The following is a 130,411-nucleotide window of genomic DNA, read 5'->3' on the forward strand; positions in this document are numbered from 1 at the left end:
TTGATTTTTTTGTCTTTGTAGTGACTCTCTGAAGCCCTAACATACTATTTTTTCCAAAATATTAGATTTAAAGATTTTATAATTCATGAAAAAAATGTTTCCCAATATGTGTAGGCTTTTTAAAAAATATATATTTATTTATTCCCTTTTGTTGCCCTTGTTGATGTCGTCATTGTTGGATAGGACAGAGAGAAATGGAGAGAGGAGAGGAAGACAGAGACGGGGAGAGAAAAATACTTACAGACCTGCTTCACTGCCTGTGAAAGGACCCCCTGCAGGTGGGGAGCAGGTGGCTTAAACCAGGATCTTTATGCCAGTCCTCACGCTTTGCGCCAAGTTCGTTTAACCCGCTTCGCTACCACCCTGCTCCCTATGTGTAGGCTTTATAGATTTTATTCCTAAGTATATGGCCACAATTTATTCCTTGTTATAAACTGAATAAAAGTTTTTTTTAAGATTACTGTTTTTAGATTACTATTAAGGTTAAAGATTCCAATAAAAGGATAAGAAATATAATTTTAATAATATTTTAGCAAAGCGTTTTTTGTCTTGAAAGTTGTTAAAACTTCTGTCCATTTATTTTCAGATGAAAAATAACTAAAAAGTTTAAAATTAAGCTAAAATTTACCCTAAACCAACCCATTACATCTCCTGTCTTATGCTTTGCTCAGTACTTTTACTCATCATTCTGTTTACTTGCCTTTCTATGTCTTCTAAATCTTCTTTGAATCTATAGATCACTCCTGTGGAGGTAATTCCAAAGATAAATTACTAAGGACTTCTTATAATTGCTTAGTCTGATGAGCTATCAGGAATCCAAGATTTTTTTTTCCTTCAAACTTTAAATCAGTTCTGAGCAGAGGAGATTTAATTATCTATTCTGAACTGGGAAATAGGTAAGGTAGGAAATTCCTCTGAGCTGCTCCTTTGAGAGATGCCTTACCACTTTAAATAGTTTTAAAAGTAGGCTTATTAACCCATGAGTAGCTCTAGGGCGAGTTCCCATAGTCACCCTCTGTATTGGGACTTAGAATAATGGCTTCCACTGGAGAAACAAGGTCTACCTTGCAGTGCCATTATGTTTAGCAACGTCTGGGGTTTCCATCACCCCACCTTGAATCCAGTGGGCCCCTCAGAGATTAATCATTCTACATCCGACCCGTTCTACCCCCCCTACACACACTTCACTCCAGAACCACAAAACAGTTCTGCTAAGTCATACGACCTCCTATGTTTGCTTGGTATTATTTACAGGGTTTTGTCTACATACAAAGCAGAAGTTGGAAGAACAGGCAAAAAGGTTCAGGAAACATCAAAGAGTCATGTTTACAGAAGTTACATGATTCCTATGCTAAATATGAACAGATATGGGCCTGAGGTCAGATCAGTGGGGTTAGGAGTTAATGGTATTTATATACTTTGTTTACATTTGGGATCCACTATCTGCACTAACACAGCTTTCTAGCCCTACAATCAACTCTGACACCCTCTTTCCAGACAACACTTTTAGCCCACCTGCATGTTAGCTATCAGACTCAGGCAAGAACTTCAAAAGTCATGGGCCCTTTGGACCACACCTAAAATAGAGTTTGTAGCTTCTTCCCACATGAAGACTTCTAATTTCATTTATTATGTACTCACCTTTGGGTTCCTGCTTATTAAAGAATTTGTTTTATATTTATCACCTCTCAGCCACCAAGCTACAGATACTACCATGATGCCATCCTGACTTCCCCAGGCAGATAACCTTACCAATGTGTCCTGGAACCTCACCTCTCCAGAGCACTACCCTACTATAGAAATATAGAAACAGGATGAGGGTATGGATTCACCTGCCAATATCCATGCCCAGCAAAGAAGCAATTACAGAAGCCAGATCCTCCACCTTCTGCACCCAAAAAAATTGTTGTCTATAGTCTCAGAAAGATAAAGAGTAGGGAAGCTTCCAATGGAGGGGATGGGGTATAGAACGATGGTGGTGGAAACTATGGAATTGTACCCCTGGTACCTTACAGTCATGTTAATCATTATTAAATCCCTAGTTAAATTTAAAAATAAATAAGTAATAAAGAAAAGTGGTGTTTTCTGCAACACACTTTGCTGCTCACAGACTCCTTGTGAGACAAACACAACCTGGAGATTCTTCCCTTGTAAGTGAGATCTGTCTCAGATTTGCTGTTATTTCTTCAGGAAAACAGCTTTGGGACAGGTATGGAGGGTGGGGAGAAGGAGGAGAGAGGTAAGGTTCACAAACAGATTTTGTCTACAGCACTTGTCATCCAACTGGATTTTGTTTTGTTTGGCTCATGTCATATAAGGACACAATCACACATCTCAATATCTTGTGATTCCTATTAATTAAAGTTGACACGCTTGAAACTGAGGAAATTACATAGAACCTAATTTCTTCTCAAAACCCATTTTTCACTGTCATTTCTGACTTCAGAAGCAATTTGTGTAATTGTGGGATGAAAAACTATAGGAATAAAGCTTGAGAAACTAAACTTTATCTAAGGCAATACACAGCTGAGATGCTTAAGACAGTAATCACTCCCTGTCCTGTAGTGAAAATACACAAGACATGGAAATCTGGTCATTCTATGTGAGAATGACTTCCCTCTTTAAAAAAAAAAAATCAATTCAGTCCAGTTAAATTGAAACATTCTCCTTGGTGGCAAGGAAGTGAGCTATTATTACCTAATTAAAAAAAAAAGTGTTTGCACTGTCTCTCTGAAACTTATTGTAACATTGCAAAGTGCATATGATAAATTTTAAACTAGAAACGTTATGAAAAATGTATTTGCTTGGGGGTAATGCTAAATTTCACCTGAAGGCTTATCTCCTGTCAGGGCAGTGATGATGACACAGCACCATTTTAAATGCATCCATATTGAGATGATAAAATGTGGGCAAATGTTGCTTCCAAGGAGAATTTCAGTAATTGCTCTAACCCTGAAGGGAAGACCAGCAGAGCAAAGGAGTGGGGATGGGGGCCTCAGAGCAGATATGATCCTTTCCCTGCTGAAGCCTCCTTACCCTTTCCTTGGTGGTGTTTTGGGCACTGGTTTTCTCTCTGGTTTATAGTCTAAATAATGGAAAACACCAGCTCACTTCTCATGGAAGATTCAAAGTACAATTAATCACTGATTTACTGCTCCAGTGAATGAGGATATGAACCTTGTGTTATTTGTAATGTTGGTCATGAGGCCTCAAAACTATGGGGAACAAACCCTACCTGTCATGTTCAGATTTTATACTGCAGAATCTGCTTGTCCCATGGTCTAGCTGTTTGAATATTACCTTGAGACTTTAATTGTGTATATATGTGTATATCTTGAGATTTGAATTGTATATATATTTCCTGATGGAAATTAACCAAAGTTTCCAAATGTAGATACACCTAGGAATTCTCCCAGTTAGAAGAAAGATTGTATTTTTTAATTGATGCACATGTTTCTTAGTCTTGTATAGCAGATATGATTTACACTTTTAAAGAATCCAATTTGTGGTGCCAGAGGTTGGAACATCTGGTTAAGTGCACACACTACAGTACACAAGGACCAGGGACAACTCTGGTCCTCATCTGCAGGGAGAAAGCTTGAAGAGTGGTAAAGTAGAGCTGCAGGTGTCTGTCTCTCTACCTAGCTCTCTCTCCCTTTCAATTTCTCTCTGTCTCTATCCAATTAAAAAAGAAGAAAAATTAAAAAAATAGAATTTGTTTCAGCAGGCTATTGTTACCATGCAACTGAATTATCTTAAAATGCATGTATGTATCATTGCTTCACTGTAACCCCACAATATGCCATATCATTGCTTGCAGAACAACTTCTTTATTTCCTACACAGTTAAAGATAGGAAAGATAATACAGCAACTGTTGCTGGGCATCCTGTGGCCAGAAGAGAAGTGGAAGCAACACAGGAGAGCAGGAACCAGTGGTGAGGGTGAGGTGCTGAGGAATGGACCAACCTCCAGAAATGCTTCAGAGAAATAACTTGCTTATTGTTCATATACAGGGTTAGATATACTGATCACCATCCAATAGGAACATAGGGGAAGTATGTTGGATCCAGTGGGGAAGGTGTGTGACACTCATGCCATGTTAATTACCCCCAGGTGCACCTTATTCATGCTCTTAGGTTACACCTGCTTCTCATATCCAGCTCGGGCTAAAAGTTAAGTTAACCAGCCTATAAGGACCCAAGTTATGGTCTTATAAAGGGAGGTCACATATCAGTCACACACAAGAAATGGGAACCTTTAGGGTATGTTGTGTAAGGAGGCAGCTCCCTAGCCCCTGAGCTAGGTGCCATCTCAGCCTACAGAGTCCAGGAAGACACGCCTTTAGGCTAGGTCAGCCTTGGGTTTTACCTCCGCAAGACTCAGTGTAGAAGTGATAAGCCTCTACCCAGGTTGGGGGATCTGCACCTCCCACAGCAACTTCCATGAGGTTTTCCAGCTACGTGCATGGTGCTTTTATCTGGTGCCAGGAATCGAACACAGGGTCTCCTGCATGATAAGGATCCACTGGGTAAGGTCTCTCCCAATCCCTCTCTATTCATTTTTATATAGAATAAAGATTAAAACATAAAAGGGAGAATTTTTTGCTTAATATTTCTTCATATCCAACAGGGTTTTATGTCACGACTTTTTTCTTGGAAGCTGGAGATTTTACCTACCTTTGTGTATTTTGTGTACCTATATGCATTTGCTCACTTCTCCCCAACCCAGAAATTCAACAAGCTGTCCCCAGGCAGGGCAGTGCAGAACTGAACATCAAGACACCTTTGCTGATGGTCTTATTCAGATCTACTCATCACTGTTCTAGAAGCTTCAAATGCTTTTCTTCCTTAGTTACTCTAAAATTCTAATTTTATTTTTACTTAACAGGTTTTGTCCTGGGGAAGAAAAGAAAACACACAAAAAAATCTTTTCACAGTTCCCCCTTCATCCATACCTTTGCCCCCAGACCCTTGCTCCCAAATCTAGATTTGGGAAATGCTAAATTCTCAGACTGATTTCAGTATAAACAGATGTCTCTGTGATCAGATTAATCTTGTAAACTTTACATACAAATACAGTAGGTTTGGATATTATAGGCATTTTGACTAAGCTGGACCATTATCTCCAAACAACTTTAGCTAGGAACCCCACATCAAACAGCCAGCTCTTCCTGAATAGCAAGGTCTTCTGGCTTTACCTCAGTATTCCAGAAGCTTTTGGCCCTCCCTAAGTGGTGTGACCCAGGGCTGGAACCAGGTTCTGTTCACATGGCAACATGTGCATTATATAGCAGTTGCATTTATGTTGTCACAAAAGGCCACATTTCATATTTTATATCTGATTAATATATATGTGTGTTTGTGTGTGTGTTTATAGTTGTTTTCATATTTTGCTTGTTGGAACATAAGAGTCTATATTTGTTCCCCTTATTATTATGGGATGACGAAGGTCTACATCATTCTATTTATTTCAGAGTGCTTATTTATACTTTTTTTTTCCTCCAAGGCTATAGCTGGGGGTCAGTGCTGGCACTATGAATCTACTGCTTCTAGAGGCCATTTTTTTTTCATTTTATTGGACAGATCAGAGAGGAATTGAGAGAACGGGGTGATAGAGAGGGAGAGAGACAGAAATACCTACAGACCTGCTTCACCACTTGTGAAGTGCTCCCTCTATAGGTGGGGAGCTGGGGCCTAAACTGGATCCTTGGATAATCTTTGCACATATCATTATGTGTACTTAATGGCACAGCCCCCCTTTTTCATATTTCCTTAAAAGTTGTCCCACCACAAACACCACAAAGTGTCAAGATTCTATATTCCGCCACCACAGATTTTGTCCTTTCAAATCAGTGCTGTTAATTTCTTCACAGAGATATCTAAGAATGGAAACTCTACAGTGAGTGTCTGAGAAAGCTGTGATATATATATATATATATATGTATATATATATATATATATATGTATATATATATATGCAATGAAATACTCTGCAGCTATTAAAAAACAATGAACCCACTTTCTCTGACCCATCTTGGATGGAGCTAGAAGGAATTATGTTAAGTGAGCTAAGTCAGAAAGATAAAGACAAGTATGGGATGATCCCACTCATAAACAGAAGTTGAGAAAGAAGAACAGAGAAGGAAACTCAAAGCAGGATATGACTGATTTTGGAGTAGGGCACCAAAGTAAAAACCCTGGGTTAAAGGTGAGGGTTTATGTTCAGCTTCATGGGGGCAGGCAGGTGGGGTGGGTGGGTTGAGGTGGGTGGGATGGGACATAGTCTTTTGGTGGTGGGAATCATGTTTTTGTACACTCCTATTAATTTGTAGCCATATAAATCACTATTTAATTAATACAAGAGGGGAAAATTGAATGTCTCAAACTTCTTAATGCACAGACCATAGGCTGAGTCTTTGATATGTTGACTCTCTTAAAAGCTTAGACCAGGGAGAACAGGAGCAACCAGTAGCACAACTATATAGAAATAATGTCAAAGGATGCACATTATAGTGATGTATGTGTATGACACAGCAAATCCTAACAAAGGAATTTTTCAAAGTTAACCCAATTGCCAAATAATGTGATTATAACAATGACTACCCATTGCCTTCTTAAACCCTAAGACAGCAGGAACCTCCTGCTTCCTCTATAGAGCCTATATTTCCCCAGTCCTGGAAACTCTACAGTGTTCTCTTTAAGAAATGAAGCAATCTACATCTCCATTAGGAATGTGTGAGGGCTAATTTTCCTCCAAGCACCCCCTCACCTTTTGACATTTGATATGGTCCATTATCACAGGTATCATTGTGGTTTGCACCTGCATTTCTCTGAGAACAAGTGATTGTGTGTCCTCACTGGTGATCTCTCTATCTATATTCCTTGCAGGAGTGTGCATTCACTCAGAATATATGGAATACAGAGGAAAAGAAACAAAACACATAAACAAACAGAAACAGCCTCCATGAAAGCTCTGGATTGTAATTGCATAGCTTAAAGGATCTGGGGGTGGGGAAGAAGAAAGTGAGGGCCAGAGGACCATGCGGATGGTCCATTGGCATTTTGATGGTGGATGTGACATTGTAACAAAAGTTCAAAGAGAGGTATATAAACTTTTGAACACAATTGGGTTTTATTCATATTGTTATATAGAGAAACCAAACAAATACATAGACTAACTAAACTTATAATGAAGCTTTTAATGATGAAGTCAATTAGCAGTTATACATGAAAGGGTGAAGTCTAAATCTAGACAAATCAGGTGACATGTATTAACAATGCACAGCTCTAATCTATATAATTTGTGCAGCTGTGCATCAGTAAAAACATATTTTTATTTCCACCAGCATTATAGCTAGGGCTTAATGCCAGACTACAAATCCACAGCTCTCAGCTGCCATTTTTTTATTTTATTTTATTTATTTATTTATTTCCCTTTTGTTGCCCCTTTTTTTAGGTGTAGTTATTATTATTGTTGTTGCTGTTATTGATGTAGTCATTGTCAGATAGGAAAGAGAGAAACCAAGAGAGGAGGGGAAGACAGAGAGGGGGAAAGAAAGATAGACACCTGCAAACCTGCTTCACCACCTGTGAAGGGAACTCCTGCAGGTGGGGAGCTGCGGCTCAAACCAGGATCCTGATGGATCCTGATACCTATCCCTGTGCTTTCTGCCATGTGTGCTTAACCTGCTGAGCCACCACTCCGGCTCCCTGTTGTTGTTGTTTAATATCTCTTTTTTATTTTTTGTATTATCTTTATTTATTGGATAGAGACAGCCAGAAATCAAGAAGGATGGGGCGGATAGAGAGGGAGAGAGACAGAGATACGCCTGCAGTCCTGATTCATCACTTGTGAAGCTCTCCTCTACAGGTGGGAACCTAGGGCTTGAACCTGGATCCTTGCACATTCTAATGTGAGCACTTAACTAGGAGCACCACAACCCAGCCCTTATTGTTTTCTGTTTAGCATTTTCTAGCTATTTTATTAGAAAAAAAAAAAACACCAAACAAGGAGACAATGAGAAGGGAGGGAGGGAAGGAGAGGCAAAGAGGGAAAGAGAGAGACAACTGTAAATTGGCCTTGCTACTCTTGTAGCCCTCACTCCCATCAGGTGGGACTGGGGGCCTGAACTTGGTTCCCTGTTCATGGTAATGTGTGTGCTCAATCAGGTGCATCACCACTCACCCCCCATGACAATCTACTTATCTATGTAGTATTGCAAACTGTTGCCTCAGTAAAGAAAGAGGTTGTCAATATTTTCTAAGTGGTAGAAATGGAAAAGCAACATGTGGAAATCCCTCTCCTGATAATGCATGTTTGTTTTCCAAGGGGTTTTAATTAGCAGATCATGCTTGTACAATTAAAAAGAAGTGTAAGCAGACAAATAATAAATATCCACATTTGAAAATAATTCCTCTCCAGTACTTGGCCTTCCTGGGGGGAATAAAAATAAAAAAACAATCAAGTAAAAAATAAACATATAGATAAGAGCAATGGACTGCTGATTATAAAGTTTCAAGAGGTATATGCAAATGTGTTACTGGTGTGTAAAACTTTCTGGAGAATTTTTTTTTCCTCTAGGGAAATTTTATTTGAAGCTTGAAGCTTTATGGTGCCTCTATTAAAATCTGTATTATTCACACTTCCCTTACAGGGACTAGGAGCTTACATATATGAGGACTATGGGAAATACCGATAATTTTTAATGACATTAAAATGTTCACTGACAGGTATGTAAACTGTTTCCCTGTCAATCATTCACCTCCCCTTGGGGGTCCCTAAGGAAACCCTGTGCATGGCTAAGGAGGAATCAAAGTGTCCCTCTTAATTATTTGCACTGAGGGCTCACTAGTATAGCCAGTCACACTGTCTGGCTTAGCTTGAACACTGTAGTGTAGTTAGGCACTTCTTCCAGTCTTTCTGTGAGGGAAGGTAAGCTGTGACTTGAGCTCTGAGCAGGTGCTAATTTCCTTTTGGCCAGGAGAGAAGAGTGTGTGTGTGTGTGTGTGTGTGTGTGTGTGTGTGTGTGTGTGTGTGCGTGTGCGTGTCCCTGGCAGCCTGATGAGCAGAATAGGTGGAGGGACTCTGCCCAGAAGACATAGTGTATGATCTTCTGCAGAAAGCAGGAGGTGGGCAACTTGGGGAATCTCGATTTCTGAAGAGTCAGAAGGGAAGGACTATTTTTGTCTTACTTTATCTTACCACTTTTCAGCCACTAAGTTGAAGAGGCTACTGTGATTCCATCCTGACCTCCTTGAGCAGACAGCCTCACCAACCGTGACCTCTCCTCTCCAGAGCTATACCCAATTAGGGAAAGATAGAAACAAGCTGGGGGTATGGATCCACTGGTCAATGTCCATATCCAGCAATATATATCAGAATTCCCACCTTCTGCACCTTATAAAGAATTTTGGTCCATAGTCCCAGAAGGATAAAGCATAAGAATGCTTCCAATGGAGTTGGGGGGGGGGATATGGGGATGGGGCACGGAACTCTGGTAGTGTACTCCTGTTATCTTATCACCTTGTTAATCATTGTTAAATCATTGTAATATTTTTTAAGGGAAGGAGTGTGGGTTGGTTACCTCCCAAGAGCCATGGCACTGAGAAGGGGTGGTGGTGGTCTTTGTTACCTCTCTCATGCAGAATCTATGCTTTCAGAGGACACAGCAGAGAAGCAAGCTAGCTATAGGCAGCACAATAATCATAAACATAAGTTTTATGCCATGAACATCCCCCAGCATGAGCTATAGATGCATATCTTGCTCTGAGGAGCAATACACCTACATTAAAGTTACTTGAAATACATCAGTCACTTTGGTCTTTTGTGAAGGAATATCTAAACCACTTTCTGCCAGAGCAACATTTTCTGCCAAGAACTGTGCCATCTTGGGCTGGGGAGAGAGTTCACCAGACAAGGTGTATGTCTTGCCTAGTATGTTGTTCTGATTCAAACCCACATTGGAGGTGCCAGTGAGAAGCCTCTATGATCTATCTATCATCTGTCTATCTATCTATCTATCTATCTATCTATCTATCTATCTATCTATCTATTATCATCTATTATCTACCTATTTATGTATCATTTTATCTATCAATCTTCTATCAATTAGCTATTCATCTATTTATGTATCTACATATTATCTAGCCATAATCTATAATCTATTATCTCTTTCTATCATCATCAATCTGTTATCTATCATCTATCACACCCATCACCATCTGTCATCATCTAATATCTCTATCACCACCTGTCATCTGTCATCTATATCATATCCATCAATCTCATATATGTAAGCTATATTCTACCTACTTACATATATCTTTGTTTATACCTATATATCAGTAATCTCATTTTCTAAGTACTTAATCAACTGCCTTTACCTGAATGAAAAAGTGAACCAGGAACAGAAAATCACATACATGTGACACCCCTGACTACAGGCCAGTTTGTGAATTCTGGGCTTAATGAAGAAAGAATTCACTAAAGAGCAAAGCTGCCAAGGGTCTCTCCTGTCCCCAGTCAACTAGGGATATCAAAGGAAACCACTGGGGACCACAAAAGGCAGGACTAGAACTACTTTGGGAACCCATCAAATCACTAGTGAGTGAAAACACCGGTGGCTCCTGGACAGGGAGTAGCCTAAGAAGAGATTCCTGGGGCTAAAGCCTTTATCTATGACCAAGTGGCTGATAACAGTCTGGAAATCTGCCAGTTGAAGCACCATTTCTACTCTGTTTTACCAACAAAAAGATTGTTGAAGGGAGGAGAGGACTAGCTGAAGGCTTACCAAATGCAACTGTGAGTATCCATTGCTAAAGCCCCAGGGAAGATGGAGCAGCAGCTGGGAGGCCCTGTGCTGACATGGGGTTGGGGCAGAGAACTGACCAGGAAACTCAGGAGATCTACACAACTGTTGGCTAGAAGTGGAACTGTATAGTGGGAGACATTCCACATGGTTCTCCTGATAAATTGGGAAGACATGGAGAATAACTGCCACAGAACTCAAAGAGTATAAATGGGACTTGTTTGGAAACAATATTTTGGGGACAAAGAAACCCACCTGCACTATGATAGGAATGTAAATTTGTATAACCTCTGTGGAACACAGTCTAGAGAACTCTCAGAAGGCTAGAAATGGACCTACCGTATGATCCTACAATTCCTCTCCTGGGAATATACCCTAAGGAACCCAACACACCCATCCAAAAAGATTTGTGTATACCTATTTTATTTTTTCAATTTATTTTATTTATTAATTTTTTATTTTTTATTTAAGAAAGGATTAATTAACAAAACCATAGGGTAGGAGGGGTACAATTCCACACAATTCCCACCACCTAATCTCCATTTCCCACCCCCTCCCCTGATAGCTTTCCCATTCTCTATCCCTCTGGGAGCATGGACCCAGGGTCATTGTGGGTTGCAGAAGGTAGAAGGTCTGGCTTCTGTAATTGCTTCCCCGTTGAACATGGGCGTTGACTGGTCGGTCCATACTTCCAGTCTGCCTCTCTCTTTCCCTAGTAAGGTGGGTCTCTGGGGAAGTGGAGCTACAGGACACCTTGGTGGGGTCTTCAGTCTAGGGAAGCCTGGCCAGCATCCTGATGACATCTGGAACCTGGTGACTGAAAAGAGAGTAAACATACGAAGCCAAACACATTGTTGAGCAATCATGGACCCAAAGCTTGGAAGCCTTGGATAGGGCCCACTTTCCCGTATGCCTCTCCCAATCCATATCAAATAATATTGCATCTGCCGATCACAACCTAACCAACACAACAATTGCCACCTCAACATGCTTCACCTCAGACTGTGTCCAGAGACTTCATGTGTGGAATGACAACCCTTCAACTTCATTACTTGGGTGAGACCTTTCCTTTCATAGTATACTCTAATTCCATCTCAGGTGGTTCACTTTCTAACAAAGTCCCAAAACCTAGATATACACCAGTTTCTGTGAGAGAGAGCATATGTTCACACGTATCCGTAAACTACTGCAAAATATATGCCTGAAAGCAGAAGTGCACTAGAGTTTGTAGTGAGTACCCCCCTAACATTTCCTCTCCACTATTCCAAGCTTTGGGTGTAGACCTATTTTCATAGAAGCACAATTTATAATAGCCAAAACCTGGAATCAACCCTGGTATCCAACAACAGACAAGTGGCTGCGCAAGTTGTGGTCTATATATACACAATGGAATACTACTCAGCTATTAAAAATGGAGATTTCATTGTTTTCAGTCCATTTGGATGGAACTTGTAGAAATTGTGTTAAGTGAAATAAGTCAGAAGCAGAAAAGTGAATATGGGATGATCTCACTCACAGGCAGAAGTTGAAAATTAAGATCAGAAGAGAAAAAACTAAGTAGGGGAGGGTTGGTATATGGAGGTCTCATGGTGGGAATTGTATGAAGCTTTACCCCTCTTATCCTATGGTTCTGTCAATGTTTACTTTTTATAAATAAAAAATTAAAAAATAATAATTTCAAAAAAGTCTAAAAAAAGAAAACAAACAAACAAAAAACCTCAAATGAACAAACTGATTGCACACCTTAATGACCTTAAAGGAGCAGAATAAAATAACTCTAAAGCACCCAGAAGGACTGAAATAACTAAAGTTAGGGCAGACAGAAATAACTTTGAGAAAACCATACAAAATATTAACAAAAGTAAATGTTTTTTCATCAAAAGAGTGAACAAAATAGAAAAAACCTTTAGCTACACTCACAAAACAAAAAGGGGGAAGATCCAAATAAATAGGATTATAAATGACAGAGGAGATATCACAACAGATACCATAGAAATTCAAATATCATTTGAGGCTTCTATGAACTACTATATGCCACCAGCATAGAGAACCTGGAAGAAATGGGTAAGTTCCTAGATACGTACAAACTTCCAAAATTAAATAAAGAGGAAACAGCAAATATGGTCGGCCAATCACAACCAATGAAATTGAAACAATTATCAAAAACCTTACCAAGAATAAAAGTCCTGGACCAGAAGGTTTTACAAATTAATTATACAAAACCTTCAATGAAGAATTAATCCCTCTACTTTTAAAACTCTTTCAAAAGATTGAAGACACAGGAATACTCTCTTCCTGCTTCTATGAAGCCAACATCACTCAGATACAAAAAGCAGACAGGGATACAACCAAAAAAGAAAGCTATAGAGCAATATCTCTGATGAACATAGACACTAAAATAATAAACAAAATTCTAGCCAACTGGATACAGCAGTATATTAAAAAGATCATAACCAAGTGGGGTTTACCCTAGGGCTGCAAGGTTGGTTTAATATATGTAAATCAATCAAAGTGATCCATCACATCAATAAATGCAAGCAAAAACCACATGGTTATATCAATAAATGCAGAGAAAGCCTTTGACAAAATCCAACATCGCTTTATGATCAAAACACTAAAAAAAATGGTAATAGATGGAAATTTCCTCAGATAGTGGAGTACATATATTGCAAACCTAGAGCCAATATCATACTCAGTCATGGAAAACTGGAAGCATTTCCTCTCAGATAAGGTAATAGACAAGGCTTCCCACTATTACCATTACTATTAAACAGTGTTGAAGTTCTTGCCATAGCAATCAGGCAGAAGCAAGAAATTCAAGGGATACAGACTGGAAGAGAAGAAGTCAAACTCTCCCTATTTGTAGATGACATGATATTATCCATAGAAAAACCTCAAGAACCTATCAGGAAGCTTTTGGAAATTTTCAGGAAATATAGAAAAGTGTCAGGCTACAAAATTAACACTTAACAGGCACTGAAATTCCTTTAATCAAACACTAAGTTGGAAGAAGAAATCCAGAAATTAATCCCTTTTACTGTAGCAACAAAAACAATAAAATATCTAGGAACAAACCTAACCAAAGTGAAAGACTTGTAAACTGAAAACTATGAGTCATTATTCAAGAGAATAGAAAAAGATACAAAGAAGGAGGAAGATATTCTATATTAATATACTGGAAGAATCAACATCATTGGATGGAATATGCTACCCAGAGCCATACAAAATTTATTGCAGTCGCCATCAAGATCCTAACCACAGTTTCAGGAGAATAGAACAAAAGCAACAAAAGTTTATCTGGAACCAGAAAAGACCTAGAATTGCCAAAAAAAAAAAAAAAATCTTGAGAAGAAACAACAGAACTGGAGGCATCACAACCCTGGATCTCAAATTTTATTATAGGCCTATTGTTATCAAAACTTTTTTGTACTGGAACATGAATAGACACACTGACCTAAGTAGAATAAAATTGAGAGCCCAGAAATAAGCCTCCACAACTATGGACATCTAATCTTTGACAAAGTTGCCCAGAATATGAAATGGGAAAAACAGAGTCTCATCAATAAATGTTGGAAAAATTGGGTTGAAACATGCAAAAGAATGAAGATGAACCATTATATTTCACCAAACACAAAAGCAAATTCCAAGTGGATCAAGGACTTGGATGTTAGACCAGAAACCATCAGATACTTAGAGGAGAATATTAGCAGAACTCTTTTCCGTATAAATCTTAAATACATCTTCAATGAAATGAATCCAGTTACAAAGAAGACTTACTAAGGCAAGAATATACCAATGGGATTACATCAAATTAAAAAGCATCTTCACAGTAAAAGAAACCAATACCCAAACAAAGAGACACCTCACAGAATGGGAGAAAATCTTTACATGCCATATATCAACAAGTAGTTAATAACCAAAATATATAAAGAGCTTGCCAAACTCAACAACAAGAAAACAAATAACCCCATTGAAAAATGGAGAGAGGACAATGACACAATGTTCACCACAGGAGATATCTGAAAAGCCAATAAAGATATGAAAAAAATGTTTCAAGTCACTGATTTTCAGAGGAATGCAAGTAAAGACAACAATGAGATACCACTTCACTCTTGTGAGAATGGCATACATCAGAAAAAGTAGTAGCAACAAATGCTGGAAAGGTTATGTGGACAAAGGAACCCTCCTGCACTACTGGTGGTAATGCAAATTGGTCCAACCCTTATGGATAGAAGTCTGGAGAACTCTCAGAAGGCTAGAAATATACTTAGCTTGCGACCCTGTAATTTCTCTCCTGAGGATGTATCCTAAGAAATCAAGCACTCCCATCCAAAAAGATTTGTGTATTCCTATGTTCATAGCAGCACAATTTATAATAGCCCAAACCTGGAAGCAACCCAGGTGTCCAACAACAGATGAGTGACTGAGCAAGTTGTGATGTATATACACAATGGAATACTACCCAGTATTAGAAATGGTGATTTTACCATTTTCAGCCCATCTTGGATGGAGCTTGAAGAAATCTTGTTAATTAAAATAAATCAGAAACAGAGGGATGTATATGGGATGACCTCAATCAAGGGAGAAGTTAAAATAGAAGATCAGAACAGAAAACACCAAGCAGAACTTGGAATGAAATTGCTATATTGCGCTAAAGTAAAAGACTCTAGGTTTGGTTGAGGGGAGAGTTCAGGTCCTGAAAGATAATGACAGAGTATCTAGTGGGGATTGTTTTGTTACGTGGAAAACTGGGATAGGTTATGCGTGTACAAACTATTGCATTTACTGGTGAAGGTAAAACATTAATCCCCAAATAAAGTTTGGAGTATGGCACCAAAGTAAGAAAGCAGAAGTATACTAGAGTTTGCAGTGAGTACCTCCCTAATACTTCCTCTCCACTTTTCCAAGCTTTGGGTCTATGATTGCTCAACAATTTGTTTGGCTTTGTATGTTAACTCTCTTTTCAGTCACCAGGTTCCAGGTATCATCAGGATGCCGGCCAGACTTCCCTAGATTGAAGACACCACCAATGTGTCCTGGAGCTCAGCTTCCCCAGAGACCCATCCTACTAGGGAAAGAGAGAGGCAGACTGGGAGTATGGACCGACCAGTCAACGCCCATGTTCAGCGAGGAAGCAATTATAGAAGCCAGACCTTCTACCTTCTGCAACCCTCAATGACCCTGGGTCCATGCTCCCAGAGGGATAGAGAATGGGAAAGCTATTGGGGGAGGGGGTGGGATATGGAGATTGGGCGGTGGGAATTGTGTGGAGTTGTACCCCTCCTACCCTATTGTTTTGTTAATTAATCCTTTCTTAAATAAAAAAAAATAAAAAAAAAGAAAAAAATAATCATGAAGAATATTAGATATAATGAAATAACAATAAAAGGCAATGTAAATATGTTGGATAGTTGCCACCTCCCCCTGGCTTCTGCTTAACCATATGCCTATATAGGGATTTTACTGATCCAAAGCTTTGGTCTATTTACATAAATCACTTTTACATAAAGCACTCCAGGGCATTGGTGGTTCTATGATAGGATTCTCTCCTGCAGCCTCCAAAACCACTTCTTCGGCCACTTGTCCAGAAGCTTCCACTTCGATGACTCCTCCTACCGCTACACACTTATCAGAGCAAGTCCACACATTTCCGGTCAATGTTACCCCCAATAGACAAAAACCTCAGGCCTGGTATCCATATTCCGCCACAGACCTGAAGGAACTACGCCAGGCTATCAAAGATCACGGTGTTCATGCCCCATGGACCAGGTCCATTTTACAAGGCCTGCTTCAGAACCTTAATACCCCTCAAGATTGGAGAGATGTGACTCGTGCTACGCTCCCAGGCCCCCTCTTCCTGCAATGGGAGGCATTCTTTCGTGACGAATGTTTACAACAATCGTGGAAAAATATTCAAAATCAGCCAAAGGGTAATTTTGATGCATTGTTTGGAACAGGCCAATTAGAAACAGGGATTCAACAGGCGGAAGCCAAGTTTCCAGCGGGGTATTTTGATCAAGTACGCCTGTGTGCATTAAAAGCATGGGAGCGATTAACACCACCCATGGGAGCAGCCTCAGCCCCCATTCTCTCCCTGCAACAAGAACCTGATGAATCCCTTGCTAAATTCATTGCCAGGGTCCAGTCGAGTTTGGAAAGGAATATTTATAATCCTGACGCTCGTTTTCTCCTTCTGCGATCCATAGTCTGGGATGGAATGCTTCCGCATTTTCGACAGGCCTGTATCACTCTTAAAAATGAACACCCAGATACTTGGATTCTAGCTACACAGGATCTCAGATCAAGCTCTTTTCAAGGACCTATGTTACAGGCCTATGCAGCTACCTTACATAAGCAAAAAGGAGCTTGCTTTCAGTGCGGTCGCCAAGGGCATTGGCGTAACCAATGTCCAGAAAATAGACCGTGACCCCGCCTCCAGTCAGGGCGACCCCACCTCCAATCAGGGCAACCCCGCCTCCAGACAGGGAATCAGAGACCACGAATGCCTTGTCCCAGATGCCAGAAAGGATTTCACTGGAGGAGAGAGTGTTGGTCAAGGTTCCATAGGAACGGCACGCCTCTGCCAAATATAAACAGGGATTTAAACTAGGTATGGGGCTTCCCTTAGCCCCGCCCCCAAGAGGGAAGGAAGCAGGTCGCCCACTTGGTGCTGTGCCCTTCTTCCACAAACAGAAGCCCAGCTTGGGACCCAATCCATCGCTACACCCACCACGCCAAGTAACAATAACAGAGGGTGAGCAGAAGGAGGAACCCGCGGTATGTGGGAACTTCCAGCATAGAAATAACCGGCTGGAGCAAGAGAACAGCTCGAATTCAGAGCCTGAGATTTTATGGACCACCCCTGTTTTAGAAAGGGGTCACCCAACTATGACAGTAAAGATTGGTAATATTCCTTTTAAATGTTTGATTGACATGGGAGCAGATAAGACAATATTAAGACAAGCAGAGGTTCCCCAGAGTTGGGAACTCCTCCCAGGACCACGCTTACATGGTGTTGGAGGATTGACTCAGGCATTCCGCACACGAGATTCCCTTGTGTGGGAAGATCCAGAAGGGACTACCGGACGCTTTCAGCCTTTAATAGCTGATATAAGCACCAATTTATTGGGAAGAGACTTGCTGGAATCTTTAGATGTAGTGATATCCTCAGACACCTCTGCAGGACACCACACTCACTCCTGTGAGACTGCTAGACCCAACCAGCACCCCTAATACTAACTGCCACTGTTCGTAACAGAACTCCCCGCTTAGATTGGCTTTCTAATGAGCCTGTCTGGGTGGAACAGTGGCCTTTGCCTAGGGAGAAGCTAGAAATTTTAAAAAAACTCGTCCAAGAGCAGTTAACTTTGGGACACATTTGTCATTCTCGGAGCCCGTGGAATACTCCAGTCTTTGTAATTAAAAAGCGCTCAGGAAAATTGCGTCTCCTCCAAGATCTTCGTGCAGTTAATAAAACCATGCAGGTTTGGGGCTCCCCCCAAAGGGGTTTGCCTCTTGCTTCCGCAATTCCCACAGGAATTCCAATCATAGCTATTGATATACAGGATTGTTTTTTCTCTATTCCCTTACATCCACAAGATTGTAAACCTTTTGCTTTCTCTGTTCCTTCTATTAATAATGCCAGCCCTGCCGATAGATTTGAATGGGTGGTACTGCCCCAGGGCATGGCTAATAGTCCTACTATTTGTCAAGAGGTTGTTAAATCTGCCCTTTTCCCATATATTCATAAGGGCCTTAAGGTTTTTCATTATATGGATGACGTGTTAATATGGGGAGAATTAGATACAGATCTCTCTGCCCTACGTGATTTTCTAATCCCTGCCTTAAAGAGAAGTGGACTTAATGTAGCTCCTGAGAAGATACAGCTAATCCCTCCAATATCTTTCTTAAGCTCAGAGATTTCCCTAACGCAGATTCATCCTTTAAAACCTTGTGTTACTTTTCCTTCTAATCTCACTCTTGCTTCTTTACAAAGTTTTCTTGGAAATTTGAATTGGCTTAGGCAGTATCTTTATCTGCCTACGAGCTGCCTGCAACCACTGTTCGATCTGTTAAAAGGAAACAAACAGCCCTCCTCAAAGCGTATGTTAACCCCCGAAGCATCCTTGGCTCTGGAAAAAGTTAACCAGGCTCTCCAGGACATGCACCTCGTTCGATTCTCCCCCTCCTCTCCAGTAAATCTTCTAATCTTTAACTCCACCCCCACGGTAGTGGGGGCATTGTGGCAGAAACATGGCGTTCTCGAATGGCTTCATACGCCAGTAGGCGGAGCTCCAAGACTCCTTACCGAGATTGATGCCTTAGCATTTATGGTTCGCCAAGGAAGAAACAGATTGGTTCAGGTCTTAGGAAGGGAACCAGATTCAATCATTCTTCCCTTTTCTCTCACTGATACAGAATGACTCATACGCCACCATTCTCGTTTTGCCATAAGTTTAATGGGTTTTCCAGGACAATTAGATAATCATTTTCCCTCTAATAATTTGATAGCTTCTTTACCTCTGTTGCCTCTACTAGTACCTAAACTTTTCTCTCGAGATCCCATCCCCTCTGCTCCTACAGTGTTCACTGATGGTGGAAAAAAGGGAGCTGCTGCCCTTATATATTATCCAGACCAGCAATACCCCAAACCTCTCTTTACTGAACTTCCTGATAATTCCCCTCAGTACAAAGAACTTTATGCTGTTTTCCTTGCATTAAAAGCTGTACCAGAATCCTTCAACCTTTTTTCTGACAGTGTGTATACTGTTAACTTACTTCCATGGCTTGCTCGATCTTATGTAAGAATTGATGACAACCCACTTTCTCCTCTTTTAATTCAAATTGCCTCTATGCTCTGTTCTCAAACCCATCCACTGTATGTTCAGCACCTACGTTCCCACAGCCCTCTTCCTGGTCCCCTGTCCGAAGGGAATGCTGCAGCTGACCGCCTTGCCTCCACAGGAATTCCCCTAGCCTCTGTCTCTAATCCTGCTGACTTTCATTCCCTAACCCATGTTAATCTTAAAGGTCTTCGAGCTCGATTTCCTGATATTCCTCTGCCACAGTTAAAACGTATTCTTGCTACATGTTCCTCCTGTGCAGGTCTAATCAAAACACCTGCTATTCAGACTCTGGGGGTTAATCCTCGAGGTTTAAAAGCCAACGCTCTTTGGCAAATTGATGTTACCCACATACCTAACTTTGGCAAACAAAAATATGTGTTCATCTCAATTGATACCTTCTCTAAGTTTATGTGGGCTACAGCTCAGACTGGAGAAAACTCAAAAAAGCTTATAAGCCATATGCTCTCCTGTTTTGTTGTAATGGGCTTACCTCTTCAACTTAAAACGGATAATGGACATGCTTTTACAAGCAAACAATTTAAAGATTTTTGTTCCCTCTGGAACATTACTCATACTACAGGCATTCCGTATAATCCACAGGGACAAGGCATTGTTGAGAGGGCCCATCAAACTCTTAAGGCTCAATTAAATAAAGAAAAAGGGGAAATGTACCCCCCTAATATCCAGCTGGCAAAAGCCTTAACTACATTAAATCTCTTTAATATTTACAAAAACTCCGACCAACCTCCTATAATTCTTCATTGGCAAACACCACCCACCCTCCCAGTTATTAAAGTCAAATGGAAAGACCCACTTGATAAAATTTGGAAAGGACCTGACCCCCTGTTGACTATGGGGAGGGGTTTCGCATGTATTTTTCGACAAAATTACTCCAAGCCTGTTTGGGTTCCTGCCCGCCATGTCCAGCAATACCCACATGATGGCGCTGATATCCCTGAAGAACAAGAAACACTGCAAGAAAACTAGCTGCAAGAGGACTGGCTACAGGATGCACCCCAGGATCCATAATACAGCATGGCAGAATCAAAAAAAAAATCTGATTCACAGAACTTCCCCCCCCCCGAATGAATGTCTTATGCTATGACTGGCCAGTTGTGTTTTGTGAGTGAGTGAGTGAAAAAAAAAAATTGAGTGACCAAAATTTTTGTATGACCCATTGTGCTCAGAGTACTCTGAAAGTTAACTGACTTTATATCAAACGGCTGGACGCAGCCATGGTTTCTGGAGACGTCCAGAAACAGTCCAAAAATTGTTCATTCCCCCTTTTGATTTCTTTTTTAAGTCTTGATACCAATATGAAATGTTTAGTCTTAAACTGTGTGAGTAAAGATGGTTCAACTATGACAGTAGTTCTAAATTCACATTTGAAATGATATATCTTATTTACAAGTTTTTCTCCTCCTGTGTGTTATAAACTATATGTTTAATATGCGTGTTTCAAGTTTGGTAAACATTAACTTAACAGTTAAATTGTAACTTCGAAGTTACATTTTTACGAGAAGAGGTAAAATCAATTCATTTAAGTAACTGAGTGTTTAAGGTAAAACTCTAAATATTCAATGTGACAATTCATCATCTCCTAAGTTAAAATACAAATTCTCTATACAGGACATTTTTGGAGGGCCCCCAAAAATGTCCTGTAAGCTATCTTGTGGAAATTAATCCACAACAATTTTGGCATCAATCTGATATTGTAAATGTACCAAAAAAAATTGTCACTAAAATGTGTTAACTCTAGTAACCTGAGTTTGCTTAAAAATCCAATGTAAAAATAGTTAAGAATCAATATATGTAACTTTAATTCGGTATGAAAACTTTGCTCTATAAAGACTGCTACATGAGGTCACGTAAGATGACCTTTACACGAAATTATAAAGATACCTAAACCAGTTATAATCATTGAGTTATCAATTGTAGTAAACTTCTAATTTGTTACAAAGTTTTTTCATAAGTAATTGACTACAGCTATGACAAGCCTTCGCATAAAGAAGCATCTGCCCATATAGAATCCCCAGAAATCCATCTTGGACCCCTGACCTCTGACATCACCCACAATTACAGCCATCCCCCGAAACCCATGATGTGGCCTGACACAATCTAGAGAACCTGATTCACAGACTCTGAAGGACAAGACTTTCCTACTGCCTTTCTCTCAACCATCGGTGTCTGCTCTTCCTGCTTCTGTTTCGCCCATCATGTTTTGGCGGTTCCAGGTCACTCTCTACAGAGAAGAAAAGTTCCAGTGGCCGTCCTCCTCCATCAAGATAGACGTGTGGCATTTATTTCCTGGCCTTTGACATTGGACTGATGCTTCTATAGAACTTGCTGGACACTCCTTTTATACTGCTGGACTTCTTGAAGAATGACTGTAGCAGTTCATAGAACTTACCGCCAGCTGACTCGGGATTTTGCAATGCCAGATCACCCCTTTAGCCCCTCGGCTTATCAGGCCCCCACTCCTCCACCCATCAGGCTCACTCTGTCTCTTGCTACTCTTGCTTATCCCTCCCTGTATTGTGCTAGTTCTTTTTGAAGACACTTACACACTATCATTCTGCTTTCTTCCCAACAGGTTTCCATTCACCCCTACACTGCTATTCCCCTGACAGAGATGAAGCCTTTTACAGACATTGACCCAGTTATATATGGCCATTAAGTAAGAGGAAGATGTTGGGGAATTGTGAGGATATGGTTGAGCTTGGAAGGGCTTGAGCCTGAGGGGTGTGTCAATCCTGTTAGTCTCTCTCTCCACGGCGAGGTTGAGCAAGGAGGGACAGTAGAACCCCCAAAAAAGGTGTGGCTCTTATCAGTCTCCCTGCCTCACAAAGTGCCCCACACTCCTGATACTATGGCAAAAAGTTAAAAAGAAAGGGGGAGATGTTGGGTAGTTGCCACCTCCCCCTGGCTTCTGCTTAACCATATGCCTATATAGGGATTTTACTGATCCAAAGCTTTGGTCTATTTACATAAATCACTTTTACATAAAGCACTCCAGGGCATTGGTGGTTCTATGATAGGATTCTCTCCTCCTCCACCCCCTCCTTGTCACACACTGATCCCTTCTTTGTCACACTCTGATTTTCACCAGTCACTTTTCTCTCCACCCACTCTATATCACATCCTGTTTCCACCCTACTTGGAGAGTATAAAAACAGCTGCTCTTCTGATTAAAGACACTTGGAAATTGCTTTCCGGCTCCGAGAGTTCCAGAGTGTATCTCCTGCGGAAGTTGGTGCAGCACGAGTTCCTGATCCCTCTCCCACACAGCAGCCTAGATCAGCTCCAGTTGAGTTCTCTCCAACCCAGAGAGCACTAGCTCGGGAAGAAGTACCCTCAGGCTATCCCGGCATAAATATACCCACCATAAAAATTAAACAGAAGTTAAACATATTTGATTCTGAAATATTAGTTAAATGATAATAAAAATAGATGAAACTCCAAAATGTTCCTGAACATCCTCTCACACATTTTATTTTCTAATAGACAAGAACAGACTGCAGCTGATATATCTCATTCACAACTTCTAATTCAAATGTACAATGCAAATTCCAAAACCTGTTATAAATAGTTATGTTCAGTTAATGAAGACAGAAATAAAAAGCAATATATATAGGCTTTGACCAAATGGAAGAAAGGAAATTTAGACTTTGAAAAATAATATTTCTTTCGGAGGCCAGATGGTGGCACATCTGGTTGTGCACACATGTTCAAGCCCTATGTACCTACCTTCAGGGAGAAAACCTCAGGAGTGGTAAAGCTGTGGTGGAGGTGTCTCTGTCTCTCTCCATCTTACCACCCCTGCTTCTGTCCAATAAATAAATAAATATTTAAAATACTTCTTGAACAGAATATTTATAATTATAAAGATTGCTTTCCACCAAATTTGTTAGGCAATATTCCTCATGAAATGGAAGTAAACAGTAATTCCAAATAACTGACTTTTCAATAAAAGGAAGAGTGAACAATGAATCCCCTGCATGGTTGACAAGCATGCCTTCTGTGCCTTATTCCAAGTATTTTAAAGCCCTAGAAACACCCTATGTTTTTCCTTGTTTTGTTTATACTAAGCCCTAAAGTTAAATTAGAATATCCTATAAGCCACCTTAGATTTTTGACTTAATTCATTTTCCATGATTCCTTGAAGTTCTTCTCATAATGTAGTAAAAATGAAAAATGCATCAGTTCTTAAAACTGAAAACTGAGTAGTGTATATGGAACATAACTTATCCAACCACTCAACTACCCCTCACTTCTGTATTCATGGGTTGCTGACAAATTTTAGTTACTAGTAGTTCAAGGAACTAGAAGCATGTTATATATAATATATTCATGTTATGTGTCTAGGTGTGCATATGCCACTTCAGAAGATGTTTTCATCTTCTTTAGGTCCAAACCTAGGGCTGTTTTTCTTATATTTTGAGAAATCTATTGTCTTTTACATAGGGACCAGACCAATTTACATTTCTGCCAACCATACTGAAAAGGCCCTTTGTAATTCTTTTTTTTATCTTTACTTATTTATTGGGTAGAAACAAAAATCAAGAGGGAAGTGTGATATATAGAGGAAAAGAAACAGCGAGACACCTGGAACCCTGCTTCACCACTTGCAAAACTTTCCCTCTGCACATGGGGACCAGAGGCTCTATCCTGGGTCCTTATGCATTATAAGGTACTCCCAACCAGGTGAGCTACCACCAAGCCCTAGAAGGCTCCTTTCTCACTACATACCTCACTAGCATTTGTTGTTCCTTTTTTTTGGACACAAGTTTTTTTTTCCAAATTTGGGCTACTGGAAATTATGCTGCCATGAACATAGATGTACAGAGATCTCTTTGGATGGATCCATTCAGATATGTGCATTTCATTACTTTTAAGGTTTGGTATTTTTGAGGGTGTGAGTTACTGTCTTATAATTCTCTGTATCTTCATCTCTCTGATTGATTGAATATTTCTTCATGGTTATGCTAGCTATCTAAATATTATCTGTGGTAAAGAGTGTGATTGAATCTCTCTTAATTTAAGTATATTTTTATTAATTAAAGAAAGATACAGAGACAGAGAGATAAAGAGAGAGAGAGAGACAAAGAGCACTGCTCAGCTCTGGCTTATAGCTGGAACTAGGATTGAACCTGTAATCTCATAGTCTCAGGCCTGAAAATATGTTTTTTGAAAGTGGGTAGATAAGGGATAGAGAGGGAGAACAAAAGAGACAGACCTGCAGTATCATTACACTTTTTCATTAAGCTTTCCCCTTGCAGGTGGGGACTAGGAGCTTGAACTCATGTCCTTGACCATTGTAACACATATGATCTATCACTGCTTGGCTCAGAGGACTAAAAGTCTTCTGCATAACCATTTATATCTCCCCAGCCCTCCTCCCTTTTAATGGGGTTAGTTATTTGTTACTGACTTGTGTGAATTCTTTATAAATGTTATTAGCCCTTTGTCTATTGAGTGGCTTATGAATATTTTTCCCATTTCACTGATATAGCATATCTTCAGATTTGGCGATTTTTTTTATCATGTATGTGTTCTGCAGAATATTTTTCCTTTACTGAATGGTTTACAATAAAATACAGTCATTGATATATGTGCAACATTTCTCAGTTTTACAAATAACACTCTAAGCCCCCACCTAGGTCCTCCTCAGCCATCATGTTCCAGGACCTAAACACTCTCCCCTACCCCACTCCAGAGTCCTTTACTATGATGCAAAACACCAAAACTTGTCTAAATTCTGCAGAAGCTTTTTAGGTTGATGTAGTCCCACTGGTTTACTTTCTGCTTCTGTTTCTCTTGTTTTGGGGCTGGAGCTTTCAAGGACATGAAATGTTACTGGGTATCTAAACAGACATCATGGAGTGTTACACATATTTTCTTCAGTGTGTTCCATGGTTTGGTTGTTAAATTCCACTGGTCTCCAGCCCCCACTCAAGTACCAACATCCCTCCCCCAGGGTCTCCTGGCCCCCTCCCACCATTGCAGTACTTTCCTTAACATGCCTCCCTCTCTTATAATGGATGACTATTTTAGTGGTGAAAGGCAATTTTGTTAAGGGAGGGCTTTTGCTTTACTGCTCCTTCCCATGTCAATACTTTTCTGCCCTAATAAATAAATATAATTTTAAAAATTGAATTTACAATTATAATAATATTGTGATGATGATGAATACTGAAGAAAGCAGCATGAATCTTCAGTTTCAGAACCTTTAGTTATGTTCGATTTGTATGGAACAGTTGGGTGAGGAAGGTACAAAGGGATGAGAGAGATCCCTATGCAATTTCAGAAGCCCAGGGAAGTTTCCTCAGAGAAATGGCACAAGGAAGATTCAACAGAACAATGAGGAAGGAGCTGGAGAGAGCATTATGATTAAGAAATATACTTTCATGCTGCAACAGAAAGAATTGAATAACCAGGTGAGGATATTGCTGCCTTGAAGGGCCTTTTGTGTATATAAAAGAAATAGATGCAGTGTTTCCTGTTTATTGAGACAAATAAGCAAATTTGATATTATTCAGAGGATTATTTATTGCAGGTATAGGCTGTAAACAAAAAGTAGCACAGGGGTAAGAATTGGTCAGATGGTTTTAGGTTGAAGTGAAAAAAGTAAAACAATCTCTGTCTTCCAATTCACATCAGCAAATGAAAGGAGACTATAGGTTAGAGATCACTGTATTTATATATCACTTACCAAACATGATCTCACATGAAAATAGAAGTTGTCCTCACTTGTTACTATCTTTACCTTTTTATTTAATAAAATATATAGATCTGTAAAATATATTTCACCTTCACACTACTAGTAAAAGAATAATAAAACATGGGGGCCAGGGAGTAGCGCACCTGGTTAAGTACACACATTATAGTGCTCAAGGACCCAGGTTCAAGGCCCTGATCCCCACCTGTTGGGTAGCATGACAGCTCCCCATGGCTTCTGCTTAACCAAGCACCGGTATGCCTGTATAGGGATTGGTTTGATCCACTCAAAGCTGCGGTCTATTTACATAAATCACTTTTATAATTTACATAAAGCACCACCCTCCCTCCAGGGCATTGGTGGTTCAGTGGTAGAATTCTCGCCTGCTCCACCCCCTCTCCTTGTCACACCCTGATTTTCACCAGTCGCTTTTCTCTCCACCCTCTCTACGTCACATTCTGTTCACACCCTACTTGGAAAGTATATAAGGACAGCATTGTTCATTTTAGTTAGTTGTAGTGTTAGTTTTAGTCTAGCTCAGCTTAGATTGTGCTGCGTCCTGCATTAATAAAGAGATACTGAGTACAACCCAGCCATGAGTCCCTGGTCATCTGTCTCCTCTCATGAAGCCAGCACGACATAATGGCGCCTGAACAGGGACCGGCACCAACGTGGGTCCTAACCCACCCATCTCCCAGATAAGTAAACCTGGCTACCCATCTGCCATGGGTTGCCTTTCTACTTATGAAGAGGTTTGCCAAAGCCTCTACTGTTTCATCATGAGACAGTTTCTCTGTCTCTGGAACATTTTGCTCTGGGCCACACTTCGGTTCCCTGACTGGGAACTTTGGCTTCTTATGGCCGTGACTGTAGAGCTTGGAAGATGCATAGAGATTTCTCCTTGGACTTTCTGGATTCCCTCTCCCATGTTTCCTGAGGAGAAGGACTACATTTTGCAATTTGGTTCTTTATGATTGTCATAGAGCTTTGGAAATGCACAGAGATTTTCCCTGGGACTTTCTGGACTTCTTCTGGCATGTTTCCCATGGAGAAGGACTACTCTATTTTGGGGAGCATTCTCGAGTACCCTGGCAGTCCCCAAGAATGGAGACACGTGGTTAGTTCTACTCTCCTGATTGGATTCTTTCTTTGATGGGAAGACACTTTTAAAAATGGGTGCCTGAAGCAATCCATCAGGAATAGTCAGAAGAATCCTAAATGGAATTTCGAGGAGCTTTTTGGACTAGGACGTCCTCCAGGGACTCATGATGCTACATGGTGATATCTGGATAATCTGGTTCAAGTTTTGTTTTGTTATAGAGTGATTTGAATGACTGAATTTTTGTTTGACATTGACTTAAAAAAAAAAAGCTGGACATCCAGAAACAATCCAAAAAATTGTTTTTTCCTCTTTTGATATTTTTTATGTCTTGGTATTAATCTGAAACATTTAATCCTGAAAACTGTATGAGTTATGGGCGGGGCAGATAGTGGAATGATTATGTTAATTATTCTCATGCCTGAGGCTTCTAACTGTGGTTCTTCTGTTTACCTTTCCACATTTTATTGAGTTTAAACTGTTTAAACAACCTTAAAATCATACTAGAAAGGACTTCCAATTATAATGGAGTTATCAATTATAGTAAACTTCTAATCTGTACAAGTTTTGTTTGACAAGTCAGTGAATTTCAGCTGTCAAGTCTTCACATGAAAAAGAATCTACTCAAATGGAATTCCTGGAAATCCATTTGGACTCCTGTTCTCTGACATCGCCCACAAGATGGAATGACTACAACACACCCCCGGAAACCAATGATTTGACCTGGCACGACCTGAAGAAACAGATTCACAGACTCCAAAGCTCACACTCTAGAGAAAAGCGGAATTCCGGTGGCCAACATTCCTCATCGAGACAGACGTGCAGCATTTCATCCCTTGACATTTTCTTCTGTGGTCATCTACTTTGGACTGACTCCTCCATCGGACTTACTGGTACATGCTGCTGTGTTTCTCAAAGACTAACTTCAGCCAGTTGCCTTGGGACTTTATAGGCCATTCTCCATCGCCTGCAGGCTCTGTTCCCAGAGTTAGGAAACTTTCCCTCCTTAATAGGTTCTGCCCAGAGAGGTAGGAAATGCCCTTTGATGCAAGAGATGTCCACAGAGGCATGAAGCGCCCCCAGAGGCAATAGGTGACCCCAGAGGCAAGAAATCTCCTTTTGCCTGCTAGGATTTGCCCTTTGAGGCAAGAAATGCTCCCCTTGGCATCACACAGGTTATTGCTGCTCTCCTGTTTTGTTCCTCCATGTTGTATGCCAGTTCTTTTAAAAACGTCTGTATGATATAGATTTCTGTTCACCCTGCACTCCTTCTTCTTCTTCTAGCGTTTGCCCTTATTCCATGGCCAGTCAACAGCATCAGGTTGAAAGCTGTCAGGAGCTACTTGTTGCTGGCTTTGAAAGTGACTGGGATCCATGAGGATTCAGTCGGCTAGGAAGGATCGTCAGTTTCCCCAATGAATGGGTACTCACGGGATGCACCACAAGAAGGTCGATCCAATGCATCCCCCTGCACTACTGATACTATGGCAAATAGTTAAAAAGAAAGGGGGAGATGTTGGGTAGTATGCCACCTCCCCCTGGCTTCTACTTAACCAAGCACTGGTATGCCTATATAGGGATTGGTTTGATCCCACTCAAAGTTGTGGTCTATTTACATAAATCACTTTTATATTTACATAAAGCACCACCCTCCCTCCAGGGCATTGGTGGTTCAGTGGTAGAATTCTCGCCTACTCCACCCCCTCTCCTTGTCACACCCTGATTTTCACCAGTCACTTTTCTCTCCACCCTCTCTACTTCACATTCTGTTCACACCCTACTTGGAAAGTATATAAGGACAGCATTGTTCGTTTTAGTTGGTTGTAATGTTAGTTTTAGTCTAGCTCGGCTTAGATTGTGCTGCATCCTGCATGAATAAAGAGATACTGCCTACAGCTCAACCATGAGTCCCGAGTTGTCTGTCTCCCATCAGTGAAGCTAAGCCCGACACCCACCTGCAGGAGGGAAGCTTCAAAAGTGGCTAAGTAGGGCTGCAGGTGTCTCTCTGTCTCTCTCCCTCTCTATCTCCCCCTACCCTCTCAATTTATCTCCATATGTATCCAATAATAAATAATAAAGAGTAATCACACTTGCATTGATGTTCTTGGAGCCTCTCTGTCTTTCTCTCTTTCTTCTTTCCACCAGGAGAATCACTTTGTCTTTGTGCCTGTGTGACTCCAATATCTCTGGTGGCTATACTTTTTAAAATGTTTCTTTCTGTGTTTATAGAGGGTGAGACTTTAATAAAGAGGGAAATACAGAGAAAAGGAAACACTTGCACATTACTCCATAGCTCTTGAAGCTTCTCTGTCATAGGTGTGGACTGGGATTTGAGCCTGGGCCCTAGAGCATGGTAACAGGTATACTCTACTGGTGATTCACCACTGGGTCTCAGCATTTCAGTATTAACCAATATTGTCCCTTATAAATGAATTTTAAGCAATTTTCTTTTACTTTTTCCCCCTTCATTTCTAGTACATTGCTCCACACTGAAATTTTCAGATATAGGCAGAGAGGGAGAGAGGGAGAGAGGCAGAGGGAGGGAGAGGGAGGGAGAGGAGAGAGAGGAGAGAAAGGAGAGGGGGGAGAGAGAGAGAGAGAAATAGAAAGAGAGAGAGAAATATAGAGAGAGAAGTAGAGAGAGAGAGAAAGAGAGAGAGAGAGAAAAATACAGAGAGAGAGAAAGAGAGAGAGAGAGAGAGGAGACTGAGAGAAATCCCAGCACTGAAGTTCCATTTAATATCCTGGGCATGAGGTTGGGATTGGGCTTGAGCACACACAGTTGTGGTTTACATAGTCAAGCAGCTAACTATGTAAATGAACTTTTTAAAAAATTGTATTAATTTATCATTGTATAGACACAGAGAGAAACTGAGAGGGTAGGGGAAAATAGGGTTAGGGAATAAAATAAACTACAACCCTGCTTCATCACTTGTGAAGTATTATTCCTTTGGGTAGGGACCAGTGCCTTGAATCCAGATTCTTATGCACTGTAGTGGATGTGCTTAACTAGGTGTGCCACTGCTGGCCCTTCAAGTGAGCTGTTTTGCATACTCCATGTCTAAGAGAATCTGGATTGCAAATAATATGAAACTTTTTTCTTAGTAACAAAATAAGGAGATACTTTAGTATGAGTGAAATAATGAAGAAATCAGAAATACTGGGGGTGGGGGACAGATAAAAGAAAGATAACACACCTGGTTAAGGGCACATATTACCAACTGCAAGGAATTAGGTTCCAGTCCTCGATCCCTTTGCATGATGGATGCTTGATGAGCAGTGAAATAGGTCTGCAGATATATATATTTCTCTCCGCCTCTCTATCTGGTCTATCCAATTAAATTTAGAATGAAAGAGAAAAAAGAAAGAAAAATAAATCAGAAATACTGTGAACCTAACCAAGAATTATTTTGTCTGGTCTTTTCTATCTTGTTGAGTAGTACTCTCTATGTGATATGCTCAGAATAGTTAAGAGCAGGTTAGCTCTCATCACTTCTTCAAAACAGGATACAAAAATATTGTTGGACCTAGGCAGTGGGGAACCTGGTTAAGTGCACAAATTATTGTGGTCAAGGACTCAGGTTCAAGCCCCTGGTCCCCACCAGCAGGGGGAAAGATTCACAAGTAGTGAAGCAAGGCTGCAAGTGTCTTTCTATCACTCTCCTTCAGGGTCCTCCATATCCACTCAATTTCTAAACAAACTAAAAAAGAAAGAAGGGAAGAAAGAATGAAAGGGAGAGAGAGGGAAAGAAATTAAGGAAGGAAGAAAGGAAGGAAGGAAGAAAGAGAGAGAAAAAGAAAGAAAGAGGGAAAGGAAGAAAGAAAAAGAGAAAGAAAAAAAAGAAAGAAAAATCTTGTTATAGGGTGGAACCATTTTCACTAACCAAACACACTCACTGTGTTTACAGAGAAGCATCAGAACCAGGCAGGAAATGCTAATGTGCACAGTGAGATCTCTGCTCCAAAGCTTTCCCTTCTCACTTCCCCATTGCTCATTATGTATATATGTGTCAAGGCACTTAACCACTGTTTGAACCACTTAATGGGGAATTTCAAAGCTTCACCTAATAAGAAAATTGTAGAATGTTATGTTTCATTAATTGTCATGTTCCATAATATGCTTTGACATAGTATCTTGAAATAAAGGAGAGCTGAGACAAGAATGCACAAAAGTCAGAGAGAAAATGTTCATGCCATCAGTTACATCTCTGAAGCCAGCATTTCAGAAGACTTAAGAGTTCAGCTCCAAGTCCTGAAATCATGCACTCCCGTTATCTCTAATCTCAATTACTGTGACAGAAATGGCAGGCATCAATCCTTATGGAATAAAAACAAAACATGAGAAGGAACTTATAAATGACATTTAGAATCATCGTTTTGTCAAAAAATATTCCAGAAAGGAAGGATATGTAATAAAAAAATCAGTTTTTATATTTTTGAACTTCTGTCCATAGGGACAACAAACTAACAAATGCTACAGTGGGGGCTGGGGCTGCTGTTCTCTACTCATTAGAGAGCCAGTGGATGGTTCCTCAGATCAATTTCTATGCAAATATAACACATACAGCAATGTGGTTTCACAAGTGTCTGCACACACTCACCCTTTTAAATCTCATCTTCATAAACACTGCTGATGTTTATTCTTGGCCTCTTGGAAGAGATTTTTGATAACTGGTAGTGTGAGACAAGGAAATGAAGATGTTACCTTATATGGTTATTTTCATCTGAGTGTGTGATATCTAAGTACAATGGAACATTTTCTGAAGACTTTATAGTTGTTTCACATTCTAAAATGTTCAAACACATAGGATTGTTTGGGAATGAGATTCAAGTGTCTTCCCTATAGTGTCTGGTCACAAGGGACTGGCACATAATTATTGGCAGCACATAATTTGTTTAGAACAATGAAAAAAAAAGGTGTACAGAGAAGTGCTAATCTGGGCAGAAAGATGGCGAAGCTGGATTCTGTTATATAGATCTGTCTACCTGGAAGGAACTTCTCATTGATCTGTTAGAATGGCCTCACTTTTCTCTTGGTTATTTACTCCTGGTGAGACTTTCCAAGGTGCCTTCTTCTTCTTTTATAAACCACACCTACATATCCCATAATTACTACTTCCTCGGGTGTCTTTTCTTTTCTTCTCTTGAGGTATAGAAGGCAAATGCCCCAGTTTCCTCCTCTTCTGTTTCTTCCCCTATCAATGAAAAGGCCAGAAACCAAAAGTTCCAATGACAAAAGGCCTAAACATCAGATAATTCTGAAATTTTCCATTCCTTGCTCTATTTTTACCTACCACAATAGTAGTAAACTGAAAACTCTATTTGTCCTTAAATTCAGGGATTGCAGTAATTTACAATCTCGATGTGTCTGTAACTTAAACAAAATGTTAACAGTCCCAGCAGTAAAATTTCTTTCACTATGATTCCCCTGTTATATATCTACTGTTTGATGAAAACTGGGACTTAACCATCTGTCTTTTAAGTTTTACTCCACTGTGTCCCCATCTCAATGTTGCACTATTTGGTGGATAGCCTTATTTTAAATGTTTATATTTTTGTAGTCAAAAGCAAAAATTTAAAATCTCAAGTGTAATATTTTCTTACTACTGAATACTATTCAGAATATGTGTATCACTTTTTCTTTCCCTTTCACCTGGGTGGGAGATAAAGGAAATAAGGCAGAAGGAGAATGTCAGAAACTGATAATCTCACTCATAGGAGCAAGTTTTAAAAAGTAAAAGGGCAAAGACAGATACAAACAGACAAAAAAATTAGATTCTGAAGCAGAACTGAATTCACCAAAGTGTGGTGATGGGGGGAGGGGAGGAGTAGGATGGCACAAGGATACCCATGAGGTGAAGCAGTGTACCAAATGCCTTTCACAGTTTGTCTTGTGTTGCCTATGTTTATCAGGCAGACACACTGATTATTTATTATTACTATTTACATCTATTGATATTATATTTATTTATATATTCACATAGTTAAATATTGCATATGTGTATTTATATCTGTTTATTTTTTGTTTTATATTATTTTTATTATTTAGACTTTATTTTTTCATTTTATTAGGAAGGTTAGTGGTTCACAGTATAGCTGTTGACCTAAGGACACATCAAGACCCCACAACCCTTTTCACTCCCTCTCAGATCCTCCATTTCTAGGGTCTTTTGCTCTGGTACAGTTCACCTCACCCAGTTCAAGGTTCACTTGGTGTTTTCCACTTCTGAAATGTCTAGGCAGTGGTGCACCACATTTAGTGCACATGTTATAATGCTGAAGGACCAGATTTCAAATATGCAATGAGGAAAGTTGGGCAGTGGTGATGCATGGCTGTAGGCATCTCTCTTACTCTCTCCTTATCTCCAGCTTCCCTCTCAATTTCAGTCTATATACATAGATAAAGGAATAAAAATTTTCTTTAAAAGTCATTTCATGTTTTTTAATTTCTTTTTTGTGTGCAATTTAATAATGATGCACAAGATTGTGGAATATAAAGGACACATTTTCATACATTTCCTATCACTAGAATTCCGTATCCCATATTCTCCATTGGAAGCTTCCCTATTCTTTATTACTCTGAGAGTATGGACTAAAGATCTTTATGGGGTACAGAAGGTGGGAGTTCTGGCTTCTTTAGTTGATTTTCTGCTGGATGTGGGTATTGGCAGGTGGATCCACACCCCTATTTCTACCTTTCCCTAGTGGGGTTGGGCTCTGGAGAAATAAGGTTCCAGGGCACATTGGTGAGGATGTCTGCCCAGTGAAATCAGGTTGACATCATGGTAGCATCTTCAAAAAGCATTAATATATAAAGCAAAGCAAACTGTTTAATAATCAGGAACCTAAATATAAAAATAGAGTTCACTTCCAGATAAGTATATAAGAAAAATCACCACAGGAAATCCTCAATTTTATTCTTAAGGACATGAATGGCTTTCCTTGGAGTTCCTGAACAAATTTCTTTGGCATTGGACATCTTTTTAATGTTATGCATTAATTGGATTAATTATCTAATCATGAGGAACATATATATATCCTGAATTTTTGGACTTTGTTTTCCTTTTCTTTTTTTTTAAAATTTTTATTAGTGTTTCAATAATAGTTAACAAGACTGTAGATTAACAGGGACACAATTCCATACAGCTCCTACCACGAGAGCTCCCTGTCCCATTCCCTTCATTGGAAGTCTAAGGAAGCTTTATCCTTCTGGGAGTATGGACCAAGATTATTTTGGGGGTCCAGTAGTTGGGAATTCTGGCTTCTAATTTCTTCTCTACTGGATATGGGCATTGGCAGGTGGTTTCATACCCCCAGCCTGTTTCTATCTTTCCTTAATGGGGTAGGGCCCTGGAGAGGTGATGTCAGAGGACACACTGGTGAGGTTGCCCACTCAAGGAAGTCAAGTTGGACTTACAGTAGCATATGCAACTTGGTGGCTAAAAAGTATGACAAAATTATTTAATAAACAGGAACCCAAAGGTAGGAATAGAGCAGATGGAACTAGGGTTCTTCTTGTGGGAGGAAGCTGGGAATTCTATTTTAGGTACCTTTCTAGGGTCCCATGATTTTAGTAATTTTTGCCTGAGCCTAAAATGAGTGCAGCCTAGAATCTTCCTAGCTGTGACCATAGACTATGATCTTAGACTTACTGGGACACAGAAAGGTTACATAGACTTCTGTACTAAATATGATTATATTTGGGTCCTAGGTCAGATAGAGTTAGGGAGCTAATGTTAGGGAGCTAATCTCTGCAATAATCCAGTTTTATAGTCCTATCCTAAACTCTGACACCATCTTCCCAGACAATATTTTTAGTCCACCTGTATGTTAGCTCTCAGGATCAGGCAAAAATTACTAAAGTCACCTTGAAATTTAATTTTTTTATTTATAAAAAGGAAACATTGACAAAACAATAGGAGAAGAGGGGTACAACTTTGCACAATTCCCATCACCAGAACTCTGTATCCCATCTCCTCCCCTGATAGCTTTCCTATTCTTTAAGCCTCTGGGAGTATGGACCCAAGGTCATTGTGGGATGCAGAAGGTGGAAGGTCTGGGTTCTGTAATTGCTTCCCCTCTGAACATGGGCATTGACAGGTTGATTCGTACTCCCAGCCTGTCTCACTCTTTCCATAGTGGGAAAGGGCTCTGGGGAAGCAGAGCTCCAGGACACATTGGTGGGGTTGTCTGTCTAGGAAAGTCTGGTCAGCATCATGTTCGCATTTGGAACCTGGTGGTTTACAAGAGAGTTAGCATACAAAGCCAAACAAATTGTTGACCAATCATAGACCTAAGGGCTGGAATAGTGCAGAAGAAGAGTTGAGGGGTCCTCCATTTTGTAGATAACTAGTAGGCATATTTTAGTTAAATTCCAAAGGGTCTGTGACTATACTAGTTCTTCTTCCCATTCTTCTCCTCCTTCTCCTACTCCTTCTCCTCCTCCTCCTCCTCCTCCTCCTCCTCCTCATTCTCATTCTTATTCTTATTCTTTTTTTCCTTTTTCTTTTTTGCCCCTGAGCCTGAAACCTGATATGCAGGTGGATCCAAGTTATTGTCTCTGGATATTATGTCATGGATGGAAAAAGGACCAGAAAGCAGGATCAGGGAAGAGAGTAGCTCCCTAATATGGGAAAGGGGTATATATATTGTTGACTGTAAACCACATCAGTTTGATTTGATCCAGGGCCCATAATTAGCTGAGGACCTCTGCATCCCTCTAGATCTGAGCTCACATTCTGTGGTCATGAGTAGGAACAAGGAGCATTCCATGCTGCCCAATATCTACCCATCTTCCTCAGGTGTAGCATGAGTATGTTGTCCATCCTCTTTTTGGAGGATGGAATATTCTCTACCATTGTTGATTCAAGTTGAGGGAAAGGTCCTATGGGGGCCCACAAAGGGGTCTACTGTGTTGTTCCTGATAGAAACAATGCAGAGAGGGATTTATTTGAGGTCTAGGCTCATCGAGTCTGTTTGGGAATCTCAGGGCTTCCCGATTAGGGCCCCAGGAAATTTTAAATCTTAATAATATGTTCTTAGTTATAGGGTATATTAAGGGTTCACATTTTCTAATATTTTATTTTTATTAGAGTGTAAGAGATACATATATATATATATATGGAGAGGGAGAGAGGAAGATGGAAAAAAGAGAGAGATAGATTGAGACTAGCACTGCTCAACTCTGGTTTATGGTGATGCTGGAGATTGAAATGGGACTTTAGTGGCTCAGGCATGAAAATTTTTGCATAACATTATGTTGTCTCCCAGTCCAAAGGTTAAGTTATTATGCTTCATAAACCATGTGGCTCAGATGCATTCTCAATTGTTTACAAATGTGATATGTTTTTGCATATCACAGAATACAGAACACTTTCATTGTTCACAGAATATGGTATATAGGATTTTTGTTTATGTGTTTTATTATTTTACCAGAGCACTGCTCAGCTCTGATTTATGGTGGTGCTTGGGTTGAATCTGGTTCCTCTGAACATCAGCCTAGCTTGTTTTTATATACTACAAAATTAGACTTTTCTCGTAATAGCTAATTTAAATGAGCATGAAGATTTACAAAAAATAATAATAAATAAAAATAAAAACTAGAAACAAACAAACAGAAACCTATATTTTGCATACATATTCATTAAAATACTTTGAAAATCTTATCTTCATCTTTGAAAAATGAGATTTCCCCCCCCACTATTCTTTCAGTATACTGATGAATAGGAGTTATCATTTATAAACATTTTATATTAACCTGTCAATCCTTGTAGAGTCAGAGAAAGTCACCAGTAATGTCTGCTATTAGATGAGTTCACAGCCCACTAACCCTTTATAAAGCAAGATGTCTATAGGGAGGAAGATTGAGAGGCTGGTGGGAGGTATGGCAAAGAGGTCAAATGACTTACCTACAATTGTGCACTGTCACAGACCAAACGTACCTCAATAATAAAGAAGAAAGATCAAAGACCATATTTTCTCTATAGAAAATAAAATTTCATTGTTAAAATTCTGTGATAAAAACAGTAAATTTGCTGAATTATACTGTACTCTTCTTATGTGCACAATTTATGACATTTAGCACATTAACAGAACTATGAAAAAATCCTCATGTTTTAAGATCTTTAACACTCAAAATTTTGTGCCTATTTGTTTTTTTTTAATTTTTTATTTAAGAAAGGATTAGTGAACAAAAACATAAGGTAGGAGGGGTACAACTCCACACAATTCCCACCACCCAATCCCCATAACGCACCCCCTCCCATGGTAGCTTTCCCATTCTCTAGCCCTCTGGGAGCATGGACCCAGGGTCGTTGAGGGTTGCAGAAGGTAGAAGGTCTGGCTTCTGTAATTGCTTCCCCGCTGAACATGGGCATTGACTGGTCGGTCCATACTCCCAGTCTGCCTCTCTCTTTCCCTAGTAAGGTGTGTCTCTGGGGAAGCTGAGCTCCAGGACACATTGGTGGGGTCTTCAATCCAGGGAAGCCTAGCCAGCATCCTGGTGGCATCTGGAACCTGGTGATTGAAAAGAGAGTTAACATATGAAGCCAAACAATTTGTTGAGCAATCATGGATCCCAATCTTGGAATAGTGGAGAGGAAGTGTTAGGGAGGTACTCACTGCAAACTCTAGTGTACTTCTGCTTTCAGGTATATATTTTGTAGTAGTTTATGGATACGTGTGCACAAAAGCTCTCTCTCACAGAAACTGGTGTATATCTAGATTATGGGACTTTGTTAGAAAGTGAACTACCTGAGATGAAATTAGAGTGTACTATTAAAGGAAAGGTCTCACCCGAGTAATGAAGTTGAAGGGTTGTCATTCCACACGTGAAGTCTCTGGATACAGTCTGAGGTGAAGCATGTTGAGGTGGAAATCCTTGCTTTGGTTAGGTTGTGATCGGCGGATGCAATATTATTTGGTTTGGATTGGGAGACACACCTGGGAAAGTGGGCCCTATCCAAGGGTTCCAGGACTGGGGGAAGTAGGGGCTCTATAGTGAAGATGTGAGGTTCCTGCTGTCTTAGGGTTCAAAAAGACAATCAATAGTTAATATTATCATCACAATATTTGTTAATTGGGTTAACTTTGAAAAGTCCCTTTGTTATAGTTTGCTGTACAGAACCCAGTATCTTGTATATAGCTGTGCTATTGGATGCTTCTAATCTACTTGGTCTAGGCTTTTGAGAGAGTCCGCATATCAAATACATAGCCTATATATTGAAAAGATTCAGTTTGTCCTTTGAGAAACTTTGAGACATACAATTGATTTCCCCCTCTCATATTAATTAACTACTGATTTATATGTCTACATTTTGCTAGGAGTGTACATAAACACCATTCCCACCACCAAAAGACTGTGGCCCATCCCTCCCGCCCACTCCCACCCCTCACTGGCCCAGGAAGCTACATGTCTACCCCTCACCACTGGGTTTTTACTTTGGTGCCCTACTTACAATTTGATCAGGTCCTGCTTTTAGTTTCCCTTTCAAATCTTCTTAGTCAGCTTCTGTTGATGAGTGGGATCATCCCATACTCATCTTTATCTTTCTGACTTAGTTCACTTAACATAATTCCTTCTAGCTCTGTCCAAGATGGGTCAGAGAAGGTGGGTTCATTGTTCTTGATAGCTGCATAGTATTCCATTGTGTATATATACCACATCTTTCTCAGCCACTCATCTGTTGTTGGGCACCTGGGTTGCTTCCAGGTTTTAGCTATTATGAATTGTGCTGCTATGAAAATAGGAGTACACACCTCTTTTTGGTTGGGTGTTATGGAGTCCTTGGGGTATAACCCAAGGAGAGGAATTACTGGATCATATGGAAGGTCCATGTCTAGCCTTCTGAGAGTGTTCCAGACTGCTCTCCACAGAGGCTGTGCCAATTACATTCCCACCAGCAATGTAAAAGGGTTCCTCTGTCCTACATCCTCTCCAGCATTTGTTGCTGCTCTCCTTTTTGATGTATGCTATTCTTACAGGAGTGAGGTGGTATCTTAGTGTTATCTTAATTTGCATTTCTCTGACAATCAGTGACCTAGAGCAGTTTTTCATAAGTTTGTTAGCCTTTTGGATCTCCTCTGTTGTGTATGTTTTGTTCATTTCCTCTGCTCATTTTTGGATGGGGTCATTTGCTTTTTTGCGGCTAAGTTTGCTGAGCTCTTTATATATTTTGGTGATTAGTTTCTTGTCTGATGTCTGGCATGTGAAGATCTTCTCCCATTCTGTGAGGGGTCTCTCTGTTTGTTTAATAGTTTCTTTGGATGTGCAGAAGCTTTTCAATTTGATGTAGTCCCATTGGTTTGTTTCTGCTTTAGTCTTCCTTGCAATTGGGTTTGATTCATCAAAGATGTCCTTGAGGTGTAGGTGGGAAAGTGTTTTACCAATGTTTTCCTCTAAGTATTTGATTGTTTCTGGTCTGACATCTAGGTCTTTGATCCATTTGGAGTTGATTTTTGTTTCTGGTGAGATAAAGTGGTTCAATTTCATTCTTCTGTATGTTTCAACCCAGTTTTATCAGCACCATTTATTGAAGAGAGCCTCCTTTTTCCATTTAATCCTTTGGGCCTCCTTATCAAAGATTAGATGCCCATAGGTGTTGGGATTTACTTCTGGGCTTTCAATTCTGTTCCACTGGTCTGTGTGCCTATTTTTGTTCCAGTACCATGCTGTTTTGATAATGATGGCTTTATAATATTGTTTAAGGTCTGGGAGTGTGATGCCTCCATTTCTGTTTCTTTTCCTTAAGATGGTTTTGTCAATTCTAGGTGTTTTCAGGTTCCAGATTAATGATTGTAGTGTTTGTTCTATTCTCTTAAAGAAGCTTGGTGGAACTTTGATGGGTATTGCATTAAATTTGTATATGGCTCTGGGGAGAATATTCATTTTGATGATATTTATTCTTCCAATCCATGAGCATGGGATATCTTTCCATTTCTTGGTATCAGTTTCTGTCTCCTTGAGTAGCGACTCATAGTCTTCAGTATACAAGTCTTTCACTTCTTTGGTCAACTTTATTCCTAGGTATTTGATTGATTTTGCTGAAACAGTAAATGGGAGTGATTTCTGGAGGTCTTCTTCTTCAGATTTAGTGTTTGCATAAAGAAATGCCACTGATTTTTGTACATTGATTTTGTAGCCTGATACCTTGCTATATTGCCTAACAACTTCCAGTAATTTTCTACTGGATTCTTTAGGTCTTTCTATGTATACTATCATATCATCTGCAAATAGTGAGAGCTTGACTTCTTCCCTTCCAATCTGTATCCCTTTGATTTCTTTCTCTTGCCTGATTGCTATGGCAAAAACTCCCAATACTATGTTGAAGAGTAACGGTGACAGTGGACAGCCCTGTCTAGTCCCCAATCTGAGGGGGAATGCTTTCAGCTTCTGTCCATTGAGTATGATGTTGGCTGTAGGTTTGCTATATATAGACTCCACTATCTTGAGGAATTCCCCATCTATTCCCATTTTTTGTAGAGTTTTGAGCATGAATGGGTATTGGATTTTGTCAAAGGCTTTCTCTGCATCTATTGAGATAATCGTGTGGTTTTTGGCTTTGCTTTTATTGATGTGGTGAATGACATTGATTGACTTATGGATGTTGAACCAGCCTTGCATTCCTGGGATGAATCCCACTTGGTCATGATGAACAATCTTTTTGATGTGTTGCTGTATCTGGTTGGCCAATATCTTGTTTAATATTTTGGCATCTATGTTCATCAGAGATATTGGTCTGTAGTTTTCCTTTTTTGTTCTGTCCCTATCAGCTTTTGGTATCAGGGTGATGTTGGCTTCATAAAAGGTGGAAGGGAGTATTCCTGTTTCTTCAATCTTATGGAATAGCTTAAGAAGTATGGGTATTAACTGTTTCCTGAAAGTTTTGTAGAATTCGTTTGTGAAGCCATCTGGTCCAGGACTTTTGTTGTTGGGGAGATTCTTAATAACGGTTTCAATTTCTTTGTCTGTGATTGGTGCTTTTAGATTTTGTAGTTCTTCTTGGTTCAGTTTTGGAAGTGCATAGGTTTCTAGGAATTGTTCCATTTCTTCCAGATTCTCTAGCTTGGTGGCATATAGTTCTTTATAGAAGTTTCGCAGGATTCTCTGGATTTCTGTGGTGTTAGTTGTGATATCTCCTGCATCTTTTACAATTCTATTAATTTGAGTCTTCTCTCTTTTTTGTTTGGTGAGTCTGGCTATGGTTTGTCAATTTTGTTTAATCTTTCGAAGAACCAACATTTGGCTTCATTGATCTTTTGTATGGTTCTTTTATTTTCGATGTTGTTTATTTCTGCTCTAACTTTAGTGATTTCTGTCCTTCTGGTTGCTTTAGGGTTCCTTTGTTTCTCTTCCTCTAAGTCCTTGAGGTGTGCAGTAAGGTCGTTCATTTGGGCTTCTTCTTGGTGTTTAATATGTGATTGTATGGCTATAAGTTTCCCTCTCAGTACTGCTTTAGCCGTTTCCCAAATATTTTGATAGGTTGTGTCTTCATTTTCATTAGTTTCCAGGAACATTTGAATTTCCTGTTTGAGTGAGTCTCTGACCCGGTGGTTCTTAAGGAGCATGTTGTTTAGTTTCCAAATTCTATGTCTTTTAATAATTTTCCGTTTGTTGTTAAATGTTAGTTTTACTCCACTGTGGTCTGAGAAGATACTTGGGATGATTTCAATGCTCTTGAATGTATTGATGCTGTCTTTGTGGCCTAACATGTGGTCTATCCTTGAGTATGTGTTATGTGGATTTGAAAAGAAGGTGTATTCCAGTTTTTTGGGGTGGAGGAGTCTGAAAATGTCCAAGAGGTCTAGTCTGTCAATCTCTTCATTCAATTCTTTTGTATCTTTATTGGTTCTCTGCTTTCTTGATCTGTCTAAGTGTGAGAGTGGGGTATTGAAGTCTCCCACTATTATTGTATTACTACTGATGTATTTTTGAAATTCTTTCAGTAGATGCTTAATGTATTTAGATGGTCCCTCGTTGGGTGCATAGATGTTAATAATTGTTAAGTCTTCTTGGCTGATTTATCCTCTAATCATTATGTAATGTCCTTGCCTATCTTTTATTACTTTATTTAATTTAAAATCTATCGTGTCTGAGATGAGAATGGCTATTCCTGCCCTTTTTTGTGGACCGTTAGCCCGTATGATAGTTTTCCATCCTTTCACTTTAAGTCTGTGTTTATCTTGTTGTGACAGATGGGATTCTTGCAAGCAGCATATGGTTGGGTTATGTTTTCTGATCCATCCCCCCACCCTGTGCCTTTTGATGGATGAGTTTAAGCCATTGACATTTATTGATATTATGGATTTAATGTATTGTAGTGCCATTGGTCTAAAAAACAATTTGTTTACTCTGATATATTGCAAGTATTATAGTGATGTTCTTGTTTATAAGAGGTCTTTTAGTACCTCTTTCAGGGCCGGCTTGGTGATGGTTGCCTCCTTTAACTGTTGTTTGTCTAAGAAGGTTTTGATCCCTCCATCTAGCTTGAATGAAAGTCTAGCAGGATATATTATCCTTGGTTGAAACCCTTTTTCATTCAGTGCTCGATAGATATCTTGCCACTCCCTTCTGGCTTTTAGAGTTTGAGTGGAGAAGTCTGCAGATAATCTTATGGGTTTTCCCCTGTATGTGACTTTTTGTTTCTTTCTTTCAGCCTTTAGGATCCTTTCTTTATCCTTACTTCTTCTCATTGTGACTATGATGTGTCTTGGTGTCTTCAGGTCTGGGTTGATTCTGTTTGGTACTCTCTGGGCCTCTTGAACCTTGATATCCTTTCTGTTATTCAGGTCTGGGAAGTTTTATTGTATGATTTCCTCTAGAATGTTTGCTTACCCTTCCTCTCTTTCTTCCTCTGGCAGGCTAATTATACAAATGTTACTTCTTTTGATATCATCCCATATGTCTCTGTTGTTGTTTTCAGTGTCTCTCAATCTCTTTTTAAGTTCTTTCACCTCTTTCTTAGTTTTCTCTAACTCATCCTCTGTCTGACTAATTCTGTTTTCTGCTTCTGTTAGTCTGCTTTCCCTTGCCTCAGCTTCTTTCTTCATTACAGCTATTTCAGCTTTCAGTTCTCTAATTGCCTCAAGATAATCAGTATTTTCTTGGGGGTCTCAACTGTTGTTCCCCTAATACTGCCATTTTTCCTCCAATGTTGTTTTTATTTCTGTGATTAATAAGTTTATTATTGCTTGCATACTTTTCTTATCTATGGTTACTTCTGACTGATTTGTGGTTTCTTCTGGGCTCTTGTCTTCATTCATTGGGGTAGCAGTTTTATTTGTTTTTAATCTACCCATTTTTTTATTATGTGTTTCTCTCTTTTTTTATGCTCTGTTGTTCCTCAGTTGTTGTGTATTGAGTACAAGTAACACTGTACTAAATACCTTTATGACAATTGCACTCACCAACCTCTGGAATTACAGTAGCAACTGAAGTAAGTATTGAAGTAGTTTAATCGTTACCAGTTAGCCAAACAATTGCTCCAGTCCGTGAAAAAATAGTAACCAAATCCCAGTGAAGAAAGAGAAAAGAAAGAGAGTATAGCAAGAATAGACAGTTATGTAAATCTACTATCCAGTGTATATTCTAGGGGTAACAAGAGGGGAAAGGGAACTAGAGCAGAGATACACACATAGAGATTCGACTCTGAGTCAGATTTCTTCCCCAAAGTAATTTACAAATTCAGAAAGGCAAAGAATAAAGAAGTGTATGACAAGATTAAAAAAAAGAGAGAGAGAGAGATAAGAGAGAAAAGGGAGAAGATAAGAAGAAGAGTTGTAATTAAAGAACAGTGCAAGGAACTTCCCAAATGTGTATCAGTGAATTAAAAAAAAAAACACCCTGTTTGGTGGTATGGGGTATCCTGCTAGGAGCTGGTCCCAGGGACTGCTTATGGGGGGGGGGGGGCGGGAAGGATGTATGCTTGAAAATTAAAAGGAAGAAAAAAGAATTTTTTTTCCCTACTCTAATTCTTAACCCAAATTAAGTTATAGTCACCTCCTTGGTGTCTATGGACACCTTATTGGCTGGCCTGCTAAAGGCAGAAAATCCTACTGTCTCCAGGGGAGTGTGTTCGGAGCTCAGAGGCTAGCAGCTTCTCCATCCGCCATCTTCCGGGAACCCCCCACTCCAGACTTTTTTAAAGGATTTCTCGAAAATGAAAACTAGCTCCAAGTCCTTTGATCCATTGAGAGCTATACTCAAGATGTCTTTGGATCTGCCCTCAGGGTCGCGATGGACCCTGGAGACTCCCAAGAGAAAGCCCCCGAGCTAAAGTGCTCTCTCTGGGTCCTCTGTCCGCCGCGCTCTGCAACCGTTGGAGGAGCCGCCTTCCCGGGCGGAGGACAATGCCCAGCGCACTCGCCTTGCCTGGTGCTGCCTGGGAAGTCTAGAGCCCCGCTAGTCCGTGTCACCTTTACTCTAATTCTTAACCCAAATTAAATTATAATCACCTCTTTGGTGTCACCCCTTATTGACTGGACTGCTAAAGGCAGAAAATCCTACCGTTGCCGACTTTGTGATCAGAGCACTCGCTGTTAGCAGCTTCTCATTCCGCCATCTTCCTCCTCCCCTCAAAGCTCGCCTATTTGTAATAACTATCTTTCTATCCCTAGTTCTTTATACCTGTTCCTGGACTTTTAAATAAATTTGTATGAAGTATTGGTTCTATGACAATATATTTTAATAAAAATAATGGATATTGTTCAGTAAAAATGTAAATATTAAATTAGTTAACCTCTTAAGTTCATTATATAACATTTCAAATGGTATAGTCTGTAGTCTATAGCTACATTTAAAAGTAACAATTCATGAATTCTGGAAGATGGCAGACTGAGAAGTTGCTAGTGGCTTGAGCTCCAACAACATCTACTGGAAACGGTAGGATTTTTTGCCTTTAGCAGGACAGTCAATAAGGGGTCCTAGTGGTAACACCAGGGAGGTGACTATAACTCAATTTGCGTTAGAAAATATAGTAAAAAGAAAGGAAAAAAAATTAATTATTATTCCCAAAGTGTACCCCTGACCCCCTCCCTCCATAACCACTCCCTGGGGGGGGGGCAGAGATCTGCTCCTAGCAGGCTCCCCTGCTGAGCTTCTTTCTTTACCAAGATTCCTGTCCCACCAGGGGATGTTATTCCAACTCCAACACTATTCCTTTTTGAAACCCTTGGCCTTTCTAAGTGGCCAATACCAGCTACAAATATTCTACCAAGCAGAGCCTTACTCAGACAGGGAAAGACCGCCAGAGGTTTTTTTTTTTTTTGCTTTATTTTCTCAACAATCAGCTGCCTCTGCTCAAGGGGCCTGAGGCAATCTGGAGCCATCCAATCTGAAGATAGGACAGGTTTTTTACTCAGTACTATTTTATTATCAATACTAGATAAACATGTATCCCTTCCCCCTCTCCTTCAGGTTGACCAGAATTAACTCTTAGTGTATTTTCATTGCTAGGGGACTGGGTGTCTTATCCACTGCTAAACTAACTTGTTTCATTCTTCCTACCTCCCATACCCATTCTCCCCCTCCCCCCGCCTAGCTAACTAAATAATAAATAAATAAATAAATAAAAACTCTTTCCTTTCACTGCTCTTTTATTACTGTTCTTTTTCTATCTTTTTTCCTTTCTCTCTCTCTTTTTTTAGTCTTTTTCTCATTCTTGTCATCCTTTCTTACTTCCTCTTTCGCTTTCTGAATTCACTGATACACGTTTGGGAATTATTTTGGGGAAGAAATCTGACTCAGAGTGGACTCTCTGTGTGTGTATCTCTGCTCTACTTCCCTTTCTCCTCTAGCTACCCCTAGAACATACAGTTGATAGTAGATTTGCATAAATGTCTATTCTTGCTATTCTTGTCTATTCTTGCTATTCATGTCTATTCCTGAGGTTTTGTTTGTTTGTGTGTTTGTTTTACTTTCTTAACAATCAGCTGCATCTGCTCAGGAGGCTTCAGGCAATCTGGAACAGGCTCTTTACCCTGCTCTATTTTATTACTAATATTATATAAAGGTGTATCTCTTTCCCCCCTCCTTTAGGTTGACCAGAATTAACTCTTAGGATATCTTCCATTCTTAGGGGACTGGGCATCTTATCCATTACAAGAGGAACTTGTTTCACTACTCCTACCTCCTCTACCCACTCTCCCTTTCTACCTCCTCCTAGCTAATTAAAAAATAAATTAATCAAAAAACTTTCCTTTCACTGCTCTTTTATTATAGCTCTTTTTCTTATCTTTTTTCTTTTTTATCTCTTGTTTCTCTCTTTTTTATCTTGTCTTCCTTTCTTCCTTCCATCTTGTTTGGCTTTGTGAATTCACTAATATTCATTTTTCAATTATTTGGGGGAAGAAATCTGACTCAGAGTGGACTCTTTATGTGTGTAACTCTACTATACTTCCCTTTCTCCTCTTGCTACCACTAGAATATACAGTGGATAGTAGCTTTACATAATTGTCTATTCTGCTACCCCTTTTTCCTTTCTCTTTCTTCTTCACTTGGACTTGGTTGCTATTTTTTCATGAACTGGAGACATTGTTTGGCTAACTGGTAGTGGATACACTGCTTCAAGCCTTGCTTCAGATGCTATTGTAATTTCAGAGGTTGGTGATTGTGTTTGTCATAAAGGTATTTAGTACAGTGTTGCTTGTACTCAAAACACAACAACCGAGGAAAAATAGAACATAAAAATAAGAAAAACATTAATCAAAAAAAGGGTAGATCAAGAGCAAATAAAACTGCTACTACAATGAATTAAGAAAAGAGCCCAGAAGAAACTACAAATCAGCCAGAAGTAATCATAGATAAGAAAAGTATGCAAGCATAATAAACTTATTAATCACAGAAAAGAAAAGAACTTTGGAGGAAAGGAATGGCAGTATTAGGAAAAAACAGTTGAGACACCCAAGAAAAATACTGATTATCTTGAGGCAACTAGAGAACTGAAAGTTGAAATAGCTGAACTGAGGAAAGAAGCTGAGGCAAGGGAAAGCAGACTAACAGAAGCAGAAAACAGAATTAGTCAGACAGAGGATGAGCTAGAGAAAAATAAGAAAGAGTGAAAGAGCTTAAAAAGAGATTGAGAGACATTGAAAACAACAACAGAGACATATGGGATAATCTCAAAAGAAGTAACATTCGTATAATTGGCCTGCCAGAGGGAGAAATAGAGGAAAGGAAACATTCTAGAAAAAATTATAGAAGAAAACTCCCCATATCTGAATAACAGAAAGGACATTAAGATTCAAGAGGCCCAGAGAGTTCCAAACAGAATTAACACAGACCTGAAGACACCAAGACACATCATAGTCACAATGAGAAGAAGTAAGGATAAAGAAAGGATCCTAAAGGCTGCAAGAAAAAAACAAAAAGTCACATACAGGGGAAAACCCGTAAGACTATCAGCAGACTTCTCCACTCAAACTCTAAAAGCCAGAAGAGAATGGCAAGATATCTATCGAGCCATTAATGAAAAAGTGTTTCAACCAAGGATAATATATCCTGCTAGACTTTCATTCTAACTAGATGAAGGAATGAAAACCTTCCTAGGCAGACAACATTTAAAGGAGGCAACTATCACCAAACTGGCCCTGAAAGAGGTTCTAAAAGACCTCTTATAAACAAGAACATCACTATAATAAATACAATATATCAGAGCAAATAAAAATTTGTTGAACAATGGCTCTATAATACATTAACTCCATAATATCAATAAATGTCAATGGCTTAAATTCACCCATCAAAAGGCACAGAGTGGGGGATGGATCAGAAAACATAACCCAACCATATGCTGCTTGCAAGAATCCCATCTGACACAACAAGATAAACACAGACTTAAAGTGAAAGGATGGAAAACAATCATACAGTCTGACTTACCACAAAAAAGGAAGGAACAACCCTTCTCATTTCTGACACAATATATTTTAAATTAAATAAAGTAATAAAAGATAGGCAAGGATAGGCATAATTATTAGGGGATCAATCAGCCAAGGAGACTTAACAATTATAAACATCTATGCACCCAATCAGAGAATATCTAAATACATCAACACCTACTGAAAGAACTGCAAAAATACATCAACAGTAATACAATAGTGGGATATTTTAACACCCCACTCTCACACTTAGACAGATCAACAAAGCAGACAATCAACAAAGATACAAGATAATTAAATGAAGAGATTGAAATACTATATCTCTTGGACATTTTCAGAGTCCTTCACCCCCCAAAATGGGAATACACATTCTTTCCAAATCAAAATAACACATACTCAAGAAAAGACCATATTTTAGGCCATAAAGAGAGCATCAATAAATTCAAGAACATTGATATCTTCCCAAGTATCTTCTTAGACCACAGTGGAGTAAAACTAACATTTAACAACAAACAGAAAATTATTAAAAGTCACAGTATTTGGAAACTAAACAACATACTCCTTAAGAACCACGGGGTCAGAGAGTCATTCAAATAAGAAATTCAAATGTTCCAGAAAAATGAAAATGAAGACACAACCTTTCAAAATGTTTGGGACACAGCTAAAGCAGTACTGAGAGGGAAACTTATAGTCATACCATCACATATTAAACAACAAGAAAAAGCTCAAATAAGTGACCTTACTGCACACCTCAAGGACAGAGGGAGAGGAACAAAGGAACCCTAAAGCAACCAGAAGTTAAGGTAATTACTAAAATTAGAGCAGAAATAAACAACATTGATAATAAGAGAACCATACAAAAGATCAATGAAGCCAAATGTTGGTTCTTTGAAAGATTAAACAAAATTGTCAAACCCCTAGCCAGACTCATCAAAAAAAAAAGAGAGAGAGAGAGAGAGAAGACTCAAATTAATATAATTGTAAACGATGGAGGAGATATCACAACTGACACCACAGGAATCCAGAAAATCATATGAAACTTCTATGAAGAACTACACACCACCAAGATAGAGAATCTGGAAGAAATGGAACAATTCCTAGAAACATATGCCCTTGCAAAACTGAACCAAGAAGAACTACAAAACCTAAATGCATCAATCACAGACAAATAAATTGAAACCATTATTAATAACCTCCCCAACAACAAAAGTCCTGGACCAGATGGCTTCACAAACGAATTCTACAAAACTTCTAGGAAACAGTTAGTACCCATACTTCTTAAGCTTTTCCATAAGATTGAAGAAACAGGAACACTTCCTTCCACCTTCTATGAAGCCAACATCACCCTGATACCAAAGAAGATAGGGACACACACACAAAAAAAGGGAAACCACAGACCAATATCTCTGATGAACATAAATGCCAAAATATTAAACAAGATCTTGGCCAACCGGATACAGCAGCACATCAAAAAAATTGTTTATCACGACCAAGTGGGATTCATCCCAGGAATGAAAGCCTGGTTAAACATCTGTAAGTCAATCAATGTCATTCACCACAACAATAAAAGCAAAGCAAAAAACCATGATTATCTCAATAGATGCAGAGAAAGCCTTTGACAAAATTCAATTCACATTCATGTTCAAAACTCTACAAAAAATGGGAATAGATGGGAAATTCCTCAAGATAGTGGACTCCATATATAGCAAACCTACAACCAACATCCTACTCAATAGACAGAAGCTAAAAGCATTCTCCCTCAGATTTGGGACTAGATGGGCTGTCCACTGTCACCATTACTCTCCAACATAGTACTGGAAGATTTTGCCATAGCAATCAGGCAAGAGAAAGAAATCAAAGGAATACAGATTGGAAGGGAAAAAGTCAAGCTCTCACTATTTGCAGATGATATGATAGTATACATAGAAAAACCTAAAGAATCCAGCAGAAAACTACTGGAAGTTGTTAGGCAGTATAGCAAGGTTTCAGGCTACAAAATCAATGTACAAAAATCAGTGGCATTTCTTTTTGCAAACACTGAATCTGAAGAAGAAGAGTGAAAAAGAATGGGAAAGCTGTCAAGGGAAGGGATGGGATATGGAGATTGGGTGGTAAGAATTGTGTGGAGTTGTACCCCCTCCTATCCTATGGTTTTGTTTAAATAAAAAATAATTTAAAAATAATTAAAAAATAAATTAAAATTTTAATTTATTTTTTCTTAAATAAAAAATAAATTAAAAAAGTCACAATTCACTTCTTAGATTTTTTTCTACATTCACTTAATAGTTTACTGATCAGAATTGACAGACTAGAATTGTAGGTAAATTGAGCATATTGAATGAATAAATTGGTAGCAAGGTATGGCAAACACTAGCTTCTCAAAATTTCAGTAACCTAGATACAAAATTAGACACCTAACTGTTTGCAGTTGGTTAAAAGTAAGTCTATTATGAGCATAAATCCAGGTTGCATTTATGTAGATGGTTTTTTTTGAACTGAAGAATTGGTTTGTGACCAATGTTTTATAAACAATGATGTAAATTCCCAGTGTTGTGGTAACTATTTCTTTACTTATTTGTCAAAGCTGTTATCTCTAATTTGTTCAAGTCCCATGAGAATAATTTGTACTCAGACTATCACTTTTTAGATGAGCATAAGGCAATATGTAAATATTCCCTTTCAAAATTATGCATTGGTGCAATGATGGATTTGGCAACACAACTCCATTATCCTAGCGTTTTTCACCCCACAGCATGAGTGAAAGGAAAGGTTTGTCATTCACAGTGCTGAAATTTTGCCAAGATAGCTGCAGATTTATGAATCCATGTTCTAATCCCTAGTGATTACCATGTCCTGTGGTTCCCCATTACTGCCTTCTCGAGGAGGGTGTTTTCTTGTGTGCTCCCCATGTCATGCTCAGCAGAAGTATAATTGACCAGAAGACCACCTATGGTTCATTCAAACACGAAAGCATGGATGCTGGGAAATGGTGTGAGTCCATTAAGCAGAACATTAGTTTTGATGTATTCATTTGCCCATCAAATATACTTAAACATATGAGTTCTCTGAAGACTGGTTTACTAAGAAATGGTTCTTTGCTCTTAGAATGGGAAAATGAAAGATGCTTCTACTCTCAATGGATTTAAAGGCTTTTATGCAAAATCTTGAAAATAAGAACCCATGCCATTCTTCCATTTTCTGTTTTGTTGTGATTTATAGATAAATCTCAGTAGGTTATTTTCAGAATGAAACCACTCATGCATACACACACACACACACAATTTATTTTATTTCTTTTTTTAATATTTATTTATTTATTTTCCCTTTGTTTTTGCCCTTGTTGTTTTATTGTTATAGTTATTGTTGTTGTTGTTATTGATGTCTTCTTTGTAGGGTAGGACAGAGAGAAATGGAGAGAGGAGGGGGAGATAGAGAGGGAAGAGAAAGATAGACACCTGCAGACCTGCTTCACCGCTTGTGAAACGACTCTCCTGCGAGTGGGGAGCCGGGGGCTTGAACCGGGATCCTCTCGCCGGTCTTTGTGCTTTGCGCCACCTGCGCTTAACCGCTGTGCTACCGCCCGACTCCCAATTTATTTTATTTCTAAAGAGAAATGTACAGAATTAAAGTTATCTTTGATTGCTATTTTTGATTTCTTTCTTTTCCTCACCAAGGGTTTGGTATTTACATGACAGTTCTACCACTCACATTGACCATTTCCTTTCCTTCCTTCCTTCCTTCCTTTCTTTCTTTCTTTCTTTCTTTCTTTCTTTCTTTCTTTCTTTCTTTCTTTCTTTATTTCTTTTATTCTTCCTCCCTCCCTTCCTTCCTTCCTTCCTTCCTTCCTTCCTTCCTTCCTTTCTTTTTCTTCTCCTTCTTCATCTTCTTTTTCTTGCCTCTGGATTAGGCACTATAAATCCACTGCTCCTGGCAGCCATTTTTTTTTTTTTTTCATTTTAGTGGATAGAACAGAGAGAAACTGAGAGAGTAGGGAGATGTAGAGAGGGATAGAAAAAGACTCTTTCCAGACCTGCTTTGCTGCTTTTGAAGTGTCCACCCTGTAAGTAGGGAGTGAGGGGCTTTAACCTGGATCCTTGCATGGCTTCTTACACTTAGTACTATGTGCCATCATCCAGTCACAGAACATTTTTTTTATGGTTAAAAAAAAGAAATAGAGAGTGGGAGAGGGAAAGAGAAGAAGAGTAAAACTGAGAAATCAACAGCACTGCTTCATTGTTAATATTTCTCCATGCTAGTGGAGATAAGGAGCTTGAACCTAGGTCCTCATGCATGATGTATACATTTTACTGGACATGTGTACACTTTGCTGGACATATGGATCCTTCATTTTTTTTAAATATAAAATTATGGGACATTTGAGGTCTTATTTGGCACTAAAAATAGTCACTGCTGGGTACTGTGTATCATAAGGAAGCTATGAAAATCAACTCTGATGAAACATTGACTAGAATATGAGTTTTGTGAAGTAAATATCAAAAATGTTAAGTAAAATAGGGGAGACATTAACATCAGTCTGAGGAAAACAGGAAAGCTTTAGAGGAAGTAGAAAAATGTCTTAACTGGAAAGTTAAGTAAGCACTAGAAATAAACAAACAAAAATAAAGTGGAAGAATGTTCACACATTAGAAATAACAAGTGTTGGGGGAACCTTACCCAGAATGAGGGCAATTACCATGAATAACTTTTGATTAACCATCTGTGAAATAGTGCAAACATATAATCATCTTTTCTTATTATTAGCTTGGAACTTGCCCTCATCCACTTTGAAGCCCCAGCCCCTTTCCCACCCTATCCCAATTCATTAGTTCAGAATTGCTATTATATCATGTTAGCTTCCTACCATTTATGTGGGGCTTCAGAAATTACAAAATTAAATTAGTTTTTCTCCTAAAAAAAGAAATAACAACTGTGCTTAATCATTAAAAATCAAAATAGAACTTATAAATTACTTGGAGAACAACAAAAATGAAGAGACCACCTACCAGTCCTTGGGGGTGAGGCAAAAGCTGTCTTAGGAGGGGAATTTATAGCAAGACCATATTAACAAAAAGCAGAGATCTGAAATAAGCTATCTAACATCATAACTGAACCACCTAGAAAAATAGTAGTAAAGAGACCCCCAAAAGGAAGAAAGGAATACTTAAATTCAAAGTAGAAATTAATGAAATAGAGCCCGCAAAGGTGATTCAAAAGATTAATGAAATCAAGAGCCAGGTATAGATGGTCAATAAAATAGATACAACACTGGCTTGACTCACAAAAAGGAAAAATAGGGAAAACCATGATGAAAACAATAATATATGAGAGATATTAAATTAAAATGAAGATGAGAAGATACACTGAATTATACAATTGTACTACAACCAACTCTGTACACACACACACACACACAAACCTAGACGATGTAGATGAAATGAATCAATTCCTAAAATTGTACCACCTGCCAAGCTTAACCTAAAATGAAGCTAATAGCTAAATTGAAGAAGTAATCAGAAATTTCCCAAGTAAATAAAAGTCTAGATCCAGATGACTTCACTAATGAATACTTAATAAAAGTTTCAAAGAACTAATAACAATTCTCCTCAAACAATTCCAGATACATGTTCTATGAGGCTAACATCACTCTGATCACCAAAGCAGGAAGAGACTCTACCAAAAAAAGACCACATAGATCTATATCACTAATGAAGATTAGTGCAAAAACCCTCAATAAAATCTAGATTATAATTAACCAAGACCAAGTGGTATTCACACCTAGGAAATAGGTATGGTTCAACATCTACAAGTCAATCAGTACAATCCACCACATCAACAAAAAGAAAGATAAAAATTGTATAGTTTTAATAATTGATAACAAAAAGAAAGGGCCCAACATTTATTTATGATAAAGACCCATAGACAATAAGAATAAAGAACAATCAGTCAAAATAATAAGGGTCATTTATTACAAACCCACAGATAACATAATTCTCAGTGGGGAAAAGCTCAAAGTGGGTAGGAATGTAAAATGATATAGTCCCTTTGGAAGACTGTATGGAGAGTCCTTAAAGATAGGATTACTTTATGATCCATTTATACCATTCTCAGGAATTTATCCATAGAACACACAAAAACTAGTTTGAAGGAATGTGTGCATTCCTTTGTTCATAACTCAATTATCCATAATAGACAAGGAGTAGAAGTAGCCTAAATAGTTGTGGATAGATTACTGACTAAAGAAGTTATGAGATTAAAATAAAAAAAAATAATAATACTAAAATTTAAAAAAAGAAGATATTGTGTCTTTAGGAGCAAAATTTATGTAATGAGAGGTGATTATGCTTAGTAAAATAAGAGGTAACTTGATGTGATCTGGGACCCATATTCAGCTTAGGAGCCTATGTGACCTGCATGTCTGTAGATCTGAGCTCACATTCTGTGGTCATGAGTAGAAACATTTGAAGCAGCCCCAATATAGACCCATCTTCCTCAGGTGTAGCATAGAGGATGTTGTCCATCCTCCCTTCAGAGGATGGAACATTCTCTACTGTTGTTGATTCAGATTGAGGGCAAGGTCCTATAGGGGACCCACAAAGACGTCTATTGTGTTGTTCCTGATAGAAATGACCAGTAACAATGGAGAGAAATTTATTAGAAGTCTAGGTCCATCATGTATTTTTGGAAATCTCAGGACTCCCCAATTAGGGCCCCAGCTTATGGGTGGCCTGACAGTGACTAAAGAGTCATCCTTAAGCATGCCAGTCTCTTGCCCTTCAGCTTTTGCAGTCCTTCCTTTGATAAGGTTAGCTTTGGAGTGAGTGGGAAAACTGTAATAGGAAATAGGTGAGGAGGGTAGCTAAGTTTAAGTAGACTCTATCTCATTATGAACTTAATACTGACTCACTACAGACTATTGTGTACTTTTGCTTTCAGGTATATATTTTGCCCTAATTTATGGATACATATGAACATAAGATCATATGTATGCATATCTCACAGGACCTGGTCTATATCTAGGTTTTGGGACTTTGCTAGGAAGTGAACATCCTGGAATGGAATTAGAGAATACTATGAAAGGAAAGGTAACACCTGAGTAATGAGGTTGAAGGGTTGACATTCCATGCCTGATGTCTCTGGATTCAGTCTGAATTGAAAATGCTGAGGTGGTACTTGTTCTGCTGACTAGGTTGGGATGGACAGATGCAATATTATTTTATATGACTTGAGAGAAGCATGTAGGAAAGTGAGCCCCACACTAGAGGTTCCAAGACTGGGGTAAATATCACATCAAATAGATTGGTTTTATAGTCAACAATATTTATACCGCTTTCCCATATTAGTGAACTACTCTTTTCCCTGACCCTGCTTTCTGGTCCTTTTTCCAGCCATGACATCATCTCCCCAGACAATAACTTGGATTCACCTGCATATCAGATTTCAGGCTCAAGGGAAAAAAGAAACTAGTATAGCTAAAGGTCCTTTGGAATATAACTAAAATATGCCTACAAAATGGAGGACTCCTTAACTCTTCATCTTCACTATTACAGCCTTTAGGTCCATGATTGGTCAACAATTTGTTTGGCTTTGTATGTTAACTCTCTTTTCAACCACCAGGTTCCAGATGCTAGCATGATGCCGACCAGACTTCTCTGGACAGATAACCCCACCAATGTGTCCTGGAGCTCTGCTTCCCCAGAGCCCACCCCCACGAGGCAAAGAGTGAGACAGGCTGGGAGTATGGATCAATCTGCCAATACCCCTGTTCAGCAGGGGAAGCAATTACAGAAACCAGACCTTCCACCTTCTGCATCCCACAATGACCTTGGGTCCATACGCCCAGAGGGTTAAAAAATAAAAGCTATCAGGGGCGGGGATGGGATACAGAATTCTGTTGGTGGAAATTGTGTGGAGTTGTACCCCTCTTTCCTATGGCTTGGTCAATGTTTCCTTTTTATAAATAAAAATTAAAAAAATAAAATAAACAAGAGGTGAAAGGCAGGGGAGTCGGGCTGTGTGAAGCAGGTTAAGTGGAGATGGCGCAAAGCACTAGTCCGTCGAAAGGATCCCAGTTCAAGGCCCTTGCTCCTCATCTACAGGGGAGTCATTTCACAAGTGGTGAAGGAGGTCTGCAGGTGTCTGTCTTTCTCTCCCACTCTCTGTCTCCCCCTCCTCTCTCCATTTCTTTCTGTCTTATCCAACAGTGATGAAGTCAATAGCAACAACAATAATAACTACAAGAAGTGCAACAAAAGGGAATAAATAAATAAATATAAAAAAAAGAAAAAACAGACACTAACAGGTGGTTTCATTCATATGTAGAATCTAGATAACTGATACACATGAACTTTTAACAACAAAACAACAACACACAGAAGGAAACAAAATTTTTAAGACTTTGTGAGAATTATAGCTATTATCTCTGGGTAGTATGTGTGTGCGGGTTGTTGGGAACAAAGAACTTCAGTGGAGAATGTGGTATGGAATCTTATCCTCTTGTAAGGCATCATTAGCCACAAATATAAAATTCAAAAAGAAATAGTGTGTGTAACTAAGATAGAAAAGAACGGAATGCATTTACAGTGTCTACTATGGTTGAAGTATAAAGAACAAGACTACTTCAGATTGGTTAAAACACACACACACACACATATATATATTTCTAAGTAAATGCCAACTGTGTGTGTATTTTAAGTATAATGGCATAAAAAGATGTTGACATGATTGATATTAAAATGGTTCAGATTAAGGATGGAGGTTGTAGGATCTGGTTAGCTGAAAAGAGGACATGGAAAAACACTCAGGTTCACTCCATAGTAACTCATCTAGTATCATCAGGATTTGGGAAGAGTCTTTATTACTATGCTCATGGATGAAGTATTGTTTATAACCATTCTTCAGAATAGAGACTTAGTCTGTAGTTACTTCAAACTGTAGTATAGATTGGGAAAAATCTCTCATGTATTTTGAACTTAAGTTTGCTTATTTGCTTCTGAATTGCCATATTATTTTTCTTTATAGTGTTATTTTTAAAATGAATCCTTATCATTTGTATGATTAAAATGAGGACAGTGTATTACATTATAATTTTGAGAAAGTTAAATAAAGGATGTGTGCATGTGTGTATGATTAGGTTGTATTTTGTATTATTTGTTACTCTAGATGACAGACATTTCTTAAATTGAATTGTTTATTTTTCTATAAACAAATATATCACATCTTCTCTATAATTAACTAACAATGAGTGTATCAATAGATCAAGTAATCATTAAATAATTCAGCTATATAAATAACATAATTATGTTTGAAAAAATATTTATTTATTGGATAGAGACAGAGATAAAATGAAAAAGAAGTGGAGGGTAGATAGAGTGTGTTGGGTAGTATGCCAGCTCCCCTGGCTTAAAGCTTCTGTCTCTAATCCTGCTTAACTAAGCACTGGCATGCCTGTAGGGCATTGGTTTGACCCCACTTAAAGCTGCGGTCTATTTACATAAACCACTGTTAACTAAGCACCACCCTGCCTCCAGGGCATTGGTTTAATCCCACTGGTTCACCATGTCTTTTTGCTCCACCCCCTCTCCTAGTACACCGTGATTTCCACCAGTCTTTTTTCGCTCCACCCTCTCTACCTCACATCCTGTTTCCACCCTACTTGGCGAGTATATATAACAGCTGCTAGTCTGTTTTAAAACACTTGGAATTGCTTTCTGGCTCCGAGAGTTCCAGAGTGTATCTCCTGCAATGCTAGCTTGGCACGAATTCCTGATCCCTCTCCCATGCATCAGCCTAGGTTGGCTCCAGTTGAGTTCTCTCCAACTCAGACAGCACTTGCTTGTGAAGAAGCACCCTCAGGCTATCCTGGCACTTGGCGCCTGAACAGGGATACAGCAGCAGATGTACAAGACATCCCAGATAAGTATACACCATTTGGGTATCTGCAACCTCGTGTTAAGGCACTGTAATTTTTTTTATCTTTTCTTTCTTATTATTTTCCTGAGACCTCTCCACCATGGATGATCTTTTCCAAATTCTGTATTCATTTTAATATATACAATTTTTATATATCTGGGACATTTTTCTCAGGGCCACACCTTATATCCTGTTGATCATCATCACAGATTTTAAGGGATATATAGGGCAACCTCTCAAAAGGCTAAGGGACCTAGATGCTGAGATAAAGAGATAAAGGAAGTGATCATAGAACTTAACCAGCACCTTAAAAACAAGAAGAAGCAAAAGCCTGTCCTGATCCTGACCCACCCTAAGCCCTCTGCAGCTTGCCCTGAGGCCCCCATTTTGGCAGACAAGTGTCTGAATTCTCCTTCGGACTCCACAGATGCTTCTTTGGCCACCCCCATTTTGGCAGACACATGTCCGGAACCTCCTGCGGTCTCCACAGCCACTTCTTCGTCCACCCCTGTTTTGGCAGACATGTTTCCAGAATCTCCTGCGGCCTCCACAGCTATTTCTTCGGCCACCCCCATTTTGGCAGACATATGTCCGGATTCTCCTGTAACCTCCAAAACCACTTCTTCGGCCGCCGCTTATCCGGCAGCTTCCACTTCTGTGACTCCTCCCCCTGCTGCTGCACTGTTATCAAAGCAAGTCCACACATTTTTGGTGAATGTCGCTCCCACTAGACAAAAACCTCATGCCTGGTATCCATATTCCACCACAGACCTGTAAAAACTAAGCCAGGCTATTAAGAATGATGGTATTCATGCTCCATGAACCAGGTCCATTTTACAAGGCCTGCTTCAGAACCTTAATACCCCCAAAGATTAAAGGGTTCTAACTCACACTACGCTCCCAGGCACCCTCTTCCTTCAATGGGAGGCATTTTTTCATGACGAATGTTTACAGCCATCGTGGAAAAATAGTCAAAATCAGCCAGAGGGGAATTTTGATGCATTGTTTGGAATGGGCCAATTAGAAACAGGGATTCAACAGGCAGAAGCCAAGTTTCCACCTGGGTATTTTGATCAGGTACACCTCTGTGCATTAAGAGCATGGGAATGATTAACACCACCCATGGGATTGGCCTTAGCCCCCATTCTCTCCCTTCAACAAGAACTGATGAATCCCTGGCTAAATTCATTGCCAGGGTCCAATCAAGTTTGGAAAGATTTATAATCCTGACACTCGTTTTCTCCTCCTGCGATCCATTGTCTGGGATGGGATGCTTCTGGATTTCCGACAGGCCTGTATCACTCTTAAAAACAAACACCCAGATACCTGGATTATACCTACACAGGATCTTAGATCAAGCTCTTTTGGGGCACCTATGACACAGGCCTATGCAGTGCAGCTACCTTACATAAGCGAAAAGGGGCTTGCTTTTGTGCGGTCGCCAAGGGCATTGGTGTAACCAATGTCCAGAAAATAAGCCGCGACCCCGCTTCCAGTCAGGGCAACCCAGCCTCCAGTCAGGGCAACCCTTCCTCCAGTCAGGGAGCCAGAGACCACGAATGCCTTGTCCTAGATGCCAGAAAGAGTTTCATTGGAAGAGAGATTATTGGTCAAGGTTCTATAGGAATGGCAAGCCCCTGGCAAATGTAAACAGGAATTTAAACTAGTTATGGGGCTTCCCTTAGCCCCACCCCCAAGAGGGAATGAAGCAGGTCACCCGCTTGCTGCCTTCTTCCATAAACAAAAGCCCAGCCTGGGACTCAACCCATCGCTACGCCCACCACGCCAAGTAACAATAGCAGAGGGTGAGCAGAAGGAGGAGCGTGCAGTGTGTGGGAACTTCCATCGTAGAAATAACCAGCTGGAGCAAGAGAACTCGGATTAGGAGCCTGAGATTTTGTGGACCACCCCTGTTTTAGAAAGGGGTCACCCAACTCTGACAGTAAAGATTGGTAATATTCCCTTTAAGTGCTTGATTGACACAGGGGCAGACAAATCAATATTAAGACAAGCAGAGGTTCCCCAGACCTGGACCATGTTTTCATGGTGTTTGAGGGTTGACTCAAGCATTTCTCACATGAAATTCACTTGTGTGGGAAGATCCAGAAGGGACTAACGGAAACTTCCATCTTTAGTAGCTGATATAAGCACCAACTTATTGGGGAGAGACTTGCTAGAATCTCTGGTTGTCATAATATCAACAGACTCCTCTACAAGGACACCACACTCACTCCTGTGAGACTTCTAGATCCAACCAGCTCCCCCAATACTAACTGCCACTGTTTGAAATAGAATTCCCCATTTAGATTGGCTTTCTAAAAAGCCTGTCTGGGTGGAACAGTGGTATTTGCTTAGGGAGAAGGTAGAATTTTAAAAGAACTCGTCCAAGAGCAATTGTCTTTGGGAAACATTCGTCATTCCCGGAGCCCATTGAATACTCCAGTCTTTGTGATTAAAAAGCCTCAGGAAAATGGCGCCTCCTCCAAGATCTTCATGCAGTTAATAAAACCATGCAGGTTTGGGGCTCCCCCAAAGGATTTGCTTCTTGCTTCTGCGATTCCAACAGGAATTCCAATTATAGCTATTGATATACAGGATTGTTTTTTCTCTATTCCCTTACACCCACAAAATTGTAAACATTTTGCCTTCTCTGTTCCTTCTAATAATAAGGCCAGCCCTGCCAATAGATATGAATGGCTGGTACTGCCCCAGGGCATGGTCCATAGTCCTACTATTTGTCAAGAGGCTGTTAAATCTGCCCTTTTTCCATATATCCATAAGGGCTTTAAGGCTTTTCATTATATGGATGACGTGTTAATATGGGGAGAATTAGATACAGATCTCTCCGCCCTTCATGATTTTCTAATCCCTGCCTTAAAGAGAAGTGAACTTAATGTAGCTCCTGAGAAGATACAGCTAATTCCTCCAATAACTTTCTTAGGCTCAGAGATTTCCCTAACGCAGATTCATCCTTTAAAACCTTGTGTTACTTTTCCTTCTAATCTCACTCTTGCGTCTTTCTTCCAAGTTTTCTTGGAAATTTGGATTGGCTTAGGCAGTATCTTTATCTGCCTACTAGCAGCCTACAACCACTGTTCGATCTGTTAAAAGGAAACAAACAGCCCTCCTCAAAGCGTATGTTAAGCTCTAAAGCCTCCTAGGCACTGGAAAGAGTTAACCAGGCTCTCCAGGACATGCACCTTATTCGGTTCTCCCCCTCTTCTCTGGTAAATCTTCTAATCTTTAACTCCACCCCAACGGTATTGGGGGCACTGTGGCAGAAGCATGGCATTATTGAATGACTTCATACACCAGTAAGCAGAGCTCCAAGACTTCTTACAGAGATTGATGCCTTAGCATTCATGGTTCGCCAAAGAAGAAATAGATCAATACAGGTCTTAGGAAGGGAACTGGATTCAATCATTCTTCCCTTTTCTCTCACAGATACAGAATGGCTCATACACCACCATTCTCATTTTGTCATAAGTTTAATGGGTTTTCAAGGACAATTAGATAATCATTTTCCCTCTAATAATTTGATAGCTTCTTTACCTCTTTTGCATCAACTAGTACCTAAACGTTTCTCTTAAGATCCCATCCCCTCTGCTTCTACAGTGTTCACTGATGGTGGAAAAAAGGGAGCTGCTGCCCTTATATATTATGCAGACCAGCAATACCCCAAACCTTTCTTTACTGAGCTTCCTGATATTCCCCTCAGTACAAAGAACTTTATCCTGTTTTCCTTGTATTAAAATCCATACCAGAAGCCTTCAACCTTTTTTCTGACAGTGTTCTTCTTCTAGCATTTGCCCTTCTTCCGTAGCCAGTCAACAGCATCAGCTTGAGCCTGATGTAAAGTTTCGAGACCTCCTTTGAATCTGGAGAGGTGGCAGTCATTGACTATGTGGGTCATAGTCTGTCTGTAGCCACAGGGGCAATTCGGGTCATCTCTGGCTCCCCAGCGACGGAACATAGCGGCACACTGGCCATGGCCTGTTCGATAGCAATTGAGGAGGGCCCAATCATAACGTGCTAGGTCAAAGCCGGGTTGACGCTTGCAGGGGTCTGTGATGAGGTGTTTGTTCTTTACCTCAGCTGACTTCCAACTCTGTTTCCAAGAGTCTGGAACAGAGAAGTTCAGTGTAGGCGTAGGGGACCAGATTGGGTGACGAGACGTCAAGCGTTGGACAGGGTGGGCAAAGATCTCCACATATATTGGCAGGTCCATTCGAGCGTAGACGTGGGAAATGAACTTAGATGATGCCGCATCCCGACTAATATATGGCGGGGCGATGTTGCTAAGAACTGGCAGCCATGGAACCGGGGTGGAACGGATGGTTCCAGAAATTACCCTCATGGAGGAATATAATTTGGAATCGACCAAGTAGACATGGGGGCTATGGAACCATACTGGGGCACAGTATTCTGCAGTGGAATAGCATAATGCCAGAGATGATGATCGTAGTGTGGAAGCACTCGTACCCCATGAGGAGCTGGCCAGTCTTGCAATGATGTTATTCCTCGCGCCCACCTTTGCTTCAGTTTTTATGAGATGTTTGTGAAATGACAGAGTGCGATCGAGAGTAATGCCAAGATAGACTGGCTGGGCTTCATGCCGGATTCTCGTATCGCCAAACTGCACATTAAGCTCACGCGAGGCCGAGGCATGGTGTAGATGGAAAAAAGATGATACCGTTTTTGCAGTGCTAGGGATTAGTCGCCATTTTTTACAGTAATCAGATATCAGAGACGTGTCTTTCGTGAGTGTTTCCTCGAGGATGTCGAACTTGGATGCCTGAGTTGCACAGCAGATGTCATCAGCGTAGAAAAACTTCCTTGAAGAAGTTTCTGGGAGTTCATTGATGTAAATATTAAATAGCATAGGAGCCAGAACAGAGCCCTGGGGGAGGCCACTTGAGACAGGTCTCCATCTGCTAGACTTGTCACCCAGATGCACCCAGAATCTTCTATTTTGGAGAAGAAACGATATAGTGTTGGCCACCCATGGAGGCAGGCATCTTGAGATCTTGACTAGGAGACCATGGTGCCAGACCGTGTCATAGGCTGCTGTGAGATCAACAAAGACAGCACCCATCTTTAAATTCTTCTGGAATCCATTTTCAGTGTAAGTTGAGAGGGCCAGGGCTTGTTCGCAGGTAGATCTTCCTGGGAGGAAACCAGCTTGGGTGGGTGATAGGAATTTCTCTGTAAGATGAGAAATATGTGACAGAAGCAGCCTCTCAAGGAGGCTATGCCCAAAGTTTGGCATCGTGCGAAGATTGTAGCAGTTTTGAAACCAAAGAAAGACCCACTCTGACAGTGTGTATACTGTTAACTTACTTCCATGGCTTGCTCTATCTTATGTGAGAATTGATGACAACCTACTTTCTCCTCTTTTAATTCAAATTGCCTCTATGGTCTGTTCTCAAACCCATCCACTGTATGTTCAGCACCTACATTCGCACAGCCCTCTTCCTGGTACCCTGTCCCAAGGGAATGCTGCAGCTGACCACTTTGCATCCACGGGAATTATCCTAGCCTCTGTCTCTAATCCTGGTGACTTTCATTCCCTAACCCATGTTATTCTTAAAGGACTTCAAGCTCGATTTCCTGATATTCCTCTGGCACAGTTAAAACGTATTCTTGCTATATGTTCCTCCTGTGCAGGTCTAATCAAAACACCTTCCATTCAAACTCTGGGGGTTAATCCTCGAAGTTTAAAAGCCAATGCTTTTTGGCAAATTGATGACACCAACATACCCAACTTTGGCAAACAAAAATATGTGTTCGTCTCAATTGATACCTTCTTTAAGTTTATGTGGGCTACAGCTAGATGGGAAAAAACTCAAAAAAGCTTATAAGCCATATTATTTCCTGTTTTGCTGTAATGGGGTACCTATTCAACTTAAAACTTATAATTGGCATGCTTTTACCAGCAAACTATTTAAATATTTTTGTTCCCTCTGGAACATCACTCATACTACAGGCATTCTGCATAATCCACAGGGACAAGGCATTGTCTAGGAGGGCCCATCAAACTCTTAAGGCTCAATTAAATAAAGAAAAAGGGGAAATGTACCCCCCCAATATCCATCTGGCAAAAGCCTTAACTACATTAAATCTCATTAATATTTACAAAAACTCAGACCAACCTCCTATTATTATTCATTGGCAAACACCATCCACCCTCCCAGCTATTAAAGTCAAATGGAAAGACCCGCTTGATAAAATTTGGAAAGGACTTGACCCCCTGTTGACTATGGGGAGGGGTTTCACATGTGTTTTTCCACAAAATTACTCCAAACCTGTTTGGGTTCCTGCCCACCATGTCCAGCAATACCCACATGATGGCACTGATATCCCTGAGGAACAAGAAACGCTGCAAGAGGACTGGCTGCAAGAGGAGTGGCTTCAGGATGCACCCCAGGATCCATAATACAACATGGCAGAATCTAAAAAATCTGATTCACAGAACTCTTCCTCTTCCCCCCCAAAAAAAATGTCTTATCCTATCACTGGCCAGTTGTGTTTTGTGAGTGAATGAGTTGGAAAAAAAAATTGAGTGAGTTGAGTCACCAAAATTTTTTGTATGATCCATTGTGCTCAGAGTACTCTGAAATTTAATTGACTTTATATAAAAAGGCTGGGTGCAGCCATGGTTTCTGGAGACGTCCAGAAAGAGTCCAAGAATTGTTTTTTCCTCTTTTTGATTTCTTTTTTAAGTCTTGGTATAAATATGAAATGTTTAGTCTTAAACTGTCTGAGTAAATATGGTTCAACTATGACAGTAGATCTAAATTCACGTTTGAAATGATATGTCTTAGTTACAAAAGTTTTTATCCTCCTGTGTGTTATAAACTACATGTTTAATATGCGTGTTTCAAGTATGGTAAACATTAACTTAATAGTTAAAGTGTAATTTTGAAGCTACATTCTTACCAGGAAAGGTAAAATTAATTCACTAAAGTAACTGAGTGTTTAAGGTAAAAGTCTAAATATTCTATGTGATAATTTATCATCTCCTAAGTTAAAATGCAAATTCTCTATACAGGACATTTTTGGAAGGCCCCCAAAATGTCCTGTAAGCTATCTTGTGGAAATAAATCCACAACAAATCTGGCATCAATCTGACATTGTAAATGTTCAAAAAAAATTGTCACTAAAATGTGCTAACTCTCTAGTAACCTGAGTTTGCTTAAAAGTCCAATGTAAAAACAGTTAAGAATATATATATATATATATATATATATATATATATATATATTTTTTTTTTTTTTGCTTAAATTTGGTTTGAAAATTTTGCTGTACAGAGACTACTACATGAAGTCACATAAGATGACCTTTAAACAAAATTATAAAGATACCTAAATCAATTATAATCATGGAGTTATCAATTATAGTAAACTTCTAATTTGTTACAAAGTTTTTTCATAAGTAATTGACTACAGCTATGTTAAGCCTTCACATGAAGAAGCATCTGCTCATACGGAATCCCCAGAAATCCATCTTGGACCCATGTCCTCTGACATCACCCACAATTACAGCCATCCCCCCAAAACCCATGATGTGATGTGACTTGACACAATCTGAAGAATCTGATTCATGGACTCCAAAGGAAGAGACTTTCCTACTGCCTTTCTCTCACCCATCGTTGTCTGCTCTTCCTGCTTCTGCTTCACCTGTCATGTTTTAGCGGTTCCAGCTAAGTTCCAGAGGCTGTCCTCCTCCATCAAGATAGACTTGCAGCATTTCTCCCCTGGTCGTTGACTGACACTTCTATCAGACTTGCTGGTACACCTGTGGACACTCCTTTTATACTGCTGGACTTCTTTAGGACTGACTGTAGCAGTCCATGGACCTTTCTGCCAGCTGTCTCGGGACTTTGCAATGCCAGATTACCCCTCTAGCCCCTGGGATTATCAGGTCCTCACTCCTCCACCCATCAGGCAGCCCTCCTCTCTGCCTACCAGACCTCTCTTCAGTCTCACTCTGCCTCTTGCTACTCTTACTTATCCCTCCCTTTCTTGTGCTAGTTCTTTTTGAAGACACATGCTATCATTCTGGTTTCTTCTCAGCAGCTTTCTGTTCATCCATACACTGCTATTCCCCTGACAGAGATGAAGCCTTTTACAGACATTGTCCCAGTTATATATGTCCATTAAGTAAGAGGGAGATGTTGGGGAATTGTGAGGATGTGGTTGAACTTGGAAGAGCTTGAGTCTGAGGGGTGTGTCAATCCTGGTAGTCTCTCTCTCTACCGAGAGGTTGAATAAGGAGGGACAGTAGAACCCCAAAAGGTGTGCCTCCTATCAGTCTCCCTGACTCATAAAGTGCCCCACACTCCTGATACTATGGCCATTAGTTAAAAAAAAGGAGGAGGGAGTCAGGTGGTAGCACAGCAGGTAAAGCGCCATGGCGCAAAGCTCAAGGACCAGCATTAAGGGTCCCGGTTCGAGCCCCCAGCTCCCCACCTGCAGGGGAGTCACTTCATAGGCGGTGAGGCAGGTCTGTAGGTGTCTGTCTTTCTCTTCCCCTCTCTGTCTTCCCCTCCTCTCTCCATTTCTCTCTGTCCTATCCAACAACGACAACATCAATAACAACAACAATAACTACAACAACAATAAAAAACAACAAGGGCAACAAAAAATGGAAAATAAATAAATATTAAAAAAAAAAGAAAGGAGGAGGTGTTGGGTAGTATGCCGGATCCCCTGGCTTAAAGCATCTCTCTCTAATCCTCCTTAACTAAGCACTGGCAAGCCTGCAGGGCATTAGTTTGACCCCACTTAAAGCTGCGGTCTATTTACATAAACCACTGTTAACTAAGCACCACCCTGCCTCCAGGGCATTGGTTTAATCCCACTGGTTCACCATGTCTTTTTGCTCCACCCCCTCTCCTAGTACATCCTGATTTCCACCAGTCTTTTTTCGCTCCACCCTCTCTACCTCACATCCTGTTTCCACCCTACTTGGTGAGTATATATAACATCTGCTCTTCTGTTTTAAAACACTTGGAATTGCTTTCTGGCTCCGAGTTCCAGAGTGTATCTCCTGCAATGCTAGCTCAGCACGAGTTCCTGATCCCTCTCCCATGCATCAGCCTAGGTTGGCTCCAGTTGAGTTCTCTCCAACCCAGAGAACACTTGCTCCGGAAGAAGTACCCTCAGGCTATCCCAGCAAGTGAGACATTTGCAGAACTTCTTAACTCCTCACAAAGTTTCCCCATGTATGTAGGAACTGGGGGCTCAAACCCAGGCCCTTCCATATGTAACCTTTACTCAGTTGGGTGTGCACAAACCTAGTATCAAAGTTTTCTATAAATCCTTATTTGTCATTTTGAGGAAAAAATAAAGAAACAAGTCCATTTAGAATAGCAGCAACATAATTACCTATCTAGGATTAAATTTAACTAAGGGGATAAAATATGTATACTTTGGAAACTATAGATCACCATAAAAATAAAAAGAAGATTATACATAAAAATGAAAAGATATTAGCATTTCATAGCTTATAAACATTAAAATGACTATCTTACTAAAATCTATATAAAGATTCAGTGTAATTACTATAAAATTTCTATGCATTTTTTTATTGGAGGATTAATGGTTTACAGTCAACATTAAAATACAGAACTTTGTACATGTAAAATATTTCTTAGTGTTCCATATAAAACTCTAACTCCTTTCTCAGCTATTCATCCATTGTTAGGCACCTGGTTTACTTCCAGGTTTTAGCTATTATGAATTGTGCTGGTATGAAAATAGGTATACACATATCTTTTTGGTTGGGTGTTATTATGTTCTTTGGGTATATACCTAGGAAAGGAAATACTGGGTCATGTAGAAGGCCAAAGTCTAGCCTCATGAGGGACCTCCAGACTATTTTAAATAGAGGCTAAGAAAGCTGTGGTATGTTTATACAATGGAATACTATGCAGCTACTAATAACAATGAACCCACCTTATTTGACCCAGCTTGGATGGAGCTAGAAGGAATTATGTTATGTGGGATAAGTCAGAAAGACAAATCTGAATATAAGGTGATCCCACTCATAAACAGAAACTGAGAAAGAAGAACAGAATGGGAAACTGAAAACTAGATTTGACTGAGTTTGGAGTAGGGCACCAAAGTAAAAATCTCTGGGTGAAGAGTGAGAGTAGATGTTCAGTTTCATTGTGTGTGTGTGTGTGTGTGTGTGTGTGTGTGTGTCAGGGGAATCCAAACAGCCCTTTGGTGATGAGAATAATGAATACACTCCTTTTAACTTGTAGTCTCATAACTCACTATCTGATTAGTATTAGAGGGGAAAAACTGATTGAACGTCTCAAACATTTTAATGCAGAGAAAATAGGATGAGTATATGTTCCTTCAATTTAAGCACTTATGACTTCAAACATGCAATTAGACTGAATTTTAACAGCAGCCTCAAACTGTTAACACATCTCTAATAATTACTTGTTCTTTGAAATGTTGACTCTTAAAAGCTTATACCAGGGAGAACAGAAGCAACAACAACAACAACAACAAAGTGGTGTTACTTTATAAGACACAGCTATATATAAATAATGTCAGAGGACATAGATTATGATGATGTTGTGTATGATACAGTAAATACTGATAATGGTATTTTCAAAGATAACCCAAAGCACTGCATTTTTCCCCAGCACTTTTTCTGAGGATCCAGGGCTTATAGCTGAGATACACACAGGGTGAGGTGTGTGGTCTCCCCCGTGAGCTCTCTCTCAGATTCTAAACTAAGGCACTGGAAAGAGGACTATTCTCATGACTGAGAACAAAACTTTATAATATAAGTTAGATATTTTGTTTGTTTTCCTTATTGTATTTCTCTTTTTCATTTGCATTGGTAACTAGGTCTCACAAGATAAAGCAGTGCTGGTGAAAGTCAAGTGCAAATATGTAGTGGGAGATTCTAGCAGGAGTGTCATCAGTACTCATTCAATAATGAAAAATATGTTACCATTTGCTTCTCAGCTGCTTTATTAGGGAAATGAAGTCCTGTCACTTGTACGGTTTTCTGTCTCCCCCTGACATTGTCATCACACCACACCCTCCACAATAGCATCCTATTGTGGATCATCTTCCACCACAGTACACAACCTCCACCACCATAAAACACAGTACTCCACAACAGAACACTATCCTTCATCACAGTAACCCTAAGACCAGATTTTACTACAGAACACCATCCACCACAGCACACCATCCCCCACAGTACACCACCTTCTCCACCACAGAACACCATCCTCCACCACAAGGCACCTCATCCTCCATCACAGAAAACTGTCCTTCAACACAGGACACTTGGTACTCAGCCCTTTTCCAGCCCCCTCTGCCTTCCCTATATAAACTCTTAGAATTTACAACAAATGACCAGAGATAATTAAAAAGCTAATCCTATATTTGCTATTTTCTTTTGAAAAAAAAAATCCACTTAGCTCTTAAGGTGTCTTTTAAACTAACTTCTGTGTCAATGGAAGCAGCATTTGTCTCCATACTTTGGAAAACTGTCTTAGCTTATGGCTGGAGAACTTTATTTAGAGTGCTAATGTGAAATTTTAAATAGTCTTACAATCTAAAATAGAACACAATTAAAAAATGGAGATATCACATTTGCTTGGCAAAGGTTAAGCCTTCCTAGATTGTGATATATTTCAACAGAACCAAGAATGGGTCAGAAGCTGGAGTTTCAGTGCCCAAGGGTGTAGAGGCAGGATGGCTTGGTGAAGGGTGGCCCACACCTGTTTGGAGGACATGGGCGACTGTGCCCCTGTGGCACTATCATGAAAACCAACATTTCCTCAACCAGATGATAATAAAATGTACTTTAAGAGAGGTTCTTTTCTTTTTTTTTAATATTTATTTATTTATTCCCTTTTGTTGCCCTTGTTTTATTTTTGTTATTGATGTCATTGTTGTTAGGACAAGAGAGAAATGGAGAGAGGAGAGGAAGACAGAGAGGGGGAGAGAAAGATAGACACCTGCAGACCTGCTTCACTGCTTATGAAGCGACTCCCCTACAGGTGGGGAGCCAGGGCTCGAACTGGGATCCTTAGTTCGATCCTTGGGCTTTGCACGACCTGTGCTTAACCCACTGCGCTACAGCCCCAACTCCCTAAGAGAGGTTATTTTCTTCTGTGAATTTATTTTTATCTTGTATATTTAAAATATGTCTATTATTGTTCTTCATTTATAATTTGTGATTAATAGTATATTACAAGACTGTAAGGTTAGAGTATATAATCCCATACCATACCCACCACCACCATTCTGTATCCCCACCCGCTGATAGTTGTCTGTCATAGCTTTACTTATTTTGTTAAGCATAATCACTTCCAGTTCCACTTATTTTTTTCCCAGTAGATATAATATCATTCATATTTTTGAGTGTAGAGTAGTAGTCCATGGAATATATATTACCTAATATCTTTAGCCAGTCATCTGTTGACGGTCATTTAGGCTGATTCCTCTCTTTGGCTACTGTGAATAATGTAGCTATGAATATAGGAGTGCTTCTGTCCCATCTAATTAATGTTTCAGTGTCCTTAAGATAAAAGCCTAAGAGTGGCTAAAATATTTATTTTAAATCAACAAAAGTTTGTGGTAAACAGCTGGGGAAATAGCTTAGCTGCTTGGACTCAGAACTTTGCTTTTTTTCCCCTTTATTGATGGGATTAATGGTTTAAAATTGAGGGTAAAATACAGTAGTTGGTCACTCTAACTCCCCAACTAGGTCCCCCTCTGCCACCTTGTTGCAGGACCTCAACACACACCCACCATCACCACCACTATCCCCAGAATCCTTTACTTTGGTAAAATTCACTATTTTATGTGAAATATTAGTTGAATTAATTTTCAGAAGTCAAGAGCAAACTGCATGTAGAGTTTCTCCTGACTTTTTTACTTAAGTTGGTATATGGACACAGCTTCGACACTCCAGCACTCTTTCTGAAACCTCTGGATCTTAATTGTTTCATGAAAGCATTGTTCTAACAAAAATGTGTCCCATTCCATGTTATGAAATGCAATGTGTACTTTTATCCTAATGAGTGGAAAGCACTCTGTGTAACAGTTGTAGTCCTATAGATAAATTAAAAGCATGGTTCTGCAGCTGAATCCAACTAACACTAAACTATTACTTCCATTCAGACCAGCCCACCCAATGAGGCGCTACAAATATCCTATAAACATCACACTGTTCCAAATCTCATCTGACTTGATCACTGATTACACAATTACTTAAGAAAGGGAATCAGAGAACAAAGCAAAAGTAATTAAGTCCAGGAGATTTGTTTTTTAATTATAAGCAAACTAAATTAAGTAAAACACAGAGTTATTACTGTGATAGGAAATTGTCTCAAATGTGACTCTGTAAAGCATTACTTAGCATTCAACTGACTTGCATCATTTAACAATGGAAGATTAAGACAATACGCACAAATGTGTTTTTCGCATCCCAGGGTGTTCTTTCTTTTCTTATTTTTTTTCTTTTCTTTAATCTTTCTTTCACTTGTGCATTTAATGTTTGTTAAGTATAACAAACAAAATATATCTCCTCTCGATATCTGGCTATCTCTATTCAATAAATAAATTTAACAAACAGTGAAAGAAGAAAATATTTTTTTCTGGGAACATAGCAAAGAATGAAAATATTTTATTTAGTTTTTTTTCACCATTTTTTTTCTAGAGATCCAAATATCAGTGAAATTAGGTCACCTTGTAGATAGAATAATATAGCTTTCTGAAAAGAAAAGAGAAGAAAAGAAGAGAAAAAAAGAAAATAAGTTGTAGTAGTGTTATGTGATAATGCAAGCTTAAAGAGTTCTGGATATGCATTTTTTCAGTTTTTGCTCTAAGTTATAATATAGGGGAAGTTTCCTTCATGAATTGTTCCTTTATTTGTATCTTATTAAAACAATTGAGATAGAGCTTCTATAGTGCTATGCTCAGAAGTAAGTGAGATATTAAATGGAAGCAAGCATAATCTTTACTGTTTGAGTAACCTGAAAAATGCTCCATCCAAAGTATTAATTCGGGGGCCAGGTGGCGGTGCACCCAGTTAAGCACACATATAACCAAGAGACAGGACCTGGGTTCTAGACCCTGATCCCATCAGAAGGTCTTCAGCTTCATGAATGGTGAAGCCGGCCTGCAGGTGTCCATCTTTATCTCCTTCTCACTATCTTCCCATCCTTTCCTAATTTTTCTCCGTCCTACCTAATACAAAATTACATAGGGCGGTGTAGAAAGAACAAAGTAGCCACTGGGGGAGCTGTGGATTTATAATACAGACACTGAGCCCCCACAATCATCCTGGTGGAAACAAGAAAATAATAATAAATATATTTTTAAAACAAATATCATTATGAAGTGTCTTGAGATGAAGTTTTAGGATAACTACATCACATTTACAGGGAGAAGTTAAGCTTGGGGAGACTGTATTACTAACAGAGCTGAGATGTACTTTGGTCACAGAAGGAAGCAGGTATGCAACCTCTCAGTACTGAAGGGGATGAGAGGATGATGTTACTAAGCCAAGTATGGGAGGGGTGTCACAATCCTTCTGAATGCTTCAGTGAGTCATTCCAGCTTCTAGAAGAGCCATTAGTTGTACTCATTTCTGTAACTGAATAATGTTACTGTGTACGTACAACTAAGGAGAATAGGGTAACATCCAACTTTAGGCTTATTGGCTGTTTCTTAATGTTAATGTGCTAGCCCTCAATCAAGACTCATACACATTCTCTCCAGTCACCCTGAGGTTAGGGACCAAGATTCATCTCCTGGTTTCAGCTGCATGCTCTTTAGTTGAAAGATGCTTGTGTACAGTAGAACTGGTAGTTCAGTCAACTCAAATGAAATTCAGGATAAGCAGAGAAGACAAATCATAGACTTGTTCATGATGGGATGAAAACATAGTTGGCTTGCATCATTTTTCAGTATACTAAATAAAGGTTTAAGGGCCTGGGTGGTGGCACATTTGGTTGAGCTCACATGTTACTATGTGCACAGACCCAGGTTTAAGCCCCCAACCACCACCGGAAGGGGGAAAGCTTCAGGAGAGGTAAAGAAGTGTTGTAGATTTCTCTTTGTATCCCTCTCTATCATGTCCTCTCCTCTTGATATCTGCCTACCTCTATTCAATAAGTGATAAAGATTAAAAAAAATTAAAAATAAAATTGTAGTGGTCCGGGATGTGGCACAGTGGATAAAACGTTTGTCTCTCAAGCATGAGGTCTTGAGTTCAGTCCCCAGCAGCACATGTACCAGAGTGATGTCTGGTTCTTTCTCTCTCTCCTATCCCTCTCATTAGTAAATAAGTAAAATATTAAAATAATAATAAATATAAAAAATAAATAAAAATGTAATAAAAAACTGAAGGCAGGACTACAGAGGTGAATTCAAATGGGCAAAAATATATAAGCTGTTACAGATACAAATAGAGATAGGTATGTATAGTCAGCACATATATGTACCTATTTATATATATGTTATATATATGTACCTATTTATATATATGTTAACTACATATATGACACATATATGTGACCTATTTATATATATATGACCTATTGAGAAAACTATTGCAATTTCTGATGGGGTGTGGAGACACAGAGCTCTGGTGGTGGGGAAGGTGTGGATTTATGCCCCTATCATCTTATAATTTTGTAAATCACTAATAAAATATTTTTAAGGAAAAATGTTTAAAAAAACAGGTTTAGGGAGTCGGGCGGTAGTGCAGTGGGTTAAGTGCACGTGGCACAAAGCACAAGGACCCGGGTTCGAGCCCCTGGCTCCCCACCTGCAGGGGAGTCACTTCACAGGCGGTGAAGCAGGTCTGCAGGTGTCTGTCTTTCTCTCCTCCTCTCTATCTTCCCCTCCTCTCTCCATTTCTCTCTGTCCTATCTAACAATGACATAAATAACAACAGCAATAATAACTAGAACAATAGAAGACAACAAGGGCAACAAAAGGGAAAATAAATAAATATAAAAAAATAAAAAAAACAGGTTTAATGACATGAAGATACTTTTACACAGGATTAAACAATACACTTGCAAGAAATACTGGAACTTAAATGTATAAGCCTGATAGGCTGAGCCAAATTTTATTCCAGTTATGTCTCAACAAAATACGAGTCTATTAAGGAAAAATAAAATTAGTTATTGGGGCCAGATGGTGACACACCTGGCTGAGTGCACATGTTACAATGCACAATGACCCAGGTTTGAGCCTCTATCCCCCACCTGAAGGGGGAAGCCTTCTAAGAGGCAAAGGAGAGATGCAAGCGTCTCTTTATTTCTCTTACCTTCTCTCAATTTTCTTTCCCTTCATTCTCAATTTTCGATTACCCCTATCCAATAAATAAAGATAATATTTTTTAAAATAATTTTTATGTTTTATGTAATATGCAGTAATATTTAATATTATTTAATAGTACTATGTAATATGCAGTGATATTAACAACAACGAATATATTAAGTCAGATAAATGTGCTTGAGACCACTATATTTTATAACTATCAAAAAGCACATAAATATAGTCAAGCTCTATTTCCTGCCTCTATATTCATATCACTGATATGCAGGTGGATTATTGTCTGGGGATATGATGTCATGTCTGGGAAAAGGACCAGAAAGCTGGATCAGGGAGGGGAGTAGCTCCCTAATATGGGAAAGGGTTATAAATATTATTGACTGTAAACCCCATAGATTTGATGTGATATGGGGCCCATAATTATCTTAGGAGCTTATGTGACCTCTGCATCCCTCTAGATCTGGGCTCACATTCTGTGGTCATGAGTAGAACATTCTATGTTGCCTTAAATTCAGGACCCATCTTTCTTCTGAGGATGGAACATTCTCTACCATTGTTGATCCAAGTTGAGGGCAAGCACCTATATGGGCCCACAAAGGGTCTATTGTGTTCTTCCTCATAGAAATAACTGGTAACAATGGAGAGAGAGATTTATTATAGATCTGGGCCCATCATGTCTGTTTGGGAAACTCAGGACTCTCTGAATAGGACCCCAGCTGATGGTGTGGCCTGATAGTGAAAGAGTCATCATAGTGAAAGAGTTATCATTAAATTATGTCAGTCTCTTGCCCTTATTCAGCTTTTGCAGTCCTTGCTTTGATAAGGATATCTTTGGAGTGAGTGAGAGAACTGTAATAGGAGGTAGGTGAGGATGTTATCTATGTCTAAAGACACTATTTCACTATGAACTTTATACTGACTCACTGCAGACTATTGTGTATTTTTCTTTTCAGGTATATATTTTGCCCTAATTTATGGATACAGGTGAATATATGCTCTATCTTATGGGACCTGGTCTATGTCTAGGATTTGGGACTTTGTTAGGAAGTGAACCTCTTGGAATGGAATTAGAGAATACTATGAAAGGAAAGGTCTCAACTGAGTAATGAGAGTGAAGGGTTGACATTCCATGTCTAAAGTCTCTGGACACAGTCTGAAGTGAAGCATACTCAGGTGGTACTCATTGCATTGATTAGGTTGGGATCAGCAGAAGCAATATCATTTGGTATGAATTGAAAGAAGCTTGCAGAAATGTGAGCTCCAGGACTGGGGGAAATATAGACTATATAGAGGAAGCGGGAGGTTCCTGCTGTCTTAGGGTTTAAGAAGACAATAGCTAGTTATTGTTATAATCATATTATATGGCAATTGGGTTAACTTTGAAATAATCCTCCGTTAGGATTGTTGTATCATCACCATAATGTATGTCCTTTGACATTTTTTTGTATATAGCTGTGGCACCAGTTGTTTCTGTTCTCCCTAATCTAAGCCTTTAGGAGATTCAACATATCAAATACTCAACCTATGTATTAAAAAGACTCAGTATGTGATTTAAAATGTTTCAGACATTCAATCAAATTCCCCCTCTCATATTAATTAAATAGTTATTTATATGAATTCAAATTAATAGGAGTGTACATAAACAACATTCCCACCACCAAAAGACAGTATCCGATCCCATCCCGCCTCCACTCCCCCCTCCCCGCCCCATGAAACTGAACATCCACCCTCACCCTCAACCCAGGACTTTCAGTTTCTTGCCCTACTCTAACTTTAGTCAAATCCTTCTTTGAGTTTCCCTTTCTGTTCTTCTTTCTCAACTGCTGTTTATGAGTGGGAGCATCCCATAATCATCTTTATCTTTCTGACTTAGCTCACATAATGTAATTCCTTCTAGCTTCATCCAAGTTGGGTCAGAGAAAGTGGGTTCATTGTTCTTTTTTTTTTTTAAATTTATTTCTTTATTGGGGAATTAATGTTTTACATTCAACAGTAAATACAATAGTTTGTACATGCATAACATTCCCCAGTTCATTGTTCTTAATAGGTGCATAGTATTCCATTGTGTATATATACTACAACTTTCTCAGCCACTCATCTTTGTTGGGCACCTGGGTTGCTTCCAGGTGTTAGCTATTACGAACTGTGCTTCTATAAACATAGGTGTACACATATCTTTTTGGTTGGGTATTATGGAGTCCTTGGGGAATATTCCTAGGAGAAGGATTACTGGGTCATGTGGAAGATCCATGTTTAGCCTTTATAGCCTTCTCCAGACTGCTCTCCACAGAGGCTGGACCAATTTACATTCCCATCAGCAATGCAGAAGGTTTCCTCTGTCACCACAACTTCTCCAGAATTTATTTCTGATGTCCTTTTTGATGTATGCCATTCCCACAGGGATGAAGTGGTATATCAATTTTGTCTTTATTTGCATTTCTCTGACAGTCAGTGACCTGGAGCAATTTTTCATGTGCTTGTTAGAGTTTAAGATCTCTTCAGTAGTGAATGTTTTGTTCATATCCTCTGCCCATTTTTGGATGGGGTCATTTGCTTTTTTGGTGCTAAGTTTGTTGAGCTCTTTGTTTATTTTGGTTATTAGTCTCTTGTCTGATGTATGGTATGTGAAGATCTTCTCCCATTCTGTGAGGGGTCTCTTTGTTTGTGTGATAGTTTCTTTGGCTGTGCAGAAGATTTTCAATTTGATGGATCCCCACTGATTTCTTTCTGCTTTAGTTTTCCTTGCAATTGGGCTTGTATCATCAAAGATGCCCTTGAGGTTTAGGTGGGAAAATGTTCCACCAATATTTTCCTCTAAGTATTTGATACTTTCTGGTCTAACGTCCAGGTTATTGAAACATTTGGGGTTTTTTTTCTGGTTATATAAAATGGTTCAGTTTCATACTTATGCATGTTTCAACCCAGTTTTCCCAGCACCATTTATTGAAAAGAGCCTCCTTCTTCCATTTAATATTTTGGGCTACTTTATCAAATATTATATGTCCATAGGTGTGGGGGTTTAGTTCTGGGCTTCAAATTCTGTTCCACAGGTCTGTATGCCTAATTTTGTTCCAGTACCAGGCTGTTTTGATGACGATGGCCTTATAATATAGTTTGAGATCTGGGAGTGTGATGCCTCCATTTCTGTTTCTTTTCCTCAAGATTGTTTTTGAAATTCTAGGTGTTTTATGTTTCCAGATTAATGATTATAGTTTCTGTTATATTCTGTTAAAGAAGCTTGGTGGAACTTTAATGGGTATTGCATTAAATTTGTATATGGCTCAGGGGAAAATATTCATTTTGCTGATATTTATTCTTCCAATCCATGAGCATTTCTTGGTATCATATTCTATTTCCTTGTTAGTGACTAATAGTTTTCATTATACAAATCTTTCACTTCTTTGGCCAGCTTTATTCCTAGGTATTTTATTGATTTTGCTGCAAAAAGTGAATGGGAGTGATTTCTGGATATCCTCTTCTTTGGATTTAGTATTTGCATAAAGAAATGCCACTGATTTTTGTACATTGTTTTTGTAGCCCAACACCTTGCTATATTGCAAGGTCTAGAAGTTTTCTGCTGGACTCTAGGTTTTTCTATGTATATTATCATATCATCTGCAAATAGTGAGAGCTTAACTTCTTCCCTTCCAATCTGTACTCCATTTGTTTATTTCTCTTGCCTAATTGCTATGGCAAGAACTTCCAATACTATGTTGAAGAATAATGATGATAACAGACAGCCCTATCTAGTCTCTGATCTGAGGGGAATGCTTTCAGCTTTTGTCCATTGAGTATGATGTTGGCTGTAGGTTTTCTATATATGGACTCCATTGTCTTGAGGAATTTCCCACCTATTCCCATTTTTTGTAGTGTTTTGAGCATGAATGGGTGCTGTATATTGTCAAAGCTTTCTCTGCATCTAACGAGATGATCATGTGGTTTTTGGTTTTGCTTTTATTGATATGGTGAATGATATTGATTGACTTATGTATGTTGAACCAGTCTTGCATTCCTTTTTATATACTTCTGTATGCTGTTGGCCAGGATCTTGTTTAATATTTTGGCATCTATGTTCATCAGAGATATGGGTCTGTAGTTTTCCTTTTTTGTTGTGTCCCTATCTGCTTTTGTTATCACTGTAATGTTGGTTTCATATACGGTTGAAGGGAGTTTTCCTGTCTCTTTGATCTTGTGGAAAAGCTTTAGAGGTATAGGAATTAGCTGTTTCCTGAAGGTTTTATAGAATTCATTTGTAAAACCATCTGGTCCAGGACTTTTGTTGTTGGGAAGGTTCTTAATAACTGCTTCAATTTCTTTATCTGTGATTTATTCATTTAGGTTTTGTAGTTCTTCATGGTTCAGTTTTGGAAGGGCATATGTTTCTAGGAATTTTTCTATTTCTTCCAGATTTTCTAGCTTGGTGTCATATAGTTCTTTGTAAAAGTGTCGCATGACTTTCTGGATTTCTGTGGTGTCAGTTATGATATCTCCTCTATCTTTTACAATTCAATATATTTGAGTCTTCTCCCTTTTGTTTTTTGCTTTATTTTTATTTATTTATTTATTTATTTATTAGTGAGTTTGGCTAGGGGTTTGACAATTTTGTTTAATTTTTCAAAGAATCAGTATTTGCCTTCATTGATCTTTTTATGGTTCTCTTCTATGTTGTTTATTTCTGCTGGAATTTTAGTGACTTCCATCCACTGATTGCTTTAGGGTTCCTTTGTTCCTTTTCCTCCAGGACTTTAAGGTGTTCAGTAAGGTAATTTATTTGAGTTCCCCACTCAGTACTGCTTCTGCTGTGTCCCAAATATTTTGATAGTTTGTGTTTCCATTTTAATTTGTTTTAGGAACATTTTTATTTCTTGCTTGAGTGCCTCTCTGACCCAGTGGTTCTTAAGCTGCATGTTGTTGATTTTCAAAATTTTGTGACTTTTAGTAATGTTCTGTTTTTTGTTTAATGTTGGCCTTACTCCACTGTGGCCTGAGAAGATTTGTAGGATGATTTCCATGCTTCTGAATTTGTTGATACTGTCTTTGTGGCCTAATATGTGGTCTATCCTTGAGGATGTGCTCTGTATATTTGAAAAAAATGTGTCTTTCAGTTTTTTTTTCTTTTTTTAAATATTTATTTATTTATTTATTATTGCCCTTGTTGTTTTTAATTGTTGTTGTATTTACTTTTGTTGTTGATGTTGTTGTCCTTGGATAGGAAAGAGAGAAATTGATAGAGGAGGGGAAGACAGAGAAGGGGAGAGAAATATAGAAGCAGACCTGCTTCACCTCCTGTGAAGCAACTCCCCTGCAGGTGTCTAGCTGGGGTCTCAAACTGGGATCCTTACGCGGTCCTTGCACTTTGTGCCACATATACTTAACCTGCTGTGCTACTGCCCGACTCCCTGTCTTTCAGTTTTTTTGGGTGTAGAACTCTGAAAATATCCAGGAGGTCTAGTCTGTCCTCTCTTCATTTCTTCACTTGTTTCTTTGTTGATTCTCTGCTGAGTTATCAAAGTGTGAGTGTGTGGTGTTGAATTCTCTCACTATTATTGTATTACTATTGATGTATTTTTGTAGTTCTTTTCAGTAGGTGTTTGATGTATTTATATGTTCCCTCATTGGGTCCATAGATGTTTATAATTGTTAAATCTTCTTGGTTGATCAATCCTCTAAACATTATGTAATGGCCTTGCCCTACTTTTAATATTTTATTTAAAGTCTATTGTTTCAGAGATGAGAATGGCACTTCCTGCCTTTTTTTGGTCCATTAGTCTGTATGATAGTTTTCCATCCTCTCACTTTAAAAAGTCTGTGTTTGTCTTTTTGTGTCAGGTGGGATTGCTTCAAGCAGTATATTGTTGGGTTGTGTTTTGTGCTTTTTAATAGATGAGTTTATTGATATTATGGATTTAATTTACTGAAGTGCCATTATTCAACATTTGTTTTATTTGTTCTGATATATTTCAAGTAGTATGGTGGTGTTCTCCTTTATAAGAGGTCTTTTAGAACCTTTTTCAGGGCACGTCTGGTGATGGTTGCCTACTTTAACTATTGTTTTTCTGAGAAAGTTTTCATCCCTCCATTGAGTTTGAATGAAAGTCTAGTAGGATATATTATCCTTGGTTGAAACCTTTTTTCAATGAGGGCTCTATAGATATCATTTTCTTCTGGATTTTAGAGTTTGAGTGGAGAAGTCTGCTGATAGTCTTATGGGTTTTCTTCTGTATGTGACTTTTTGTTTTTTTGTTTGTTTGTTTGCATCCTTTAGGATCCTTTCTTTAGTCTTGCTGCTTTTCATTGTAACTATGATGTGTCTTGGTGTCCTCAGGTCTGGGCTGATTCTGTTTGGGACTCTCTGAGCCTCTTGAATCTTATTGTCCTTTCTGTTTTTCAGGTCTTGGAAGTTTTCTTCTATCATTTCCTCTAGAATGTTTATTTCCCCTTGTTCTCTTTCTTCCTCTGGTAGGCCAATTATATGAATGTTAATTCTTTTGAGATTATCCCATATGTATCTTTTATTGTTTTCAGTGTCTCTCAATATCTTTTTGAGCTCTTTTACTTATCTTAGTTTTCTCTAGCTCATCCTCTGTCTGGGTAATTCTGTTTTCTGCCCCTGTTAATTTGCCTTCCCTTCCCTCAGCTACTTTTTTCAGTTCAGTTATAGCATTAGCTTGTTTTGATAATTGGCCTTTTAGCTCAATTATTTCAGCTTGCCGTTCTCTAATTACCTTGAAGTAGCTAGTATTTTCCTTGAGGGTCTCATCTGTTGTTTCCCTAGTTCTGTTAGCCCTTTCCTCCATAGTTGTCTGTGATTATTAGGTTTACTATTGCTTGTATATTTTTCTTATCTATGGTTTCTTCTAACTGTTTTGGAGTTTCTTCTGGGCTCCTATCTTGACTTATTGTGGTAGCAGTTTTATTTGTTCTTGATTTAACCTTTTTTTATATGTTTTTTTATTTTTCTGTTCTGTCATTCTTCAGTTGTTGTGTTTTGAGTTCAAGCCACACTATAGTAAAGTAATTTCACAAATGCAGTCACAAACCTCAGAAATTACAATAGCAACTGAGGCAAGGGTTGATGCAGTTCAACCAATACCAGTCAGTTATCCAAACAGCACCACCAGTCTAAGAAAATATAGCAACCAAATCCAAAAGAAAAATTAAAAAATGGAGAATAAGAATAGACAATTATGCAAATTTACTGTCCACTGTAAATTCTATGGATAGCAAGAGGAGAAAGGGAAGTAGAAAAGAGAGACATGCACACACACGCAGGGTCCACTCTGAGTCAGTTTTCCTCCACAAAATAATTCACAAACGAGGACAGAAAAAGGAAAGTGGAGGGAAGAGGAAGAGAGAAACAAGTTCCTTTCACAATGGACAGGACACCTGGTCACTTACCACTGAAAAAAACAACAACAGTTAATTTTGGTAACCCTGAAGAAGGAGGAGGGAAAAGGGACACCTGCATATAATAATAGTAATAGTGAAATAAAATAGAATAAAAAGACCTAATAGTCTGCAGCTTGGACTGCTCAGGGTTGGCTTCATGTAGCCTGAGCAAAGACAGAGAAGTATCCAAAAAATAATAATAATAATAATAATAATAACAAGAAAAAGAAAACTTCCTTGTAGACGTTCTTCCACCAGGCTGAGGCTCTGGTCACATATTTTGTCACTCAAATAGAGCTCCAGCCACCTAAACCAAATAGAAAGGAAAAAAAAAAAAGAAAAAGGCTTGGAATGACACCCCTAGTGAGCCAGGAATCTTAGTAATGAAAATCCCTCAGCAGGAACCCTGCTAGGAGTGACTGTCCACACCCTGGGGGCTGTTTCTGGGGTAGGGGGCGGGGTGAGCTTAGTAATAATAAAGCCAAAAGATTTTCCTTTCTTTGTCATTTGGCCTCTGTTAGCTAGCCCAAGAATGTGTTTTAGGACTCTTTTTTGGTGTCACTCTGACCACCCCTTGTTCACCCTCCTACAGACAGCCCAGTATCCTACTCTATCCTGAGAATCCCAGCTTGTAAGCTTCTTCTTTTTGGATTTCATGCCAACTGTGTTTCCAAGTCACCATCTTGGCCCCGCCCCCAGGTGCAGTGTATTCTTAGTGCCATCACTGAGCCCAACTATAGAGGCAAAAAAAAAAAGTCTTTAAAATGAATTCTGTGTGAAAATAATTCCATTGGTTCATTTCTTTAGCTGTATATCTTTTATTTTATATTCAAAATTATTGTACAGTGTTATATATTTTAAGAAATTACCCTACACATTTTAATAATAACATTGAGGAGTAATTTAATGAGCTCAGAAAACTTTGAAACCTCAATGAAACCACATATCATATATCTAATCTATATCTATATCTCTATATATGTTACCCTCTAATAGATATGTTTATATGCATCATTTTGCTCATCTCTGATATTATTATTCTTTTATAATATGATTGCTTTCATTTAGCTGTATGCACTAAATAGATAGTAAGTCAAATAAAATAGTAGGTGTTTATGACTAATTCAAGTACACTGAATATTTTTCTTATTTGATTAAGTATATACTCATTATAATTTTTCCACTTTCCAAAATTTTGTTGAGCAAAAAGTTCCAATTATTATGTACCATCATATATTTTATGTTTTATTATGCAAATAATTTCTGCTCTAAATAAGTCTCAACTGCTAGCAATTAAAAATGGAAACCATTTCTACAGACACTGAAATGTGCTCTGCTATACTATGAATTAACATTTCTATGCATGATCAATAGATATTTTCTGTAGACATGTGCTCTTGTCTATATTTTTTATGGAATGTTCTTACTGCAATTGTACCAGCTTGATAAAAATCAATATTTCTGAATATATGGAGCTAAAATGGCTACTGTTTCATAAATGTTAAAGCCAATAAAGTACTCATAAAAGCTCAATGTTCTATAAAGTGTATATAAATTAATGATGATGGATCTGCTGTGCTTTCAAAGGAAGCATAAATGTGCTCTTTAAGTGGAATGAGACTTGTGTACTGTAGCCTAGAACTATGCCTGTGTTTGATTTGTTATTATAGGAGCGATGTTAATTAAGGTTCATGACAGCACATGGGAATTAGACAGAATACTTGTGAGTCTGAGTGAATCTACAGTCATGAATATTTGCTTACTCACAATTTGAAATCAAGTTTCGGGCACAAGCCAACCTCATAGTCATGCCATATGAGGTTGCAGAAAGTAAGAAAGCTAATTTGATTAGCTTTTCCTTTAAAAAATACCATACCAAACCATTCCAGAATATTATCTTAGAAATACTTACATCTCGGGAGTCGGGCAGTAGCACAGTGGGTTAAGTGCATGTGGTGCAAAGTGCATGGACCAGTATAAGGATCCCTGTTCAAGCCCTCAGCTCCTCACCTGCAGGGGAGTCCCTTCACAAACAGTGAAGCAGCTCTGCAGGTGTCTATCTTTCTATCCCCTCTCTGTCTTCTCCTCTCTCCAATTCTCTGTCCTATCTAACAATGACAACATCAATAACAACAACAACAATAACTACAACAACAATAAAAAACAAGGGTAACAAAAGGGAAAATAAATAAATATAAAAATTGTTTTTTAAAAAAGGAATACTTCTTATCCTTTATCCCAGTGATGTCATAAATAAGCTTATAACAAAAGGGCACTAAAACACAAATTAGAAGGGGCATATGCACCCCTATACTTATAGCTGAATCAATCATAATAGCCAAAGTATGGGATCAACTTAGGTAGTCAACACCAGATGAATGCATAATGATGTTGTGAGATATATACACCTTAGAAAGCTTCTTTGCCATCCCAAAAGATGAAATTCTACCATTTGCAATAAAATATATGGAATTGGAGGTTATTATGCTAGTAAAATATATAATTAAAATATGACTATGAGATGATTTCACTCATGTTGAATATAGATTGCTAAAGCAATAAATTAGCAAAAAAAGTATTAATAGCAATAAAAATAAGGTAACCAAACTTGCTTCTAAAATGTGAGAACTAAGACAGTAACAGGGTGAGGGGAAGGTGATTGGAGGGGACACCTTAATTTGGTGGAGGGTTTGGTGACTAGCATGTAGCTGGTGTGTGTTTCAAATGCTTCTGAAATATGACAGTTCCATGAAACAATGTTAAGTAGCTAAAAATTAAATTAAAATAAAAATAAATACTAGTTTTCCTTCCTAGCATGCATTTCTGTTGAGTACATTTGTATACTGTGCATCTTTAGTCTTTTTAATTACATACATTTCAAAACTTTCAGCACTAGGAACTAAGGATTTGACTTCCCCTGGATGTTCCAGTTACATAAAACCACTACACCTGCTATGTGCCATCTCTCCCTCTAATATCTTACCTAGCCTTCACTCTACCCATATTATTATATTTATTTGCACATATAAAGTCTCCACTGAGATATGCATTCCTTTAGAGCATGGATTTGTTTTGCTTTTGTTCTTTTTTTTTTGCCTCCAGGGTTATCACTGGGGCTCAGTGCCTGCACTGAGTCCACTACTAATGGAGTCTATTTTTACCCTTTTATTTTCCTTGATGTCTATTGTTGTTATTGCTGCTGTTGTTGTTGGATAGGACAGAGAGAAATTGAGAGAGGAGGGGAAGACATAGAGAGAAAGAGAAAGATAAACACCTGCAGACCTGCTTCACCACTTGTGAGGCAACCCCTCTGCAGGTAGGGAAGAGGATCATTATGCCAGACCTTGTGCCATATGCACTTAACCTACTAGCTACTGCCTGCCCTCCTAGTTTTATTCCAATTCTAACATCGGTGTTTAAAACAGTATCTGACACATAGAAACCACTCTCTATATATTTGTTCAATGAGGAAATTCAGTAAAGCTCTCCAAAGTGGCATCACTTAATAGTAGTGGTTTTAAAAGGAATAAAATAATTTAACCCATTTTTATCTGTCAAATGTAAAGAAAAATAACTACAGACGAGAGTGTTCCCATCTCTCTCTCCCTCCCTCCTTCCCCACCACCCCAACCTCCCAGAGGAGCTTTTCTTTGACTGAAAAGAGGACATGATTTGAGTACCAGGTTATGTGCACATGCTGATGCAGCTAGTTACTTTAACTAGAGGAGCAGGGCTCACAGGTTCAAATGAAACTAAGATGTGATACACATTACATAAGAATTTAAGCGGGGTACAAAAGTATTTTGAAAGTAAGGGTGATGTGTATAAGAGAATTACACAGCATTCTTCTGATTAAAGATAAAGCAAAGTCAGTCTTGAGTTAGTGATTATTACTTCCAGAATAGCCTTCAATTATCATGTTATTTCCTTCAAGGAAAAAAAAAAAAACTATTTAAAAAGCAGTGCATCTACTTGAATACTGGAAAGTGACTTTTTGTTGTTGTAATTCTATCATACAACTGAAATAATGGAGGGTATTTTTTGTTTTACTTTTATATCACACATTAAACTATGCTTTTGCATGGTTAAATATGGCCCTAGGTCAGATAGATCAGGTTTACAGTTAACAATATTTATATATTTTTTCCATATTTGGGAGCTACTCTCTTCCCTGATACAGCTTTCTAGTCATTTTTCTAACTATGACACCATCTCCCCAGACAATAACATGAGTCCAACTGCATATTAGATCTCAGGCAAGAGGAATAACATGTAAGATCATGAGTCTTTTGGAAAATACCTAAAATAGACCTACTAGCTTTATCCAAAATGGAGACCCCAAATCTTCTTCTGTAATATTCTTGTCTTTAGGTTAATGATTAGTCAACCACTTATTCTGCATTATATCTTAGCTCTTTTTCAGCCACCAGGTTCCAGATGATACCATGGTGTCAACCGAACTTCACAGGGCAGAGGACCCCACCAAAGTGTCCTGGAGACCTGTCTCCCTAGATCCCTGCCCCACTAGGGAAAGAGAGAGACAGGCTGGGAGTATGGATTGATGTGCCAACACCCATGTTCATTAGAGAATCAATAACAGAAGCCATCCCTTCTACCTTCTGCACCCCACAAAGATCCTGGGTTCATACTCCCTGAGGGATAAAGAATATAGAACCTATCAAGGGAGGAGATTGGATACGGAGTTCTAGAGGTGGGAATTGTGTGGAAATGTAGCCCTCTTATCCTATAGTCTTGTTACATTTCCGTTTTATTAATAAAAAATAAAAATATAAAATTTCAATTCCATTTACTGATTTTATATCTTTATTTTTAGTAAATATTCATATATATGCTTATTTTAATGAGGGAGAAAGAGAGAGGTGGGGGAAGAGAGAGAGACACCAACCAGAGAACATCTCAGTTCTGGCTGATGGTGGTACTGGGAATTGAACCTAGAACCTCAGAGTCTTAGGCATTAATGCCTTTCTTAACTATTATATTATGCTATCTCCCCAGCCAGTGCTCTGGTATCTTTAGGTGTTCTATCTTCCCTGAGATTCCAAAGTCCCCCTGCTCTCACTAAGTAGCCTAAGTCCTTAGTCCCTGCAGGTGCCTCATCTGACTGTCTCCTTGAACTGGGCCTCTGCAGCCACCCTGCCCAGGTTTGGAATAGGCTAACAGAGATTTGCTGGCATATGAGCTGAGCTGTGCCCCCAAAGTTCTTCCACTGCAATGCCTGGTTCTTCTACCTCCTTTGCAACAAGGAACTGGACTCTCAGGTTAGGGTAGCCTATGCTCCAGTAAAGCACTATTCTAACATGGTGAAGCCAGTTTCCTTAAACCACTATCCCTTGTTGCAAAAGGAATTATGGGCTATATATAATTAGCATATGGCTTATGCCTTGACATATGAAAAAGCAGGCAAGGGATTGTGGGCATGGAAGGTTATTTAAGCAATCCACTGGCAATCCAAAGTGAATTCCTTTCACTGTCTTCTCCCCTCCCCTCCACTGAAGCCACTTCCTGTCTGATCTTCTCCCTGGCCCCTCAAGATGCTGGGATTCTGGAATCTACATATGCTGTAGCAGAACATTGGGGAACTGGATTTAAGGCTCCTGACACGTATCTAGGTAGCCCATTTCTCCTATTTTTCATGTTTTTATGTACCTAATAAACCCACACTTTCATAAATGCCAAGCAAAGGCCCACAGATGCTTTTATTGTTTTACTATTAAAGGTTTTAATATTAAAGTTCAACCCTCACTCTCAATCTGTAAAGAGAAATCTTCACAATATATGAAACAGGTCTCCCTGTTTGTCTTACCCTCTATACCTGTTGTTTTCACCGGGCTAGCTTCATGGGCGGGTAACAGACGACCCGGGACTCATGGCTGGGTTGTACGCAGTATCTGTTTATTCATGCAGGATGCAGCACAATCTATACCAAGCTAAGCTAAAACTAAAAACTACAAACAATCTTGTCCTTATAAATATACTAGCCCAGTAGGGTGGGAACAGGATGCAATGCAGAGAGGGTGGAGAGAAAAGTGACTGGTGAAAATCAGGGTATGACAAGCAGAGGGAGCAGAGGGAGCGGAGCAGGCAAGAATTCTACAACTGAACCACCAATGCCCTGGAGGGAGGGTGGTGCTTCTTAACAGAGGTTATGTAAATAGAATACAGTGTTATGTAAATAGAATGCAGGGGGGATTAAACCAAATGAAACAGAAGGGGTTTTTTTAAAGCAGAATTAGAAGCATACCAACATATACCTCTCTCCCCCTCCTCCATTTCTCTCTTAATAAAATGAAAGGAAAACTGGCAAGAGCAATGGATTCATAATGCAGGCACTGAGCCCCAGTGATAACTGCAGTGGTAATAAACAAACAAACGAATGCACAAATAAACCAACAAAAACAATGGAATGAATCAATGATTATGGAAAGGGTTTTCACTTCCATGACAACACTACTGATGATTAGGACTACATTCTGGAAGATTCCTCTTTCCTGGAAGCTTAAGTGAAGACAACTACACTGCACAGAATGACAAGTATTCGATGGTGAACCTGGTGAGCACCCACTTAAGAGACACTGAACCCAACAGCATGAAAGGGATGATGTCATCCCCAGCAGGCATCCAGGGGTAACTTGGAAATCAGTTCTTTCCCAGATCTACTTTCTCCTGAGACCTCATTCATGGTTCATGTCTTAGAACAAAATGTAAAAATGCATATTTATCATGGACCTTCTTGAATTCTTGAAAGGTGTGAGAACCTAGACTTATAACTTAAGCAAGTAAGCCTGTAGTGATTAGCTATGAAGAAGTGAATAACTAATAGTAAGTACAACTTAATAAAAGTGTTTGAAACTCATGTAACTCCTTTGAAAACAAAAAGGAAAAGGCTTGGAATGACACCCCTGGTGAGCCAGGAATATTGGTAAAGAAAATAGCTCATCAAGAAGCTTATGTTCACATGTATCTATAAATTAGGGCAAAATATATACCTGAAAGCAAAAGTATACAATAGTCTCCAGTGAGAGAGTATGAAGTTCATAATGAAATAGTGTGTACTTAGCCTTAGCTACCCTCCACACTTATTTTCTATTATACTTCCCTCATGCACTCCCAAGCTATCCTTATCAAAGCAAGGACTACAAAAGTTGAATAAGGGCAAGAGACCGGTATACTTTAATGATCACTGTTTAGTCACTATCAGGCCACCCCATCAGCTGGGGTCCTAGTCAGGGAGTTTAGAGATCCCCAAACAGACAAGATGGGCCTAGACCTCAAATAAATCACTCTCTTCATTGTTACCAGTCACCTCTATCAGGAATAACAAAACAGACCCTTTTGTGTACCCCCATAGGTCCTTGCAATCAATTTGAATCAACAATAGTAGAGAAAATTCCATCCTCTGAAGGGAGGCTGGACAACACACTCTATGCTACATCTGAGAAAGATGAGTGCTGGTATTGTGGCAACTTGGAACATTCCTACTCATGACCACAGAAGGTGAACTTGGATCTACAATGATGCAGAGGTCACATTAGCTCCTAAGCTGAATATGGGCCCCAGATCACATCAAATTGGTGGGGTTTACAAACAACAATATTTATATACCTTTACCATATTTGGGAGCTACTCTTTTCCCTGATCCAGCTTCCTGGTCCTTTTTACAGCCATGAAGCCATGACATCATCTCCCCAGACAATAACTTGGATCCACCTGTATACCATATTTCAGGCTCAGAAAAAAAAAACAAAAAACACTTGTATAGCCACAGGACCCTTGGAATATAACTAAAATAAGCCTAAATATGCCTAGTAGCTATCTATAAAATTCTTCATCTGCACTACTCCAGCCTTTAGTTTCATGGTTAGTCAACAACTTGTTTGGCTTTATATGTTAACTCTCTTTTCAGCCATCAGGTTCCAGATGCTAGCATGATGCCAACCAAACTTCCTTGGACAGGAAAACTCCACCAGTGTGTCCTGGAGCCCTGATTCTCCAGAGCCCCACCCCACTAGGGAAAGAGAGAGAGGCAGGCTGGGAGTAAGAATCAACCTGTCAATGCCCATGTTCAGTGGGCAAGCAGTTACAGAAGCTAGACCTTCCACCTTCTACATACCACAATGACCTTGGGTCCATACTCCCAGAGGGTTAAATAATAGGAAAGCTATCAAGGGAGGGGATGGGATTCAGAGTTCTGGTGGTATGAATTGTGTGGAGTTGTACCCCTCTTATCCTATGATTTTGTCAGTGTTTTTTTTTTTTTTTTTATAAACAAAATAAGATAAAATAAAGAAGAATCCACTGTCCATGTGGCCATTTTTTTTCTATTTTATTGGATAGGACAGAGAAATTGAGAGAGGATGGGAAGATAAAAAGGGGTAGAGAAAGACACTTGTAGATCTGCTTCACAGCTTGTGAAGCAACAACCCCCTGCAGGTGGGGAGCTGGGGACTTGAAGGGGGATCCTTGTGTGGGTCCTTGAACTTTGTACTGTGTGCTCTTAACCTGGTGCATCACCACACAGCCCCCTAAACTTGGTGTTTATGAGCTGAATTGGGGGGGAGTTTAACACTGAGTTTATTAGGGGCCATGTGAGGTATCTTAATGGTTCTATAGAAGACATTCATACTTGAGGTGCAAAGTCACAGGTTTAAATCCCATCACCACAATAAACCAAAACCAAGCAGTTCTCAGATCTCTCTCTCTCTCTGTAACATTAACTAAAATAAATATTTAAAATATTTTTAAAAGCTTAATAATAGTTGAAACCAAAAGAAAAATATGTTTAGATAAGACAAAATGAGGACAGTTCATCAAGATGTTTTTTTCTCATAACACTAGACTGACAGCAAAAGCACATTTTCCATATTTCTCTGGGAGAATATATCTTAGTATGATAATACACTCTCCATTGCATTTTGATAGTAACTTGAATCCTTGTTCATCATAAAATTGTTGGTTATTGTTTACATCAGTGAAAGCAGGTGTATGAAGGCTACTGCGATTGATTACACTATAACTATCATTACACTATAACAGTAGCAAATTAAAAACTGATTGATATATAGATTTAATTGAACTACAGGTGGAAAATTTTGGATATCTGGATAGACTTTATATGTCCCAGGCATAGTCCTTTATGTAATGTCTTTACCGGTTTGCTGCCAATTCTCGTAATTCTGCCACAACTGTGCCACTAAATTCCAACACTCCAATTTCTTCCCCTTGGGAACTCAAGTAGTTATATTACATAAGATTAATCTTACTCATAATAAGGTGCCCAGCAGGGAATTCATCTTGAATAAAATAAAATCTTCACTGGCCAAACTGAGGAGACGATTCCAGGAAGAAGTAAGGCAACTGAAACAATGACTCAAGTCAACTTATATAGTGTAGACACAGCACTCAACCCACTTAAGGATAATGAGTGCCTTCACCATGGGCATAAAGATGTCAGTAATGGGGGGAACCTCACAGATTAGTCAACCAGGTAGTGGCATTGAAGATAACTGAATCAAATGGAAGAGGGAGTTGAAGAAAATGTCAGTGTTTATGCTCTTTTATAAAATAGCTAAGACTAGGTCCAGGGTCCTTATCCAGGGTCCTTAACCAGGGTACACACCTGATTTAACACACACACACACACACACACACACACACACACACACACACACACACACACACATTACAGTGCATAAGGAGCCAAGTTCAAGACCTTGGTCCCCACCTGCAGAGGGAAAGCTTTATGAGCAGTGCTGAAGTTGTCTCTTTGTCTTTCTCCCTTTCTCTCCCTCTCTCCCCTCTTAATTTCTCGCTGTCTCTATGCAATAATAAATAAATAAATATTTATAATTTAAAAATAGAGTAGCTAGGACTTGTTTTCTAAGGTTGATAGTAAACATACAGCACAAACTATATGGGGTTGCTTTATTCTACCAAGGGGAAAATGTTAGTAATAATTTCAAAACAATAATGTAATCACCCCCAAATATTATTACTCAGAAAAATGACATCAGAAGTTTGATGATAATGCATATTTTCAGAGGTGGCTTAATCTGTAAAAGTTCTGAATTATCTATCATCACTGTTTCTTTTTCTCTCTTTTTTTTCTTTTGCTTCCAGGGTTATCGCTGGGGCTCAGTATTGGCACTACAAATCCACTGCTCCTGGAATCCATGTTTTTCATCTTATTGGATAATATGGGGAGGAGGTGTAGAAAGGGAGAGAGAAATAGAGCCACCTACAGACCTGCATTATGGATTGTGAAGTGTCTCCCCTGCAGGTGGGGATCTGGGAACTTGAACTGGATCCTTATGGGGTTCCTTGCACTTAATAATAAACTAGGTGCTCCACCACCCAACCTCCACTATGACTTTACCTTTGAAGAAACTTTATTAAAATAGTTAACATTAAAAATGTAACATTTTGCTTTATCCCAATTGTAGCTATCCAAAAATTGTTAATTAAAAAAAAGCTTCTGTGAAATAAAACTTAAGGATTCATTTCCATAGTTCTATGGAAATAATTTCAGTTATATGATGAAGAAATATGGCCCAAAACCCCATGGCATTCCCTTGACACTTGCTGTGTGAGAAGGTATTGGCCACCAACTGTCAGTAGATTATTTGAAAATGGAAGGCACAATGCAAATCATTTCAAAGTGGTGATTTGTATCATACTAAGGCTTGCTTTTTGACAATGAGAAAGGCAGTTAATGGATTGAACCCACTTCCAAGCTATCATGAAGTAACATATGCAAGCTAGTGTATCACATCCAGAATATAAGATGCTCTAAAGAGAACAGAACAGAGAGCCTTGCATCAAAGGCTAGAGTCTCATTGCAAGAACTGAGTATTAAAATTATGTTCTCTTCTATAAATTTGTATGGTAGTTTATTTTTTAACCAATCTTTTTTCTATCCAATAAAAGACACTGTTGTAAAGTATTTCTACTCAGTAGTATAAGCATGACAGACAAAGTGAGGTGTTCTATTCTTGTGTATTCTTATGTGTACTTAACTTAAAGATATTTATATTTTGAATTCACATTAGTGAAATAATTTATCTAATGCAAGCTGTAGAAATGCAGTCCCTGGAGAATGTTACTTCTACTTTCTTAAATATATTCTGGAGAGAGCCAATAGAATTTTGTTTAAGTATAGTCTTGGGAATAGTACTATAACATCCAGTGAGCAGTAAGGCTTTAATATTCCTCAGGCTTTATTTTTATGATGAAAACAAGTACCTTTCTTGAATTCATACATTGCACTAAACAATATTTAGTGATTGGAGACTGGGGCAATTGTAGGAATTCATTTGCTATTGTGTTATGTTGTAGCCATATTGATACCTTTAGATCTTAAGAACTTGTTATAAGATAGTAAAGTTAAGCTTGATCAGTTAGTCAGTTTCCATGTTGTATACATCTGCCCATTGCCCTAACACATTTAAGTAGTGTTGTCAAAGAGAACTACACTTTCTTGGCCCATGTTAATTTGTATTGTCTGCACTAGAATAATTTAAAATACTATTTTTCTTCCACATGACACAAGTACCACTTTTATTTAATAGTAAATTCCAGTAATGAAAATTAAAGTAAGAAAATTCAAGTTTTCTGTCCTGTACTGATTTTGAGGCAATCATCCCAATACATTTCTTTCCTGGGTGTAGACATCTGGACATGAGCAAAAGGAATGTTTAAAAAACCTCCCTAGAAAATAGTCTTGAGTTAAGTCTACCTTAGAGCTTTCATTGACATAATAGAACCCAAACTATTTATTATTGCTAGAACACACATAGAACTTTAATTAAGTTACACTAATAATACTAGGCAGCACTTGAGGAAATTTTAAGCAGGGTAAAGATACCAAAGCATAACTTAATAAATGTGGATGAACCCAGGAACCAGATTCATGAAAGTCCAGTGCTCTTCTAGTTGAGTTAGACCCTATCCTATCCCCATCCCCACCCCACCCCATCCTCATCCCCATCCCCCTCACCACCCCCATCTCCATCTCTATCCCCCTCACCATCTCCATCCCCATCCCCATCCCCATCCCCATATCCATCCCCAAGCCCATGCCCATCCCCATCCCCATCCCACCATGATGATTATCATTATGTCTTGATGCCTGCACAATAAATCTATCCTTCCTGGTGGCATTTTTGTTTGTTCACTTACTTGCTTTTGTAAAGACTAAGAGTAACTGAGAAGATGGACCTAGAAAGACACCTGCAGAACTGTTCTTTCTGCAGGTGGGGACCTGAGGCTTGAATCTGGATCCTTATTCATGTTTCAACTCTACAGGGTTTGCCACCATGAAGAAGTGTTGCAGAGGCCTCTTTTCTATCTCCGTCTCTAACTCCTTCTTCCCTCTAAGTTTCTTTATATCTCTGTAAGATTAATAAACAAACAAACAAGTGCTAATGGAAAATGCATTTTATGAAGAACCACCTAGCGAGTGGAGAGAGGCTGAAAACATATGTAGCTTATACTGTCCCTCTTCCACTTCTTTGCTAGGTATTATATATCCAATCTTTCATTTAGTCAGTAGACACTCTGCAAACTTGATCTTCATGTAAGGTGCTATACCAGAACCTGGGTAGACATGGATGTGCAAACCTAGTAGTAAACAGTCTCTTTGAGGAAAGAAGCAGAAACAGGGAATCCTCCAAAAGAAGCTTATGATAGCCAGATCCTTCCACAGTGGAAAAATGGACTGATTTGGGGATTATACCAGACTTAAAACATGGTGCCCAGCTACTGCAGCCCCAGTATTCAGTGTAACACAACAGCTGCCTGAAATTGAGCTGTAGGTCACAATGTCAGCTTCCAAATTATCTCAGAGACACCCCTGGGCTGCTTGCTCTGGCACTTTCATGGATAGAGTCTGGCAGTGGAACCTTGTTCTACTTTAACACTCTATGTCTCAGGACTATAGTTTACTCTCAACCCTAGTATTCGGAGGCTTCACTGTATTGTATTCTAAATTGGAGGGGATTTTTCCATGATTTCTGGTGACACATAACTTTGGGGGTACCTAAGCCATGTGACCTTGCATTAGTTAAACATAGGCATTGCTTAGCTCTGGCTTGTGGGGGTGCTAGAGCCCTGGGAGACTCTGGTATGGAAGTTTTTCCAAAGCCATTATGCCAACTTCCCATTCTTTGATATAGTTTTATTAATCATTTGATGATTTTCCAAGGAAAACAAAAGCAAACATAAACTAATGTGGCTACATCAAACTGAAAACTTATGCATAGCAAAGGGTACTCACCACCTTAAATTGAAAGACACATTATGGCATTGAATAATATATTTATAAGAAACACCTCAGACAAAATACATAAAGAGCTCAGAGAACTTATAACCAACCATTAGGAAATGGAATGAAGACATGGATATATATTTCTGCAAAAAAGAAATCAGGAGGGACAATATGAGATAAAAGCAAATAAAGACAACAATCAGACACCACATTACACCTATGAGAATGTTCCATGTCAGAAAGGACAGAAGCAATGAATGTAGGAGAAGATGTGTGTTGCAATTAAAAAATAACTCTGCATCAGAGTGGCTGGACGCAGGTTTAAACAATGGAAGATATATGACAGCAAACTAAGCAATTATCGGCAGGGGTAAGAATAGGTGATACCCATGAGTCTCTGAGTTAGTTATCAATAGTTCAGCTTCACATGTTCAGTTTCTCCAGTCAGAATCAGCATGGTACATCCTAGGAAGCTGAAAAAAGTTCCCTGCAAGCAGGAGAAGGAACCTGGGAAAAAACAGGCATCAGGCGCGAATAGGCCAGACCCATGAAAATGTTTAACTGCCAAGGTATAGATTCACATGTGTATGAGTCCCAGGAGAAGCGGTCATCAGGATGAGCATCTAATCAAATCAGGAGCCGGGCCATCTGACTATAGAAAATGTCCACTGCTCAACCAGTCATTGAGCACACTTGGGCAATGAAGGACCAGACTTCAGGCTGCCTACAAGTTAATTAACTTGGCTTATATCAGTCCATCAACCTGACGTTGGTCATATGCTAATTGTGTCCAAGTTCCTTTGGTGAGCTAACATGCAGCACCACCATAAATGTGGGAAAAGTAACACTTTTGTATTGCTGTTAGGAATGTAAAACAGTCCAACCATTGTGGAGAACAATTTAGAGAATGATTTGAACATTACGAATGAACTCACCCTAGGACCCAGCAATTATCCTCCTGTTTTTTATTCCAAATGGAATAGAAATATCTATCAGAAGAGTTCTATATATAATTATGTTCATATTAACACAATTTGTAATCACAGGAACCTTGAAGCATCCCAGATGTCTAACATAAGCTGAGTGGCTAAAAAAAAAAGTGGATATATATACACAAGATGGACTACTTATCATTCAAAAATGATGAAGTCATCTCCGTTCATCTTGGATGAAACTGGAAGACATCGTGTTAAACTAGATAAGTCAAAAGGAGAATGACGAATACCAAATAATTTCACTTATAAGTAGGGCTCAATATATGGGTAAAGGGAAGGAAGGAACAAAGTAAAACATGGACTGGACAAGATATATTGTATCAGAGCAAAAGACTCTGGAGAAGGCAGGGTAGGGATGAGTTCTCCTCTGTAAATTAAGTTTCCAAAAAAATTCTTTGTCTTATACTAATGTAGCACAACTATGTTGCTTCAGCAAGTCATTTGCCATCAATTTTTGTTATATGAAAACATTGCACTATAAAATAAAAAAGTAAAATAACCTTAGATAACAGAAAGTAGAAATCCACATGATCTTTGGTTACTGCAGGTATTTTTCTTTCTAAATCATCTTATAGAAGTAAGTGTGGTGCTGTGTGGTGGTGTACCTGGTTGAATGCAAATGTTACAATACACAAGGACCAGGATTTGAACCCCTGGTCCTCACCTGCAGGGGGAAAGCTTTAAAAGTGGTGAATCAAGGCTGCAGGTGTCTTTCTGTCTCTATCCCTCTCTATTTCCCCTTCTCAATGTACGGCTGTCTGTCTAATAAATAAATAAAGATAAAAAATAAAGTTTTAAATATTGACTACAAATTAAAGAATAATAATGATGATTTGTGAAATTATAAGATGAAAATAGAGTTTTATTTATTTATTTATTTACTTACTTACTTATTTAATAAAGGAGACATTAACAAAGCCATAGGATAGGAGGGGTACAACTCCACACAATTCCTGCCACCCAATCTCCATATCCCATCCCTTCCCCAATAGCTTTCCCATTCTCTATCCCTCTGGGAGCATGGACCCAGGGTCCTTGTGGGTTGCAGAAGGTAGAAGGTCTAACTTCTGTAATTGCTCCCCCGCTGAACATGCATGTTGATTGGTTAATCATACCCCCAGTCTGCCTCTCTCTTTCCCTCGTAGAGTGGGTCTCTGGGGAAGTGGAGCTCCAGGACACATTGGTGGGGTCTTTAGTCCAGGAAAGCCTGGCCGGCATCCTGATGGCATCTGGAACCTGGTGGCTGAAAAGAGAGTTATCATACAAAGCCAAACAAACTGTTGAACAATCATGGATCTAAAGGCTGGAACAGTGGATATGAAGTGTTGGGGGGTACTCACTGCAAACTCTAGTGTACTGCTTTCAGGTATATATTTTGCCCTAGTTTATGGATATGTGTGAACATATGCTTTATCTCATGGAACCTGGTCTATATCTAGGTTTTGTGACTTTGTTAGGAAGTGAACCACCTGGGATGGAATTAGAGAATACTATGAAAGGAAAGGTCCCACATGAGTAATGAAGCTGAAGGGTTGCCATTCTATACACGATGTCTCTGGATGAAGTCTGAGCTGAAGCATGTTGAGGTGTTCTACACAGATGCTGTTTCCAGAGTACTGTGTTTCCCCTGCAACAATAGCATGAACAGTTCTCACAAAGTCTTAGAGACCGTGGAAATATTTTTTTGTAAGTTCATGTGTTTCAACCCTCTATATTTCTCTTATAAACAAAACTGTATAGTAGTTTCTGTAGTCTTTCACCTCTTTGCTTCTTTCAATAAGTATAATCACCTCAAGTTCTAACCATTTTGTCCATCAAGTCATGGTATCATCTTTTTTTTTTAAAAAGTTGCAGACTAATATTCCATTGATAATATATCCATTTAAAAATTATTATCTGTACTAATTTGATAGAGACAGTCATAAAGTGAGAAATAAGGGGGTGATAGAGAAGAAGAGAGACAGGAAGAGATCTGTACCACTGCTTCACCACTAGCCAATCTTCCCCCTTTCAAGTGGAGGCTGGGAGCTTGAACCCAGGTCTTTATACACTGTAACATGTGAGCTCTACCAGGTGTGCAACCACCAACAACATCACCCCCTCATTTTTTTTTAATTTAGTCATCTTTCCATGGACACTTAGTTGCTTTCATCCCTTGTCAGATGTGACTAATGCAGCTATGAAAATAGGGGTGGCACATTCCAGTGCACAAGGACCAGGGTTCAAACCTTTGATCTACACCTGCATGGGGGCAATTTTAAGAGGTGTATAACAGGGCTACAGGTGTCTCTTTTTTTCTCTCTCCATATCTATCTTCCTCTTCCCTCTCTTTCTCTCTGTCTCTATCCAATAAATATAAATAAATGAAAGTATACAAAAATAGAGATTCATTTGTCACTTTGAATTAGTTTATTATATGTCTTGGATACATGCCTAAGAGTGACATCGCTGGATCTTAAAGTATTCCAAATTTTATGTATCTAAAAAACTCTCATAAGGGTTGTACCAGTTTGAATTCTCACTGTCAGAGAAACAACTTTCCTTTTCTCCACATTTTTGCTAAGTCTTGTCATTCCCTATTTTGTTGAAGTGAGCCATTCTCATGGATATGAGATGCTTCCTTGCATCTGAATATCTTACAAATGGTTAGCAATTTGGACAGTAGAGTTTTACATGGAATAAATTTTCCTCTGATACAATGCTGACCTTAACAGAATATATTTTTGCATTTATTTGTTTATTTCAATTTATCACTTCTCTCTACATAAAAATGTTAATATTCAGGAGTTGGGCAGTAAGTAGCGTGGCTGGTTAAGCACACGTGGCGTGAAGCACAAGGACCTGCATCAGGATCCTGGTTTGAGCCTCTGATGTCCCACCTGCAGGGAAGTCGCTTCACAGGTGAAGCAGGTCTTCAGATGTCTGTCTTTCTCTCCCTCCTCTCTGTCTTCCCCTCCTCTCTCCATTTTCTCTCTGTCTTAACAATGATGACATCAATAATAACAACAATAATAACTACAACAACAATAAAAAACAACAAGGGCAATGAAAAGGAAAATAAATAAATATAATTTTTAAATGTTAATATTCCCCCACATCCACTATCGGTGAATTTGTCTAAGTTCAATTAAAATCTGTAAAAGTATATTTTGACATTGCAAATTTTATACATACACCTATCTATCTATCTATCTATCTCTCTATATATAAATCTTACTGTATGTGAAACATTTTTCTTGTATTTTGCTGCAAAATTGTCTCACTCTCAGCATCTTATTATGTTCCAACTGACAACATGTACTTAACCTTCTTTCTGATAGCAATAAAAAAAAACATTCGTATTTGGGAGCTATTCTCTTCCTTGATCCAGCTTCCTAATTCTATTTCCAACTTTGACACCATCTTCCCAGACAATATTTTCAACCAATCTGCATGTTAGCTTTTAGGCTCAGGCAAAAATTAACAAAGTCATAGGCCACTTGAAGCATACCTAATATAGACTTCCTAGCTTGTCCCAAATGAAGACTCCAAATCTCATCAGCTGTATTCTTACTTTTAGGTTCCTGATTATTAAACAATTTCTTATGCTTTATATCTTAATGTTTTTCAGCCACCAAGTTGCAGATGCTAGTATGTCACCATTCTGTCTTTCCTGGGCAGACGATTCTCACCAATATGTCCTGGAACCTCATCTCCCCAGAGTCCTACTTCACTAGGGAAAGCTAGAAACAGGATAGGGGTATGGATCAATCTGCCAATGTCCATGTCCAGTGGGGAAGTAATTACAAAAGCCAGACCTCCCATCTTCTCCATCCCATAATGATCCTGGGTCCATGTTCCCAGAGGAATCAAGAATAGATAAGATTTCAATGGAGAGGGTGAGATACGGATCTCTGGTGGTGGGAATTGTACCCCATTTGTCCTATGGCCTTGCCAATCACCAAATCAATAAAAAAATAGATAACATTCTTGCTTTGTTTCCTGGAAAAGACAAGTAGTTGCATCCCAAGTGACCATGCATGCTAAGACTACCTAAGGAGATTTGCATCCACTCACAACCACCAAATCATGAAGTCAGCTGGGTCTGCAGAAACCTCACTCAGGATTAGAATCACATAGGTTTTAAATCCATATAGTAAGTTTGCAAAGAGGGTGGACCAGATCCTTGTGATGTTAATCCAGGCTACATGACCCCTATTACCTCACACCTGCTTCTGGAAACCAGCAGAGAGAGAAGGAAAAGAACTGGATTATCACTAAAAATATGCCAGGTCAATATGTGGCTGTAATGTAAAAACATATATTCTGCAGTATTTAAGGGAGTCAGGGGATAGTTTACCAAGTAGAACCTATGTATACTTTGGCATGCCTGAGGACCTGGGTTCAAATCGCTGGCACCATACAGGGACTTCTGCTCCAGAAACTTCATGAAATGAGCCAAGATACGATTGAGTCTCACCTTGGTTTCTCTGTGGCTTGTTCTGCCCCCCCCCCATGACCATTTCCTCTCAATTCCTCTGTGTCTGTATTCAAAATAAACAAGTAAATACAAACATTTTAAGGGCCAGACAGTGGTGCATCTGGTTAAGTACTTATACTAGAGTGTACAGTGTGCAAGCATCTGGTTTCAAGCCCCTGATTCCCACCTGCAGGGGGAAAGCTTTATGAGTGGTGAAGCAGTGCTGCAGGTGTCTTTCTGTCTCTCTCCTTATCTCCCCCTCCCCTGTAAATTTATCTCTGACTCTAATAAATTAAAATGTATTTTTAAAAAGTATTGTTAAAGTATACATAATAGGAAATTCATAGATAAGTGACAAACATGGCATTGCTTTAGAAGTTATAACTTACTTATAAATGCAAGTAAGGAAAGGATCATAAAATTCACCCATTTATTCAATTAGTGAAACTGGATTGAGCAGATTCATTCCTTAAATATGACCAGAAAATAAAGGGAGTGATAAATCATAGATATTAGATTCAGTGCATTTACTTCTTTTTTGGAAGAAATTACCCCCCTACTACCATATATTTCTTATTTATAAAATGGTGTTGGTGTCAATGCCTCATTGTTTTCACATATGTTTTTTTATAAGATAATATATACAAAGCACTTATCATACATTTACTAATGCATAGACATCTACTACTTCTTACTATTTTATGTTTAGATGAAAATGCTAAGTAGCAGAGGACTGAATGAATGAGTGTATTAAGTGAATAGCATAGTATTCTGCAGTAGACATAAGACAGTATGGAAACCATACTCTGAGTCTAGGGTTAAATTTCCTAAAATAGTTCCATTAGAAAATATGGAAATTCTAGTACAATTCTAGTAGAATGGACTAAAAAAGGTATCAAAAACTCTATAATCATGTATTTATTACTTAGTCCTAGACACCCCTCTCTCCTACCCCTTCACTTCCCTCTATCTACTCAGTTAACTATACAAAAGGAAAGAAAAAAGATATGTCCTTCTATCTTTTTTTATCTCTTCTGACAAAGCATCAGTATTATTGTTGCCCCCTGATAAGCTTCGGATGAAACACACAACTGGCCAAGAGTTATGGCAAAAACTATATGTCAAGTAAAGGATAATTATTGTCCCTATAGCAGCTTTTGTTAGAATCATAAAAAAAATAAACGCAGAAAACTTGAGGCTCAGTAAGACCCCACTAAAATTCTATGTATATTTCCTCCCCAACTTGAGGCCAGATCCCATGAAACTAATACTGGTTTGGAAACAGCAAATGACACCCAAGACTTTACAACTAGGTGCAAATCTAAGCTCCTCAGATAAAGATGAGGCTACAAAATCTGGATAAGAGCAAGAGACTGGAGCACTTAATGATGGCCTTTTTAGTCATCTGGGGCCCTACACAGGGAATCACTGTATTTTCCCACAGATAATGTGGTCCTAAACCTCTGACAAATCCCTCCTTCAACCATCACTGTTCACAACCATTGGAAATATCATTATAACAGCTTCTGTAAGCTTCTTCAGGGATTTTCTCTTACTATGAACTAGCAATTGTAATAATTGCCCCACTTTCTGAAGGAAGGCTAGGTCACTCTATCCTGCCCTTAGAAGAAGACTGGTCCTGAAATGAGTACAACCTAGAATATTCCCAGCTATAATCATAAACTGTGAGCTCACACTGACAGGTATTCAGAGGTTGTGCTAAATATGAATATGAGTGGATATAGGCCACAGGTTGTGTCATTGTGATAAACAATTAATTGTGCTTATATAATTTCTTTAAATTGCTAGAAACTCTCTGCCCTAATCCTGCTTTCTGTTTCTACTCTCAATTATATCATCATCTTCCCAGACAATATTTTTAGTTCACTCCCATGTTAACTAGCAAGTTCAAACAAGATTATTAAGACACAGAGTCCTAGGAACAAACCTATAATATATATCCTAGATTCTTTCTACTTGAAGATCCTACTTCCATCTGCTCTATTCCTACTTTATTTTTCCTGTCTATTAATCACTTTGTCCTGATTTCCATCTTATTGTATTTCAGCTACCAAGTTGTAGATGCTACTGTGATTCCATCCTGACTTCCCTGGGCAGACGACCTCACCAATGTGTCCTGGAGCCTCCCCTTTCTAGAGCCCTACTACACTAGGGAAAGATAGAAACTGGCTGGGGGTATGGATCAATGTGCCAATGTCAATGTCCAGCAGAGAAGCAATTACAGAAGCCAGACCTTCCACTTTATTTATTATTATTATTTTTAAATTTTAATTTATTTATAAAAAGGAAACTGACAAAACCTATAGGATGAGAGGGGTACAAATCCACACAATTCACACTACCAGAACTCCATATCCTATCCCCTCCACAAATAGCTTTCATATTCTTTAACCCTCTTGGAGTATGGACCCAAGAGACCTTCTACTTTCTGTACCCCATAATTTATTTTGGTTCATACTCCCAGAGGGATAAAGAGTAGGGAAGCTTCCAATAGAGGAGATGGAGCAGGGAACTCTGGTTGTGGGGGCTCTATGAAATCATACGCCTGTTACCATACAATTTTTTACATCAATATTAAATCACACACACACACACACACACACACACACACACACACACACACAGAGGCAAGGCCTAGGGGACAAAGTAAGGAACTCAAATGGGTTGGGGATACATACCCTAGCTTTGCACCAATCAAACAGTACACCTTAGGGTGTATTCCAAATCTCTCTGCATCTCTGCCGGGATAGCCTGAGGGTACTTCTTCCCGAGCCAGTGCTCTCTGGGTTGGAGAGAACTCAACTGGAGCTGATCTAGGCTGCTGTGTGGGAGAGGGATCAGGAACTCGTGCTGCACCAACTTCCGCAGGAGATACACTCTGGAACTCTCGGAGCTGGAAAGCAATTTCCAAGTGTCTTTAATCAGAAGAGCAGCTGTTTTTATACTCTCCAAGTAGGGTGGAAACAGGATGTGATATAGAGTGGGTGGAGAGAAAAGTGACTGGTGAAAATCAGAGTGTGACAAAGAAGGGATCAGTGTGTGACAAGGAGAGGGTGGAGCAGGAGAGAATCCTATCATAGAACCACCAATGCCCTGGAGTGCTTTATGTAAAAGTGATTTATGTAAATAGACCAAAGCTTTGGATCAGTAAAATCCCTATATAGGCATATGGTTAAGCAGAAGCCAGGGGGAGATGGCAACTACCCAACACATCTCTTGATTTTTAATCTGCAAAACAGTTTTATAAAACACACTAAATACAAACAGGACACCCATGACAATGCAGCATGCACAAAGTGATGATTATTTTTCCATATCCAATCACAGATTGCATTCTTCAGAGTTATGAAAAATCACCATTCCCCAGTCTTCAATGTGTTGAAATGGCTGACTGGCTATAGGATATAGAAAATGGGATAATGCCTGCAGCCAAAGTAAGCACTGGGAGGCAGATTAATATATGACATCTTTAGGACTGACAGCTCTTTCCTTCTTCCTGCAGGAAGAGGTGTGTTTTCTCTGGATGTGTAATGTTGTGAGAGCACATACAGAAGAGGAACTCTTGCTTTGTGTTTCTTTTTTCTTTCTTTCTTTCTTTCTTTCTTTCTTTCTTTCTTTCTTTCTTTCTTTCTTTCTTCTGAAAGGCCAAGTCTGGTTAAATCAGTACTGCTAGCAAAAAGTTATATTCCTATTTATACAGCTGAAAGGAAAACTGAGTTTGTTGATGTGGTTAGCATAGAGTCACACACAAGTTAAGTATGGGGTGATGCAAGCAGTTTAGCTGAGGATTGCATGTGGTTTCCAGCAGGCACATGAACTCCAACAGTTTGTAGGGGCTTAAAAATGAAATTCCAGTGGCCCAAGAGGTTACACGGCATGTAGAACACTTGACTGAACCTGGAGGCATCAGGCCTTGAGTTCAGTTCCCAGTGCTTCAAATGCCAAAGTGATGCCATTGTGTTTCTCTCTCCTCTCCCTCTCCCTCTCCCTCTCCCTCTCCCTCTCCCTCTCCCTCTCCCTCTCCCTCTCCCTCTCCCTCTCCCTCTCCCTCTCCCTCTCCCTCTCCCTCTCCCTCTCCCTCTCCCTCTCCCTCTCCCTCTCCCCCTTCCTCCCCCTCTCCCTTTACCTCCTTTACCTCTCCCTCTCTTTCTCCTGCTCCCTCTCTTTTGTCTTAAGTTAGCACGTAACAATTAGTGACAACAAATCTTTCACCCAAATAGAGACATAAAAGCAATATTTCCATCCCCTTTGACATCTAGGTTTGCTTTGTCAGCATTTAATCTTGTCCACATATATACTATTGCCTAACTAATATGTCATGTATTAATTTTAAGTTTGCATTATTATTTTAAAATTTAATAGAAAATGATATTAGTTATAAATGATGTATTTAATATATATTATTTATAGTATATCATATATTTATTTTATTTATTAAGTCTATTTAGAAGCTTATTCATTTAATTTATAACAAAGCCACTATTATTTCATATGTTAAGTAAATTATGAATCATATCTATAATTGAAACATCTCAACTGTGAAAGCAGCAATTAAACTGTAGCCACATAGTAAATATTAAAATTAAGCTATATTATTAAGATTTGCCAACAAATGTTGCCTGCTTGGTGCCAGTTTCAAAGTATAAATTTCTTACATGGCTGTCAAAAAATTCCCAAAATGCCTATAGAATAGGAAAAGCACAGATTGACACATATAAAGGACTAGAATAGCAAGGCTGGATCACATTCAACTGTAAATGCATACAACACACATACACTTCTGTACAGGTACTCCTGGCAAGATATTTAAATAGGCACTTCGTTGTTGCCAGACTTAGAAGTACACTTTGTAATGATGATTTATGACATTTTAAAAACACTGATATCTACTCCTTAGAGGATAAATCATTTTTTCAAATTCTTGAATATCTTCCAAGTCACTGGATTTATTTCTCTACATATAAGAAACAGGCCATTGGGCCATAGATACATTTTTACCCATTGGAGCACAGACTTGCATGCCTGCAGCCTCTAAAATGACAGACTTGATTCCTTACTTAGGTCAGAGATGCAGTGTTCTGGACTACCTCTTGCTCTCTGTCTCTCTAGCCTCTCATGATATATTCATTTAAAAAGTAAGACTTTAAATAATGGAAAATATCTATATTATAGACAATGCAAAGCCTTTTACTTCAGGGGTTGTTCCATTTTAAAAAGCAAGTACATACCAAGACTGCATTCATTTTTCTGAGACGGACTTTCAGATATAACCTTACAATTCAGAGGCTATACAGGACCCTGTGCTAAATATGTGCTAAATACATTACCACCAGGTCAGATCAGTGTAGTAAACAGTTCATTGTATTTACATTTCTTTTTCAAGTTTGGGAGTCACTTTCTGCTGTAACCTTCAAATTCTATTCTCCATTCTGATACCATACTTCCAGACAATATTTCTTGTCCACCTCCATGTTAGCTATTAAGTAAAAATAAAGTTTACTAAGGTCCTGGGCACCTAGGAACATACCTAAAGTAGATACCCTAATTTTTCTGCTTCACCATTCTTACCACTCCTGAAACTTACCCACTGCAGGTGGGGGCCAGGGGCTAGAACCTGGGTCCTTGCACACTGTAGTGTGTGTGCTTAACCAGGTGTGCCACCACCTCGCCCCTGAGAGTTCCTATTTTCTTGGCTTTGTCTCCACTCTTTAGTTTGTGTTTATTAAACATTTTGTCCTGCTTTATATCTTACAGCATTTCACCACCTAGTTGCAGATGCTACTAGGATGGCATTCTGACCTCCCTGGGCAGACAACCTGAACAATGTGTCCCAGAACCTAAGCTCTCCAGAGCCCTACCCCACTGAGGAAAGAGAAATGGGCTGTGAGTATGGAATCACCTGCCAACATCCATGTCCAGTGGGGAGGCAATTATAGAATCCAGAACCCGTTCTTTTTGCAGCCCATGGATGAATTGGGTCATACTTCCAGAGGAGGAAATGTTAGGGGACAAGAAGACCAGGCACTTTGGTGATCAGAAACCTCTTTTTTTTTTTTTCATCATACCATCACTGAGAGGAAAGTGAATGTAGAAAACATCTGAGGAAGTCAGTCACTGATTTTCTTATTTGAGAGGGAAAATGAAAAAGAAAGGAGACTCAAAAATTTTAATAGGTATAAGTTTAACTTAGAAATAAAGTGAAAGCAGAACCATACAAGTGAATTAAAACAGGCATCAATTCCCATACAGAGTCAACTATCTTTGCCCAAATGACATATAGGCTACTCTGGTGTATGCCTTTCAATTGTCCTTATTAAAAATTTAAAATATTGGAAAGAAACATACTATGAGGAATACTTAGAGATAACAGGGGAAAGCCTTTAATAACAGAATAAAGTTGCTAATTTGATTCTTATGAATATAAAAAAGGGCTGGTTGGTGCTATACCTGGTTGAGTGTACATGATACAGTACACAAGGACCCAGGTTTGAGCCACCTGCAGGAGGAAAGTTTTGCAAATGGTGCAGCACAACTGCAGGTGTCTCTCTTTTTCTCTCCTTCTCTATCATCCCTTTCCCTCTTTATTTCTGGTTGTATATATACAAAACATAAATAAAGATAATAAAAATTAAAAATAAGTCATGATAAATACACACATTTTAATATATTGAATTTAATATATTAATATAAATAGATGTTTATATAAAATCTAAAATAGTGTGCATTTATATTAATATGTTGACATATAATTCAATATATTGAATTTAATATATTAATATATAATATATTAAGAATTTTAATATATTGCATCTGGTAAAATCTAGAGATGATCTATATCATAACAGTTGCATAGAATGAATTCTGAATAATTTTATGAAAACTATGAAATGTAGGAGGATAATATAAAATATCTGATTATGAGTTACATATTTTATGAGAGTGTTAACAGCACAGTTGTGAGCATATGGGTATGATTTCCCAACTCTCATAATAAGTATATACAATTTTTTAAAATTTATTTATTATTTTTATTTTTTATTTAAGAAAGGATTAATTAATAAAACCATAGGGTAGGAGGGGTACAATTCCACACAATTCACACCACCTATCTCCATATCCCACCCCCTCCCCTGATAGCTTTCCCATTCTCTATCCTTCTGGGAGCATGAACCCAGGGTCATTGTGAGTTGCAGAAGGTGGAAGGTCTGGCTTCTGTAATTGCTTCCCCGCTGAACATGGGCATTGACTGGTGGGTCCATACTCCCAGTCTGCCTCTCTCTTTCCCTAGTAGGGTGGGTCTCTGGGGAAGGCGGAGCTCCAGGACACATTGGTGGGATCTTCAGTCTAGGGAAGCCTGGCCGGCATCCTGATGACATCTGGAACCTGGTGACTGAAAAGAGTTAACATATGAAGCCAAACACATTGTTGAGCAATCATGGACCCAAAGCTTGGAATAGTGGAGAGGAAGTGTTAGGGAGGTACTCACTGCAAACTCTAGTGTACTTCTGCTTTCAGGTATATATTTTGTGGTAGTTTATGGATCGTGTGAACATATGCTCTCTGGCACAGAAACTGATGTATATCTAGGTTTTGGGACTTTGTTAGAAAGTGAACCACCTGAGATGGAATTAGAGTATACTATGAAAGGAAAGGTATCACCCAAGTAATGAAGCTTAAGGGCTGTCATTCCACACGTGAAGTCTCTGGACACAGTATGAAGTGAAGCATGTTGAGGTGGCAATCATTGTGTTGGTTAGGTTGTGATCAGCAGATGCAATATTATTTGATATGGATTGGGAGATGCATACGGGAAAGTGGGCCCTATCCAAGGGTTCCAGGACTGGGGGAAGTAGAGGCTGTATAGTGGAGATGTGAGGTTCCTGCTGTCTTAGGGTTCCAAAAAACAATCGATAGTTAATGTTATCATCACATTATTTGGTAATTGGGTTAACTTTGAAAAGTCCTTTTGTTAGGGTTTGCTATACAGTACCCAGTATCTTGTATATAGCCGTGCTATTGGTTGCTTCTGATCTACTTGGTCTAGGCTTTTGAGAGAGTCCGCATATCAATTACACATCCTATATATTAAAAAGATTCAGTTTGTGTTTTGAAAAACTTTGAGACATACAATTAATTTTGCCCCTCTCGTATTAATTAACTACTGATTTATATGACTACATTTTACTAGGAGTGTACATAAACATCATTCCCACCACCAAAAGACTGAGACCCATACCTCCACCCACTCCAACCCCCCACTGTCCCAGGATGCTGCATGTCTACCCCTCACCACAGGGTTTTGACTTTGGTGCCCTACTTACACTTTGGTCAGGTCCTGCTTTTAGTTTACCTTTCAGATCTTCTTCCTCAACTTCTGTTGATGAGTGGGATCATCCCATACTCATCTTTATCTTTCTGACTTAGCTCACGTAACGTAATCCCTTCTAGCTCTGTCCAAGACGGGTCAGAGAAGGTGGGTTCATTGTTCTTGAGAGCTGCATAGTATTCCATTATGTATATATACCACAGCTTTCTCAGCCACTCATCTGTTGTTGGGCACCTGGGTTGCTTCCAGGTTTTAGCTATTATGAATTGTGCTGCTATGGACATAGGAGTACACCCCTCTTTTTGGTTGGGTTTTATGGAGTCCTTGAGGTATAACCCCAGGAGAGGAATTACTGGATCATATGGAAAGTCCATGTCTAGCCTTCTGAGAGTTCTCCAGACTGCTTTCCACAGAGGCTGGACCAATTTACATTCCCACCAGCCATGTAAAAGGGTTCTTCTCTCCCCACAAGCTCTCCAGCATTTGTTGCTGCTGTCCTTTTTGATGTATGCCATTCTTACAGGAGTGAGGTGGTATCTTAGTGTTGTCTTAATTTGCATTTCTCTGACAATCAGTGACCTAGAGCAGTTTTTTATATGTTTGTTAGCCTTTTGGATCTCCTCTGTAGTGAATGTTTTGTTCATATCCTCTGCCCATTTTTGGATGGGGTCATTTGCTTTTTTGCGGCTAAGTTTGCTGAGCTCTTTATATATTTTGGTGATTAGTTTCTTGTCTGATGTATGGCATGTGAAGATCTTCTCCCATTCTGTGAGGGGTCTCTTTGTTTGTTTAATAGTTTCTTTGGCTGTGCAGAAGCTTTTCAATTTGATGTAGTCCCATTGGTTTGTTTCTGCTTTAGTCTTCCTTGCAATTGGGTTTGATTCATCAAAGATGTCCTTGAGGTGTATGTGGGAAAGTGTTTTACCAATGTTTTCCTCTAAGTATTTGATTGTTTCTGGTCTGACATCTAGGTCTTTGATCCATTTGGAGTTGATTTTTGTTTCTGGTGAGATAAAGTGGTTCAATTTCATTCTTCTGCATGTTACAACCCAGTTTTCCCAGCACCATTTATTGAAGAGAGCCTCCTTTTTCCATTTAATCCTTTGGGCCCCCTTATCAAAGATTAGATGTCCATAGGTGTGGGGATTTTATCACCTCCAATTGAGAAGCCCCCACAGGCTCCTCTCTGCCACTCCCTTCCCAGAATCATTTGGTTTGATGTTTTCTCTTTATGTCACTGTCTCCAAAGTTCCACCTACGAGTGAAATCATCAGGTATTTATCATTCTCTTTTTGACTCATTTCACTCAACATGATTTCTTCAAGCTCTATGCATGGTGACACAAAGATATGGTATGCATTCTGTGTATTTTAGAGTTGCTGGTCTAATATCCAGATCTCTGATTCATTTTGATCTGATTTTGGTTCATGCTATTAAGAGGTAGTTTAGTTTCTATTTTCTATACCTGGCTGTCCAATATTCTTAACAGAATTTCTTCAGGAAACCCTCCTTCCCCCATTGAATGTTTTGTCATATATTAGGTGTCTGTGTACATGTAGACTCATATCTGAGCTCTTGATTCTCTTTCACTGATTCAAGTGTACCTCTCTTTCCAGTATGACACTATGTTAATTATTATTGCTTTGTAGTATAAACTCTATTTGAGGAGTATGTTATCGCCTTCATTTATTTTATTTTTTATTTTTTTAGATAGCATAATGGATATACAGACACTCTCATGCCTAAGCCTCCATTTATTACCTTTTGACTAAGAAGTTCTTTGACAAACTGTGGCTTTTTTTGTGGTTCCAACAATTTTTTTGTCAAATTATTCAATTTATTTGAAGAATTGTATTGGTTTACCATAAATGTTCTATCTAACTTACAATATGCACATTATTATTATTAATGATTTAATATTGATTTATAGAATTATGAGACACTAGGGGTCTAATCCCATACCATCCTAACCACTAGAACTCTGTGCCCCCATACTCTCCAATGGAAACTGCAGTTCTCCCATAAGTTCATAGAAAGGGATTGACTATTATTTCTGTAACTATATACATTTATATTGCTTAAATTAACCTTGGTTTACCAACATTTTATTGCATTACACTGCCCATTTAGCCTTCTCTTTTCCTATCTTTTCTATGTCTTTTTCTTTCTCCTGTTGATGTTGTTTGTGTTACTGATACTATTCTACCATCAATCATATCATCTAGAGTTTGGATTCCTTTGTGTCTTCTTCTTATATAGAACTCCTTTCTACAATTCTTCCAAGTCAGAATTCTAGTAGTGAATTCCTTTAGTTTCTCTATGTTTGGGAAGGTTTTTACTTCTCCCTAATACTTGAAGGCAGGTTAGAGTATTCATAGCTGGCTTTATTTTTTAATTTTGTCTTTCCAGCTAGCAAAAATTTTAAAAAATGCATTGTTGTATTTTTACTATCACATTGAATGAGGGGAAGTGTGTAGAAATAGACTAGAGGATGAAATCCAGAGAAGAGCTTTCAAGCCAATAGCAGAATTGGGATTCTGAGGACTCTGGTTGCTGTCACAAAGAGGAAACTATCTACCTGATGAATCAGAAAGTCACATTACAACATCTTATCTCATCAATGCAAAGCAATACTACACCAGACACATTATATGTACACATTACATATATGTGTGTGTATTCATACCTAACACTATAGACATGGACATGCATGTGTGGATTCTAAATGTGTGCTTGCATCTACAATAACATATTTCAGGTTGTATTGTGCACATGGATACATTTAATCTATATATATAGGTATATAGAAATGCTTGCTTATACATACACTGGTACAAAACACCTGTTTACAAATAGGTATATGGTCCAGAGCTTCTTTTGTTCCCCTTTTTTATTAGATAAGATAGGAATTGAGAGAGGAGGAGGAAATAGAGAAGGAGAGAAAGATAGACACATGGAGACTTGCTTCCCCGCTTGTGAAGCAAACCCCCTGCAGGTGGGGGAGTGGGGGCTCAAACTTAGTTACTTGCACTTAGTAATATGTTCACTTAACCTAGTGTGCTTATTGTCATGCAACACCTCCCAGTAGCTTCTCTCTCATCTTAATTCAGTTTTAAATTCAAGTTCCATTCAAGTATCTCTGATTTTAGGAATTTAAAACATAACAAGGAATCATGTATTTTCACCTGGTTTTGTTTGATCATTCAGAGTTTGTGTTGGAAGAAAGCAGATTTGACAAGCTGTAGAATGGATGAAATGCTGCCAGTGCTAATGGATCTGTCCTGGTGTACTCATACTGTGGTGGTTAAGTTAAAGCCTAATTGTAGAAAGAAAAAAACTCTAGCACTAACACTTCCATTTTGAAGTGCTCTTTCAAACATTTTTTAAGATATAATTATTGCCAAACTTTTATTCCAAGTCACAACCTTAAGAACACAACCAGTGTCAAGTTCTAGGAATATTAAGATTATATAGTCATTTTTCTCTGTAGGGTATAATTCTAAAAATCCTGACCAGTTAGGAGCCAGCAGGTAGCTCACCTGTAAGTGTGAACATCTTACCATGCACCTGCACCTCAGTTTGAGCCCTGGACTACCACATGCGAGTGTATGGTAGTAACAACAAGGAGGGATCTTTGTGAATGGTGACACAGGGTAACAGTGTCTCTCATTCTCACTGTCTCTTCCTACTTCTGTCTCCTGATTTGCCTTTCACTCTCCATCAAAAACTGGTGAAAAAGTGAAGGCATTAAATGCTAAAGATAGCCATGGTGGCAAAAAAAGAATGAAGGGGGCATACTAATCTATAGCTACGGTAATTGGGGCACTTGGGTATTAACATTGTATAATGAAACAAATAAAATATTCACATTGTCATTTAGTTTCTAGTGGGTATAGATTGGGGATGATTTTAAGTCATGCCTCAAAAATATTTTATGGTCTTAGAGTGATGTTTTGTGTTGGGGACCTGAAGATCATGGGTAATGTGTGAAAACTAGTTTCCATATAAATATGTATGATCTGTGATCATAGTAGATTTAAATAAATAACTAGTTACATAAGTATTGAAAATGGAAGTATGCAGAGGTCAGGGGAAAAGTAATCAATTAGATCAGGAGATAAAAGGTTTTTAGTTGATAAGTCTCCGTGTGTGTGTGTGTGTGTGTGTGTGTGTGTGTGTTATTTTATTTTATAGGTAAATCCAGGCAGAGAATGAGTTAAAGAGATCACAACACAAAAGAATACAGATTGGAAGGGAATAAGTCAAGCTCTCACTATTTGCAGATGATATGATAGTATACATAGAAAGACCTAAAGAATCCAGCAGAAAATTACTGGAAGTTATTAGGCAATATAGCAAGGTATCAGGCTACAAAATCAATGTACAAAAATCAGTGGCATTTCTTTATTCAAACACTAAAACTGAAGAAGAAGACATCCAGAAATCACTCCCATTTACGGTTTCAGCAAAATCAATCAAATACCTAGGAATAAAGTTGATCAAAGAAGTGAAAAACTTGTATGCTGAAAACTATGAGTCGCTACTCAAGGAAATAGAAACTAATACCAAGAAATGGAAAGATATCCCATGATCATGGACTAGAAGAATAAATATCATCAAAATGAATATTCTCCCCAGAGCCATATACAAATTTAATGCACTACCCATCAATGTTCCACCAAGCTTCTTTAAGAGAATAGAACAAACACTACTATCATTAATCTGGAACCTGAAAACACCTAGAATTGCCAAAACCATCTTGAGGCAAAGAAACAGAAATGGAGGCATCACACTCCCAGACCTTAAACTATATTATAAAGCCATCATCATCAAAACAGCATGGTACTGGAACAAAAATAGGCACACAGACCAGTGGAACAGAATTGAAAGCCCAGAAATAAATCCCCACACCTATGGGCATCTAATCTTTGATAAGGGGGCCCAAAGGATTAAATGGAAAAAGGAGGCTCTCTTCAATAAATGGTGCTGGGAAAACTGGGTTGTAACATGCAGAAGAATGAAATTGAACCACTTTATCTCACCAGAAACAAAAATCAACTCCAAATGGATCAAAGACCTAGATGTCAGACCAGAAACAATCAAATACTTAGAGGAAAACATTGGTAAAACACTTTCCCACATACACCTCAAGGACATCTTTGATGAATCAAACCCAATTGCAAGGTAGACTAAAGCAGAAACAAACCAACGGGACTACATAAAATAGAAAAGCTTCTGCACATACAAAGAAACTATTAAACAAACAGAGAGAACCCTCACAAAATGGGAGAAGATCTTCACATGCCATACATCAGACAAGAAACTAATCATCAAAATATATAAAGAGCTCAGCAAACTTAGCACCAAAAAAGCAAACGACCACATCCAAAAATGGGCAGAGGATATGAACAAAACATTCACTACAGAGGAGATCCAAAAGGCTAACAAACATATAAAAATCTGCTCTAGGTCACTGATTGTCAGAGAAATTCATATTAAGGCAACATTGAGATACCACCTCACTCCTGTAAGAATGGCATACATCAAAAAGGACAGCAGCAACAAATGCTGGAGAGGATGTGGGACAGAGGAACCCTTTTACATTGCTGGTGGGAATGTAAATTGGTACAGCCTCTGTGGAGAGCAGTCTGGAAAACTCTCAGAAGGCTAGACATGGACCTTCCATATGATCCAGTAATTCCTCTCCTGGGGTTATACCCCAAGGACAACATAACATCCAACCAAAAAGAGGGGTGTACTCCTATGTTCATAGCAGCACAATTCATAGTAGCTTTCTTCTTCTTCTAGTATTTGCCCTTCTTCCGTAGCCAGTCAACAGCGTCAGGTTGAAAGCTGTCAGGAGCTGCTTGTTGCTGGCTTTGAAAGTGACTGGGATCCATGTGGATTCAGTCGGCTAGGAAGGATCATCGGTTTCCCCAATGAATGGGTACTCATGGGATGTACCACGAGAAGGTCGATCCAATGCTTCCCAAATAGCTAAAACCTGGAAGCAACCCAGGTGCCCGACAACAGATGAGTGGCTGAGAAAGCTGTGGTACATATACACAATGGAATACTATGCAGCTATCAAGAACAATGAACCCACCTTCTCTGACCCATCTTGGACAGAGCTAGAAGGAATTATGTTAAGTGAACTAAGTCAGAAAGATAAAGATGAGTATGGGATGATCCCACTAATCAACAGAAGTTGCGTAAGAAGATCTGAAAGGGAAACTAAAAGCAGGACCTGATCAAACTGTAAGTAGGGCACCAAAGTAAAAACCCTGTGGTGAGGGGTAGACATGCAGCTTCCTAGGCCAGTGGGGGGTGGGAGTGGGTGAGAGGGATGGGTCACAGTCTTTTGGTGGTGGGAATGGTGTTTATGTACACTCCTAGTAAAATGTAGACATATAAATCAGTAGTTAATTAATATGAGAGGGGGAAAATCAATTGTATGTCTCAAAGTTTTTCAAAACACAGACTGAATCTTTTTAATATATAGGCTGTGTATTTGATATGCGGACTCTCTCAAAAGCCTAGACCAAGTAGATTAGAAGCATCCAATAGCACAGCTATATACAAGATACTGGGTACTGTATAGCAAACCCTAACAAAAGGACTTTTCAAAGTTAACCCAATTACCAAATAATGTGATGATAACATTAACTATCGATTGTCTTTTTGAACCCTAAGACAGCAGGAACCTCACATATCCACTATAGAGCCCCTACTTCCCCCAGTCCTGGAACCCTTGGATAGGACCCACCTTCCTGTATGCCTCTCCCAATCCATACCAAATAATATTGCATCCGCCGATCACAACCTAACGAATGCAAGATTGCCACCTCAACATGCTTCACCTAAGACACACTGTGTCCAGAGACTTCATGTGTGGAATGACAACCCTTCAGCTTCATTACTTGGGTGAGACCTTTCCTTTTATAGTACACTCTAATTTCATCTCAGGTGGTCCACTTTATAACAAAGTCCCATAACCAAGATATACACCAGTTTCTGTGGGAGAGAGCTTATGTTCACACGTATCCATAAACTACTGCAAAATATATACCTGAAAGCAGAAGTACACTAGAGTTTGCAGTGAGTACCTCCCTAACACTTCCTCTTCACTACTCCAAGCTTTGGGTGCATGATTGCTCAACAATTTGTTTGGCCTCGTATGTTAAATCTCTTTTCAATCACCAGGTTCCAGATGCCACCAGGATGCTGGCCAGGCTTCCCTGGATTGAAGACCCCACCAATGTGTCCTGGAGCTCACTTTCCCCAGAGACACACCCTACTAGGGAAAGAGAGAGGCAGACTGGGAGTATGGACCGACCAGTCAATGCCCAAATTCAGCGGGGAATCAATTACAGAAGCCAGACCTTCTACCTTCTGCAACCCTCAATGACCCTGGGTCCATGCTCCCAGAGGGATAGAGAATGGGAAAGCTATCAGGGAGGGGGTGGGTTATGGAGATTGGGTGGTGGGAATTGTGTGGAGTTGTACCCCTCCTACCTTATGGTTTTGTTAATTAATCCTTTCTTAAATAAAAAAAAAAAAGAAAGAAACCAACCTAACTCAACCAGACAAACACAGACTCAAAGTGAAAGGATGGAAAACTATCATACAATCCAATGGCCCACAAAAAAGTTCAGGAACAGCTATTCTTATATCTCACACATTATAATTTAAAACAATAAAATTAAATGACAGGGATGAACATTACTTAATGCTCAGAGGATCAGTCAATGAAGAGGACTTAAGAATTATTAACATTTATATACCCAATGATAAGCTATCTAAATACATCAAACATCAACTGAAATATATTAACAGCAACACAGTCATATTAGGGGAATTCAACACCCGACTCTCTCAACTTTATAGATCATCCAGGCAGTAAATCAATAAAGACATGAGGAAGCTAAATGAGGAGATAACCAAACTAGAACGAATGTATATTTTCAGAGTCATTCATCCCAAAAAACTGGAATACACATTCTACTGAAGTCCACATGAGTCATTCTCAAGGATAGACCATATATTAGGCCACACAAAGACAGCATTCAAGAGCATTGAAATCATACCAAACATCTTATCAGACCACAGTGGAATTAAACTGACTCTTAATAATCAGCAAAAGATTAGTAATAGTCCCAAAATGCGGAAGCTCAACAGTACACTACTTAACAAGTACTATGTCAAAGAGAACATAAAGGAAGAAATCAAAATGTTTAGAAAGTTAAATGAAAATGAAGACACAAGCTACCAAAAATATTTGAGACACAGCTAATGCAGTACAGGGAGGGAAGTTCATAGCCATACAAATACACATTAAGAGACAAGAAAAATTACAAATAAACAACCTGATTGCACATCTTAGAGACCTAGAAGAAGAAGAACAAAGAAACCCTAAAGCAACCAGAAAAACATAAATCACTAATGTTAGGGCAGAAATAAATAACATTGAAAATAAGAAAACCATGCAAAAGATCAGTAAAAGTAAATGTTGGTTCTTCAAAAGAGTGAACAAAATAGACCAGTCTTTAGCCAGACTTATAAAATAAAAAAGTATGGCAGAGGACCTAGTCGGGGTTGTATTGTTATATGGAAAACTGGGGAATGTTATGCAGGTAAAAACTATTGTCTTTACTGTCAAATGTAAAACGTTAATTTTCCAATAAAGAAATCAAAAGGAAAAAAAAAGGAAGCATGAAGGAAAATGAGAAAATCCTAGAGGTATAAGACCTTACCATTTTTTATACTTTATGGTATTTACATATAAACTATATCTTATACGTAGACAAGACCAGTTGTTTCTGGTCTCCCTCTTTCAATATTATAGCTGATTAACATTTCAACAAAGGAAAGAAAGAAAGAAAGAAAGAAAGAAAGAAAGAAAGAAAAATGTTATTATTTAAAATGCATTTACAATTGGACCCCAATGTTGAAATTTAGTTTAGTAATTTGAACTCTTATGTGCTTAGATTGAAGCTATACTAAGAACTGAAGTATATGCATTAAAAAGCTGGAGACATTCAATCTATTTTCCCCTCTCATATTAATGAAATAGTTATTTATTTTACAAAATGATTATCCTTAATTATTTTATAGAGATAGCCAGAAATTAAGAAATGAGTGATATAGAGGGAGAAAGACAGAGAGATATACCTGCATCACTGCTTCACCACTCTTGAAGCTTTCCCCCTGCAGGTGGTGATTAAATATTTATAAGACTATAGTTAATAGGATTACATATTAACATCATCTGATACTTTTATTTAGATCTATTTGAGTTATCTCCACACTGTTGTCCATAGTGTCTGCCTTAGTTTACAATCTTATCCCCACTCTTATGGAATGGAAAATTTTCGTTTTCAACTTCATTTGCACAAAACATAATATTGTACCTTTCTTTTTTATTTTATTGGAGAAAAAGATATACTGGGGGGGAAACAAGGCAAAAGAAAATGTAGCTTGTACAAGCACTGTTTCACCACTCATGAAGCCTCTACCACTGCAGGGTCTGAAACCTGGTGTACTCATCCAAATGCACCAGCACTTTTTAATTTTTATTTATATGTGCTTCATTTTTATGTCTAAGTTTTGATAAACAAAGTTTATCCTCCAAATACTATTCTTTCTAGAAGACCCTTGGGAAGAATGATAGTGAGAGAAGTGAGGGTAGGGGAATGAGAACTTTTCAGTTCCTGGTACTGGGTTGACAGAATTTGGAGGTGATAGGAAAACTTTCACTCATGTGCCAAAAATTGCCCTGTAAACCATTAACCTCCCAGTAAATTTTATAAAATTATTTATTTATTTATTTATTTTCCCTTTTGTTGTCCTTGTTTTATTGTTGTAGCTATTATTGCTGTTGTTATTGATGTCAACGTTGTTAGATAGGACAGAAAGAAGTAGAAAGAGGAGGGACGGACAAGGAGAGGGAGAGAAAGACAGACACCTGCAGACCTGCTCCACCACCTGTGAAGAGACTCCCCTGTAGGGGCTTGAACCAAGATTCTGATTCTGGTACTTATGCTTTGTGCCACGTGTGCTTACCCCTCAGTAAAGTTTTTGAAAAGAAAGAAAATATATTACTAACTGTGTGGTAAACCATTAACTCCCAATAAAATAATAATAATAAAGAATTTTAAAAAATGGTAGAGTGAGCACTTTTCCTCTCGCCAGGGCCAGTGAGTTCAACTATGTGGACCTAGTGGAGGGCTTACATGATGGCTGCTTCTATGCCCTGAAGCGAATCCTATGTCACAAGCAGCAGGACCAGGAGGAGGCCCAGTGAGAAGCTGACATGCATTGACTCTTCCATCACCCCAACATCCTTCCCCTCATGGCTTACTGTCTGAAGGTGCGGAGCACAAAACATGAGCCCTGGCTGTTGCTACCTTTCATCAAGAGAGGTACGCTGTGAAATGAGATAGAAAGGCTAAAGGACAAAGGCAACTTCTTGACTGAGGACCAAATCCTCCAGCTGCTCCTGGGTATCTGCAGAGGCCTTGAGGCCATTCATGCCAAGGGTAATGCCTACACGGACCTGAAACCCACCAACATCTTGCTTGGAGATGAAGGACAGCCAGTCCTGATGGATTTGGGTTCTATGAACCAAGCGTGCATCCAGGTAGAAGGCTCCCACTGGCCCTGCAGGACTGGGCAGCCCAATGGTGCACCATCTCTTACCGAGACCCAGAGGTCTTTTCTGTGCAGAGCCACTGCATCATTGATGAGAGGACTGACATCTGGTCCCTAGGCCACATACTGTATGCCATGATGTTTGGGGAGGGCCCTTATGACATGGTGTTCCAGAAGGGTGACAGCGTGGCCCTGGCTGTGCAGAACCAGCTCAGCATCCCACAGAGCCCCAGACATTCAGCACAACTGTGACAGCTGCTGGCCTCCATGATGACCGTGGACCCCAGCATTGCCTGAACATCTCACCCCTGCTCAATCAGTTGGAAGCATTGCAGCCCCAAGGGCCAGGCCAGCACACTATTCAGATCTGAGCACCCCAGGGGCATGCCAAGAAGGTGGTTGCAGTGGAGGCTCCTGTCCTTCCCTAGGGTCTCAGTCCACACTGCCCTCTCACTCCCAAGAGCAAGAGGGCAGGGGGACTGATAGAATCTGGTAATGGCTCTGAGCTGGCCTACTGAAAGTGCATCATGGTCTGTCTCCAGATTTGGAGGCAGGAGAATATAGAAACAGAAGAATAAAGTCAAAGTCATTTGGTGGGGATCTCAAGACTTTGTTGGGACTGGGTGGTGGCACACCTGGTTGAGAACACATGCCACAGTGCACAAGGACCCAGGTTCAACCCCCCAGTCCCCACCTGTATGGGGAAATCTTTGCGAATGGTGAAGCAGGGCTGTAGGTGTCTCTCTGTCTCTCCCCCTCTATCAGCCCTTTCCCTCTTGATTTCTGGCTGTGTCCAATAAATAAAGATAATACCAAAAATAAAAAAAAATGTAGAGTGATACCACAGCTCCAAAGCTTCCTTAAATGAGGTGAAGGCTGGGTTTGAACCGGGCCATGTACATGTCTAAGCAATGCACTATCCAACTTATAACAGTTGGCATGCCAGTACAATGCATGCCAGGTTCAAGTCACAACATCAAAAGCCAGAGCTCAGCACCGTTTTTTTCTTTTTCTTTCTTTCTTTTTTTTTTTTTTTTTGCTTCCAGGGTTATCACTGGAACTCAGTGCCTGCACTGTGAACTCACTGCTCCTGAAGGCAGTATTTTTTCCTTTTTGTTGCCCTGTTCTTGCTGTTGTTATTTTTAAATATAGAGAAATTGAGAGAGGAGGGGAAAACAAAGAGGGGAGAGAAAGACAGACACCTGCAGATCTGCTTCACAGCCTGTGAAGTTATCACCCCCTTGCAGGTGAGGAGCTGGGGGCTCGAACCAGGATCCTTACCCTGGTCCTTGCACTTTGTGTCATGTGTTCTTAACCCGCTGAGCCACCACCCAACCCCACTTTGGTGTTTTGTTTTTTTTTTTTTGCTTTTGCTTTATTATTGTTATTTTGTTATTTATAAAAAGGAAATCTTGACAAAACCATAGGATAAGAGGGATACAACTCCACACAATTCCCACCACCAGAACTCCATGTCTCATCCTCTCCCCTGATAGCTCTCAGATTCTTTATCTCTCTGGGAGTATGGACCCAGGGTCGTTGTGGAGAGCAAAAAGTGGAAGATCTGGCTTCTGTAATTGCTTCCCCACTGAACATGGACATTTCTTTATCTATTTATCATCTATCTATCTATCGTCTATTTGCCTACCTATCATCTTCTATCATGTATCTTTCTGCATTTCTGCCCTTAAACTAAAATAAATGACATTTTGTAAACCACATTCAGAAAGGAAAGTAAAAAACAAAATGCCAAAGAGCAAAAATCAACCGGTCACAGTCTTAAGGCACATCACATTACACATCTCACCAATACGCCTGTGGAGGGAAAGTTTGGGAGGAGGTGAAAAAGTCCATAGGACATTGATGTACCCACATATCAGCTACTGTCTGGTAAAACATTAACCTCCTAATAAAATTTAAAAACAAGGAACAGTAGCATGTGAAAGAAAAACAAACAAACTAACAACAACAACAACAAAACTCTTGTTGGAGCTTCTGGCTTTCTTATAAGGAAAGAATATCAAAGGTAAACCCTCCACTCCCAGTCTGGGCTACAGAATTAGACATGGAGGGCCAGGAAACCAGAGTGATCAAACATCCCTGAATCAAAGCCTTCTCATTCATCTTTAGTGTCAAGATGGCTGAGCTGCCCCCCTAAGGGTGGAGAGCCCACTCTGAATCTGCTGGTCCTGCATTGGCCTGTGCTTAATTGTCCAGTGATCACTGACTGATACAGGCATGGAGGTGTTTGGTGAAAAAAGAGTCATTTGTCGAGAGCAATAGTGAAAGCATGGAAATAGGACCTGGATACTGCATTGAAGAGGACCAGGAGGTGACAAACATTACAGTGCACAAACTACAGTTCACAATGCACACACATTATAGTGCACAATGGCCCTAGTTCAAACCCCTGGTCCCCACCTGCAGAGGGAAAATTCAAGGGTAGTAAAGCAGGGATGCAAGTGTCTCTCTGTCTCTTTTACTCTCTATCTCTCCCTCCCCTCTCAATTTACCTCTGTTTCTATAAATGAAAATAATTAAAAGTACTGTGAGAAATATATATATATATACACATATATATATACATATATATACATATATATACATATATATATATATATATATATATAGAGAGAGAGAGAGGGAAAAAAACGAAATAACCTAGCGCAGGATTGGAAGCAAGTTTTCTTTTATTTTCATGTTCATGGTGAAAGACATTTGCCACTTGCCTCTGTACTGAGGAAATAATCATTCCCTTCCTCGTTTTCTTTTTCTCATGCTTTGTTGTTCATTTTCAGACCTTCAGCTCTATATATCTTTAATACATCAGACTTCTCAACACTTCTTTTTAAATATCATTTCTCTGTAAATCATTTGTATGTATGTGTGTGATTCAATAGACACTTGGATGATCACATAGAGAATAACTTGCATACATACATACATACATATAAAATCACTTATCAAGTGCACAGAAAAATCTTTTCATTGTTCTTTTTTTAATTTTTTTTAATTTAAGAAAGTATTAATTAACAAAACCATAGGGTAGGAGGGGTACAATTCCACACAATTCCCACCACCCATTCTCCATATCCCACCCCCTCCCCTGATAACTTTCCCATTCTCTATCCCTCTGGGAGCATGGACCCAGGGTCATTGTGGGTTGCAGAAGGTAGAAGGTCTGGCTACTGTAATTGCTTCCCCGCTGAACATGGGCGTTGACTGGTCGGTCCATACTCCCAGTCTGCCTCTCTCTTTCCCTAGTAGGGTGGGTCTCTGGGGAAGCTGAGCTCCAGGACACATTGGTGGGGTCTTCAATCCAGGGAACCCTGGCAGGCATCCTGATGACATCTGGAACCTGGTGATGCAAACTCTAGTGTACTTCTGCTTTCAGGTATATCTTTTGCAGTAGTTTACGGATACGTGTGAACATATGCTCTCTCTCACAGAAACTGGTGTATATCTAGGTTTTGGGACTTTGTTAGAAAGTGAACCACCTGAGATGGAATTAGAGTATACTATGAAAGGAAAGGTCTCACCCGAGTAATGAAGCTGAAGGGTTGTCATTCTACACGTGAAGTCTCTGGACACAGTATGAAGTGAAGCATGTTGAGGTCGCAATCGTTGTGTTGGTTAGGTTGTGATCTGCAGATGCAATATTATTTGATATGGATTGGGAGAGGCATACGGGAAAGTGGGCCCTATCCAATGGTACCAGGACTGGGGGAAGTAGAGGCTCTATAGTGGAGATGTGAGGTTCCTGCTGCCTTAGGGTTCAAAAAGACAATTGATAGTTAATGTTATCATCACATTATTTGGTAATTGGGTTAACTTTGAAAAGTCCTTTTGTTAGGGTTTGCTGTACAGTATCCAGTATCTTGTATATAGCTGTGCTATTGGATGCTTCTAATCTACTTGGTCTAGGCTTTTGAGAGAGTCCGCATATCAAATACACAGCCTATATATTAAAAAGATTCAGTTTGTGTTTTGAGAAACTTTGAGACATACAATTGATTTTCCGCCTCTCATATTAATTAACTACTGATTTATATGTCTACATTTTGCTAGGAGTGTACATAAACACCATTCTCATCACCAAAAGACTGTGACCCATCCCTCCCACCCACTCCCACCCCCCACTGTCCCAGGAAGCTGCATGTCTATCCCTCACCTCAAGGTTATTATTTTTTTATTATTATTTTACCCTTAAAATAGTAAATGCTCAAAAATGGAGCAAGAGGAGAAGAAGGTGGAGAGGGAGGGGGAAGTGTAGAAGGAAGAAGAGGAGGAGAAATAGGAAAAGGAGAAGAGAAAGGGAAAGCAAAATAGCTCACCGAAATAGTTTGCAGTTTATCATGTGAGCAATCAAGTCCACCCCTCCCCCACAACATTGAAGAAGCTTCCATAAAGTGGTTCTGTCTCTCTGCCTCCCTATAAGAAGGAAGAAAGAGAGAAGTAAAGAAAGAAAGAGAGAAAGAAAGAAAGAAAGAAAGAAAAGAAGGAAGAAAGAGAGGGAAAGAAAGAAAGGAAGGAAGATATTACATGCTTTCCACTTTTAAAGAAGTAGTTTCAAAAATTCTCCTTTAGCTATCTTTTCTCCTTGATCTTCAAATTCATGGGCAGACAGTTCCCTTGAACCTGGAGCATAGAGAACCCTGTGCTTCTGTTTTGTTGACATGGCAACAGCTCCATTGTAGTCTCAGCCACTCTAGTTTCAATGCTCAACCTTACTTTTGTGTTACATTTCTAAAATCATACTGTGTCTCAGTAATGTGACACTGACTTACAGGAAAATGCCTTCTAATTAAGTGATATAGAGCCATTTATATTTTAGAATAAAAGGCATCAAGTTCTTTTTAACAAATATATTTTACTGCATATTTATTGAACGTATTAAAGTGTATTATAACTAACACTGAAAGAACATGGACAAATTTCTCTCCCAGATGTTTTTGTGAATTCCATCATTTAAAAATAGTCACTGCTGTGAATGTGCTCAGGGAGCAATTTATTAGTGAGTTTATTCAGAGAAAACTGAGTATTCAAACATAGATTTTACTGAATACTTATCAGTACTTGTCTTTTCCTTCTCAAGTTTTTGTCAGTCACAGAAAGATGATAAATGCATAAAAGAGAGAGATGATTCCTCAGGAAAAGATAAAGGAGGTATTTATTTAGCATAAATAAAAACAATCCATTCTTAATATTAAAAAGTAATCTTACTCTGCCGGGTAAGGAGTTACCTATTTGGTAGGGATAGTACAAGAATTGATGCTTACAAAGTTGTCTTTGTAATCTACAGAAACATCCTTTTCCTTTTATTTTCTTCTTATTATTATTATTTGAATATATTTTTACAAAATTTTTATTTATAAAAAAGGAAACACAAAAACCATAGGGTAAGAGGGGTACAACACCACATAATTCCCACCACCAGAACTCCGTATCCTATCCTATCCCCAACAGCTTTCCTATTCTTTATCCCTCTTGGTGTATAGACACAGGGTCATTATGGGGTACAGAAGATGGAAGGTCTGGCTTCTGTAATTGCTTCCCGCTGAACATGGGCATTGGCAGGTTGATCCATACTCCCAGCCTGTCTCTCTCTTTCCCTAGTGGGTCAAGGCTTTGGAGAAGTGGGGCTCTAGGACACATTGGTGGGGTCATCTGTCCAGGAAAGTCTGGTTGGCATCATCTTAGCATCTGGAACCTGGTGGCTAAAAAAAGAGTTAACATGTAGAGCCAAATTGTTGACTAATCATGAACGTAATAGTTGTAATAGTGCAGATGAAGATTTTTTTGGGGGGGGTCTCTGATTTGTAGATTGTTAGTAGGCCTATTTTACTTATATTCCAAAGGGACCATAACTATATAAGTGTGTTTTTTTTTTTCTGAGCCTAAAATCTGGTATGCAGGTGGATCCAAGTTATTGTCTGAGGAGATGATGTCATGGCTGGAAAAATTACCAGAAAGCTGGATCAGGGAAGAGAGTAGCACCCAAATATGGGAAAAGTGTATAAAGATTGTAAACTCCATTGATTTGATCTGATCTGGGGCTCATATTCATCTGTGGAGCCTATGTGATCCTTGTAGATCTGAGCTCACATTCTGTGGTCATGAGTAGGAACATTCCAGGTTGCCCCAATTTCAGGAATCATCCTCCTCAGGTGGAATGTAGTTTATGTTGTCCAGCCTGCCCAGCTCTGGTTTATGGTGGTGCAAGGGATTGAACCTATGCTTTTGGAATCTTAGTCATGAGGCTGTCCACATAAGTTTTTTTTTTTTATTTTTTACTGTTAACTTATTTTTGCCCTTGTTGTTCTATTTTTGTAGTTATTAGTGTTGTTGTTGTTGTTGTTGGATAGGACAGAGAAATGGAGAGAGGAGGGGAAGACAGAGGGGGAGAGAAAGATAGACACCTGCAGACCTGCTTCACCACCTGTGAAGCAACTCCCCTGAAGGTGGGGAGATGGGGCTTGAACCGGGATCCTTATGCTGGTCCTTGCACCTTGCGCCACCTGCGCTTAACCAGCTGCACTACAGCTCAACTCCTTTGCATAACTTTTATGCTATCTCCTAGCAACCATAATTATCATTTTTATTGCTATGAGGGTTATAACTGGAGCTCTATGCTTGCACTAATAATTCAAGCATTATTAATAATGCAAGCATTATTATATGATGGCCATTTTTAAAAAATTATTTTCTGATATAAAGAGAGAAACTGAAAGAAAAGGGAAGAGAGAAAGAGAGAGAGAGAGAGAGAGAGAGAGAGAGAGAGAGAAACCTTCAGTGCTACTTTACCATTTCCGAAGCTTCACCCTGCCAGTGAGAATAGGGTGCATGAACCCAGATCCTGGCTCTTAACCCAGAAAAACTGCTCCAGAGAGGAAAGCCAGGCTGGGTAGCTCCCACCAGGCAACAAGAAGGTGCAAGCCTGGGGGCTTGTCCTTTCCACAACAAACATATTTGATCATTTGTTCTGTGACTTGAATCCCCTGCAGCCATGCATTTCCCAGCTTTCCAGAGTGGGATCCTTCTCAGATGAGCAATGAGGCAGTTGGCCTTTTCTTTAATTCACATTGTGTTCACATAAAATGAGGTATATAATTTGATATGCAGGTCAAGTGTATTTTCAGTTTTATGGTTGAGGAATAAAAATGAGCAAAATGTTACTGTATCTAATTAGGTTTTCTTTTCTTTTTAAAATATTTTTATTTATGAACTTTTAATGAGTACTTTTAATAAGAATTGCTCTCAATAGAGAAAGAGAGAGAGAGAAAGAGAGAGAGAGAAGGAGAGAGAGACCTAAGTTCTGGCTTATGACGGTGCTAGAGATTAAACCTGGTACCTCAGAGCTTCAGTCATGAAAGTGTTGCAGAACAATTATCCTGTCTCCCCAACCCCCTGATTCAATTTTCTTTTATCCATGACTTCTTCTAACACTAGTTTTCTTTGAAAATCCCATTTTTAGGATTTGCTGTATCATATAATTCCTCACTATAATTTATATTCTTTAATGCTATTTACATATAGCGTATCTTATAAAATGATGCTTTTGTTCTCCCTGGTCTAAGATTATAGGTTATTTAATATTTCAAAGAAAAAGTCACTATTAGAAATGCATTAACTATTTGAGCCCACTGTTAAAATTTAGTCAGGTTACCAATGTGAAGTCTTAAGTGCTTAGATTGAAGGAATATATACTCAGAACTGTGGTCTATGCATCAAAAAGTTGGAGACATTCAATCCCTCTCATATTGATTTGTAAGACTATAAGTTAATAGGAGTGATTTGTAAGACTATAAGTTAATAGGAGTGTATATTAACACCATTCCCACCACCAAAGGTCTGTGTCCCCTACCCGCCCCCAACACACACACACACACACACACACACACACACACACACACACACACAGTGAAGCAAAAATTTACCCTTACCCTCCACCCAGAGATTTTTACTTTGGTGCCGTATTCCAACACAGTCAGATTTAGCTTTGAGTTTCTTTCTCTGCTCTTCTTTCTCAACTTCTGTTTATGAGTGGGATCATCCCATTCTCGTCTTTATCTTTCTGACTTATCTCACTTAATATAATTCCTTCTAGCTCCATCCAAGTTGGGTCAGAGAAGGTGGGTACATTATTCTTTATGGGTGAGTAATATTCCATGGTATTTGTATACCACAGCTTTCTCAACCATTTCATCTGTTGTTGGGCACCTGGTTTTGTCTATTACAAACTGTGCTGTTATGAACACAGGTATACACACATCTTTTGGGTTGGGTGTTAAGGAGTCCTAAGTATATATCCCTAGGAGAGGAATTACTGGGTAATATTAAGGGTCGTTTTTAGCCTTGTGAAGGCTCTCCAGACTGCTCTCCACAGGGCTTGGGACAACTTACATTCCTATCAGCAGTGCAGAAGAGTTCCTTTGTCCCCACAACCTCTCTAGCAGTTGTTGTGGCTTTTATCTTTCATGTATGCCAGTCTCACAGGGGTGAGGTGGTATCTCATTGTTGTCTTTATTTGTATTTCTCTGACAGTCAGTGACTTGGTGCAATTTTTTATATATTTGTTGGCCTTTCTCTTGCACTAAATGGACAAAAGGTACAATGCCAAGGAAAGCTCAACTTGGAGGAACTGACATGAGGTAATTTGTCCACTGCTGGTTTTCCTGACCTTGTAAGAAGGTTGAGTGCACATGTAACAGTGCTCAAGGATCTGGGTTAAAGCCCCAGTACCCCCCTGAAGGGAGAAAACTTGATGAAAATTGACATAGCATTACAGCTCCCTCTCTCTCTCTCTCTCTCTCTCTGTGTGTGTGTGTGTCTACTGCCATTTTGAATTCTCTCACTCTCTATCCAATAAATAATAAATAAAACATTAAAAACTAAAAAATAAATTGTGTTGTACAGAGGGCATGTAGAACCTTGCCCTGACTTATCTCTAGTTGAAAGTAGTAGGTTTTTCTTCATTTTTTTGGCCACCAAGTCTGTGACTGCAGCTTAGTATCTACATGAGCCTCCTCTCCTCACAGAGATTCTTTTCTTTTCTTTTTTCTAGAAAATTATGTGAGACAGAGAGGGAGAGGCTGAGAAAAAAGAGACACTTCAGATAATCTCCACCACTCAAGAAGCTTCCCCGTAGGTGTTCCTAGGCAATGAACCAAGAACTCCAATCTGGGTCCTCCCAAGTAATTAATAGATGAGCCACTGGCCATCCCCCTGGAACCTTTGCTTCTGAAGGAGACTTTAGCTCCTGAAATAATTACATATATCTCTACACAGCCATGTTGGTGTTTTTGAGTTTGTTTGTTACTTTGAAATTTATTTACTTGTCATGATCAGTACAAAAGCATTTTTGGAAGGACCCAGAGTCTTGAGCTGTAGGGGACAGTCTATTCTGTGTTCAGACTTTGCCTATAGCTCTGACATTTGTCGGGCAGACAACAAGTAGAATAAAAGAATCGAACTGTGATTTGGTCTGCTCAACAAGGACTTTACAATTTGCACACAGCCACACTGATGCAGTCTGACCACATATTTGAAATATATTTTTTAATCCATTTCATAGTGTTTAACCCAAACCTTCAGTTATAACAACAGCATTTAGGTCCTTGTTATCATTCTACTTAAAAGTCAGTTTCTTGAGGAGATGTTGGTTTACATTTCTGTACTTCCCCAACCTCTATCCTCATGCCATCCTGGACCACAGACCACTAGACCCCTGCCTCCCCTGGAACCCTCTTTCCCTTCTGAGTCCTCAAATATGTGCTGTAGACAACCATATGTTGCAGTCTCACCATGTGCCATCCTTGTCTTTGTTTCTTAGGCCCTTCCCATGGTTGATCATCAGATATCCATCTTCTTTCTGGCTTTTTTTTTTAACTTATCATGGTGGCTCCCAGTTAAGTTTCCACATAGTACAAAGGGAAGATGTCACTGTTTTTACAGTTCCATACTATTCCATCATGTGCATGTTCCAGGACCTCTGTGACCACTCGTCTTTTCTTGGCCACAAGGTCATTTCTAAATGTGGATTTTAACAAATGATGTTGCCATTCAGGTAAATGTGCTTAGATCTCTGCAAATACTAGTTTACTTGTTCTTTAGCTATATACCTAGGAGAGGAAATGCCCAATATGGTAGGTCCACTTTTAATGTTTTGAATGGAGACTGAACAAATATTTCTGATTTTGCAATTAAAAATTGGAAATTTCAGGGGCATTAGGCTCATCCCCTTGCTGAAGTCAGAAATGACAGGAAGTACTTGGGGGAGCACAGACACTACTGCATCAAGTCAGAACACATGTTCTGAGCACCTGTGTGCCTGGGGGAAGGACATTGCTGCCTAGGAAATGGGAGTGGTAACCAGTGTGGGTGTGGCTTAGAAAGGAGGTGTAGGTGGGGCTTGGATATTTATAAACTACACCTGTGAACATGTCTCTGTCTCTCTGTCTCTCTCTCTCTCTCTCTCTCTGCCTAGATGAACCTGCCATCATGTGAGTAAGGGCTCTGAGTCTCTCTCTCTCTCTCTATCAATCCATGTGTACTCCAGTTTTCCTGAATAAAGTTTAAAATTCCTGAAAATCATGCTTTCTCCTCAATTCTTTATTGGGATTATGTGTGATAAACCTCTAAACAAAGCCCACAACCCCCCATACACCCTAGCTCTACTAATTTTCTAGTTTTCTTGTTTCTTCTTTT

The 130,411-nt window shown here is 39.1% G+C and overlaps 1 pseudogene; it reads left to right on the forward strand.

The window, feature by feature from the left end:
- Positions 1-58,770: 58,770 nt before the first annotated feature.
- LOC103125858 (serine/threonine-protein kinase 16-like) lies at positions 58,771-120,124 on the forward strand (annotated as a pseudogene).
- Positions 120,125-130,411: the final 10,287 nt, after the last annotated feature.

Source organism: Erinaceus europaeus, chromosome 3, assembly GCF_950295315.1.
Source record: "Erinaceus europaeus chromosome 3, mEriEur2.1, whole genome shotgun sequence".
Lineage (NCBI taxonomy): Eukaryota > Metazoa > Chordata > Mammalia > Eulipotyphla > Erinaceidae > Erinaceus > Erinaceus europaeus.